The sequence below is a fragment of the Astatotilapia calliptera genome, chromosome 3 (genome assembly GCF_964374335.1).
Source record: "Astatotilapia calliptera chromosome 3, fAstCal68.1, whole genome shotgun sequence".
NCBI lineage: Eukaryota > Metazoa > Chordata > Actinopteri > Cichliformes > Cichlidae > Astatotilapia > Astatotilapia calliptera.
In genome coordinates, this window is record NC_137424.1 from 65,341,327 (window position 1) to 65,463,856 (window position 122,530).

The 122,530-nt window shown below is 41.5% G+C and overlaps 5 protein-coding genes, 1 long non-coding RNA gene, 2 other non-coding genes and 1 pseudogene across 10 annotated transcripts in view; 4 read left to right on the forward strand and 5 right to left on the reverse strand.

Annotated features, from left to right (window-relative positions):
• Positions 1 to 2,150, forward strand: part of LOC145425592 (alpha-tectorin-like) — a 15,027-nt gene extending 12,877 nt beyond the window's left edge. Inside the window, exons 18-19 of the mRNA XM_080298763.1 lie at positions 549 to 641; positions 1,993 to 2,150. Coding sequence (XP_080154889.1) covers positions 549 to 641 — 93 coding nt within the window. The 3' untranslated portion in view covers positions 1,993 to 2,150. The remainder of the gene's footprint in view (positions 1 to 548; positions 642 to 1,992) is intronic.
• A 12,167-nt stretch (positions 2,151 to 14,317) lies between these two features.
• Positions 14,318 to 38,840, reverse strand: LOC145423452 (PRELI domain-containing protein 1, mitochondrial-like; annotated as a pseudogene).
• A 328-nt stretch (positions 38,841 to 39,168) lies between these two features.
• Positions 39,169 to 39,240, reverse strand: trnag-ucc (transfer RNA glycine (anticodon UCC)). Its single transcript has one exon. It is a non-coding gene; the product is annotated as a tRNA-Gly (tRNA).
• A 16,284-nt stretch (positions 39,241 to 55,524) lies between these two features.
• On the reverse strand, positions 55,525 to 56,714 carry LOC113012457 (uncharacterized). The gene is made up of 2 exons (XR_003270699.2): positions 55,775 to 56,714; positions 55,525 to 55,690 (listed from the first exon to the last, which is right to left on the reverse strand). It is a non-coding gene; the product is annotated as an uncharacterized LOC113012457 (long non-coding RNA).
• A 1,233-nt stretch (positions 56,715 to 57,947) lies between these two features.
• On the forward strand, positions 57,948 to 60,608 carry LOC145423453 (alpha-tectorin-like). The gene is made up of 9 exons (XM_080295950.1): positions 57,948 to 57,964; positions 58,229 to 58,472; positions 58,792 to 58,948; positions 59,073 to 59,160; positions 59,279 to 59,341; positions 59,509 to 59,708; positions 59,829 to 59,960; positions 60,054 to 60,241; positions 60,402 to 60,608. Exons 1-9 carry the CDS (start codon positions 57,948 to 57,950, stop codon positions 60,591 to 60,593), a joined length of 1,281 nt encoding a protein of 426 aa, XP_080152076.1. The 3' UTR covers positions 60,594 to 60,608.
• Positions 60,609 to 68,908: 8,300 nt separating this feature from the next.
• On the forward strand, positions 68,909 to 84,574 carry LOC113019463 (alpha-tectorin-like). Its single transcript, XM_080293990.1, has 19 exons — positions 68,909 to 69,477; positions 70,018 to 70,093; positions 73,764 to 73,855; positions 74,144 to 74,368; positions 75,037 to 75,111; positions 75,260 to 75,365; positions 75,496 to 75,625; positions 75,759 to 76,008; positions 76,230 to 76,380; positions 76,508 to 76,595; positions 76,682 to 76,744; positions 76,932 to 77,131; positions 78,612 to 78,743; positions 78,837 to 79,024; positions 79,185 to 79,333; positions 80,740 to 80,985; positions 81,099 to 81,261; positions 82,973 to 83,065; positions 84,417 to 84,574. Exons 2-18 carry the CDS (start codon positions 70,048 to 70,050, stop codon positions 83,063 to 83,065), a joined length of 2,397 nt encoding a protein of 798 aa, XP_080150116.1. The 5' UTR covers positions 68,909 to 69,477; positions 70,018 to 70,047; the 3' UTR covers positions 84,417 to 84,574.
• A 1,383-nt stretch (positions 84,575 to 85,957) lies between these two features.
• prelid1b (PRELI domain containing 1b) lies at positions 85,958 to 93,283 on the reverse strand. 2 transcript variants are annotated; one of them, XM_080293995.1, is made up of 6 exons: positions 92,388 to 93,283; positions 92,138 to 92,261; positions 91,613 to 91,838; positions 89,876 to 89,989; positions 88,411 to 88,489; positions 85,958 to 87,735 (listed from the first exon to the last, which is right to left on the reverse strand). In XM_080293995.1, the coding sequence occupies exons 2-6, from the start codon at positions 92,227 to 92,229 to the stop codon at positions 87,644 to 87,646; spliced, it is 603 nt and encodes a 200-aa protein (XP_080150121.1). In that variant the 5' UTR covers positions 92,230 to 92,261; positions 92,388 to 93,283; the 3' UTR covers positions 85,958 to 87,643. The 2 variants fall into 2 exon arrangements, with proteins under 2 accessions (XP_080150121.1, XP_026019033.2); XM_026163248.2 differs by having other exon boundaries at positions 93,062 to 93,279.
• On the reverse strand, positions 92,682 to 92,753 carry trnag-ucc (transfer RNA glycine (anticodon UCC)). Its single transcript has one exon. It is a non-coding gene; the product is annotated as a tRNA-Gly (tRNA).
• An 11,323-nt stretch (positions 93,284 to 104,606) lies between the features above and the next one.
• On the forward strand, positions 104,607 to 118,977 carry LOC113019475 (uncharacterized). Of its 2 annotated transcripts, XR_013906314.1 has the most exons (5): positions 104,607 to 105,111; positions 106,758 to 106,987; positions 108,652 to 109,707; positions 112,747 to 113,095; positions 115,731 to 118,977. XR_013906314.1 is itself a non-coding variant. In XM_026163219.2 (4 exons), the coding sequence occupies exons 2-4, from the start codon at positions 106,871 to 106,873 to the stop codon at positions 112,792 to 112,794; spliced, it is 1,221 nt and encodes a 406-aa protein (XP_026019004.2). In that variant the 5' UTR covers positions 104,607 to 105,111; positions 106,758 to 106,870; the 3' UTR covers positions 112,795 to 118,977. The 2 variants fall into 2 exon arrangements, 1 of the variants encoding a protein (XP_026019004.2); XM_026163219.2 differs by having other exon boundaries at positions 112,747 to 118,977.
• The last annotated feature ends 3,553 nt before the right edge of the window (positions 118,978 to 122,530 follow it).

The window sequence follows — 122,530 nt, forward strand, 5'->3', positions numbered from 1 at the left end:
TTTTTGTATTTAAAGTTTTGAGGGATAAACCTCTTAAATTTCTCCAAGTAGAAATATATGTAAAAAAACAAAAAAACGATGTTCAATTTTTCTGTAGTTTATTGCACTTTTTTGCAATTTATGTGGTTAATATGGATTTAATGCATAAATATTATTAAAATTTGGGCTATAACAGTTGTATTGATGTATAGCAACTTGAAATGCTCCCAAAAATGGCACTACAGCATGTAAAAATATAAAGTAAGCTTTGGCGGACTTGGTTCTATGGTAGGTCTTAAAGGGTTAAAAGGTTCTTCAGCTTTTGAAAATGCTGTTTCTGATGCTGTTCATTGTTATCACCGGAATTCATCATTTTTAAAAGATGAATCGACCCATATATAATAGATGCTGATCGACTTTCAGAGACTACTATCATCAGATTCAATAAAAATGTTATAATTGGAGGGTTTTGACACAAAAGATGAAATGTTTGCTGTCAGTGGCTTCAGTCCTAAATGAATGGATCACTCTTGGTTTTGTAAAGCCTGGACTTTGTCTTTAACTTCCAGACGTGTAACACACCTGCTCGGGTACGCAGATCTGCCAGTTTGACATATGAACCTGAAGCTCCAGCCTTCATCAGCGTGTCCTGGACTTATTAGGTAAGGTACAATCGGCTTTTGTGATTTACCATCATATATGTTATGTGGTGATTGCTGAAGAGAACAGTGAAGTTTAAGTAAGAAATTCAGAAAGAGGAAAAATGCCTGAGGAAACCTCACTGGTGGAGGTGGAAAGAGACATTACAGATATGTTAGCAATTTTTACTGGAGTTAAGTTTTCTGCCCACCTAAACTGATGGGTTTGTATTTCCAACTTTGCCTGATAAGCTGTTGAGTGAATAAAATGTCCTAGTTTATACAGTGGTTCAAAAAGGTGTTTCCCCCCTTCCTGATTTGCTATTTCCTTTGTAGATTTGTCACACTTAAATGTTTCAGATCATCAAAAGAATTTAAATTTAAAATTTTAAGAGGAAAAAACCTACATGGCCCTGTGTGAAAAAGTGATCGCTCCCTTAAACCTTATAACTGGTCGGGCCAAACTTAGCAACAACAGCTGAAACGAAGCGTTTACCATAAATGGCAGTCTGTCTTGTACAGTGCTGTGAATGAATTTCGGCCCGCTCATTTTTGCAGAATTGTTGTAATTTAGCCACATTGGAGGATTTTCAAGCCTAAACCACCTTTTTGAGGTCATGCTACAGCATCTCAATCAGATTCAGGTCAGGAATTTGACTTTGGCCACTCCAAAGTTTTCATTTTGTTTTTCTTAAGCCATTGAGGTGGACTTGCTGTTGTGCTTTGGATGATTGTCCTCCTGCAGAACCCAAGTGAGAATATACGGCCATCTGTTCGTGATCTCAGCTTGAGGTCAAGAATCGTTCTTTTGTGACCTCCTGGATGAGTTGCTGATGCACTCTTGCAGTAATTTTGGTAGGCTGGCCTGTGAAAGTTCATCACTGTTCGAGGTTTTGTCCATATGTGGATAATGGCTCTCACCGTGGTTCACTGAAGTCCCAAAACCTTAGAAATGGCCTTCTAACCCTTTCCAGACTGAGAGATGTCACCTACTTTGTTTATCAGCCGTTTCTTTGGATCGTGGTATGTTGTTTTGCTTTTTGAGATCTCTTAGCTTGCTTCAGTTTGTTAGAAAATTTCTATTTAATTACAAATACTTTTTCATACAGGGCCATGTTATCTTTGTCTAATATTTAAATTTGTTTGATGATCTGAAACACTTAAGAGTGACAAATACACAAAAAATAGGAAATTAGGAAGGGGGCAAACACTTTTTCACACCACTGTACGTCACCTGACAGTCCAGCATCAGGGCAGAGGTCATCCTCAAACACAGATGATTCCAACAGAAGAACTGGGATATGATTTGTGAAAAGGAGCCAAGGTCTGTGACAGAAAGAACAGCAGTCACAGTTTACTCTGGTTGTCTTCTCAGGTGGTTTCCACGGTGACTTTGATGGACTGACTGACCAACCGAGTGCTGACCTAATGTGACAGTGTTCGCAGAGACAAGAGACATGCTGCTTTTATCCATCTCCTTTATACTTGTACTATTTCTGCTAAAGGATGGAAAAATAAAGCGTGTGGTAACCAGTCTGTGTTTTTCCAGAATTTCATTACTTCTACTTTTTGGCTCTGAAACTGTTCAGCTTGAACTCCAGTCTTTTCAGCTTTAATGAATATTTCCTGCAATACATTCAGAGGCTTTGAAAAGCTGACGGGCTTAGAAAAATGAAAAGATGTGCACTAATATTAGTGTTACAGACACCACCCATTCATTCCACATTTAAACATACAGTTGTGGTCAGAAGTTTATACACACTCATCATGAATGTCATGGTAATTTGTTTTTTTAAAATAATTTATTGGAACTGACCTTTTTCGATGGTGGAATGATGGTATAGCATACATCTTTAATTACTTTAAAAAATAAGAGCTGGGTGCTGAAGTTTGAATTTATTTGGAATTTTCTCTAATTCACACAGGGTCAAAAACTATGCATAAAGACTTAAATATATACTTACATCCTCACTAGTATTTGGTTAAATGTCTCAGAAGGTTTGACCTCAACCAAACACTTTTGGTATCCATCAACAAGCTTCTGGCATAATTCAGGCTGGATAATTGACCATTCATCATGGCAGAATTGGTAGAGTTTATTTCAATTGGTTAGTTTCCTCGCAAAGACCTGGCTTAGCTAATGTGAGCTAATGTGCTTTATCCATTTGAATCGAGTTTTCGTTCGTGTTTGGGATCGTTGTCAAGTAAAAAAAAAAGGAGAGTCCTGTATTATTGCATCCACATTGTGTAATGTACCAGTAGCAATAGTGTAAAAGCAGCCCCAGAGCATGACGCTACCACCATGCTTGACGGCCGCTGCAGTGCTACTCCTCCAAACACACCACCTGTCATTTTGGCCAAATAGTTCAACCTTTGTCTAATAATAATAATAATGGATTGTATTTATATAGCGCTTTTCGACACCCTCATAGCGCTTTACAATTCCACTATTCATTCACTCACACACTGGTGGAGGCAAGCTACAGTTGTAGCCACAGCTGCCCTGGGGCAGACTGACAGAAGTGAGACTGCCATATCACGCCATCAGCCCCTCTGGCCAACACCAGTAGGCAGTAGGTAAAGTGTCTTGTCCATCGAACCGGCAACCTTCCGGTTACATAGATGAGCTTCCCAACCCGCCGCCCCGGTCGTCTAGTCTCATCATAAAGATGTTCTGCAGACTGCATTTGGCTTGTCCATATGGGCAGCTACAAATTTCAGTGGAGTTTGAAGGTGTTATTTTTGGAGTAGGAGTTTGTTTCTTGGTCAGCACCCTCTCATTCCGTGGCAATTTAAAACTGACGTTGCTATCGACGTTGATGCTGGTGTTCCAGAAGTTTCCTGTTCATGGCAGGCTTGAGCCTGGGGGATCCCTGAACATCCTGACCAATTTCCTCTCATCTGATAGTGACAGTTTGGCTCTTCTTTCAGTCCTTAGCAATGAGACATCCAAATAACTTGTACTTAGATGAAACTGCTTGAACTGATGATCTTGGAATCTGCAGTTGCTTAGAAATGGCTCCAACAGACCTTCCCAACTCATGTTAATCTACAGTTTTCCTTCTTATATCTTCACTTAGGCTTTCCCATTACAAGCATTGGTCAATCCAGTGAGGGTTGTTTAACAAATTCTTTTTATCCGGGCAATGAGAAACTACCATTTGCAGCCTACATTTTTTTCTCTTTTATTTTCAGGTGCTTACTTTACCATGTAAGAACCATGTAGAACCTTCAGCGTCAAGATGTGTGAATAGATATTATATAGAACACACAGGGAGTGGGCAGAAGTTTTAACACTGATGTCCCTCTTCTAGCCAACATGCAGGACAGTTCATATGGCTAAAATATATTTTTGTAGCAGGCTGTAAATATCTTTATTTCTGTTGTAAAGTTTGACATTTTGCGTCTGTGGGAACTGACTCACTTTTGGTCACTTTTAGAACCAGTCTGAAGTGGATATTAGAGAAACTGCAGTGTTCAGTGCTTTAACATTAGCTTTATTTGTTAGCCCCAGAGGTTGATTTTGCATAATGCAGCTTGGCATGCTGCAATATTAACATACACCAGGTTACTGACAACCCTTTTTCAAGCCAAAACGGATAAGACTACATCTAAAACACAATATCCTCTTTAGCATGAGACAAAACAAAACTCAACTCTGACCTTCCCCTTGGTCTCAATGGGTTGGCCAATTATCCAGAACATAAATCTATTGGAATTTTAAGATCAGAGCCATACCACCAGAAAACAAACATCTACTCAAACTGGCATATGGATACTATGAAACATGCATTTCTACAAGAGTCTGATTCTAAACTACCTGAATCTGATGTAAACCCGTTCCTATTGATAGAAAATCTCTTAAGACATTTACTGTGGGAGGTCCCAAAGAAATCCAAGATGACAATAATCATTCAGAGAATTCTACAAAATAAGACAAAAAACTATTTCCATATAAAAATATAAAAACAAAGATAAGAAAAGTCAACATAAACTTAAATTATTAACTTAATATCATGTTTAAATTACATAACTGACAAATTACAAACTGCAAACTTCAAAAAAAAATTACTAAAACTTTAATAAGATGATTAAATCAGTCTCAAGGAATCCTGGGAATTATTGTAGTTCATTGCTCTGGTGACTTTGAAAAGTAATCAGTATCAGCTAATGTGTCACCAATCAGAACTGAGGATGAGTGGATGCCCCACCGTTTTAGTGCTGCTCTTCAAACGAGCCATAGAGATTGAAAATGTGACGTCATTCAAGGGTAAAACCGCAAAGGATTCTGGGAATTCGTGGCAAGAGGTACTAGCGCATACAGGCTTTCAATTGAAATCAGTTACACAGCGATAAAAAGAAACACAAAAAATGGAAAGAAGCTGTTGTATTATTAACTGCAATAGCCGGTCACATGACAGCCACGGGAAGCCGACGGGTAAAGCAGATAAAACAGGTTTTTTGGTTTTTTGTATCACTAATTGCCCAGTACGATTACAGCATACAATATTATTGTCACTGCTACATTTCTGTAATCCGTACCAGAAATTATTTCCACTACTAATTAATTACCATTGAGCTTAAAGGTCCTAATAATAAACGGTTAACGAATGTGTATTTATGAAGACGATTTGTGAGACTGGTAAACTTACCTTTGTTTGTACGATGGTCTTTCGTTCTACACGGTGCATTTCAAGGTCCTGCACCCATCTGTCAGTAAACTGTACCTGGGCTTGTTGCAGTGACCTGAAGTTACTAAACTTCATGAATGTATGCACTGGTGGTTTTCTTTGCCTTTTCGTCGAGTCTGTCTTTGTACAGACCGGCATTGTTATCCTTCGTTTTGTACATACCTTTTTTGGGGGGCAAAGAAAAAGCAAGAAGGTATTGGAACCGGAGAATGAACGTTTTGCAGTGCTGCAAATACTTGCATTTGATGCGGTACTTGGATTGTTTTGCCACGAGTTCCCGGCATGCAATGTGCGAAAGTCACGTGGTCTGTCACTCTCTATTGTGGGCTTGTTGTTCCATTTTTTTTTTTTTTTCTTTTTCTAAATGACATCAGAAACAGCAGTATGCGACATAACGTGATGGCAGAGCTTCAGTTCATCCTTTGTCATTTTTTTTTTTTTTTTTTTTTTTAATAAATAGGACAGGGGGAATGAATGAAAGAAAGAGGGAGAGAGAAAGAAAGAAAACCAAAGGGGAGAAGAGACGGTGAGAAGGGGGGGGAAGAGAGAGAGAAAAAAAAAAAAGAACTCCAGGGTCACCTGTATGGAGAAAAAAAAAACAAACAAACAAAAAAAACAAACAGAGGAGACAGCAAACAACAAAGAGCAACATAATAATAGAGAAAACAAAGCACCATCACAATAAACTAGCTAGTCATAGATATCAATATTTACTCAATAATAAACGATATTGTGCAGCACGCAAGATAGACAGCGCACAGTGTGCTTTGAGGCAGCAGCCAAGAAAGCTTTAGTCCGCGTCTGTGAATACCCATGTGTGCATACCTGTGTGGATCAGCATGCTTGCATTCCAAAGGTTTCTCCATGTAATGATCTGCTAGGGAGTGTGGGGGGGCCACAGCCCCGTCCTCCAGGGTGTGAAGCGGGTATGGAGGAGATCAAAACTCCAGACATCCAGAGGCCCCCAGAACACAAGAGACCATGGAAGACCAACAGAGGGGCAGCCGCGCCACTGTTCCAGTAAGAGCTGAGGAGAGTCCCAGATGAGGGCTCGCCCAGCAGCCGCGGAGCAGAAGTCAGGGGGAGTTGCAGTGACGCGCCCGTGAGCTCCACCAGCCCCCAGCTGTGCCTGAGTGACCGAGCCCCAGGCCGAGAGGCCGGGGGCACCCCACCTCCAAAGGGGCCCGAGCGAGCCCCAGGCCCCAGGCCCCGACAAGCGGCCGCCAAGGAGTGAGCCGGTGTGTACCCGGACGCCCACCCCCAGACACAAAGAACCACCAACACACCGACACCTGAGGGAGTCCACCACCGGCAGGGGAAGTGGTGGTGGGTGGAGATAGGCCTCCAAACCTTGGAGGGCCTGAGGTGTCCCCAGAGAGGTGGCGTCTGATACCCAACCTGACATATAGACACAGACATACAGGCACACACAGATACAAACATCCATTCCCACCCTCATGCTCTCATATGCACTCACTCCACACTCAACCAACGTGGAGACAGACATAAAGAGACGCTGTACACACAATCACACTCCCCAAGCGTACTCTACAAACCGGGTCTAGGTACCCTTGCCCCTGGAGGGGGGAATTGCACCCAGACCCAGGTGGTGTTACCCTTTTCCCTGCGGTGGGGAGAGGCAGACCACCCCGACTCCGCAGCAGCAGGGAGGCCCCACACCCCAGACCGCAGTCGGACGGCCAACTCCTCCTACTAGCCCTCCCGCTCCAGCAGGCCGCAGCAATGGGGGTGGGAGAAGACTCCAAACCTCCCTCCACCCGCTCATTGTAGTGTTGATGCATATGTGTTCTAAGGTGCAATTAAAACCCAGGAGGGCATGGAGCTACCTGCCAAGGAGCAGCAGGTAAGCGCATAGTCCCTCCTGCTAGCCCTCAATGACTAAGTGTATTTAAAATTGAGAGGTGGGCAACGACGTCAGGGGTGAGGTATACACCCTGATGGTAATTTGGACTCCGTGATTGTGCCCACCCCCAAGATCCTATATGTATGTGTAATGAGAGTGTGAATAATGTGAATGTCTAAGTTGTGGGATAAAATTGAGGCAGAGGCAGCCAGAAGGGGACAGGGGGGGGGGGTAGCCTCCTCTGCACCCTGGTGACATACCCCCACTCCAAGGCCCTGCATGTGTGGGTGGTTGTGGTGGAGCGGGAAGAGGGAGGCAGCTGGAGATGGGGAGGGAAGGAAGGGAGGGGCAGGTAACCCCTCCCTGGGGCCAGCTCCCCCGCTGACCCCAGTAGGCACTCCCACCCTTCGCGACCCGCCAGGGAAGGGGGGCCCAGGCCCATCAGACCGGGGCCCAGTGCAGTGGCGCCCTCCGGCTCCACAGAGCCCTGGACAGTCCACCCAACCCCACCACAGAGAAAACTGCACCCACCCCACCATCCACACATCTTCCAGACTACATAAGACGGTAAACGCCCAGGCTGAGATCTTCCTCCACCTCTCCTGTATCTCCCCCTCCTGCAGAGAGTTCCTAAAGAGAAGAAAGCTCCTGCAAGATGTGACCATCCCCCCCACCAGTTGAAGAGCCCCCCAGGCGGCTCGACGCACCGGCGGCACCCTGCTCCAGGGCCGGGCCCCCATGCACCCACCCGCCCACAACCCCGGCAACACACCAACCAGGACCCAAGCCCCCGAGGCCCGGCCCGGGCCCCAGCCCAGAGACGGAGCGCCCCCAGAACCTCACGCCCATCCCGGACCCACCCAGGGGCAGCCAGGTTGCCAGGTCAGTAACCCACGTCCGTCAGCACAGACCCTCCCCTAGCCCCGCTGCACGCAGCCGCGAGGAAACAGTCACCTGAGAGCCAACAGAGCCCCCAACCGGACGTGACCGCTACCCCGGGTTGAGCCCCCCAAGGAAGATGCCTCCGGGGAACCCCCCGACGCCCTAAGCCTGTCCCTACCCCCTCACCAATCACAACAGTGAAGGCGGGACCAAACTATGACCCCCCACCCCCACTAGGTGATGGAGCTGATAAAAGGGGCCCAGAGCAATTGATCTAATGTGGTGGCAGAGGCTGTGTCAAGACTAATGTAATCTAATAGATAATTTCTATATTGGTTAGAATTAAGATTATTTTTATTTTTCCAGTTCATGAGGACTGTTTTCTTGGCTATGCATAGGGCAGTGAAGATCATATGGGCTATATTCTTTTCTGAAGTGACATTATCTAAGCTGCCCAGTAGACACACTAAGGGGGAAGTTGGAATGTTACATTTCAGACACTTTGATAAGTCTTCACATATCTCGCGCCAAAACTTTTGCACTGGTGGACAGAACCAAAGAGCGTGGATGTAATTGTCTGGTGTATTGCCTTGACAGTGTGAGCAGTTGTTGGAAGATGTAAAGCCCATCTTGAACATCCGATGACCTGTATAGTGCACTCTATGAAGTATTTTGTATTGTATTAATTGCAGACTGGGATTTTTAATTAATTTAAAAGTTTTTAAGCAAATCTGAGACCAGAAGTTTTGGTCTAGGTTGACTGATAAATCTGCTTCCCACTTTGCAGTAGGAAGGGATATTGATTCATCTAATTTAGAAAGTGTTCTGTATATTTTAGATAATAATTTGGGGGATTTAAGAGTAAGAAAATGTGCCGCACTTAGTGGTGTTTGTAATTCAACTTGACTGAGGTTAAATTTCTTTTTTACTATGGATTTAATTTGTTGATATTCTAAAAACCTTGTCTTGTTGATCCCATATTGTTCAACTAGTCTGTCAAATGGAATAAATTCTGTTCCCTCTAATATATGTTCTAAGTATTTAATTCCTTTACAACTCCATTCTGGGAAATTAATCATATTATTGTTTTGTAATATGTCAGGGTTATTCCAGATAGGTGTACGTTTGCATGGGATTAATGAAGACTCCGTTATTTTTAGAAACTCCCACCATGCTGTTAGAGAAAAGCTGATGTTGATACTTTTAAAGCATTCATGTCTTTTGATGTTTGAGCTAATAAATGGTAGGTCTGAAATCTCTAGATCCTTGCATAGTGCCTGTTCAACATCTAGCCAGGGCTCAACTAAGAAGGTATGTTTTAACCATTCTGAGATGAACTGAAGCCTGTTGGCTAAGAAGTATTGGTGAAAATTAGGCAGATCTAATCCTCCTCTATCCTTGGTTCTTTGTAGCGTTTTTAAGCTAATACGCGGGGGTTTATCTTTCCAAAGGAATTTGGAAATATATGAATCCAGAGATCTGAACCAATCTTGTGATGGTTTGTTAGGGATCATCAAAAATAAGTAATTTATTTTTGGCAAGATCATCATTTTTATAGTGGCGACCCTTCCCATGAGTGATATGGGTAAAGATTTCCATCTAGTCAGATCGCCTTCTACTTTCTTTAGAAGTGGGATGTGGTTTAGTTTAGTTAAGTCTGAAAGCTTAGGAGAGACATTAATACCTAAATATTTAATATTTCCGGATTGCAGTGGGGCAGAGGAAGAATTATGGAAGGAGCAGTTAATGGGGAGAACTGTAGATTTTGGCCAGTTAATTGAATAATCTGAAACTCTTGAAAACCAGTTTATTAAAGTAATTACCTCAGAGAGGTTGGTTTGTGTGTTTTGCAGAAAAAGCAACACATCATCCGCATAGAGACTGATTTTATGTTCTATGTTCTTACATTTTATGCCCTTAATTGTTGTAGCCTGTCTAAATGCTGCTGCTAGAGGTTCGATAAAAATTGCAAAAAGTGAAGGGGAGAGTGGGCATCCCTGTCTGGTGCCCCTCAGGAGACAGAAGCTGGAGGATGTCTGGTCATTTGTTCTGATACGAGCCGTTGGGGAATTGTATAATATTCTTATCCAGTTTATGAAAGAGTTTCCAAAACCAAATTTGTGTAAAGTTGCGAATAAAAATTTCCAATTAACTCTGTCAAATGCTTTTTCTGCATCTAGAGATAATATTATGGTTTCGATGTTTTTATCGTATGAGTAGTCTATTAAATTAAGTAATCTACGAGTGTTTGTTGAGGAGTGCCGACCTTTTATGAAACCAGTTTGGTCAGGATGAATTAAGAGGGGGGTCATTTTCTCTAATCTCTTTGAGAGAGCTTTGCAGATTATTTTAAGGTCTACATTTAAAAGAGAAATTGGACGATAGCTTGAGGGAAATAAAGGGTCTTTGCCTGGTTTTAGCAGGAGACTAATGTTGGCAGAATTCATATTTGGTGGTAGTCTGCCCTTTTCCTCGATTTCCTGCAACATGCCGTGGAATACTGGTGCCAAAATTGTCCAGAATTCTTTGTAGAATTCTGCAGGGAAGCCGTCTGGACCTGGAGCCTTATTATTGGGCATACTTATCAGGGCTTCCTGGTGTTCACTTGGCGTCAGTGGCGAATCCAGTTCCATTGCTTGACTGTCTAGTAATTTTGGAAGAGTTACGTTGTCAAGAAACAGATCAATTTCATTTTTAGATGGGTTTATTTGTGGTGAGTATAAAGTTTCATAGAAATCCCTAAAAATGTTGTTTATTCTTCCAGGATCATATATTGTGTTCCCCGATAAATCTTTAGCAGCACATATAGTTATTTTTTCTTTATTTATTTTTAGCTGGTTAGCTAGAAATCGACCTGATTTGTTACTGTGTTCAAAATTCTGCAAGCGAAGTCTTTGTATAAGGAATTGTGTTTTTTTATTAATAGTTTCATTTAATTCTAGTTTTGTTTTGCATATTTTGTTCAATGTTTCCTGATCTTGGTGGGACGCGTAGGCTTCTTCTAGTGATTTGATGTTTTTTTCTAATTCCTGAATATTTTTGTTTTCTTCTTTCTTTTTGTGTGATGAGAAAGAAATTATTTTACCTCTCATCACAGCTTTCCCTGCTTCCCATAGAACAGAAGCAGATATTCCGGGAGTGTCATTAAAGTCTAAATATGAAGTCCATTCCTTTTTAAAGTATTTAATAAAGTCTTCATCGTTAAGTAGTGATATATTAAATCTCCAGTTTTTACTTGGCGTAGTATTATTCTTGTGCATTAGTGTTAAAGATACAGGAGCATGATCGCTGACAGCTATAGGATGAATCTCAGTGTCTGAAATGTCACACAGCAGTGAGCTGCTGACCAAAAAATAATCCAGACGAGAGTAAGAGTGATGAACATGCGAGAAAAAAGTATATTCCTTACTGGTGGGGTGAAGAGAGCGCCATGCATCGCAAAGACCAAAGTCGTTCATATACTGTTTGATTATATTTGTGGACTGCCAATTACGCTGAGTTCCTGTTGTGTTGAGCCTATCCATTTCTTCATTTAGTCCAAGGTTGAGGTCACCGCCAAGAATGAGTGTGCAATCAAGGTGTTCAGAGAGTGCACTAAAAAAACCGTGGAAGAATGAGGGTTCATCAACATTTGGACCATATATACTAACAATACATAGTTTTTTGTTCAATATTGATAGTTTAATAATTAGAAATCTACCCTCTGGATCTATAACTGTATCGAGTACTGTAAAATTAACATTTTTATGTATTAAAATTGCTACTCCCCGTTGTCTAGAATTATAACCGGCTGCAAACACGTTAGGAAACTCAGGTGTTTTAAGTTCATTTAAACCTGTGACAGGTTTGTGAGTTTCTTGTAATAAAACAACATCTGCCTGTAGTTTTTTAAGCTGGTTAAATATTTTTAACCTCTTTTCTCTGGTGCCAGCTCCATTTACATTCCATGTGACAAACCTCAGCATGCCCTTAATTGTGCGTGTATGTCTAATGATGTATGCTGGGTGTTTCGTTTAGACAGGTGGAGAGAATATGGAAACATCCCTTGTTTGTAAGTAGAAAGAGAAAAAGAAGTGTGGTCAGAGACTCCATAATTCTGACTATGTGTGTGAATATTCACTAATATGAACAAGCGTGGCTTGCTTATGTGTCCTGCAAGTCTGTGCATGCTGTGAGGCTGTTGTGAATGTGCTGCCGTTGAGCTGATGTGTTTGCGTGATCGTGTTGTGAAAATATGGAGAAATAGAGGGTGTTGTTTGTAGGTGAGTGGGGAAGTAGGTGACCACAGCAGTGAAAGACAAGAGAAAGAAAGAAACCACATGAACTGTGAGCGACAACAAAAAAAAAGAAACGAAACGGAAACATTCCAATTAAAGCAATGACGGAGGGTGACGGTGTTATATCTGCTATGACATCATATTGATATTACTAGCTTAAACTCATGTTAAAGGATAGAGTGTGAATGAATAAGAAAAGAGTGTAGCGGGTTCTTATCTGGAGTGCAGTTAATATAACCACGGTGTGGTGCCGAGGTCGCGGTAAAGCTGTCCGTCCACGTAGAGCCGGTCCACGGCGATGACAGCACGGGAGCCTTTCTGGATGAAGCTATGTCGAACTGGGAACAGGACCTTGCGTCGTTCCAGGATCTCTTTGGGGAACTGGTCGTTCACGCTGAAGTCCGTTCCTTTCAGCTCTCTGCCGCGACTCTTCACCTGTTCCTTCTGTTTGAATTGACTGAATTTGGCCACAATAGGCCGTGGTCTCCCGGTCCGCGACCGCGCGCCCCCCAAGCGATGTACTCTATCGAAGTCGATGTTCTTTACGGTGTCCTCTGGCAGCTTCAGGTGGATTTTAATGAAGTTTTTCAACGTTGCCTCTGCGTCCTCTCCGGCAGTTTCTGGAATACCAGAAAACACAAGATTATCTCTCATGCTACGGGCTTGTAGATCGATAACGGACTCTTTTATTTTTTTATTTTCAATGTTTAGCTGGGTCACGTTATCGGTGAGAGATTTAACCGACTCCCGTAGCGTGGCATTTTCAGCGGCAAGCGTTTCCACCTGCTGCTGGCTGAATTCCAGGGATTCTCTCAGAGATTTAAATTCCCGGTGTAAAATCTCCACCAGGGACAGCCTCGCATCGAAACTGGACAATCGCTTGTCGATTGACTCCAGGATTTCTGCGATGTCTTTGCCGGCAGGCGATGTTGTACCGGGGGAGTCTGCCTGGCGACTTCTCTTCGATGACGGCGTCTCGATTTTGGCCGGGGAAGATGCACTCTGGGCCTTATGCATTACTAAATCTTGAAAACAGCGGTCGATGTAATCTTGGAGAGCGTCTAAACTCTCCCCGTTGTCCTCCAGGGTGTTAGAGATGATAAAGCAGATGTTGTTAGTTATATGACAATTGATTAGTATATTTGGTAATACTGAAGCTTGGAAAACCTTTGTTAAACTCTATGCTACCATTTGCTTTTTCTCCGCCAAAATCTCCGGCGTCTGATGTCACCTACAACATCACTTCCGTCACTCTTGTTGTTCCTACTGAGGTTCAGACAAACTGTTTGGGTTTCTGGTTGGGGGTCGGCGTGGCTTGTGATGGGAGGGGCTTTTGCTTCTCTGATGACTCTCCCTGGTCACTAGCTGTGGATAAATAAAAGTAGAAAATGAGGAACTGTCACACTGATCTGAGCCCTGAAGTGAAAAATAAACTGAATATGAGCATAATGGAGCTGAAAATAGGTTTAAGGTTTAAAACAAGAAAAGAAAATGCACAGTTCTCACACCCGGAGTGTACCGTCGTCTTTTATATGCAATCTAAGGTTTAAGTTCTAATGACCGAAAATCAGGCTGATCTAAACTACATCTACATAAAAAAGTCAAAAGAGAAGACTCATATGACATTTGTTATTCATATTTTAATAAATAAAAAAAATTGTGACTCCTGTGACCAAATCTAAAAATCAATGAAAAATTTGACATCACTCTAAGCCACCACCAAAGGTGTGCAATACAGTAAATGTTGATCTCAATCTGATACTAGATTGAGACCAACGTTTAATGAAATGCTCTAAAAGTTAAATTAGACAAAGATGATCAGAGAAAATAAAAACCATAGTTTTTAAATGATGATTTCCCTTTTTAAGAAAGAAAAAAACAGCGGTTTTGTGATAGGCTGACGTTTGTTTTCTTGGTTTTAACTGGATTTCTTTTTACAGTTTCAGGACTTTTGTACAAAAACACATAGCTTGTGGTAATTAAGCTTCAGGTTTTGGTGAAGCCCTCAGAGGTGAAATACAAATGTGTGTGTGCATGTATTTGTGACTTACTCTGTAGCTTGGAGAGAGAGTACTCCAGCCCTCTCATGGCTTTAGCTTGGTTACTTTTAAACCTGGCGAGACCGAATTCCTGGCGGAGAAAGACAAAGAATTAGTCAAAGATAAATACCCGCACCATACGCAGTGTTGGGAAGGTTACTTTTAAAATGTATTCCGTTACAGAATACAGAATACATGCCCCAAAATGTATTCTGTAACGTATTCCGTTACGTTACTCAATGAGAGTAACGTATTCTGAATACTTTGGATTACTTAATATATTATCGTGCTTTTTACAACAACGTGAATGTACTATTGCTGTGTGATTTATTACTATTACTGAAGGTCCGCGACTCCGAACTGTAGTAAAGGGACCTCTGACTAATACGGCGGGGTCCCTGTCGGCTCGTAGCCGAAAAATAGCTTTACTTTGTTGTGTGGGTCAACTTTTCTTGCGAGAGACAGAGAGAGGCGTTGAAAGGCTGCTCCAACGGAACTTATTGTTTTCGGAGGAAAACACGAACACGGTGTACAGTCGAGTCTTAATAGCTTACTTACAACTGGGCTCGTCAGGCACTCTTCTTGGCTGCAGTGGTTATTATTATATTTACATGCTTCCAGCTCCCGTTTTTCCTCGACGACAACTCGTACCTTTCCACTCGCCTTTTTCTCCCTCCTCGCGCTCACAGACACATAACGTGTATGGCAGTCCATTCTCCCTGCAACACGGACTACACTGCCCATGATGCTACATTCTTTAGAGCTATGCTTGTAGCATTCTGCCTGTTAGCTTAGCACAACAACAACAACGAAAAGGCGCTCTCTCACCCAGGAAACACACAGTCGCAGAAAGAGAGAGAGAGCATCGCCCTGTAACCATGGCAACCGTAACGCTGCCGCCTGGAACGAAAGAACGTAGCTGTCAAACAAAACCCAAACAGTCCTGACCCGCGACAAAATGAAACAGGAAAGTACCGCAGTGTAATCCATTTATTTCAACAAAGTAACTGTATTCTGAATACCACCTTTTTAAACGGTAACTGTAACGGAATACAGTTACTCATATTTTGTATTCTAAATACGTAACGGCGGTACATGTATTCCGTTACTCCCCAACACTGACCATACGTTAGCTGTATATAGATACTGACGAAGTGTCACATAGTTGGTTTTGGTATCTTGGCTTGGCTTGAGAGCCAGGAGGTATTACTTCACAATTTTCTGAGTGTTTGCAGACAAGTCAGCATCTTCCATGCAAACTATGGGCGACAATGGACAATCTGATAAGAGACCAAACCAATCGCAGACAGAATTTTGGTGCAGCACCCTCTTTGCAACGAATTTCCCCAGCAACAACTCGCTAACTAGTCATGCCAGTTATAAAGAAAGACAATAAATTGAATGAATTATGAAACGCTTATTTTTTTTCTATTAGATCTGAAAATGTTGTGTAATACTACAACCTGAAACTACAAACAGATTTCGTTGGCCTGTACAGAAGAAAAAGGGAAAAAAATTTAACAACAGCTGTGAAATGGAATAGTCCAAATCACCAAAAGTAAACTGGACCTGGGCTTGTTGCAGGGATCTGAAGTTAATAAACATGAAGTGCATACACTCACACTTAGGATCATACAATAATAAATATGTCCGTGATGAAAGTTGGGCAGCACGCTAACGTCCTTACTCCACTCTGTATGCTCGTATGGGTCTGACCCTTTCAATCCTTTGATTTTTTCCTTGTCCTTTTTTTTTGCCTTTTCGTCAAGTCTGTCTTTGTACGGACCTGCCGTGTTGTCCGTCGTTTTGTACATAACTGTTTTTGGGGTAAATAAAATGCAAGTAGGGATTAAAACCATAGAATTAATGATTACCGGTGCTGGAAATACTAGCGCTTGATGCAGTGTTTTGATTTTGTTGCCACGGGTACCCACAAAGCAATGCACGAAGGTCACGTGGTCTGTCAATCTCTATCAGAAATACACTAAGAGAAGCTGGTGTGTTCTTTATACTTTAAGTGATAGTAGGTTGAGTTTGGGTTTTGGTGGCCAATTTTCCCTAGGACTGAAACATTTGTATGTTTGTGTATACCTGTATGGGTCGACCCAGTCCATATACAGCTGTGGAGATCCAGGCCTCCCTCCTCAATTTGGTCCAAGATGGCCGACCATGGTTCTCTTCAAATAGACACCGCTCCACAACAGTCTTAGAGGCAGAGACGGTAGAAAATGTACAAAAAAGCCCGTTTTTACTCCAAACACAAACTATGTTCAAGCACAGGAAAAAGTATTATATTCAACTTAGTTAAATACTGAAAATGTTAAAACCAACCAGACTGTAAGAGGCCTTGTAGTTTTCCAGTCAAAAAGCATTTATACCTGTGTTCAGTGCAGTTCTTTAAATCTGCAAATTCATCCATTTTCTTGTCCTTTCTGAGATGAGCAAAAGTGGAGAGAATGGCCTCATTTAGGAAACTATCTCCAGCCTTTCCAGCAAGGCATTCCCAGTCCAGTCCTGTTTCTGTCCCAGGTCTCCTCACAGCTGGACATGCCCAAAACCCCTGACCTAGTCCATCAAAGTCTAGATGTGCAGGAGATCTCCTATTCAGGTGCTCAAACCATGTCAGCTGGTTCCTCTATTACAGTGGTTCCCAAACTTTTTTTGCTGCCTTTGTTTTACAACACGCACGCACACGCACAAACACATCCTCCAACCACACACGCCCATATTTTGCTCCATTGCGGTTTCTTTCACACCTCAAACATTTAGTAAACAACTAAGCAAATACAAGTAACTTGCAATAAATTACAGGCAGTAAGAAAGTAAACTATTACGCTACGTCAACAACTACATGGGTATTTTTGAAAACGCAGCTATTTCGTTCACACATAAACAGCATTTCGAATCACCGAAAACTGAGATTTTTTTAAAACTCCTTTTTTTCCGTTTACGTGTGGATGAGTGTCAGAAATTTACAGTTAACAAACAGTCAGGTGAATAAACAACAATGAGACACTTGTGTAGGTTAACGTGCTGCACGGGTGAAAAACTCAGAGCAAATCACACCGAACTGAAGTATTTGTTTATTTTTATAGGTTACATCGTCAATATGCAAATATAATCACATTTCCTGTTACGCAGGTCCTGATGTCTGTCTGTATGCAAGCTGTGTGTGTGTGTGTCACAGAGTATGTGTGTTGCAGGTCAATTTCTAAGAATAATATAATGCAAGTCAACTTCTGCGGATATGTATTTCTGTACTGATCTCTTGTCAGCGTCACAGGGTCAGCTTCCTGTTTCAACAGAAAGCTGTGTCTGGTGAAATATGTATAACATAACATTTGAAGCATAATCAAATAAAACAATAAAAATTCCTTAACAATGAGGAATACAGAGTTTGTCACGCAACGTCAAAGGTATGTGCCTTTTTTCACGTCACGCTGTGCGCACGTTATTGTTTACATGAGATGAATTGCAGAATGGCAGATAGAGACAGAATACTGTTAATCTTACTGTCTACAGGTTTTACACACTAACATATACAAACGCAGTTACTGTCCCTCCATTTAGAAAGGCAGAGGCGTCACGGTGTGATTATTTTACTGTATGTGTAATAATATTCAACATTGCTATCAATGCATTTTTCAAAAAATGCCTCTCTGTGCAAAATGGGTTTAAAAACATAAACAACTGTGGGATACTGTTTGTCCGTGATTGGGAGAGCACAGTGCTGCTCCCGTCCTTAATTGGAAAACCAATCCTGCACGGGAGACCTACCTTGGCACTTGTGCAGGTGAAACCAAAGGGCAAATATGCTTCACCAGATTTTCTAGTCTTTGGCTTAGAATGAAGTTGGTTTGGAAACATATTCAGCGATGCTTCATCTCCTGCTTTGCATTTCTGTGGGCGCCCTGTGATAGCAGTGTCCAAGAGTTTTGTTTTTTCTCTCCCCCCCCCCCCCCTTTTCATACCGCCCCCCCCCCCCCCCCTGCATTGGCTCTGTCTTGGTGATGAGCGTGTGGGCCTGAGGGTCCACGATAGAATCTTCCAGGACGTAGACCCAATGGCGTGTCCAGCGGGGTGGCCTGGGGGGGCACAGGCCACCCCCCAAACCAGACTGGCCACCCCTGGTGCCACCCCAAAGGCAAAACAATAAAATTCAATCAAATATCAAATGTCCGATTATGTTTTCACGGTGACGCTCAGATATCCGAGTGTAAGTGAATGCAGCATCGCTTCTGCGCTATGCGCATCACGTTAGCAAAGGTAGGAGAGCCAAGCACGAAAGACGGCACTGCAGGAAACAATTTTTCGGTGAAAGAAAATGAGGACAGAATAAATGTCCCGGTAAGTAATATCAAGTTTGTTGAGTTTAGTAAACTTCGGTGAAATTAGAATACCAAGGAAAAAAATAACACTTAAAGAATTATTGCAGCTGTGGAATATTTCAGACAGTATGCTACTGAGGGCAGCTAACATAAGAGTTATGAGTTATAAGATAATCTAAGTCGTAACATTGCTGTATGGAGCTGCAGATTTGGTTGCAGGTTAACATAGCTGGACTGGCCATCGGGCATACCGGGCATATCCCCAGTGACTTATTTTTTATTTTTTTTGTAATGGCATGAACAATGAGGGGTGGTGGATTGGCCAGATGCAGGTCGATGTGTAGAAATAACTCCGTTGTTTGGTGGTGGCTATGACGGGGCTTCCACAGAGGCAACAGGTGGATGAGGGAAGGGGAGGCAGGAGGAGAGACCCGAAGCAGCCGCCAGTCCGAGTGTCAGGTGAACTGAACTTCAGGTAAGAAGTTATGACCTGCAGTCTATCTGGGTCAGATATAAACCAAGTTTAGGTGGAGTTTATTTTCATGTTGCTGACTTTTTACTGTCAGTTGCAATAACTCATACTGCGTTCTAGCCAGTTTGACGGAGTTTTTATACAGCTGGGTGGGTGCTATGATGTTACTGATAGTGAACTTTATTTTATTCATAAGGTTAGTAGAGTTGCCAACGGCTCCTTAAAAAAATGGGATGGTCCCTCATTCAGAGAAAATATTACGCGTTTCGTATTGAGCTGAGAAGAGACGCAGTTTGTCCCGGACTTTAGCTAGAATGGAAAAAAGACACAAAGCTGGATTTATTCTGTCTTTATGCTGCACAGCTGCCTCTTCTCTCATTCTCTCCCCCTCCCTCTCCTGTTGCTACTTCAATCATGAAACTGATCAATGATCAGCTGATCGTCTCTCTTGTTTGTTTATCGCCCACTTTGCGCCAGAAAGAGGAAACCAGCAGATATTGCGCTAAACAACAGCAGCACGTTTAAGCTTGATCAGCTGTTGTTAGAATGTATTTAATATTAATTTCTAGTATCAGCTGATGTTTGCTGGAGCCACAGCTGTAAAGCTGCTGGTCATGATGTCTGTTTAGATATGTGGTGAGAGGGAAACATGAAGATGAAACCAGGAGATGTCCTTACTGAATCATCAGAGCTGAACAGGTGATGGAGAAACAGGTTTACCTTTTAGGTGACATGAATGAGTTGAAGTTATGAACTGTTTCTGAGAGACAAATAACACCAGGATCCTTTTTTATGTAGCTGACAGCTGGTAACTGTGCAGGGGCGGGTCTAGCAAAGTTTTGCCAGGGGGCCAGGTAGGGCATTAACAGGGAAAGGTGGGCACAAAGAAATACTTTTCTTTCTTATTCTCATTTAAAATACCTAGTTTTTATTAAATAATTATCTAAATCTTACAACCAAAGTTTTTATCTGACGTAAAATGTATAGAAATCATACATATACCAACAAGACTGTACATCACTGTCACAACAGCATTTGTTTTCATTCAAAGTCTTTATGGCTTTACTACCTGGTGGGTCGGTCTGTAGTAAAAATGCCCAATTTTTTTGTCCCAGTCCAGCCCTGCAGGTTAATACTGGCAGTGTCACCATACCAGCTGACTGTATTTTATCATCAGCCAGTGTTGTTCTTTATCAATATTACCAAAGTTTACCATAAGGCAGCATAGAAAGTATTTACTTGCTTTCAGGTTTTATTCAAATGTTAGTCTTTTCATTTGTTTCCCCACTTTTTTCCTGTTTCAAAATCAAACACCAGTTTGTGAGAAGATTATCTTCTTTTTTTAACAGGCAGATAAAGTTTTGCATTGGCATTGGCTAATTTGTCAATTGTTTGTTGCAAATGTTCGTATTTTAATTTTCAAAAATGTTTTTGCCCAAAACATATGTGCACTATATGTCAGTAAAAATACTATGCAAATATTGATGTCCTTGAATGCTGAGTAAACACTGACAAAGCACTGATTGTATCTCTTGTACTTTATCAACGCAGTATCTAAAAACTTTGCACCGTAGTGGTTAAAATCTCATTCTAACTAGAAAAATTTGCATTTCCTGCGAAAATGCAGTGTGGATGCCTTAACGGCTAAAGATATCTGCTGAAAAAAGCTGAAAAAGTTTAAAAAAAAAAAAAAAAGATGCCCTGAGCAGGATTCGAACCTGGCACTCCTGGTCAAAGGGCAGCTATTTAGCTCACTGAGCCAACTCTTTCTCACAAAGAAAAGGTGGAGAGATTGACAATTGTGCTAGCAGAATTTGGGCAAAAAAAAGGGGGTGAAAATTCTGCTGAAAAGAGTTCAATCAGCAGAATTTCTGCTGAAAAGAGGTGAATGAGCAGAATCCTGCTGAAAAGAGGTTTTTGCTGAAAAAGAGCTGAAAAAGTTTGGATTTGTGCTGAAAAGGGGTTAAAAAAACTGAAAATTTTGCTGAAAAGGGGTGAAAAAAATGAAATTTGTGTTGAAAAGAGTTTAAAAAAAGTTTAACTGTTAAGTGAAAGAAATGTTGCCATAAGCTGGATTTGAACCCAGGCCTCCCAGTCTGAGAACGGATGCTTATCTCACTGAGGTAAAACACAGCTCAGCCCATCATGCAAAATCATTGACCACATTGATAATGTGTTCCATTCATTTCAATGGTCAAAAGTCATAACACACATCAGCAGAAATAGCAGAATTTTTTAAAGTTTAAACATAGCATTTCTGCTAAAACTTAGTATTTATGCTAAATAATATTTTTTTTCCTGCCAAGTCATAGCATTTGTGCTGGAACACAGAAAGTTCCACCAAATCATACAATTTGTACTAAAACATTATTTATGATTTAGCAGAAACATTGGGACTTGGTAGAAATACTATGATTTACATGAAATACTTTGACTTAGCAGAAGTACTACAATCTAGGAAAAAAGTACTAAAGCATAGCAGAAATTCTATCATTGAGCAGAATTACTAGGATTTAGAAGAAATACTAAGATTTGGCACAAACACTGATGTGGCTCAAGAACCTTTATTGTGCAGTTATACTATGATTTGGAAGAAATACTATACTTTGGCACAAAGTATAGTATTAGTATAGTAAAGTATAGTATAGTATAGTATAGTATAGTATATAGTATCTCCAGCTTGTCACTGGAGAACAAGCTTGACGACCTCAGGGCCAGGATAAAGTTCCAGAGAGACATTCGGGACTGCAATCTCCTCTGCTTCACCGAGACATGGCTGAACCCAGCGGTGCCGGACCACGCCATCCAGCCGGCCGAGTTCTTCTCGGTTCACCGCATGGACAGGACACGGGACTCGGGGAAGTCAAGGGGAGGCGGCGTGTGTTTAATGGTGAACAACAACTGGTGCAACAGTGCGAACGTTGTTCCTCTCACACGCTCCTGCACACCAAATCTGGAACTACTGTCCATCATGTGTCGTCCTTTTTATCTACCTCGGGAATTTACATCGGTCATTGTAAGTGCCGTTTATATTCCACCACAAGCGGACACGGTCACCGCCTTATGCGAGCTGCATGAGGCACTCACACAGCACCAGACACAACACCGGGACGCTGCGCTTATTGTGACGGGGGACTTTAATAGCGCCAACCTCAAACGCGCAGCGCCGAACTTTTATCAACACATCACCTGCCCCACCAGAGGTGAAAGGACACTGGACCACTGCTACACTACGGTCAAGGACGGCTACAAGGCACAATCCCGCCCCCCGTTTGGCAAATCTGATCACGCCGCCATCTTCCTCATGCCAAAATACAAACAAAGGCTGAAACAGGAAGTTCCGGTTCAGAGGAAGGTCGCGCGCTGGACGGATCAATCGGTGGCCGCGTTACAGGACGCACTCGATGACGCAGACTGGGGCATGTTCAGAAACAGCTCCGACGATGACGTCAACGTGTTTACGGAAGCGGTTGTGGGATTCATCGGGAAACTAGCGGATGATACCGTGGAGACAAAGACTATCACAACGTTTCCCAACCAGAAGCCGTGGGTGGATAAAACCATCCGCGACGCTCTGAGATCCCGCACCGCTGCCTACAACACGGGACTCATGACGGGGGACATGGACCCGTACAAAGCCGCGTCATATAACGTGCGGAGGGCGGTGAAAGAGGCGAAGCAGCGCTACGGGAGGAAACTAGAGTCACAACTCCAACAGAGTGACTCTAGGAGCCTGTGGCGGGGACTAAGGACAATAACGGACTATAAAGCACCAACAACCGGTATGACGAACGCAGCCGTGACTCTGGCAGACGAGCTGAACACTTTCTATGCTCGCTTCGAGGCTGCAGCTAAGGTCTCCAACAATGCTAGTGTTAGCGGCGCTAACGGCTGCAGACAGGAAGATACTGCCAGCACCGGAAACGTGCTCGTCATCTCCGAGCATGAAGTAAGGAGAGCCTTGAAGAGAGTGAACACCAGGAAAGCAGCAGGACCAGACGGCATCCCAGGTCGTATCCTAAGAGACTGCGCATACCAGCTAGCTCCTGTGTTCACTGAGATATTCAACATCTCTTTATCTCAGTCGGTGATCCCCACATGCTTCAAAGAGTCCATCATTGTTCCTGTCCCGAAGAAACCCCACCCTGCTTCTCTCAATGACTATCGCCCTGTAGCCCTCACCTCAGTAGTGATGAAGTGCTTTGAACGCCTGGTCAGAGACTTCATCATTTCTTCACTACCAGACACACTGGACCCACTACAGTTTGCTTACCGTCCAAATCGTTCCACAGACGATGCCATCTCTCATCTCCTCCACACATCACTCACTCACTTGGACACTAGAAGGGGGAATTATGTTAAAATGCTCTTCATAGACTACAGCTCTGCATTTAACACCATAATTCCCTCCACACTCACCACCAAGCTGGAGCATCTGGGACTCAGCTCATCTATGTGTCAGTGGATCTCCAACTTCCTAACTGGCAGACCACAGGCAGTAAGGATGGGCGGACATGTCTCAGCCTCCACCACTCTCAGCACTGGAGCCCCCCAGGGGTGTGTTCTGAGCCCCCTGCTGTACTCTTTGTACACATATGACTGTGTGGCCACTACCAGCTCCACCACCATCATCAAGTTTGCTGACGACACCGTCGTGGTGGGCCTGATCTCTGATAACAACGAGACGGCCTACCTGAAGGAGATTAGGAATCTGGAGAACTGGTGCCAGAGGAACAACCTCCTTCTAAACGTCAGTAAGACAAAGGAGCTGATAGTGGACTTCAGCACTAAGCAGGAGAGGAACTACCAGACCCCCGTCATCAACGAGTGCCCAGTGGAGAGAGTGGACAGCTTCAAATACCTCGGAGTTCACATCACGCAGGACCTGTCATGGTCCTGTCACATCAACACCGTGGTGAAAAAGGCCCGTCAGCGTCTCTACCACCTCAGACGCTTGAGAGACTTCCAACTGCCCTCCAAGGTGCTCAGGAACTTTTACTCGTGCACCATAGAGAGCATCCTGGCGGGAAACATCTTAACCTGGTTCGGGAACAGCACCATGCAGGACAGACGAGCTCTACAGAGGGTTGTGCGGTCAGCTGAGCGCACCATCCGCTCCGAGCTCCCTGACCTGCACTCAATCTACAGCAGGCGGTGCTGGACCAAGGCCAGGAAGATCGTGAAGGACCTCAGCCATCCCAACAACAGACTGTTCTCTCTGTTGAGGTCAGGAAAGCGATTCCGCTCCCTGAAGACCAACACAGAGAGACTGAGGAGGAGCTTCTTCCCGCAGGCGATACGGTCTCTCAATCACACCACCACACAGTACTGACCCACACATATGGTTCTTACACACACACTGGACTTTCTGGACTTTGGTTTTGCACAACACTGGTCACTATATTCTTCATTTCCGGTTAATACTTGTACAGCTGCTGTTATTGTGTATATATTTATTTATATTTAGATTTCTTCATACATTCTTATATAGTTCTATATTGTGTATTGTGTATTTTGTTGTACAGTTATTTTATTTTCAACTTTAATTTATATATTTATCTTTATCTTATTCTTCCCAGTTAAATTTACCCTTCATTCTAATTTGTGTTGTACAGTTATTTCATTTTTAACCTTAATTTATATTTTATTCCTTCCTAGTTAAATTTACCCTTTTTAATTTTTCATATTTATTTCCTATCTTATTCATAGCCTTTTCCTTTTTTGTTCTCTTTAGGTCACGAGCAGTTGTCCAAGCATTTCACTACATATCGTACTGTGTATGACTGTGTACGTGACAAATAAAATTTGAATTTGAATTTGAATTTGAAATACTTTGATTTGGAAGAAATACTATGTTTTAGCACAAATACTATGATTTGGCTCAAATACTATAACTATCCTCGGTCAGAAGGAGAGGCTGACATCCAGGGATTAGATTACCACAGGTGGAGTTTATTGCGGTCAGATGGATGGTACAGGGAGGTATGGCATACAGTAGGAGGATGTGGAGAGGTGATATGGTGTGGTTTCTATGATTAAGAACAGGGTATGCATTACAACATGCATACAGATTAAAGATTAAGAAAACTGGTAACAAATTCCTCCACTACAAATCAGTCTGATGCCACTTTTTACAGGGTTCCCGTTTACTAAGGCACTACCCAAAAGGCGCCACAAGAGGGCACTCCAACACAAGAGATGACCTATTTACACTGATGCACTTAGTAAACAGCCCCTACTTAGCCACTACATAATACAGTGATATTACAGTATACAAATTCACACAAATACTATGATTTGGCAGAAATACTATGACTGAGTAGTAATACTATAACATAACAGATTTCCTAAAAAAAACTATTAAATTGCAGTAATTCTATGAATTGGCAGAGATACTACGTTTTAGCACAAATACTATAACAACGCAGAAATACTATGACTTAGTAGTAATACTATAACATAACAGTTCAATGTTCTTGCACAAATACCACAATATGGCAGAAATACTATGTTTTAGCACAAATACTGTGATTTGGTATAAATACTATGATTTGGCACACATACTATATTCCGCAGATACACTATAACATAACAGATATTCTACAGCTTAGTAGTAATACTATAACATAACAGAATTATTATTTGGGCACAAATACCACGATTTGGCAAAAATACTATGATTGGGTACAAATACTATGATTTGGCAATAATACTGCATTTTAACACAACTACTGAGATTTAATTGAAATACTATGATTTAGAAGAAATACTATTACTCCATACAAATACGATACTTTGGGACAAATACTATGTTTTGGTTCCAATACTATGATGTGCAACAAATACTATGATTTGGCACAAGTACTATGATTTAGTACAAATACTATGATTTGGCAGAAATACTATGACTTAGTAGTAATACTATAACATAACAGATTTCCTAAAAAAAAACTATGAAATTGCATTAATTCTATGACTTGGCAGAGATACTACGTTTTAGCACAAATACTATAACAACGCAGAAATACTATGACTTAGTAGTAATACTATAACATAAGAGATATACTGTGGTTTTGCAGACATACTATGTTTTTGCACAAATACCATGATTTGGCACAAATGCTATGATTTAGCAGAAATACTATGATTGGGTACAAATACTATGATTTGGCAATAATACTGCGTTTTAACAACAACTACTGAGATTTGATTGAAATACTATGATTTAGAAGAAATAATATGACTCCATACAAATACGATGCTTTGGCACAAATACTATGATTTGGCAGAAATACTATGACTTAGTAGTAATACTATAACATAACAGATTTCCTAAAAAAAACTATGAAATTGCAGTAATTCTATGAATTGGCAGAGATACTACGTTTTAGTACAAATACTATAACAATGCAGAAATACTATGACTTAGTAGTAATACTATAACATAACAGTTCAATGTTCTTGCACAAATACCACAATATGGCAGAAATACTATGTTTTACCACAAATACTGTGATTTGGTATAAATACTGCGATTTGGCACACATACTATGATTTGGCAGAAATACTATGCCTTAGTAGTAATACTATAACATAACAGATATACTATGGTTTTGCAGACATACTATGTTTTTGCACAAATACCATGATTTGGCACAAATGCTATGATTTAGCAGAAATACTATGATTGGGTATAAATACTATGATTTGGCACAAGTACTATGATTTAGTACAAATACTATGATTGGGCAGAAGTACCATGTTTCAGTACAAATACTATGATTTGGCAGGAATACTCTGGTTTAGCAGAAATACTGTAATTTGGCATAAATACTATAATTTGGGATAAATACTATGATTTGGCACATATAATATATTCAGCACATATATTATAAAATAACAGAAATGTTTGGCCCCAAAACCATGATTTTGCACAAATACCATGATTTTGCAAAAATACTATGAATTGGCAGAAATACTATGATTTAGCAGAAGTACTAAGATGTAGTAGAAGTACTTTGCTTTAGCAGAAATACTATGATTGAGGAGTAATACCTAAACATAGGAGAAATATTGATACACAGACACACATACACAGACAGTAAAGGGAACAGGAGCTGTGGAGAGTCTGGGCTTGGTATATGTAGGTCAGTTAAATTAGCTGCACCTGCTGTAGTCAGCCCTTACACACAGAGACACAGAGAGAGGTGTGAGTTTTCTTCAGTGTATTTCTGACATTCAGGATTCCCCTCGAACAAATGGTCATAATTTCCTAACCGTAGAGGCTAGAACGGTCATTCAGGCATCGTTTTATTCAGAAGAGATGGGGGAATCTTCAGGTCTTCATAATTCAGAGATAAAACATAAATTATTAAAGATATATGACTTGTAATACACTGTAACTGAGTAGAGGCGAAGCAAAAACTGCCTTGACTTGCGCTCAAACAACCTTTGGTAACTCTAAATCTATATGGAGCATCAAAATCATTCTTTCACCGTAAGAAACAGCAGGCTTTGGTGAACAGTCATGGAAATTTTCAGGGCTCTGTGGAAATCCATCAAAAAGATATGACGAGAGAAAAAAGTGGTTCATTTCCAGAGATTGAAATCTGATGAAATCTGAGCGAGGGACAAATTTCCTACCCTCAAACAAGTCCAACTCATTTCAGAACGGTAATAGGTGAGAAAGAAATTCTTGAATTGTGAGCGTCAGGAGTGTCTGAACATATACGGGGACAAGCCTCATGTCTTAACTTCGCTTCATTAAGGAGATATGACAATTTGAAAATGCCTCTCATTAGAGAAATCCAGCGGTGATTTTGAACAAACTCTCCATTGAGTTTATATGGAGAGTTTTCTGACTTTGTGTTACTCTGAGGAGATTTGCAAAATATCTATGAGTCCCACAACAATGATAGTGACATTTTCTGAAAGCCAGCAAAAATACCTACGTTTTGATGTATAATTTGTGGGGCTTGAATGGAAATTGAGCGAATAACAAGAAGTTGTTTGGACATGAAGAGAAAATTCAAACAGTTTCACTGTCCCCTCTGAGTTAATTGCATAGCAACCATAGCAACGCATGTATATTTTCTGAAAAATCACAATTTTGCAACTGAAAATTCAAAGAGGGATAAGATTAAAACGGTAGAAGATCTGAAAAAGCTGAATCATACAGGAATAGCCCAATAATTTGAGAACATTTTAAAGTTTGAATGGAGTTTCTAGGTAAAAGTATGAGGCAGTAGTTAAGTTTCAAAGACAAGAAAGTTTTAGCAGAATTGTGGAAGTTTCCCATTCATTTCAATGGGACAAATTAAAGGAAAAAAGTGTAATATTTTAAAAAGTATAATAGTAATAAACACCAAAAGTCATAGCCGGCATTAGCAGAAAGAGCAGAACAGTTTAGAGTTTGAACGGTGAAAATAGCACAAAAATTGTGGAAGTAGATCCACGGCAAAAAGTGTACGGAAACACCCGGAATAATAACTAGAAAAATTTGCATTTCCTGCGAAAATGCTGTGTGGATGCCTTAACGGTGAAGATGTCTGCTGAAAAAAGCTGAAAAAGTTGAAAAAAAACAAAAACAAAAAACATTCCCCTGAGCAGGATTCGAACCTGGCCCTTCTGGTCTAAAGGCGGCAATTCACCTCACTGCACCAAACTCATTCACAAAAAGAAGAGGTGGAAAGAGTGACAATTGTGGTGAAATTAGCAGAAGCTGCTTAGAATTGTGCTGATAAGAGGTGAAAAAGCTAAACATTTGGCAGAAAAGAGGTGAATCAGAAGAATTTCTGCTGAAAAGAGGCAAAGAAGCAAAAAGATGAGCTGAAAAGAGGTGTAGAAGCAGAAGTACTTGCTGAAGATGGCTGTATGTGTAATGACACACAAGAAAGCAGAGTGCATGCAAGCAGGGAACATGTGTAGCAACTGTCACAGGTAGGATTCAAACCTCTGCCACCGGGTCTCATGGCAGATGCCCTACCCTCTGAGCCAAATGAGTTCTGGTCACAAGCAAAGATATGATGAGAGGGACAATGTGCACTGTGGAGCAGAAGCTCAAATTAGCAGAAAAGAGGTGAAGAGGAAGAACTTTGTTGTGAAATGAGGTAAAGAAACTGAAATTTGTGCTTAAAACAAGTGAAAAAGCTGAACTCTGAAATCCTGCTAAAACAGCAGAAGAGGCTGACATTTTTCAGCTACTCATTGAGCCAAACTGGTTCTCACGTAACTGAAAAAAGGTGGAAAAGCTTACAATTCTAATGAAAACAGCAGAAGAGGCTGAGATTTGTGCTGATAAGAGGTGAAAATGCTGAACCAATCAGAGGTACTGCTTCTGTCTGCTTCATCAGGCTGTGTACTTGTATGTATTTCTGCCATAGACTGTTAACAAGAATGTGAGGTCCATATTAGAAAAGCTGCTAAAATCATAAAACTTTGCAGAATTGTAATAAATTATCAATATGAATTATAAATTTGTACTCAAAAACTAGGTGGGATAGAAGCATAATTCTTGCACTGGGTGAATCAGCGGACTTTGGTGTACTTTGACTACGATTTACATAGCTCTTTGTATCTCCGTCGCGGAGACATGACGAGAGAAGAAATGGCTTAATTTTCGGAGTTTGAAAAATGAGAGGAGGACAGATTTCCACCCCTCAAACATGTTTTTGCAGAAACACTGTAATTTCGCTTAAATAGTATGAAATAGCAGTAATACTATGATTTGGCAGAAATACTACTTTTTAGCACAAATACTATTGTACAGAATGGTGTACGTCAGTTTAATGCTGGGTGGTGCTGCAATAGTAACTATCCTCGGTCAGAAGGAGAGGCTGACATCCAGGGATTAGATTACCACAGGTGGAGTTTATTGGCGGTCAGATGGATGGTACAGGGAGGCATGGCATACAGTAGGAGGATGTGGAGAGGTGATATGGTGTGGTTTCTATGATTAAGAACACTGGCAACAAATTCCTCCACTACAAATCAGTCTGATAACACTTCTTACAGGGTTCACGTTTACTAAGGCACTACCCAAAAGGCGCCACAAGAGGGCACTCCAACACAAGAGATGACCTATTTACACTGTAAACACCCCTTACTTAGCCACTACATACTACAGTGATATAACAGTATACAAATTCACACAAATACTATGATTTGGCAGAAATACTATGACTTAGTAGTAATACTATAACATAACAGTTCAATGTTCTTGCACAAATACCACAATATGGCAGAAATACTATGTTTTAGCATAAATACTGTGATTTGGTATAAATACTACGATTTGGCACACATACTATATTCTGCAGATACACTATAACATAACAGATATTCTACGACTTAGTAGTAATACTATAACATAACAGAATTATTAATTGGGCACAAATACCACAATTTGGCAAAAATACTATGATTGGGTACAAATACTATGATTTGGCAATAATACTGCATTTTAACACAACTACTGAGATTTGATTGAAATACTATGATTTTGAAGAAATACTATTACTCCATACAAATACGATGCTTTGGGACAAATACTATGTTTGGGTTCCAATACTATGATGTGCAACAAATACTATGATTTGGCAAAAGTACTATGATTTAGTACAAATACTATGATTTGGCAGAAATACTATGCCTTAGTAGTAATACTATAACATAAGAGATATACTATGGTTTTGCAGACAAACCAAGTTTTCTGCACAAATACCATGATTTGGAACAAATGCTATGATTTAGCAGAAATACTAAGATTGGGTACAAATACTATGATTTGGCAATAATACTGCGTTTTAACAACAACTACTGAGATTTGATTGAAATACTATGACTCCACACAAATACGATGCTTTGGCACAAATACTATGATTTGGCAGAAATACTATGACTTAGTAGTAATACTATAACATAACAGATTTCCTAAAAAAAACTATGAAATTGCAGTAATTCTATGACTTGGCAGAGATACTACGTTTTAGTACAAATACTATAACAACGCAGAAATACTATGACTTAGTAGTAATACTATAACATAACAGTTCAATGTTCTTGCACAAATGCCACAATATGGCAGAAATACTATGTTTTAGCACAAATACTGTGATTTGGTATAAATACTACGATTTAGCACAAATACTATATTCCGCAGATACACTATAACATAACAGATATTCTACAACTTAGTAGTAATACTATAACATAACAGAATTATTAATTGGGCACAAATACCACAATTTGGCAAAAATACTATGATTTGGCACAAATACAATGACATGGCAAAAATACTATGATTGGGTACAAATACTATGATTTGGCAATAATACTGCATTTTAACACAACTACTGAGATTTGATTGAAATACTATGATTTTGAAGAAATACTATTACTCCATACAAATACGATGCTTTGGGACAAATACTATGTTTTGGTTCCAATTCTATGATGTGCAACAAATACTATGATTTGGCACAAGTACTATGATTTAGTACAAATACTATGATTTGGCAGAAATACTATGCCTTAGTAGTAATACTATAACATAAGGGATATACTATGGTTTTGCAGACATACTATGTTTTTGCACAAATACCATGATTTGGCACAAATGCTATGATTTAGCAGAAATACTATGAATGGGTACAAATACTATGATTTTGCAATAATACTGCGTTTTAACAACAACTACTGGGATTTGATTGAAATACTATGATTTAGAAGAAATACTATGACTCCATACAAATACGATGCTTTGGCACAAATACTATGATTTGGCACAAGTACTATCATTTAGTACAAATAATGTGATTGGGCAGAAGTACTATGTTTCAGTACAAATACTATGATTTGGCAGGAATACTCTGATTTAGCAGAAATACTATGTTTTAACATAAATACTATCTTTTGGCAGAAATTCCTGCTAAAAAGGACTATTTCTGCTTTTTAGCAGAAATACTGTAATTTGGCATAAATACTATAATTTGGTATAAATACTGTGATTTGGCACATATAATATATTCAGCACATATACTATAACATAACAGAAATATTATGATTTGGCCCCAAAACCATGATTTTGCACAAATACCATGATTTGGCAAATATACTATGATTTTTCAAAAAATACTATGATTTAGCAGAAGTACTAAGATGTAGTAGAAGTACTTTGCTTTAGCAGAAATACTATGATTGAGGAGTAATACCTAAACATAGGAGAAATATTGATACACAGACACACATACACAGACAGTAAAGGGAACAGGAGCTGTGGAGAGTCTGGGCTTGGTATATGTAGGTCAGTTAAATTAGCTGCACCTGCTGTAGTAAGCCCTTACACACGCAGACACAGAGAGAGGTGTGAGTTTTCTTCAGTGTATTTCTGACATTCAGGATTCCACTCGAACAAATGGCCATAATTTCCTAACCGTAGAGGCTAGAACGGTCATTCAGACATTGTTTTGTTCAGAAGAGATGGGGGAATCTTCAGGTCTTCATAATTCAGAGATCAAACATAAATTATTAAAGATATATGACTTGTAATACACTGTAACTGAGTAGAGGCGAAGCAAAAACTGCCTTGACTTGCGCTCAAACAACCTTTGGTAACTCTAAATCTATATGGAGCATCAAAATCATTCTTTCACCGTAAGAAACAGCAGGCATTGGTGAACAGTCATGGAAATTTTCAGGGCTCTGTGGAAATCCATCAAAAAGATATGATGAGAGGAAAAAGTGACTCATTTCCAGAATTTGAAATCTGATGAAATCTGAGCGAGGGACAAATTTCCTACCCTCAAACAAGTCTAACTCATCTCAGAACGGTAATAGGTGAGAAAGTAATTCTTGAATTGTGAGCATCAGGAGTGTCTGAAGATATACCGGGACAAGCCTCATGTCTTAACTTCGCTTCGTTAAGGAGATATGACAATTTGAAAATGCCTCTCATTAGAGAAATCCAGCGGTGATTTTGAACAAACCCTCCATTGAGTTTATATGGAGAGTTTTCTGACTTTGTGTTACTCTGAGGAGATTTGCAAAATAACTATGAGTCCCACAACAATGATAGTGACATTTTCTGAAAGCTAGCAAAAATACCTACGTTTTGGTGTATAATCTGTGGGGCTTGAGTGGAAATTGAGCGAGTAGCAAGAAGTTGTTTGGACATGAAGAGAAAATTCAAACAGTTTCACTGTCCCCTCTGAGTTAATTGCATAGCAACCATAGCAACGCATGTATTTTCTGAAAAATCACAATTTTGCAACTGAAGACTTAAAGAGAGATAAGATGAAAACAGTAGAAGATCTGAAAAAGCTGAATCATACAGGAATAGCCCAATCATTTGAGAACGTTTTAAAGTTTGAATGGAGTTTCTAGGTGAAAGTATGAGGCAGTAGTTAAGTTTCAAAGACAAGAAAGTTTTAGCAGAATTGTGGAAGTTTCCCATTCATTTCAATGGGACAAATTAAAGGAAAAAAGTGTAATATTTTAAAAAGTATAATAGTAATAAACACCAAAAGTCATAGCCGGCATAAGCAGAAAGAGCAGAACAGTTTAGAGTTTGAACGGTGAAAATAGCACAAAAATTGTGGAAGTAGATCCACGGCGAAAAGTGTACGGAAACACCCGGAATAATAAAGAATAAAGAGAAACAGGAACTCAATAGTGTGGATGCCTATTAAGGCATCCACACAATAAAGAAGAAAGAGAAACAGGATCTCAATAGTGTGGATGCCTATTAAGGCATCCACACAATAAGAGTTAAAAGTGCATTTGGTTATTAGGTTTATAGGATTATTGAATTATGGTTAAGGGTTGGTAGAATTTTTTTTTTAAACATTATCTGCCAACTAGAAAAATTTGCATTTCCTGCGAAAATGCTGTGTGGATGCCTTTACGCTGAGGATGTCTGCTGAAAAAAGCTGAAAAAGTAAAAAAAAAAACAAAAAAAATATTGCCCGGAGCGGGACTTGAACCTGGCCCTTCTGGTACTCAAGGGAGGTTCTCATCTCACTGCGCCACAGTCATTCTCACAAAGATGAGGTGGAGAGACTGACAATTGTGCTGAAATGAGCAGAAGAGGCTGAGAATTGTGCTGATAAGAGGTGGAAAGGCTGAAAATGTTTCAGAAGAGGCGAATAAGCAGAATTTGGGCAGAAAAGAGGTGAAAACTCTGAATATTTTGCTGAAAAGGGTTCAATCAGCAAAATTTCTTCTGAAAAGAGGATAAGTGGTGAAAAAACTCAAAATTGTGCTGAAAAGGGGTGAAAAAGCTTAAATTTGTGTTGAAAAGAGTTAAAAAAGTTTAAGTATTGACTGAAAGAAATGTTGCCATAAGCGGGATTTGAACCCGGGCCACCCAGTCTGAGAACGGACGCTCATCTCACTGAGCTAAAACACAGGTAAAGCCGGCAAGGAAAATCAGTGAGGCCACTGATGATATGGCAGAAATGGACAAAAAATATTGCAAAAAAAATTCAATATCTCAAAAAGTATAGAAGTTATGAGCACCAAAAGTCATAGCCGGCATTAGCAGAAAGAGCAGAATTTTTTAAAGTTTGAATGGCGAAAATCGGATGAAAACTGTGGGAGTAGTTCCACGGCGAAAAGTGTACGGAAACACCTGGAATAATAAAGAACTAGAAAAATTTGCACTTCCTGCGAAAATGCAGTGTGGATGCCTTAACGCTGAAGATGTCTGCTGAAAAAAGCTGAAAAAGTTGAAAAAAAAAAAAAAAAAAAAGCTGCCCTGAGCAGGATTCGAACCTGGCCCTCCTGGTCAAAGGGAAGCTATTTAGCTCACTGAGCCAAACACTTTCTCACAAAGAAAAGGTGGAGAGATTGACAATTGTGCTGAAATGAGCAGAAGCTGCTGAGAATTGTGCTGATAAGAGGTGGAAAGGCTGAAAATGTTTCAGAAGAGGTGAATAAGAAGAATTTGGGCAATAAAAGAGGTGAAAATTCTGCTGAAAAGAGATCAATCAGCAGAATTTCTGCTGAAAAGAGGTGAATGAGCAGAATTCTGCTGAAAAGAGTTTTTTTCTGAAAACAGCAGAAAAAACTGAAAATTTTGCTGAAAAGAGTTGAATGAGCAGAATTTTGCTGAAAAGAGGCTTTTGCTGAAAAAGAGCTGAAAAAGTTTGGATTTGTGCTGAAAAGGGGTTAAAAAAACTGAAATTTTTGCTGAAAAGGAGTGAAAAAGATGAAATTTGTGTTGAAAAAAGTTTAAAAAAAGTTTAACTGTTAAGTGAAAGAAATGTTGCCATAAGCTGGATTTGAACCCAGGCCTCCCAGTCTGAGAACGGATGCTTATCTCACTGAGGTAAAACACAGCTCAGCCCATCATGCAAAATCATTGACCACATTGATAATGTGTTCCATTCATTTCAATGGTCAAAAGTCATAACACACATCAGCAGAAATAGCAGAATTTTTTAAAGTTTAAACATAGTATTTCTGCTAAAACTTAGTATTTATACTAAATAATATTTTTTTCCTGCCAAATCATAGCATTTGTGCTGGAACACAGAAAGTTCTGCCAAATCATACAATTTGTACTAAAACATTATTTATGATTTAGCAGAAACACTGGGACTTGGTAGAAATACTATGATTTACATGAAATACTTTGACTTAGTAGAAGTACTACAATCTAGGAAAAAAGTACTACAGCATAGCAGAAATTCTATCATTGAGCAGAATTACTAGGATTTAGAAGAAATACTAAGATTTGGCACAAACACTGATGTGGCTCAAGAACCTTTATTGTGCAGTTATACTATGATTTGGAAGAAATACTATACTTTGGCACAAATACTATGATTTGGAAGAAATACTATGTTTTAGCACAAATACTATGATTTGGCTCAAATACTATAACTATCCTCGGTCAGAAGGAGAGGCTGACATCCAGGGATTAGATTACCACAGGTGGAGTTTATTGCGGTCAGATGGATGGTACAGGGAGGTATGGCATACAGTAGGAGGATGTGGAGAGGTGATATGGTGTGGTTTCTATGATTAAGAACAGGGTATGCATTACAACATGCATACAGATTAAAGATTAAGAAAACTGGCAACAAATTCCTCCACTACAAATCAGTCTGATGCCACTTTTTACAGGGTTCCCATTTACTAAGGCACTACCCAAAAGGCACCACAAGAGGGCACTCCAACACAAGAGATGACCTATTTGCACTGATGCACTTAGTAAACAGCCCCTACTTAGCCACTACATAATACAGTGATATTACAGTATACAAATTCACACAAATACTATGATTTGGCAGAAATACTATGACTTAGTAGTAATACTATAACATAACAGATTTCCTAAAAAAACTATGAAATAGCAGTAATTCTATGACTTGGCAGAGATACTACGTTTTAGCACAAATACTACAACAACGCAGAAATACTATGACTTAGTAGTAATACTATAACATAACAGTTCAATGTTCTTGCACAAATACCACAATATGGCAGAAATACTATGTTTTAGCACAAATACTGTGATTTGGTATAAATACTACGATTTGGCACACATACTATATTCCACAGATACACTATAACATAACAGATATTCTACGACTTAGTAGTAATACTATAACATAACAGAATTATTAATTGGGCACAAATACCACGATTTGGCAAAAATACCATGATTCAGCACAAATACGATGACATGGCAAAAATACTATGATTGGTTACAAATACTATGATTTGGCAATAAAACTGCATTTTAACACAACTACTGAGATTTGATTGAAATACTATGATTTAGAAGAAATACTATTACTCCATACAAATACGATGCTTTGGGACAAATACTATGTTTTGGTTCCAATACTATGATGTGCAACAAATACTATGATTTGGCACAAGTACTATGATTTAGTACAAATACTATGATTTGGCACAAGTACTAAGATGTAGTAGAAGTACTTTGCTTTAGCAGAAATACTATGATTGAGGAGTAATACTTAAACATAGGAGAAATACTGATACACAGACACACATACACAGACAGTAAAGGGAACAGGAGCTGTTGAGTCTGGGCTTGGTATATGTAGGTCAGTTAAATTAGCTGCACCTGCTGTAGTCAGCCCTTACACACAGAGACACAGAGAGAGGTGTGAGTTTTCTTCAGTGTATTTCTGACATTCAGGATTCCCCTCGAACAAATGGCCATAATTTCCTAACCGTAGAGGCTAGAACGGTCATTCAGACATCGTTTTGTTCAGAAGAGATGGGGGAATCTTCAGGTCTTCTTAATTCAGAGATAAAATATAAATTATTAAAGATATATGACTTGTAATACACTGTAACTGTGTAGAGGCGAAGCAAAAACTGCCTTGACTTGCTCTCAAACAACCTTTGGTAACTCTAAATCTATATGGAGCATCAAAATCATTCTTTCACCGTAAGAAACAGCAGGCTTTGGTGAACAGTCATGGAAATTTTCAGGGCTCTGTGGAAATCCATCGAAAAGATATGATGAGAGAAAACAGTGCCTCATTTCCAGAATTTGAAATCTGATGAAATCTGAGCGAGGGACAAATTTCCACCCCTCAATCAAGTCTAACTCATCTCAGAACGGTAATAGGTGAGAAAATAATTCTTGAATTGTGAGCATCAGGAGTGTCTGAAGATATACAGGGACAAGCCTTATGTCTTAACTTCGCTTCGTTAAGGAGATATGACAATTTGAAAATGCCTCTCATTACAGAAATCCAGCGGTGATTTTGAACAAACTCTCCATTGAGTTTATATGGAGAGTTTTCACACTTTGTGTTACTCTGAGGAGATTTGCAAAATATCTATGAGTCCCACAACAATGATAGGGGCATTTTCTGAAAGCCAGCAAAAATACCTACGGTTTGATGTATAATTTGTGGGGCTTGAGTGGAAATTGAGCGAGTAGCAAGAAGTTGTTTGGACATGAAGAGAAAATTCAAACAGTTTCACTGTCCCCTCTGAGTTAATTGCATAGCAACCATAGCAACGCATGTATTTTCTGAAAAATCACAATTTTGCCACTGAAGACTTAAAGAGAGATAAGATGAAAACGGTAGAAGATCTGAAAAAGCTGAATCACACAGGAATAGCCCAATAATTTGAGAACGTTTTAAAGTTTGAATGGAGTTTCTAGGTGAAAGTATGAGGCAGTAGTTAAGTTTCAAAGACAAGAAAGTTTTAGCAGAATTGTGGAAGTTTCCCAATCATTTCAATGGGACAAATTAAAGGAAAAAAGTGTAATATTTTAAAAAGTATAATAGTAATAAACACCAAAAGTCATAGCCGGCATTAGCAGAAAGAGCAGAACAGTTTAGAGTTTGAACGGTGAAAATAGCACAAAAATTGTGGAAGTAGATCCACGGCGAAAAGTGTACGGAAACACCCGGAATAATAAAGAATAAAGAGAAACAGGAACTCAATAGTGTGGATGCCTTAATAGGCATCCACACAATTAAATCTGCCACCCTTCTCCAAATCTGTGCCCCTACCTGGCCCCCCCAACAAAAATTTTCTAGACACGCCACTGCGTAGACCGCCCGAGCCATGTGCATGGGGAAGACCCGCTCCGCCCAGCCCGGCAGGCGGTTGGTCTTCGTCAGCAGTCACCTGGACAGCAGGTGGTTGGGTTGGGTTGAGTTCCTCTTCATGTTTAAGTTTGTAGAATAAAATTTATGTTCCCGTTGCTATGAACACTCACTGACTTTGATCACGGCAAGCAAGAGAAGATAGGACAGTCGTGCCAAAGTCCCCATTAACAGGACATAGACAGCTGATTGTGCCTGCATTAGTGCCTGAAAATCCGGGTAGCTTTAAATTCTAACAGTGTGTTTAAATGACTTTAGTTTTCATACCACAAAAAGTTTTCAGACGCTAGTTTTCAGACACCAAATGAAAACCGTTGGGGTGAGCACATTTTTAAATATGCAATTGTTAACAGTAGAATCTAAAGTTGCCACTTTAGTGAAAAAATGACTTTGCATTGGCCGGGAATTGAACCCGGCTCAATTGCTTGGAAGGCAGCTATGCTAACCTCTATACCACCAATGCTCACATTAGGATAGTGGAAAGTAGAGCGACTTATCCTGTGATTAACACAATACTAGTACTTCTATGCAATGCTTTTCATCATAGCATTTGTTTACTGTAAAAACTGTTAGCTGCGACCGTTATTAGGTGTTGCTACAGCTCCGAGGCCAGCATTGCTAATCCCTTTGTTTTATAACCGCACTTCACCAGCGGGCTCAAGCTAGTTAGCTGTTTAACGCGGTCGCCGGTCGCGGATAAAACCGCCCGCAGGGGCGTGCTGGGTGTTATATAAAAACACCCAGCACGCCCCTGCGGGCCTGTCCTTCCATGATGGTTCCTCGTCTCCCTCCTCTTTCTTGGGTTTCTGCTGCCTGAGGTATTTACTGAGCACTCGGTCAGTTGGGGCCATCTTCCCAATGTATTCTTGGATGTTCGTTGTCTCATCCTGGACTGTGGTGCTGACACTCACCAGTCCCCGGCCCCCTTCCTTCCGCTTAGCGTACAGCCTCAGGGTGCTGGACTTGGGGTGAAACCCTCCATGCATGGTAAGGAGCTTTCTTGTCTTTATGTCAGTGGCTTCTATCTCCTCCTTTGGCCAGCCTATTACCCCAGCAGGGTACCTGATCACGGGCAGGGCGTACGTGTTGATGGCCCGGATCTTGTTCTTACCATTCAGCTGACTCCTCAGGACTTGCCTGACCCTCTGCAGGTACTTGGTGGTTGCAGCTTTTCTAGCGGCCTCTTCATGGTTCCCATTCGCCTGCGGGATCCCCAAGTACTTGTAACTGTCCTCTATGTCTGCAATGTTGCCTTCTGGTAGTTCAATCCCCTCAGTTCTGACTACCTTTCCTCTCTTTGTTACCATCCGACTACACTTCTCCAGTCCGAACGACATTCCAATGTCATTGCTGTATAGCCTGGTAGTGTGGATCAGTGAATCGATGTCTCGTTCACTCTTGGCATACAGCTTGATGTCATCCATGTACAGGAGGTGGCTGACAACTGCTCCGTTCCGTAGTCGGTATCCGTAGCCAGTCTTGTTAATGATCTCACTGAGGGGGTTCAGGCCTATGCAGAACAGCAGTGGGGACAGAGCATCTCCTTGGTAGATCCCGCACTTGATGGTGACTTGTGCTATGGGCTTGGAGTTGGCCTCTAGTGTTGTACGCCACATCCCCATTGAGTTCCTGATGAAGGCTCTTAGGGTCCCATTGATCTTGTACAATTCTAGGCATTAGGGCTGGGCCATATTATACCGTTCACGGTAATACCGGTATAATGTTAGGCAACAATAGGAAAATGAAATATCGCGATAGAATATGAGTAAAACGCGCATGCGCAGTGCCTTTGTTTTCATACGCACATGGCCGATTGTTGAGTGAAACAGATGAACCAGAATTGGTTTGTAAAAATGGTGCAACTTCAGTGATGTGGAACTGGTTTGGTGTTTGTCCGTCAGATACACGACAAAGCACATTTTTTTGCAGAACATGCAAGCGGCCGTCGTTATTGTCGTATTTGTCGGACTAAGATGCTCTTAAATCTGGGAGTAATCTGGGTCCTAAACTCCGTATACTTCAGGTCAAACGAACACTGCAGCATCACTGAGCGTTAAAAACTGTCTAAATTCTTTCATCTTTAATAAAACGATCAGCATTGCTGCTTTACCAGGGGTAACTATGAAGTTTAACTTCCAGGCATCCATTAAAACAAAATTTATTACATTTAACGGAGTTAGAAGTTAGCAGGAAGCTAGCGGAAGTTAGCTCGCTAGTTTCGCTAGTTACCTAAGCATGATATAGCATGTTCTGACTGAGAGATTTCTGAAAAAATTCAAACGTACAGCTCTGCTATCACTTCCAACATAAATGAAGACAGGAAACTAAACAGCAGTGATGTTTGTAGGGTTACTGAAGTTGGGCTAGCTGGTATATAATGATGTGCTACGTAATCGCTAGCGACACAGCTATGTTAGCATAACATAAACAGTGAAGCTGGAGGACGAACACTGACACTTTTCCACTTATAAAAGTTAACGTGAAGGTTCCTCATGGTTAGAGACAAATGCAATCGCATGGCAGGATGCTGTAAACGGACCAAACTTCGGTCCGGAGAACAACTGAGATAATCCATCCACAATACGAGGTTAGTCATTAATATACTGCAACAACATGGGAATAGAGCAGCTGCTAGAGAATTCAACATTAATGAACCAATGGTACAGAAGTGGAGGAAGCAAGAAGGAGTTTAATAAAGTTTGATTTATCTGACTGCTTTGTTTCGCTTAATGTGCCTTATAATCCCGTGCACCTTATGGTCCAAAAAATACGTACTGCACACTGCAGTTTAATGTTGCGAAGCACCTCTTTTTAACTTCAGTGGATATTATATATGGTTATGCTCAGGATATGTCAGCCCATTTCTACTGGAAATGCCTTTTTGTTAAACTTTCAGCAAGGAATTAGCATTTGCACTGTTACATTTTTATAAAGCTTTAATGTACATAAAAACCAGCTTCTTATTTAAGTGAAAATAAATGGAAGGTTGTCTTTTTGCGCTAGTAATGTTGTGGAGTTGTATTTTGTCTCGCATCAATTATATCGTCAGTTATATCGCTATCGCAAATTTTCAAATATATATCGTGATAAATGTTTTTGGCCATATCGCCCTGCTCTACTAGGCATTCCAGTATCCAGCTGTGGGGCATTGAGTCATAGGCCTTCTTGTAATCAATCCAGGCAGTGCACAGGTTGGTCAGTCTGGTCTTGCAGTCTCGGCTGATTGTTCTGTCTACCAGTAGCTGGTGTTTTGCGCCTCTGGTATTCTTGCCAATTCCTTTCTGTGTCCCGCTCATGTATTGACCCATGTGCCTGTTCATCTTAGCCGATATGATGCCTGACAGGAGCTTCCATGTAGTACTGAGGCAGGTTATTGGTCGGTAGTTGGAGGGGACCGGTCCCTTCTTGGGGTCCTTGGGGATCAGGACCGTCCGGCCTTCAGGGCCCTGTTTCAGGAAGCCGGTTTAGTGGAAAAACTGAGTAAGTATACCCTGAGTTAACGAAAACTCTGGGTTTTCGGTTTCACAAAGCGAGTTCAGCTGCAGCCTGAGTGAGTCACTATGACGACACACTCCGTGAAGCTAACCTGCCCCCTAGCAGGTTTACAACAACTAACCCTGACTGTCTCCGCCCCTTTGTCGGAAACCTGACAGTAGGAAGTGTCGGACATGGCGTGCCACTTCCTTGAAGAGCCAGTAGATCGTGAAGCCCAAATTCTCCGCAGAGCTCTCCGCCGGGAGAGAGTGATCAGAGCGCGTTTGGACATTTTATCATTTCCTGATGATTTTCTGTGCGAACGTTACCGTTTCTCAGCACAATCTATAATTTATTTGGATAACATCCTCAGGCCATATATTACGCATGTGACACATCGCGGACATTCTCTCAGTTCTGTACATATTATTTGTATTGCACTTCGGTTTCTTGCAAACGGGAGCTTTCTGTATAATATTGGTGACGCTGAGCACGTTTCCAAGGCTACCGTCTGTCGGGCAGTCAGGAATGTTACAGTTGCACTGAAACGTCTCCTGTACTCGTTTGTGGTGTTCCCCGGTCACAGACCCACAAGATTTATCAAAGAGGGATGCCACAAAATTGCAGGTATCAGGATGACCAAAACTTAATGTATGATGTGGTGATACTTGGACTACTACTTAAATTGCACATTTATTTTCAGGGTTCCCAGGCGTGATTGGCTGTACAGATGGTACTCACATTCCAATCATTGCTCCTTCAGTAAATGAAGGAGACTATGTGAACAGGAAGTCTTTCCACAGCATTAATGTACAGGTACATAGTTCCCTGTAGCATGTCAAACTAACAAATTATTTCATTATAGTAATGGATGCTAATTTGTGTTCTCTGCACTGTGAAGATCATATGTGATGCTGCCAACATTATCACAAATGTGGAAGCCAAGTGGCCAGGCTCTGTCCATGACTCACAAATATTCCGTGAATGTACACTGAGCACAAAATTTGGACATGGTGAGTTGAGAATACTTTAAAATATATAAAGACTAATTGCTTCAGGGACATTTGAACTGAAGTGTACCCTTCTGTCTTAGGAGAGTTCACTGGCTACTTGCTTGGTGATAGGGGGTACCCATGTTTACCCTATTTGCTCACCCCTTACCCTGACCCTGAACCGGGCCCACAGCAGTGATATAATCTGGCTAATTGCAGGACAAGAGCCAGAATTGAAATGACTATCGGAATGCTTAAGGCCCGGTTCCAGTGCCTGCAAAGACTCAGGGTCACCCCAGAAAGGGCATGTGACATTATTGTGGCATGTGTGATTCTTCACAACATTGCCACAATTAGAGGAGAACACTGTCCTTCTGAACCAAACATCAGCAGTGATCCAAACCATGAACATCCTGACCCTCCCACGGACATACAAGATGGAAGAGCAGTCAGAGACACCATATGTCACTATCATTTCTTTTGACCCATCACCTCAACATGTTGAAAGAAGAATAAACAGATTTTTTGTTCAACTGGCTTTATTGGTCGCCTGTATTTCCTGTACACAAAGTATTAAAAGATGTAAACCTCATAAAGTGTCTCTGTTGCTTCCTCCTCTGTAACAGCTGTCAATGTTTCTTCATTATTTTCCTGTAGTAAAGAAATAGACAACATTGCTGTTCTACTGTAAACTCATATAATCTGTGGAGTATTACTCACAACTGCATGTTGGTCTGGCTCAACAGGAGGCTGCACCAGATGCAGTACACCACCACCATCAACTGATAGAATATGAGGTTTATACAGGTCACTTATAACTTACAAGGGACCAAATGGCAATTAACAAACATACCAATCACCTTACACTTCATTGTCATTATGCTCTCAAAGACAACCAAGACTGAGGGAAGGCAAAATCAGTAGGAAAATAACTTCACTACAAAATAATCCATTATGGTAAAGAGTTTATCAAATGAATGAGTAGCACTGCGAAGGTGACTGTGAAGAAAGGATGTATGCACATCATGTATTATTTTGGATTTACCCCCTATGTAGGCACTTGTGTCTTGCGGGGTTATTGACTCAGAGGATGTCCCCGCAGAGATGCCTTCGGCCACAGGGCGCCCACTGTTTTGGCTGAGGGCCAACTGCTCAGCCTCTGTGAGTGGTGGTGGTGGAGGACCCCCACCTGTTTTTCGGGCCTCCGCTTTTTTTCTGTTGGCTATAACGGGCCACATTTGAGCATACAGAGTAAGCAAATATGTACTTCTAATGTGCTCAGATAATTTCAATAAGTGCTTACAGAAAGGAAATTAATGTAGCCTCTAACTGCAATTGATTTACATAGGACAAACAGACCAAGCACTATGGCTCATAATACAATTACACCTTACCTGTTTGGACTATATTTTTATATTTCATTTTTACTTGCTGCCAGGAACGTTTGGGGCCTGTTGGGTTGCACCTGCGCTCACATCACGTCACAAAATAAAATGTATAAAATAACAAATAAAATAACATATGATAAAATAACGTGTTAAATGGGTGGAAATCCCTAGATCAATGTTTATATTAACACTCACGCATTGACTCTGTCGGCTATGTTTTGCCATGCATGCTCCCTGTCTTTTGCAGCTGTGGCTAACTTTACTTTTTTCCGCGGAATTTGCATGTTATCGGCATATTCCGAGTTGGACAGTTCGGGGTTACTCAACCCTGCGTATCGTTTTTCACTCTGAGTTTTCTAAACCGGCTTCCTGAAACAGGGCCCAGTTAGCCATTCCGGGTGTCTCTCGTTAACTAGCAGCTGGTTCATTTGTGCTGCCAGACGCTCGTGGAGTGCAGTCAGCTTCTTCAGCCAGTAGGCGTGAACCATGTCGGGCCCTGGTGCTGTCCAACTCTTCATACTGGAGACCCTTTCTTGGATATCTGCCACTGTGATGGTTACTGGACCCTGTTCAGGGAGGTTGCTGTGGTCTGCCCTCAGATCCTCTAGCCACTGAGCATTGCCGTTATGGGTTGCATCCTTCTCCCATATGCTCTTCCAGTATTGTTCCGTCTCCAGCCTTGGTGGTGCTGTTCTCTTATTGTTCCCTTGCCACTTTGAGTACACCTTTGCTGGTTCTGTGGAGAACAGCTGGTTTATTCTCCTGCCTTCTATCTCTCTGGTGTACCTCCTCAAGCGGCTGGCCAAGGCTGTGAGTCTTTGCTTGGCAGTTTCCAAGGCCTCAGGTATGGACAGCTTGCTGTATTTCTTAGGCACCTTATTTGTCGCACCTTTCTGCAACTCCGTTAGTTGGCTAACCTCCCTCCGTGCTACTTTGATCTTGCCCTCTAGCCTCCTTCTCCATGGAGGGTACTGCCCCTTGTGGCTGTTCAACTTGTAGCCAAGCATCTCACTGATCACTGCTGCCGTATTGTAAATCAGCTTGTTAGTGTCGGTAATCGTGGTTGTACAGTAGGTATTGCCCATAGTGCTGCATTAACATCATCTAGCAGACCTTCTGAGGGTACTTCACGTAATCTTGGTAACCGGCTACGGGGGATCCAGGTTTCAAGCTTGGCCATAGCTTGGCCAAGCTTGGCCATATATTATATTATATATATATATATATATATATATATATATATATATATATATATATATATATATACATATATACATAAAAGTCACTTATCAATAAATAGCTGAAAAAGAAACATGTGTAGCTGTAGCAGTAAACAGTGTGTTAAGTGGATGCTTTGTACAGGGAGATGGCCACAGGCAGGAATGATTTCCTGTGTCGTTTAGTGGTGCTTTTCAGTAATCTCAGTCTCTCACTGAACGTGCTCCTGTGACTGACCAGCATGTCATGGAGTGGGTGGGAGGTGTTATCCAACATTGTCTTTATCTTGGACAACATCCTCCTCTCCGACACCACCTTGAGGGAGTCCAGCTCCATCCCCACAACATTACTGGCCTTACGGATCAGTTTATCGAGTCTGTTGGCATCTGCGACTCTCAGCCTACTCCCCCAGCATGCAACAGCATAGAGGATCGCACTGGCCACAACAGACTTGTAGAAAATCCTGAGCATTTTCTGGCAGATGTTGAAGGACCTCAAAAAATAGAGACGACTCTGGTCCTTTCTGTAAAGTGCTGTGGTGTTTTTAGCCCAGTCCAGTTTATTGTCAATGTGTACTCCAAGGTATTTATAGTCCTCCACAATGTCAACACTGACCCCCTGGATTGAAACAGGGATCAAGTGTTTCCTGGTCTTCCTGAAGTCCACGATCAATTCCTTGGTCTTTGCCACGTTGAGCTGCAGATGATTCTGTTCACACCACGTGACAAAGGAGTCGACCACAGCCCGGTACTCTGTTTCATCATCCCTGCTGATGCATCCAACCACCGCAGAGTCATCAGAAAACTTCTGAAGATGGCAGGTCTCTGTGCAGGGGATGAAGTCTGTGGTGTAGAGGGTGAAGAGGAAGGGGGAGAGGACAGTCCCCTGTGGTGCCCCTATGCTGTTGATTACCTTGTCAGACACACACTGTGGGAGACGTACATATTGTGGTCTTCCTGTCAGGTAATCTACAATCCAGGACACCAGAGAAGCATCCACCTGCATCGCTGTTAACTTATCACTTATCACACACACACACACACACACACACACACACACACACACACACACACACACACACACACGGTACTCTTTGTTTGTATGTAGACGTCCGTCGTATGTTATGACCCTATGCATATTCATGTAACCACAATAAAAGGAGTGCTATGGGGAACCTGGCTGGGAGTCTGACGGAGGTCAAGTGGTGGAACGACACTTGGCTCCAGGCAGGTCTCCCTCATGCATGAGTAACAAGAAGAACTTTGCCTACTTCGTGTCTTGCTTGCTGTGTAATTATATTGTCTTCAACGTTCCAGCGAATAGGTTCAAGCTACAAACCTATCATTAATTGGTCCTTCGAGAGCCGGAGCCCTGGAGTCGACGTTCACCAAGGGGAGAAGAGACACGCTGAAAGACTGACGTCAGCCAGGAAGTTCCTGTAGTAAAGTCCCAAGACGTGAGAGTTTGTCTTCAGCCCAGTGAATGAGCTGTCTGTTTTCTCTCCTTGATGAATGGCGATCGGCGGGATCTGAGGCTATACTACACGCTAAGCAACAGCGAGTAAGTTTAGAGTCCAACTCTATAACTGTACGTCTTCGCCGCTCAGTGGGGCGTTGTCCGTGGCCGCTTAGTGGGGATAAATTCGCCGTCTTAGTGGGGCGATGTACAAAGCCGCTCAGTGGGGTTTTTTTGTACAGAAGCATTAAGTCGCAGAGTTGCGCAGTTCGAACATTTTTGGTTCGCCGTCTTAGTGGGGAGAAATGTAGACCGCTTTGTGGGGTCCGCCGCTTTGTGGGGTATTGAGAAGTTCCGCGGGGTCCAGATTGTGCTGGACAATAGCCCTTTTTTGTGTTGTTGTTGTGTGAGTGTGTGCGGAGCAGAACACGTGGTCTGTGACGTCAGCAGCTGTTGTTGTTATCATGAATTCCTAAGCAACCAAGAGTGTGTCGGAGGGTGACAGACGTTTATGCTGGACTTTGCTCCTGGCAGCACAAAGTATTTAAATAAAAATAAAAGAGAGCAACGGCTCCATGGCTGCGCGGGTTTCACGCGGACCTGAGCCGTGCGGTTAATCGCAGGCTTATAAATGGAAGAGATTCAAATGTTAGAAGTTTTCAGAAAACACATCAGCCTTGAAGAGAGTGTGGAGAAGGCCAGCCCACATCAGCAGCACTTAAGATATGCTCTGGTGAATGGCTTTCCCCCACCCCTTGCTGACACAAAATGTTTATTCTTTAGCTTGTTCGACAACAGCCTGTGCTCCAGACCATAGATTTAATTGAGGTGGATAGTTGTTAAAAGTAATCTGCATTAAGCTTGGGGTTGCTCAAATTCAGTACAATGACATATGAGATGAAGTAAAATAGGCAAATATTTAAACTAATGAAGTGCATAGAGGCACTTGACCTGTGTGAAAGACTGTCGTCTTAATATGAGCCATTGTTGAGATATAGAGCACACCTGTGAAAACAACTGTTACGGATTCAAATATTGGGGATGGATACAAGAGGAAAAGCCAAAAGAACAACACTGGTCCGGCCGGGTTAAGTCAAACAATGATTTTAATGGTCACACGCGTGGGAGATGGACACTGTACGCAGACAGCATCAGATCTCAAAATGGTGGAGCATTGATCAAACTCTTATAGCCTCTAGTGGCCCCCACCTAATTATAAAAGCCTAAACATTCACATTCTTTCTCTCACACAGCGCCTAAGCTACGGCCTTGGCTCCCTGTTTATCTGCTCCTGCTGAGATGGGGCAGAAAACTCCAGTATGTTCTGTTCTCTTCTAATCAGACAAATAAGGCGATGACTTTCTGCGAACAGTATTTCTTATAACTCAGCAGTATAATGCATCATAAAACAATATCATTCATTCACAATAAATCAGCAGTCTAATGCAATGCAAATCAGTTTAACAAATGCAATAGTTTTCACCTTCTTCTAATTCAGGAGAATAATGCAAACCAAAACTACATAATAATTCACAATCTTTAATTAGGGGTCTAACATGGCATACAATAATATTATAATCCCACACTCCCCCTGTTGAGCTCTTTAGAATAAAGAGCTCACCTACACCCTGCAATCCAGTGTGGCCGGGTTCATTTCTTCTTACCGCTCAGGTCCTTTGTCCCCCTGTTGGGTGAACCATATGTGAGATGGCCTCTGTGTTTGCGCAGTTCAGATGCAAGAAAAACTATTATTACAACAGTAGCAGGTACAGATGACACTCCCCAGTTCTGCCACAGCTTTATTTTGGTGCTACTTATACCCTCCAGACGTATTCAGACTAGAACCCCTGTCCGAGGAGCTTTTAGCCTCTATTTTATTGCTGCAGCTACCAGTGTCGTCCAGTTGGGTGATCATCTGCTCGTCTTTCTTCAACCTCAGGGGTTAGACAACCCTTCAGTCGTTGCACAGATCAGGGGATTATTCTGCCCCGATTTCAAACAACAATCTGTGTATCCTCCGGTCCTGTGTATCCTCCAGAAAAAGGAACAGGAACGTGTCCCCCTTTTGACCAAGAGCCTCTCGAACCTCGCTGGTCTGGTGTTCCTGGATTTCCGCCAACCCCTTCATGGTTATTGCTGTGTTTATGGGATCCATCCTTTTGAGGTGACTAATCGGAGCCCAAGCGCCATGACACTTGAACCCAGTTGGTGTCTCGGCAGTCACTGTGTCTGTCTCTGCTGCGAAGGATCCTCGTATATCTGTGACCTCGTCTGGTGTCTGTTCCTTTCTCTGTAAGAGACAGAAAACCAAAACACCTCTCTGCCTAGCCCTAATAATCTAATGTTGTTATCTACTGATCTTCTGGCGATTCAGAATTGGTTTAGAATATTCAGAATGTCCCAGGGACTTATTCTAATCATATCCTATGTGTGTGTAAGCGTGTTTGCATTTAGCCCTCTGCACTCAAAGTCAATACCTGCAATATATCAGTCCGGACCATCACGCCGAACGAAGCTTATGACCTTCAAAAGACCAAGTGCCAACTCATTATAAGCACATTTGCAAGGCGTGTCTGAAAATTATTAAAACCACTCATTTTAACAAAAGACATCAAAAACAAATTAGCCATTTTTATTTCTAACATTTGCCCCCCGTTTTCATGTGTTTGCTTCCGCCTACTGTCCCACGGTTTCCTCTCCAGTGTGGTACTCAGCTTCTCATGAACACAGGCATTTTATCATCTAAACGCTATTCAGTTCATTTCAATGATTAACGCTTAAACATGGAAATAATGATTTATGCTTCTCACTGATTCTATAAAAAAGTCCGGAAACCTCTATTAGCTTAAGCTTTACCATACCTACGTCATTAAAACACAAATGAAGTCATAAAAATGTTCATATAATCCTTGTTTGATGTTAAAACTCAACTTCCCCCCTTTTTTGACACATTCCCATGTGTCAAATCAACAGAGCTAGAAAATTAAAAGAAAAGGTTAGTGACCTCGTATCTTAGAAAGTATGAGACTTTCTCCTATCCAGTGTCGTTGCTCCAGTCCTGTCATCCTGTGTTAGAGAATGAAATCATTTTAATTGTCATGTTAGATCTGTTCAACTCCTGGCTCTGCCCAGAGCCTGCGTCCGCAGAATTGCCAAGAAACAAAACCTGTAATAATATGAACTTCACTTCAATATGAACCTGTTGACTATTTCTGAGACAGCAAAGGAAGATTCTCTCCTCCTCGAGGACAGGCACTGACTCCCACCTATCTCCTGGAGCCAACTGTCCCTTATGGAGACACAACAATGCAGCCACAAGGTTTTGCAGATTGTTAAGTTGATCTGTGTGCAGTGTTGGTCAAGTTACTTGAAAAAAGTAATCAGTAACTAATTACTGATTACTCCCCCCAAAAAGTAATCCCGTTACTTTACTGATTACTTATTTTCAAAAGTAATTAATTACTTAGTTACTTAGTTACTTAGTTACTTTTTAAAAACACGATTTACAACCTGAAGAGGTGATAAAGTGATAGATCTTTCAGCCCAATTCTACTTTTTCTACATAATCCATCATACAAAATGTAATCAAATGGAAAAGTCTCTTTTTTTAACTTGTTTTATCAGTTTTAATCTTTTAACTTTATGCATCAAGCAAAACATTTAATTATATGCAACATTCTCTGACTTGAATAAATTAGTTTAACATTTAAACCTATTTTCTACACATTCCAGCACATAAAATAAAATATTTTTTGTGTTTTCACTCACTCTTTCAAACAGATGCAAGTAAAACACAGCAGAAAATAAATAAAGTCAAAGACTCAGCGGTCCTTTTGCTCTATTTTCACCTGTAAAGCAGGAGCAGGGTAGGCGGAGGGTTACCCTGGTGTAGGTGTGCTGCGGTCAGTTGAAGAATCCGCGCGAGTGTCTCTGTGAGTTTCCCATCACGTCGTAGCTACTCGGTGCTTGCTCAGAAGTTTAGGGGTTTTTTTCGCTGTAAAAAGAAGTTTTCTTCCCACGCACGATGGACGCTAATGTTTTTGTCACTTTTTATGGAATCAAACTCAAAGTAAGGTCAGTACTTCCACACTTTAAACGCTGCACGCTCATACTCTCTCCCGCACTCGATATATTATCCATTGTTGATCTGCACACAGCTGCTGTCACCAACGTCGCACTTGCTTACGTCACTGTCATGAGACATTCTCGCAAAAAAAATCACGGTTTTAGTAACGCAGTAACGCAGCGTTCCTACGGGAAAGTAACGGTAATCTAATTACCGATTTTGCAATAGTAATCCCTTACTTTACTCGTTACTTGAAAAAAGTAATCAGATTACAGTAACGCGTTACTTAACGCGTTACTGCCCATCTCTGTCTGTGTGTAATGCTCGGAATCAGGTATGTAATATTAACTGAATGTTGTTTAATCAACTGCCACTACTTAAAACTTAGCAAAAGATATACAGTGGGGCAAAAAAGTATTTAGTCAGCCACCGATTGTGCAAGTTCCCCCACTTAAAATGATGACAGAGGTCAGTAATTTGCACCAGAGGTACACTTCAACTGTGAGAGACAGAATGTGAAAAAAAAATCCATGAATTCACATGGTAGGATTTGTAAAGAATTTATTCGTAAATTAGGGTGGAAAATAAGTATTTGGTCACCTCAAACAAGGAAAATCTCTGGCTCTCACAGACCTGTAACGTCTTCTGTAAGAAGCTTTTCTGTCCCCCACTCGTTACCTGTATGAATGGCACCTGTTTGAACTCATCATCTGTATAAAAGACACCTGTCCACAGCCTCAAACAGTCAGACTCCAAACTCCGCCATGGCCAAGACCAAAGAGCTTTCGAAGGACACCAGGAAAAGTATTGTAGACCTGCACCTGACTGGGAAGAGTGAATCTACAATAGGCAAGCAGCTTGGTGTGAAAAAATCAACTGTGGGAGCAATCATCAGAAAATGGAAGACATACAAGACCACTGATAATCTCCCTCGATCTGGGGCTCCACGCAAGATCTCATCCCGTGGGGTCAAAATGATCATGAGAACGGTGAGCAAAGATCCCAGAACCACACGGGGGGACCTGGTGAATGACCTGCAGAGAGCTGGGACCAAAGTAACAAAGGTCACCATCAGTAACACACTACAACGGCAGGGAATCAAATCCCGCAGTGCCAGACGTGTTCCACTGCTGAAGCCAGTGCATGTCCAGGCCCGTCTGAAGTTTGCCAGAGAGCACATGGATGATACAGCAGAGGATTGGGAGAATGTCATGTGGTCAGATGAAACCAAAGTAGAACTTTTTGGTATAAACTCAACTCGTCGTGTTTGGAGGAAGAAGAATACTGAGTTGCATCCCAAGAACACCATACCTACTGTGAAGCATGGGGGTGGAAACATCATGCTATGGGGCTGTTTTTCTGCCAAGGGGACAGGTCGACTGATCCGTGTTAAGGACAGAATGAATGGGGCCATGTATCGTGAGATTTTGAGCCAAAACCTCCTTCCATCAGTGAGAACTTTGAAGATGAAACGAGGCTGGGTCTTCCAACATGACAATGATCCAAAACACACCGCCCGGGCAACAAAGAAGTGGCTCCGTAAGAAGCATTTGAAAGTCCTGGAGTGGCCTAGCCAGTCTCCAGACCTCAACCCCATAGAAAATCTGTGGCGGGAGTTGAAAGTCCGTGTTGCTCGGCGACAGCCCCAAAACATCACTGCTCTCGAGAAGATCTGCATGGAGGAATGGGCCAAAATACCAGCTACTGTGTGTGCAAACCTGGTAAAGACCTATAGTAAACGTTTGACCTCTGTTATTGCCAACAAAGGTTATGTTACAAAGTATTGAGTTGTATTTTTGTTATTGACCAAATACTTATTTTCCACCCTGATTTACGAATAAATTCTTTACAAATCCTACCATGTGGGTTCATGGATTTTTTTTTCACATTCTGTCTCTCACAGTTGAAGTGTACCTCTGGTGCAAGTTACTGACCTCTGTCATCATTTTAGGTGGGGGAACTTGCACAATCGGTGGCTGACTAAATACTTTTTTGCCCCACTGTAACTGAATAAAAGAGCACAAAGAAAAGCATGATATCAGTGTTATGTAAGCGCGTGCGGCCTTCTATGCTCGAAGTCACTCCAGTCCATAGATCAGCCAAACATCGCGTTGACTGTAGCTTTTAACCCTTATTAACTTGAGCACAACTCTATAATGAGCAACAAACTGCAATATGTATAAAAATGATCATGGTTACACCTGCAATGAAAGATTATATGATTATTCTAACACCTGTAAATAGAAGATTAACCTGAGGTTATAACAATCACTGTAAAACAAATGTTAATGTAATGTCAATAGCTTCAATAAATGTTTAATGCAATGCTTGTTATATGATTCTTATGTAATAATAATGCTGATGCTAAAATAACAGTAAAACACCCCCTTTTATCCCGTTTATAACCTTCACACATAAACGTTTATCCATGCCTCTTTTAATTTCACTTCCCCCTGTTTTCCCCTCACTGACCACAGCAGGGGAATCTATGTTTTGATTCAGCCATGAATGCAGCTCACCTGATTAATCACTGAGCCCCACCGTCACTGGCGTCTGACAGGGTGGCGCTGCATACTCTTCCTTTAATGTCACTATTTTCAATCTGTTAATTAGAGTGCTTAAACATGACTGGTTCATCCAGAGCTGTATCATCTTGAAACATATATGCAACAAGCCAAACCACACCTTGGTCACACCAACACTTTTCCGCCCTGAAGATGTCCAACGCCATCTTAGTCTGGACCAGGGTTTTAATAGTTTTGCAATTTTCATTAGTTTTATTTTTATTTAGTTTCGACTTCAGATTTTCAATTTCCTGTCAGTTGTAATTAGTTTTTACCAATTGTTTGCTAGTTTAGTTTAGTTTCTATTTTTTCTCTGAAAATCCTTAGTTTCAGTTTAGTTTTGATTAGTTTCAGTTATAGCTTTAGTTGTGTTTGCAATAACTAAGTGTAATGAAATCCCCGTTCCATCATATCAGTCATGCTCTTCTGCTTATCCTTGGGTATTGAGACTATTAACTCTTGCAGCACCGGGTGTTCGTAATTTTGGTTCAAGTGAATTGATAAACTTTTTGAAGGCAATTGACTCACACAGTTATGTAGATGTCCCCGTCCTGTTGTCTCGGGATGCATCACGCTGCCTTGCCTGGGGTTATCTTCTGTTTTCTGGGGAAGAGGGTTGAGTGTGCTCCCTTACCTTCTCAAGGTAAGCTAGGTTAGCCTTCTGGTGTGAGCTTTTCAAGTGCACTTTAAGATTTGTGGGAGTTTTTTCCCTTTAGAAATGTCCCTTTATCCAAAACACAGTCATATTCAAAGTAATCCCAAATTGGACTCTGGCGCTTTCTCCCGACTTTTCCTGACCTGAGTCTGCGCGTGGACGGAGCAGCAACCAGTGTCGCCAACTCCTCAGTAAGGAAAATCGCTATTGGTTGTCCTAAAAGTCGCTAGAAGTCGCTAAATGACGTCATCGCCTAATTTGCATAATTGGTCATGCTAATCTCATTGTAACCTAAGTTGTTGGAGAGAGAAATAACATCGCTAGGTGTGCGTTACAGCACCCGCTGCTTGTTGAGAGTAAAAGTGATACGCGCTTTCACGTCTTTTTTTTTAGCTAAGGGGTCTGAAAGGGGTCGCAGATGCCAACAGACTTAATAAACTGATCCGTAAGGCCAGCAATGTTGTGGGGATGGAGCTGGACTCCCTCAAGGTGGTGTCAGAGAGGCGGATGTTGTCCAAGATAAAGACAATGTTGGATAACACCTCCCACCCACTCCATGACATGTTGGTCAGTCACAGGAGCTCGTTCAGTGAGAGACTGAGATTACCGAAAAGCACCACTGAACGACACAGGAAATCATTCCTGCCTGTGGCCATCTCCCTGTACAACGCATCCACTTAACACACTGTTTGCTGCTATAACTACACATGTTTCTTTTCCAACTATTTATTTATAAGTGACTTATGTATGTATGTATGTATGTATATATATGTATATATTGTACTATTCTTAGTTAGCGTATTGTCTGTCTTGTCTTAATGTTGGTTTAAAATGGAGCACTGTAACAAAAAATAATTTCCCCCAGGGATCAATAAAGTATTCTGATTCTGATTCTGTGTCACGAGCTGAAAGCAGGGACTCAAGCGCAGAGCAGGTTGATGTCTCAGAACACGATTTATTTACACACCCGTGCAATAATATATACAGTGATGGGAAATTCAGGGTTCCAGGGGATTAGGGGAAGGCTCTCTCTCTCTCACGCTCGCTCACGTCCTCACACACGTTCGTACCGCGGGGAGGTCACAGGTCCGGGAAGATAAGCTGGAACAGGGAAAGGGAGACATCACTCACAAATCACGAAGGCATAAAGGTGTAAGACCACGGGAGCTGGAAAGGTAGACTAACGTCAGTAGCGCAATCATCCCGCGATGAGAGGATCTGTGACCCAGCCTCAAATAGAAGACGGATAATCAGCTGATCGCCAACAGCTGTGAGAGCCAAGGGCGGGAGCCAGCTGTGAGCTCCGCCCAGGCAGAGAGATAGGGGGAGAAAGAGAAAAAAAACACAAGTGTAGCCTTGTGAGGCCGGCTGGGCAGGCACGGGGACCATGACATTCTGATTCTGAAACTCGCTAAATATAGCGACAAAGTTGCTAAGTTGGCAACACTGGCAGCAACACAGATGACACGACTAACGTACTGCCACCTTCTGGCATAATGAGACAGCAAGAAAAAATCTGGAAACTAAACTTCATCTTCACCCTTGACTATCGTATGTCACACACACATCAATGAAAACGAAACACATTTTGCTATAAATTCAGTTAATTTTAGTTAGTTTTGTGAACACTCATTACAGTTTTAGTTAGTTTTCCTTTTTTTTATTTTTTTATTTCCGTTAACGAAAATGTTTTTTCACTTCTAGTTTTCGTTATTTCGTTAGTTTTTGTTAACGATAATAACCTTGGTCTGGACTGTCAATGGTGACTTTAATGCTGACTGTTCCGACAATCCATTTTATAACATTTCCTGGTCAGATTAGCCAATCTCTGTACACTGGAATAAACATAATCAACATGGTCAATATTTTTCTTGCGTGTTATTTCACCATCTTATCAATTCCAATGCTCCATCCTTATGTGGTTTGCGACATTATGTTTATCCACTCTGTCTCTAAATGTTTGAAGAATTTTTCAAGTTTGGGGTCAAATTTTGAGAATTTGACCATAAGTGAAAGTTATGGTGTTATCACCCCCTTCGGGGCTTACCTTTCCCAGTTTTGATGATATTCCTCCCTATTCTTTGCAAGTACCCCCTTTTGGTGGCGAGAAACTGTTGGTGTGGTCAAGTGGGTGCTGTAAAAACAAAAGCTCAGGACAGAACAGTTATCAGTCATGTACTCACACACAAAATTAGCATATATCGAATTTCATATTGATCCTCTGAGTGTAATGGTACGTTTTAATTTGAATTTCTCAAAGCTAAACACAATATTTTTCTTTATTTTGCTCTTGTTCTTGTGCAGCACCACCCCTCAGCACATGCCCCTGTCGGTTATATCTGTACTTTTCTGAATTATTGACTATTTCAATGAAAGGACCTAAAAGACGGGGACCAGTGTTTATTATTACATATCTCCATTTTGAGTGTGACAAGTCTATCATTCCCCTGTTATTCACAGACCTCAATAGAGGGTTTTTTGGCTTTTTTTTTTTTTCCTCTATAAAAGTTAATTGACTCTTTACAGTGGCCTGCTATGGTTAATAATAACACGTTCAGTCATGAGTGAAATCAAACCTTTTCTTCACTTTAGCATTTAACATTCCCAACAATATAATGTGATACATTAATCGAAACACAGCTACAAAAACACAATTTTCTTAATGCAAACATCAGTAACTCAAAATTAGCAACCAAAGGGTTAAGTCTGCATTTCACACTCATGTGAAGCTACAGCCTCCCCCTTTAGTCTCTGTCATCCTTCTGTTCCTGCAAAAACAAAACGAAGCAAGACAAAACATCCACCCTTCTTTTACAGGCTGGGTGAATTGTTTGTGGACATTTACTAATCCTAAAGTCAGTACCGTTTTTGTCTCAGTATCAAGTCAGTTAAAACTTTTAGTCGTCAGTCCATCACAGTCCAGTCACATGCATACATCCACACACATTCATACCAGATATTGTTGATAATCGAGTCATTGTTAATCTTCAAAACTGACTAGGTTACTTTTAAACATATAACACTGTCAAAGTGTTAATTTAACACTCAACAGTGTTGTATTTAACACTCAGAGGTGTGCACCCATATAGACACTCTCCAGTGTTAATTTAACACTGGAGATTTTGCTGTGTAACATGAGTTTTGTGTGGTTCTGCTTAGGACTTGGAAGTTTACATCAGTGGTATCAAAGTGACTACAGTGTACAAGAATACAATACAAGATATCAGTGGATGCAGACACTTAGGTTGGTGAATCTCAGGCTCATTACTTTGACGTTGGGATGTTGCTGTGCCTTTCTGCTTGCTCTTGTTGGTTTTTAAACTAAAGTAAACCGTCCATCACTTCTCAGGTATTGCATATGAACCTGACACTGTGGTGAGCGCTGATCCAGAAACCTGCTCCAAACTCACCTGCTCTGAAACTGCAGTCCTTGAAACCATTGGCTGTGGTCCACTGGAGCGTTGTCAAGGAAACAACACGTGAATATAACCCCATTTATATTTTAAAGAAAGATCTGACGCGTTAAGGGATTTTTTTAATGTAATTTAATTAATTATTTTTATTTTGTGTATTTGGTCTCTTCCTCATCAGCGGCTTATGAGGTTAGTGGTTGATTGTTTTCTTCTTTGCTTCCATCAGCTGTGTAGTGGACACCACCTGTAATGTGACTGGCCCAACTGTCATCAAAGTCCACGGCCAACTCAACTTCATCAAGGATCGGTGTGCTTACTCTCTGGTTTCTATTCCGTCAATCCCAAACCTGTACCTCGTGGCAAATTTCAGAGACGGCCGTCGTGAAGATGTGAGCTTTTTGGAACGCGTGATACTGCGTCTAGATGGGCCAGGTGTTCATATTCATCTGGAACAAGGCGGGAGAGTTTGGGTAAGCTGCCTCAGGCAAGCTAAGGGTACATCTTTAACCATATTGCCATGTACATTGTTGCAGCCATTCCCCGATTCTCAATGGTGCTCATGGCAATTAATTAATGGTCATAACAATTCGGTCGATTGTTGGTCAGTGGTGCAAGTTTAGGTTATGCAAAGAAACTGCTGTGTCTCCTCGCATCGTTCTTCTCAGGGCTGTTAGAAGCAGTTCTTTCAGAGCTGCTGAACTCAGTGGTTGTTGCTGTGAAATCAGCCTGTTTGTGTGTTTGACATGTTTCACTCAGTGTTTCCTCCACTTTGTCTCTGCTGTGATGCAGCTGGACGACTCCATGTTGACCCTTGAAAGTTTGCCTCAGCTGGTTCATGGTGTGCAGCTCTCTAAGGACCAAACTGGAGTCACTGCCAACCTGTTGCTCTCCAACCTCAACATCTCTGTCTTCTTTGACGGCTACACCGCACAGATCCTCTTAGAAGGTACAGAAGTTAAAGTTTAATTCATGTAATGTAAACTGTAAACTGTGCTGTTATTTATTCTTCTGTGTTCGTCCAGTTTGAATATTGATGCTGATCTGACTCATTCTGTCCTGATCCTGTGCAGGACCTGCTGGTTCATCTGTGGAGGGTCTGTGTGGAAACTGCAGCAGCTCTCTGAGTGACCTGAGGCTCTCTGAGTACAGCTCCACCAGGTAAGACCTCATCACAAGCTCAGAGTCCCTCTAAATGCTGCTGCTGCTGCTGCTGCTGATGTTGCAGATATTCTGTTTGTATGAATGAGCCTGAACGTTGTTGTTTGTCGCCCCCTAGCTGTGAGATGCAGTACAGTGAGACTGCTGACAGCACGATCAACTGCACCAGTGTGACTGAACGGTGAGCAGACTGATCCACACAGCAGGAAACATCTGTGTTGTACCTTGATCTCTGTTCTAAATTATATGGTACATCACATGTGACTGCAGGATAGATGGAAGATAAGCACATCTGATTACAGATTATTATTTTATTGTCTTCAACTTCTTCTTCTGTCTGTGGTACAGCTGTAATCTCCTGAAGGAGGCGCCCTTCTCCTCCTGTAACACTGACATTGACCCAGAGCCCTACATAACCGCCTGCACCGACACTTTGTGTAAATATCCTGCAGTGGACGGACTCAACTGTCAGTTCCTGAAGGCCTACGCCAGAGCCTGCAGTCTACACAACCACGCTCTGGATGGCTGGACATCAAATACCGGCTGCTGTAAGAACTTAATAAGACCTTAATAAGACATTAATAAGCTCTCCTTTGTTAAAGACCTGAACTGTGGCTTTTTAGAGCTCCCATGTTTTCAGGATAATACATCAGTGTGTTCCTCTGTAGCCTCTGAGGCCTTCTGTCAGGACAGGACCTGCAGCGATCACGAGTTCTGTGGTGAGAAGACGGTCGGTGGTGACACCCGCTGCTTCTGTCGGGACATTTTTGCCTCCAAGTACCAAGCAAACAACTCTTTGGGTACAACAGCTGTGACATCACCATGACAACAGGGCTGAATAATGGAGGAAAACTTCTAACTATGATTTTTCTGACTGATATTGTGACGTTCAGGTGATCCAATGGTCTGCAAGGAGAACTCTGCTTCACTCAGTCTGGTCGGTTGTCTCCTGGAGGACAAAGACATCAATTACTCTGCCTTACACCTCAACGACCCGACCTGCAGGGGTCAGGTGGACAAGCTCACCCACATGGTGACCTTCAGCTTCAACAGCAGCAACAGCTGTGGGACGGTGGTCACGGTGGGTTTCATCTCCTGCTGTTTAAGCTTTGATCTCTGTGAATTCTAAAATTTTTGGTCATCTGAAGTTTATACCAGTCAGTCAACATCTTAAACAGTATCAGATGTTAAAGATGAAACAATGAAGAACTTGCCCAGTATCTGATTATGTGACCCTGCAGACCAACAACAGCTACGTCATCTATAAGAACACCATCAGGAGCCAGAATTACTCTTTTGACGTCATCACTCGCAACGACCAAGTCCAGATCGACTTCTCCTGTGTTCACAGTCAGCCGAACATCAACACTGCAACCTTCAGAATCAGAGACTGGTTTGTAGTGGCTGCTAGGTATTGTTTGAATATTTGTTAAAATGTGGGCATTGTTAACAGTGCAAATGTGTGCATTCTGCAGCTCCGTTGCACAGAAGATCTCATGTGGAGCTTGGAATTACACTCTGATTATCAAGGCCTACACCGACGCTGGGCGGACACAAGTTGTGCAGCTGAACAGTGATTTGAGACTGAACCAGAGGATCTGGGTAGAGCTGGAGACTAATGGGCTGGATGGAAGCATGGTCACTGTGGTGAGGGACTCCTGCTGGGCAACCAACCAGGCATCACCTACCAGCAGTCCAAGACATGATCTGATCATTAACGGTGAGAGATACTCAGAGTCACTCATAAGTTCACTTTGATCACCTTTATCAGCTCCTCAATAATGTGTATTTTCGTGGTTATGAAAAGCTGTGCGAACCCTGCTGACCTGACAGTGGCAGTGGAGGAAAACGGACTGGGAACCTCCACCTTGTTTTCGTTCAACATGTTCCGGTTCACTGGGGGTTCTGGTGAAGTCTACCTGCACTGCAAACTCCACCTGTGTCCCAAAGAGGAGACCAGCTGCATACCGGTAGGCCTCGCTGTCAAACACTCATAGCAAGCTTTACCTATTCATCCCACCTGTTACAGGAGGGCTTGATTTGTTATGCACAAACCTAACCATCTATTCATTGTTCCAAAGCACACCATTAACATATATGGTCATATATAATCATTTTGGTGCTTTAAGTAAAGCAGGTGCATGTGTTACGTTCTAACTAAACACCTGTTTATTACTAGATTATATTGTTCTGTACATTTTTATCCTCATTTAACTACACTCACAGCATAACACTGAAAACATGAAGTGAATTCAGTTGTATTTTGTTTGAACATCCAGAATTGTAATACAGCAGCTCGCAGACGCAGATCAGTTGGATCCAAATACAAAGGTGAAGCCTCCATCGGCATGTCCTGGACTCATTAGGTAACTTCAGGTGACAAATCTAATGAGTGGTGTAAGAAGTAAGATTGGCTGCGAACAGAATCACGAGAGGGCAAGAGTGGTTTCCATGCTGACTACGACTGAATGACCAGTTGCCGACCAAATGCTGAACATTGTTTTTGAGGACAGTGTTCAGCAGACACACAGAGCAACAGTACTTTACTCCATCTTCTTTATTCAATTTTATTTATATAGTGCCAATTCACACCAAAAGTTGCTTTGAGGCACTATATATTGTAGAGGCCCTACAATTATCTTTATTGTTGTACTTTCTGCCAAAAAAAAATAAAGAATGTGGCAACAACCAGCCTGAGTTTGATCCTTGTTCTCTGGCTCAAACACCATTCAGGTAGAAATCCAGTAATTATCCAGCTGACGATTTCTCCTTTTACGCCACCTAATGGAGTCAAAAGCATAGTATATCACGGTCCTGGGTGATTTGACCAAGTGTTTTTAAGTTTTTGGACTTTCGTTTTATTTATGTAAATATTCTATTTGACTCTTGGTTTACTTGTTTATGTGGTTTCCTGCATTTTCCTTGTGCCTTGATTTTAGCTACCCTTTCATTGGCTCACCCTTCAATTTAGTTTACCTGTGTCTCGTTATCCCCGGCTTTCTCCACTCCCCCTTCTCCGTGTACATATAGTGCTGTATTGGACTTTGAAGTCTGTTCATCTCATCTCTGTGTTTCTGCAAGCTTTACGTTTCAGTTGTTTATAGCTTCCCCCCCTTGAGCACACAGTTTTTGATGAAAACAGAGAGGTGTGACCATAGCAAACAGGAAACTAATGTTGTAGGAGATGAGGCAAGCACTGAACTATTTTAAATCTTGGCAGAATTTAGAAGTTGACCACACATGTACACAATACTATGCACCCCAGATTATTTCAGAGCATTAAAAACAAAACAAAAACTAAGCTTTATGCAAAAAGACTACAAGAATTTCAGAATTTTTTGGGATGAGTTTTTGGGTTCACTTTCTCACAAGAAGAACGCCGGTGAGATTTGATCCAGGAGTTTAAATCTGTACCATGACCGCTTTCGTGCATTTTTCAGGATGTCAGTGGGGCAGTTTGAGGTTTGGTTAGCAGAGTTGGGAAGACATCTGTGGAGGCAGAGAAGTAATTTTAGGGAACTGACTGACAGGGAACAGGAGCAGCTTCTAGCTGTGTATCTGAGGTAAAAATAAAGGCCTGAATACTTGCAGATGATTTTGAGCTTCTAGAAATAAATTGAACACATCATTTTTGAAGTGAGAAATGTATTTGGTGACTCAAAGTCCTCCAAGAAGCAAGTCCTTCCACTCAGTTTCTTAAAAGCCTCCTGACACTTTAAACATTAGAAAAATTTATTTCAGTTGGCTGTTTAATGTTTTTGCCAAGTACTCTTTAAAATACCAGAATAGAGAGGATGGAGGATTTAAGTTTATTAGATTGATCAGTATTGCTGAACTATGAAATATTTTGAGTGCAGTGTGTTTTTTGCATACAGGCATAACAGAATAGCTTTAGTGTTTTGTTTTTTAAACTTGAGAATGAACTTATATAAAATGCAGCAAGATATTCAAAAAACTGTTTTAATGATTAAAAAATACACTATATCGGTGGTATCGTGGTATCGTGCCATCTCTAGTATATACAGAATGTGGCAACTGAAGTATACACAGAGGGAAATTCAGGGAAGTGCAGACAGCCATGTAGAACGAGACCCAGCTGAACTAAATTATCAACAATGGCACAAGGAAAGCACAAGCACACCAACTCAAAATAAACCAAAAATGTCATAATTATCTGTCAAGTTTATTTCTAAAGTACATTTAAAAACTACAGCTGATGATTAAAGTTATGTACATCTAAAAGAAAATTCAAGTAACATAAAACAGAGGACACAATCAAAGTTTAGATTCAACAGTTTTTCCAAACAGTTAGAGTTGAAGCATTCGCAGAGACAACCCTGTGTTTCATCCCTGACAACCAAATACAGCACCGAGCTCCTGTCAGAGCTTCACACTGCAGCGATAAAGCTGTGCTGCACGGTGGGGACCTAAACATAATCATCAAATTAATGACAATGATAACACGATCACATGCTTAACTTGTTACAGACAAATATACACAATACACCTTTTACCTGACATCCTGTCAGAAAATGTAACCAATACGTCTACTCACCAAAGAATGAGAGAAGCAATATGGATAACAGCAGAGGACAATTTATTTAGGGTCTGATGGCAATTTACCATCGGTATCCAGCACTTTAAAGGATTGATGGACTGGAGCACATCTGTCCTTAACATACCCTCTTAAACATCAGCTTGACACTGATATATCAAAGGAAACTTAACCGACTTTAAGTGCAAATGTTTCAACCTGAACAACTTAAAACTTCTCTGGGATACAATGTAAACAAAGACAAGAAGAAGAAAAATATTTCCATCAATAGTCACTTTTCCTAACCAGGAGACAAGTGAATATATTATGTAAAGAGTCCTTTTTCTCAGTCCTGGGGTTGTAACACCACAACCTCCTCAGTCCGTAATCAAAGAGTGTCTATTTGACAATAACCAAAATGTCTTTGGATAGTCTTTGTGAATGAAAACAAAACAAAAAAAACAAATGGTATTAGCTGGCCAGTGTTATGGTTCAAAAATATTGGAGATGGACACCAGAGGAAAAACCCACAATAACAACACTGGTCCGGTCGGGTTGAGTCAAACGATGATTTAATGATCACACACGTGGGAGATGGACACTGTATGCAGACAGTCTCAGATCTCATCTCAAAAAACACATTTCCATAGTTTTATGAAATCAGGGTATTAGAACGCCCCCTCATGCGTAGTGACAGGTGTAATACAATCAATGTTGACAATTTTATTTAACACAAAGAATAACATTGTCTCCTTCCCGAGGGCAGACGCTAACTGCCCCCCTTCTCCTGGAACCGTCTGTACCCTGCTGAGACACAACATGGCAACTACAAGGACTCTTTCATTTATTAAGACCATCAGTGTGTATTGCTCTAAATCAAGTATATAATATTAAATGAATATTGCTGGATCAGCTACTTCTACTTAAAACATATTAAAACATGACTAAGCACAAAATCACCAAGAATGACATCTTATAAGTGCTGTGTAAGCGCGTGCGGCCTCCCAAGCTCAAAGCCTTTGCCCTCCATAGATCAGCCAGACTCGCGCTGGCTGTAGCTTTTAACCTTTAATTACCTTGAGCACAACTCTAAAATGAGCAACAAACTGCAATGTGTATGGAATGATCATGGTTACATCTGCAATGGAAAATCATGTTATTATTCTGATACCTGTAAGAAAGATCAAATTAAAGTTATCACCATCACTGTAATGCAAAGAATAATGTAAGATCAAAAACTTCAATTCATGCTTAATGCAAAGCTGATTATATACTTCTAATGAACTAATAATGGCATATTAAAATATTAAATGATAATGAGAAAAACATCCCCTCCTAATTCTACACCAGCAAAATAAAGAGAGTGTATGGCACTGAGTGCGGGCGTGTGTGTGAGTACTTCGGTCCAAATAATCAAGGTCCGGATGGATGAAGGGATGGCGGCCGCTTGTCCTTTAATGGCACCAGTAAGGCAGCACAGTAGTAAGGCAGCACAGCAGCGAGGCAGCACAGCAGTAAGGCAGCACAGCAGCGAAGCGTCTGGCAGGAGAACGAACAATAGTCCTTTTCAAGGCTACTGCAGAAGGCGATATTCCCCGCTAGCTCACCCCAGCTTGTTCTCTGGCACAGCTACAAGCCACGTGAGCTCATAGCCCCTCCCGCTAGATAACCAAATTAACACTGGGTTACAAAAACACTGGAATTCAGCCTACACCTAAAAATTTCCATGTATGGTGGATCCTAGATGCACTCCAGCTGTCGATGGTGTACTGCCCACAACTCAACAATGGCCTCTGGGAACAGACATAAATAAAAAGTTGTGTAATGTTCAATCTCACATCCTGTCCAACCTTTTGGAATGAGGTCTGTCACACTAGGTGTTTTGGCAAGATGCACTCCAGAAAACATGCCTGTCACCTTTTCATTGACATTTACATTAATTTTAATGTAAATCAAATTAATTTGATTTGCATTAATTAACATTAATTATGTGTAACCACATAATTTCCTCAGGGATTAATAAAGTATTCTGAATGTGTCATTTAGTTCACTAATTAGTAGCATTTACCTTCACGACAGTGGTGATGTCTTTCAATTTGTAGCACAGCAAGTTTTTTGTGTTTATGATTCTGTGAGAATCGCTCCACATGGTTTACCCAAAGTATGTTGATTTCCTCAAAATCAAATGTGAAATGCGCCCTTATATCTGCTCCTCCCAAGCCTTGACATTCTAGATGTCTCATCCAAGTTTTTATAAATCTCAAAATACCTAAAAATTGTCTTTGTGTCCTTGCATGATGATACTGTAACTAGTTTTGTGTTTTTGCAAATATTTTGTTGACTCTTCATAAATAAAGGGGGTTTTCCACATACTTCACTCAAGTAAAATTGTTAAAAGTTAAATTGTCTACATTCCCCACTGGTTCCTGGTCCCTAAAAAGGTACCGTCTGAGCAGAAGCAGATGTAGATTAAAGTTGTTGTAATATGATGGCATTAACAGGACTCTAACAGTGTGAATACACAGTCATCCCAAAGATGAGGTGCAGTGAGGGTGACACGAAAACTTTCAGTGCATGCAAAATGACATCATTGCACTGAAAGATCCTCATTTTACACTCGGCTCCACTAAAATCCCATCTCGATGCAGTCTGGCCAGTTTAAAATACGTGTTCTTGCACAAAAGCACAACCAGAATACCATAGTAAAATGTCATGTGATTGAAAAAGTGAGACTGTGATGAAGATGATGTACATATGACAAAAATTAAATTTTTGCAAGAAATGCATTTTGAAAGTACACATAGTGTACTTTCTGTGGTGCAGTTTGTTAGCCCGAGTACATAAGCATACGCTGACAGATGTTCACCATCAGAGAAGCATGTACAAACTTAACGGTTCTTGATTCAGAGCCCAAATGTCAGAGTAAAGGAAGGCTTTCAGAATGTAAAGTGCGTATTGTTGTTAGCTGTAATAAAATCCCAGTGGGAACAAAATGTACACTAAAGTCCTTATTATCCAAACTGTTCCACATCCTGTATCTGTGTCTACACCGAGTCAAAGCAACATGACGTATAATGGGGTTTTTCAGATGAGTGTGTTAAGGACTGATAACAACTACGTAACACTGACACGATAACCTGTAAACATGCTGTGTACTCAAATGCATCTTTTGATATTTCAGAGGGCTGATAAAGGGACTGTGGGAGCTTTTCTATCTGTTACACCCAATAATTCTGACATGAAGCTGATGCTAATGACACTTACTAGAGATTTTTGTCAAACATCAGAAAACCTGCTCACAAAGGATTGGATCAATGGGTCAGTGAGTCCAAAGACTAAGCACAACGATCCTTCTAACATCTTTAAATGTAATGACCAATATTTTACATCCTGTTATGTTCCCTCCATTCATCCGCTAAAATTTAAAATTTGGGTTAAAACTTTTCAAACTTCAACATGGCATGTGTAAACATACTAGTTTTCTTAAGTAAGCCTAAATTATTTCTGTTTCAGAATCTTATTGTCAAGAACAACAAAATTGTAATCAAACCCGTCCTGAAAAAAATACTTTTTTATTAAGCCACAGCTGTGCAAATGATCTAGTTTAACTTTAAATCCACAAAACTTGTGAAATAAGTTAAAACTGAGGATTATCTTTCAACTTACACAGACACATTGTGCCAAAACCAAAAGAAATCAGTTTAGACTTGAGAAAAAGACTTGCTGAGGCTCAGAAAGCTGGAGCTAAAAATACAACATTAACAAAAATTTTCCAGGTGTCAAGAAGTGGAGTGAGAAGGATCATCGATACATTCAAAGACAGCCAGACAGTACAGAACAAGCCTGGCAGAGACTGGAAGGAATAGATCTCAAAGACTGGACAGAAAACTAGTGAGAGACGTGTCTAAAGACCCCAGAACAACCAACTCCTAGCGAACCTCGTCCCCACAGTGAAACACGGTGAGGATGCTTCATAGTGGAAGGAAACATGAAGAAAGAAAATGTGACAACCCTGAAGGAAAACATCAAGCAGTCAGCAGCAAAACTGTGCTTGGGTCTTCACTTTGTCTTCCAACATAACCACAAAACAAAACAGACGTGGCTCCTTCAGGAGGCGATGAAAAACCAGCTCACAATGAGCATTACTGACTGGCCTGCACAAAGTCCTGACCTGAAGCCTGCTGAACATCTGTGGAGGGAACTGAAGACCGAGCTCCATAAAAGATGATCGTCAAATCTGGAGGTGCTTGAGAATTTTGCAAAAGAAGAATAGGCTGGGGTTACTCGGTTCAGGCTGTTATCCAACAGAGACCACACACAGCTGACTGTTAGCATCAGTGACGCTAATAATTCTGACCCTGCTAGTTTTGTGTTTTTGCAAAGTAAGAAGTAATGTGAGCATTCAAAATAAAACTAGGATGTTTGAACACGCTGTTTTAAACATTCCTGCTCTGTTTAATGAAATGTTCATTGAGCGACTAATGACCTACAGTGAAGTGATCATATTAGCCAGTGAAAGAGTGACATTATTCCATTTTTACCTATAATAGTTGTGGCCGATCTGTGTTTAATTCTGGGTAACTCACTCTTACTGCTTAATCAGTCTCTCTGTAGCTACTTAGAGTTGTGTTGCTGGCATATGCGACGTGCTTCTGACAAAAATTGATTAGTGTATTAATCTTTTGTTAATCTGTCAGCACAAGGAGTGAACTAAAGGAATTTTTGTTTGATACGATATCTCTGGCCTCAAACGTTCCAGCCTTGGGACTCTCCTCCATCTCTGCCATCTCTGTATCTTGGTGGCCTTGACGACTTTCTTGCCCGTGTGCACTTGTGTTTGCAGCCACGTGGTGATTAGAAAGCTGAGATTACGAACGGGACCGGGACAAGATGTTGGTCACTAGAAAAATCTCAGCAATCAAAATTCATAAGGAATTATGTCTAATTTTATTCCATTTAAGAAGACATAAATGTTATATGCTGAAAGGTTTCAAAAAACACCTGAAGCTCTCGGGGGCTTATTTCAGGTGTCTCTCTGTAAGAGGCTGATTCATCAGTGGGAGGTTCCCATCAGGTAGCTCCTCCAGCCCTCCTCTCTACCCCACTGGTTCCTGGTCCCTAAAAAGGTACCGTCTGAGCAGAAGCAGATGTAGATTAAAGTTGTTGTAATATGATGGCATTAACAGGACTCTAACAGTGTGAATACACAGTCATCCCAAAGATGAGGTGCAGTGAGGGTGACACGAAAACGTTCAGCACAAGGAGTGAACTAAAGGAATTTTTGTTTGATACGATATCTCTGGCCTCAAACGTTCCAGCCTTGGGACTCTCCTCCATCTCTGCCGTCTCTGTATCTTGGTGGCCTTGACGACTTTCTTGCCCGTGTGCACTTGTGTTTGCAGCCACGTGGTGATTAGAAAGCTGAGATTACGAACGGGACCGGGACAAGATGTTGGTCACTAGAAAAATCTCAGCAATCAAAATTCATAAGGAATTATGTCTAATTTTATTCCATTTAAGAAGACATAAATGTTATATGCTGAAAGGTTTCAAAAAACACCTGAAGCTCTCGGGGGCTTATTTCAGGTGTCTCTCTGTAAGAGGCTGATTCATCAGTGGGAGGTTCCCATCAGGTAGCTCCTCCAGCCCTCCTCTCTACCTGGGTGTGGACAGCAGGAAGGATCCAAATAAAGAGAGACGGACGGCTCACAGAGACACCATCACCAGACAGCCTCCTTAGCAGCAGCCTCCACCCTCCTCATCCTCCAACAGAGCTCCAGAAGGTAAGACGAGCTGCACGAGTAGAACAATAAAGAGTCACTGACGGGCATCTCTGTGGCTTTAACAGGATAAATAACAGACAGACGAAGGAGTGGGCAAAACTCGCACACTGACTTTTAGAACTTTTAAATGCCGAGTCCTCCTTTTAAAGGATAAATTCAGGGTTTTCGTTGGTTTTTTTGCTCATGATACGCATTCCTCCAGTCTTTTATTCATATTGTTATGTTTCTCTTCTTTGAAGTTTGGTGTTTAATGAGAAAATAAACTTAGATTCAGAGAGGAAATGTGCCAAGTGTTGATGCAAGGAGACAAATTTCACTGACAGCTGAAGGAGCATGGAGATGTTTAACTCGCACAGTGATGATTGTTCAGTTAGTCTGTTTCTGTGACATCATCAGAGTCATAATTTCAAACATTCTGCATGCTGGGATTTTCCTAACCTTACAGATGATGTACAGTAATAACTCCAAGTGTTACCATTTGATGTTTGTGCTACTTTCTGTCCAATCACAGACGTCCAACTGTGTTTTTTTTTCTTTCAGGTCTTTGTCAGGCGATTGGTTCCCTCCAACATGCTGTGCCCACTGCTCTTCCTGTCTGCATTCATTGTACTGGCAGGTAAGCATGCACCGCAGCTACTTTAAAAGTATCCTTACTAGGGATGGGTACCGGTACACCGGTTCTGACATAAACGGTAGTAACCAGACCAAAAAGCAGCGCACATTTCGGTGCTTTATTTCGGTGCTTTTTTTTCCTGAGCTGTGATACACTTTAGATTCTAGCCAATCATTTTACGTTTCCGAGGATAGTAGGCGGGTCCAGGTACGTACGTTCTTTTAGAGCAGAGCTACAGATTAAAAATGTCCAAGGTGAAGCGTTCAAAAGTGCTTTAAGCTGATACTGTGATACTGTGCAAAGGAGGCAACACCTCGAATCTGATGAAACACCTGGCGACGCATAGCGTTTTTTTAAAAGCCGAGAAATGCGCCGTATTTGATGGCAGCAGCAGCCGAGAGGAGAGTCCTGGCCCCTAGCCCTGCCAGTGTAGCAGAAATGATGAGGATGATGATGCAGCAGCAGCCGTTCTTCTCTGCGTGAGTAGCTTAATGTTGTTCGTGTGTAGTTTACGTTGAGTAGGCTAACCATGTTATTACATTAATGCATGTAAGGTGAACTAGCAAACATCATCATAGCTACATGCGGCTGTCTTCTTGTTTGATGGCAGATACTCCCTTCACCCTGGCCAAAAAGGCTAAAATGACCAAAGAAAAAGTGGGAAACCTCACTCATGTCATTGCCTGGCCCTATTTGGTTCATAACAGACAGAAAGAACATTACCTTAAAAAGGTACAAGAGGTTTTTGGACAAAGTTGGTGTTTTTTCCATTGTTTAAGCACTGCTTCCAGCCAAGAGTGATACCATACATGCCCCATAGCTGCAGAAAAGGCTAACATTGTTGTCTTTTTACAAAAAACAGCTGAACATGAGAAGTTTTTGGACCAATTTTGTGATCTCCATTCTTTAAGCACCGGTTTGAGCACCGTTTGAGCACCGGCACCGTTTCAAAAGTACCGATTTGGCACCGGTATCGGATAAAACCTAAACGATACCCATCCCTAATCCTTACTAGACTTGAGTATTTGGTGATTAGTATTCAGGAACTGATAATCAGAGACTGAGGAACAAAGACCAAATGACCTGAAGTAAGGAGGGACAGTGAAGGCCATTTGAAGTGCTGATAATCTGACAAACATGGACAGATTTTCCTGGGATCCTTGCTTTCATATCTTTATTTTAGAATAAACAATCATACAAACAAACAAGCATTTTTAAAGAGTTCAAGGGATGTAGATCTCTGTCATCCGCCCATCCATCAATCTGATGGTTCATTAATTACATTCAACACGACTCCCTGAACTCTTTCAAACGCCCTGTCTTGTCTTTTAGTTTCTATGATTTTCTCGTGGAAGGTTTGGCGCGTTTGACAATGCTATGGTCTTTTTTGCATTGAAAACACTGAGCTCTACTAACATTTTGCTCACATTTAACATGTTTGTGTCCTTCAGGGTCAAAACACACTAAATATAGTTTTGGGTCTATGTGGAAGAAATTATTTCCTGTTTTCTGTTCACATTCAATTTAACTCACTCATCTTAAACTTTTCACGTAATAACTGAACATTTCAAGTCCTGTTTTTTGTTAATATTGAGTTATTTTCGTGGCATTTTGAACTAATAAGACTCAGACAAATTATAACCCCTAGTCCTGATCCTAAACTTGAGTTACTAAATTGAAATTTAAAGACAATAAACCAAAAGTGTCACTTGCAGATAACTGACAGCATTTTTTTCAGTGGCAGAAACAAGCTTCCATATTTACTGGATGCAGGAAGATAAAACTGTATCATGGGGAAAATATGGATCGCTACATACAAAAATAGCAGTGTGTGTGTGAAGAGAAAGGCACTGTAGAGAAATATATAGTACTAAAAGTTTAAACTTCAAGCACTTCAGTTGTTAAACATTTTTCAGTTTTACTAAGGTCACCAATACAAATATCTGCTCTCTTTTAGAATAATATATTAATGCTTATAAAACAGAAAAGATGTGTTAAGATATCTGCAGCCAGCCAGGAGAAAATCAGCAAATAAAGTTGAGAATCTTTTTTTTTCTTAACTGATACTCAGAGAAATACAAAAACATTACTTTGAGTTTGATTCCATAAAAAGTGACAAAAACATTAGCGTCCATCGTGCGTGGGAAGAAAACTTCTTTTTACAGCGAAAAAAACCCCCTAAACTTCCAAGCAAGCACCGAGTAGCTACCACATAATGGGAATCTCACAGAGAAACTCGCGGATTCTTCAACTGACCGCGGCACACCTGCACCAGGGCAAGCATCCGCCTACCCTACTCCTGCTTCACAGGTGAAAATAGAGCAAAAGGACCGCTGAGTCTTTGATTTTATTTATTTTCTGCTGTGTTTTACTTGCATCTATTTGAAAGAGTGAGTGTAAACACAAAATAATATTTTATTTTATGTGCTGGAATGTGCAGAAAATAGGTTTAAATGTTAAACTAATTTATTCAAGTCAGAGAATGGTGCATATAATTTAAGTTTTGCTTGATGCAAAAAGTTAAAAGATTAAAACTAATAAAACAAGCTTTAAAAAGAGACTTTTCCATTTGATTACATTTTGTATGATGGATTATGCAGAAAAAGTAGAATTGGGCTGAAAGATCTATCGCTTTATCACCTCTTCAGGTTGTAAATCGTGTTTTTAAAAAGTAACTAAGTAACTAAGTAATTAATTACTTTTGAAAATAAGTAATCAGTAAAGTAACGGCATTATTTTTTGGGGAGGTAATCAGTAGTTACTGATTACTTTTTTCAAGTAACTTGACCAACACTGCTCGCCATACAGAGGTCCGAGGGATCTCCCAGAAATGGCCAAGCTCATTTCTGGAGAATAGGTGACTGATTTCATACCTGCTGATCTCTTACCCAGTGCAGGTTAGGTTTGCAGTATTAGTTACCATCATGATATGCCCCAGTCACACTTTCACAGGACAGGAAACCCAGCGTAAATAAGTTTGAATCCTGCTTCGTAGTGGACCTCCAGTCTTTGCATTTGGAGTATTTTCCCTGTCCATATCTGTCTGTTACTGGTTTTTCAGCTTCACCCTGATTATCTGTGAGTCCCTGTCATGTATTTCATACATTTTGTTTTACTTTGTTTTAGCCTCACTGGCACTCTGAATGTTATCAACTCAACATATTCAGATCAAAACAGCTCTCATTCTCTTTTCCAAACACTGCATAGCTGATCTATACGATGCAATATCTGAAGTTACAACATAGTAACCTTTCTGTACTTTAGTGTTTAGGCCTGTCGTGAGAGTACATGTTAATGTACTACCGTAACATAGATAAGACTTCATAAGTCCCCATATATCCATCAACCCTATTTCTTTAGCAAAATAATTTGAATAGTTGTTTTACACCAGCTATGAGACTGATCATGACCTATCCGGCTGTCCATCGCTGCATCGAGTATGCTCTGCTATTACAAATAAGAGTGTAAAGTGAGTAAGTAATAAAAACGTTAAGTCTACTATACCCATCCATATAAGTTCCCCAAGTTTAACTTGTAATCTACCCTCCTTTTCCAAGATTTTGGCAACTTGTACGAATACTTTGTTTCTACAAACGCGTGAATGTGAACCTTTGTTTGTCCTAACAGCTAACAAGCTGCAGCTCACACCTCTCACGTGTGTCTGTGTCTTCAGGTGCTGAGCAACAGTCAGTCACTCAGCCTTCAGTGGTGGACATCAGCTCATGTCCCATCACATATTATGGACAGACGTACGGGAAGCTCTATGTGAGTAGGATGAAGCCTGATGTTTTAGCAGAGCTTTATGTGTTGTTGCTGTTTAATCTCCACCTGTAGCAGAGATGATGTTTGCAGACTGAGTGAAGAGTTCAGAGATCAGCGTCTTATTAATGTCCTCTGCAGTGATGCTGAGTATGTAACCATCACCTGATGCAGCTTCCTGAAGCAGAGCGAGAGCTCTGACTGAAACCTGAGCACCAACAGTTCAGCTGTACATGACAGAAAAACCCACAAAATATTTTGCTATTTGATTTGTTGTGTCTCTGATTTTTACAGGTGACCTTCACAAGACGAGACATTGTGATGTGTTTTGACAAGTTTTACGACCCTAGGAATGAAGGCGACTGCATCGTGGGGAGCTCACCTGACAAAAGGAGAGCAGCTTTTAATATAGTTCAAGCAGAGTCTGTTCTTGAACGTTGGGTTAAAAATAAAACACAAACAATTCAGAACAGTTTGAGATGCAGTGTGCAAATAACCATGCAGATCAGCAGTTCAAAGGTGAGTCCTGCTCTGCATCACAAAGCCTGAAGGGTGTGCCTAAAATGAATAGTTTCAATCAACACTGAAAACAAACATAAAATGAAAAATGTTTTTTTTATTTTTTAAAGGGACATTGTAGACTAATTAACATGAGTATGTCAGATGCAGCCGTACAGGCTAGTTTTCACCTGAAGGGTGAAGGAAAACCAAAGATGCAAAGGCATCTAAGCGTACACAGGAGACAGGACCAACGCATGTGAATGGTAAAAGTAATGCATAATCATAACCAAACAAACTAAACATCAAAAGCAACTATTAAAGATTGAAAACAGAAGCACTTCAAGACAATACAGACCATGAAAACAGAGACTTGCATGGATATCACTTCAGTATATGACAACATGTTGGATTATGATCGTGTTTGTTTAAAAATCACTTTTTCTGCTATTTTTGTTGCTAGCAGAAGGATTGGTCTGATGATTGGTTATATAATCACCTGATTTAAAAACATGTGTGATGACTGTAGTTTTTATAGCATATGGAAACACTCCATTATGAAATTCAAAATGTTTTAGCAATGCAGCTCAACAGGCCCAATGTTAATGTTGTGAACCTGAGCTTTTCTAAACACTTTCAGATGAAACTTCTTCACAGTGACTGAATCTTTCCTGTTAACCTGTTTACAGATTAGCTTACACCTACTCAACTTTGGGACAGAAGCAGCTCTGAGTTTGGAAGCACATGGCACTGGTTTAGTGGCGGTGAGTCTGTGTGTATATGAACAATAACACTTTGACGTAATATGTTAAATACTTTATATTTAATGCCAACATTTGTGTCTGTTTTCAGCTTGATGTCAGTTCTTTCTGTTCTGTGATTATAACATTAGCTGTGTTTGTTTCTGTTTAGTTCTATACTCAGGTCAGTGATGTCGTAATCGACAAAGTAGAGGTTAATAACGTTCTTAACAACAATCACAATGATACCATAGATATCAGTGGATGCAGACACTCAGGTTAGTGAATCTTAAACTCCTACCGTGACTTTGGGATTATGTAATTCTGAAAGATTTGATTGTTACTGTTTTATTTGCACTTACAGTTGGAAAACTGTTGAACTAAAGTGAAGCCTCTATCTCTTCCCAGATACTGTGTATAAACCTGGTACTGTGGTCAACTCTGACCCACAAATCTGCTCCAGTGTCACCTGTTCTGAGACTGCAACCCTCCAGACCTCTGGTTGTGGTCCATTGGAGCATTGTCAAGGCAACGGCATGTAAATATTTTCTCTTCATATTTTGTTACTAAAAGGTTCTACAGTGAAATAACTTAAGAAATAGAGGGTCCCCTGGGGTAACCTTCTTTGGCAGCAACTCATGGTGATGTTTGTGGTTGGTTGCCTTTGTTAGCTGTGTGTTGGACACCATGTTGGACTCCACCTGCACTGTGACCGGCCCCACTGTCATCGACGTCCACGGCCATATGAACTCCATCCAGGATCGCTGTGCATACTCTCTGTTCTCGACTCCGTCACTCCCAGACTTCCTTGTTCTGGGGAACTTCAGGGACAGACGTCGTAAAGATGTGAGCTTTTTGGACAGTGTGACGCTGCGTGTGGACGGGCATGACATTCACCTGGAACAAGGTGGGAGAGTTCAGGTAAGCGACCTACAGCCACAGTTCATGTGTCAGAGTGGAGTCTGATCCAAAGTCCTCCCTCATCCTCTGCTGTGTCTCCTCGCATCGTTCTTCTCAGGGCTGTTAGAAGCAGTTCTTTCAGAGCTGCTGAACTCAGTGGTTGTTGCTGTGAAATCAGCCTGTTTGTGTGTTTGACATGTTTCACTCAGTGTTTCCACCACTTTGTCTCTGCTGTGATGCAGCTGGACGACTCCACACTGACCCTCAGCAGCTCACCTCAGTTGGTTCATGGTGTGCAGCTCTCTAAGGACCAAACTGGAGTCACTGCCGAACTCACCAACCTCAACATCTCTGTCTTCTTTGATGGCAACACCGCACAGATCCTCTTAGAAGGTACAGAAAATAAAGTTTAACTCATGTAATGTAAACTGTAAACTGTGCTGTTATTTATTGAGCTGCTGTGTTCCTCCAGTTTGAATATTGATGCTGATCTGACTCATTCTGTCCTGATCCTGTGCAGGACCTGCTGGTTCATCTGTGGAGGGTCTGTGTGGAAACTCCAGCAGCTCTCTGAGTGACCTGAGGCTCTCTGAGTACAGCTTCACCAGGTAAGACCTCATCACTGCTGCTGCTGATGTTGCAGATATTCTGTTTGTATGAATGAGCCTGAACTTTGTTGTTTGTCGCCCCCTAGCTGTGAGATGCAGTACAGTGAGACTGCTGACAGCACGATCGACTGCACCAGTGTGACTGAACGGTGAGCAGACTGATCCACAAGGCAGGATCTCTTTACCCTTTGACGTAATAAAAAACATGTGTGTTGATCTGTCTTGTAAATTACATGGTACATCACATGTGACTGTAGCATAGATGGAAGATAAACACAACTGATTACAGATTATTATTTTATTGTCTTCAATTTTGTTTCTCTATCTGTGGTACAGCTGTAATCTCCTGAAGGAGGCGCCCTTCTCCTCCTGTAACACTGACATCGACCCAGAGCCCTACGTAACCGCCTGCACCGACACTTTGTGTAAATATCCTGCAGTGGACGGACTCAACTGTCAGTTCCTGAAGGCCTACGCCAGAGCCTGCAGTCTACACAACCACGCTCTGGATGGCTGGACATCAAATACCGGCTGCTGTAAGATGTTAATAAGACCTTAATAAGACGTCAGATTGTCACTGATTTCTAGAATCGATTCAATTCTGATTCGATTCGATTTGATTTGAATCGGGGAAATTTGGCCTCAGACAGTCAGAAATATTATAATTCAGATCATGCATCGGTACATTTCTATATTTTTATATCTATAAAAAGAAAGCTGACACTTGCGAGACTTTATCAAAGGTGTAAGCATCACAGCAGATACCTTTGTGTCAAAGTAACTGAGGATAAAACACAGAAAAACATGAAGGTGATTTTCCTGGCCTGAGATTTTATAAAAATATTCTGTAGTAGATCAAAAACGAAAGAAACCCATTAATCAGCATATGAACATTACCTGATGCTGCTGAAGTGAAGCAGAGCAAAGTTACAGAGGTTTTATTAGAGACACAGCTAAACGTTTTGCAATTTTGCACAATTTTAAAAAGTTTAAATTTGTTCAGTAGCCTATTGAACAGCAGAAATTAGCTTTTCTTTTCGGAAGTAAGTAAAAGGAAAAAAACAGCGGCCAACAGTGCTGTAAACAATGGTAGACTTGTGCGAAAGCGAATAATGAAGAAAACAGAATTTTAGACTGGAAACTTGTTAGCAGAGACGGGTCTTCCAGCAGAATCTGCATGAATATTGAAGATACTTATTATCTAGACGGAGGAATAATCACACGTGGGGCATCGGCTTTCATGGGAACATTCACACCAAAAGGTGACTTTGTTTATTGAACTCTCGCGTATACTCCGCAGCATAACAGGAAGCATCCTTTCAAAATAAAATCACAACAGATGACAATGAGGGCATACCTATTAACTAGCTCAACAAAACTGTTCTTGAAGTAGACTGAGAGAGAGAGAGAGAGAGAGCTGTGCATGAAGTGTGATTGTATCGTGGTGGAAGCAAAACAGCAAAAGTAAGAGGGAATTCACGTCGATGTTTATCAAATGTGAAGCGTAGTTTGCTGCTTCTTTTGTGCTGGTTCAGTGAAAACCTGCAGCTTCGGAATCTAGCGTAAAAAATACGTACACACAAAGCGTGGACCCGCCGAAACATCAGAATCAGCGAGCTGTCGGCTTTCAGCTCCAGTCCGTGCCGTCGGGTGAGAAAGGCAACATCTCACTGATTCTGATCCTGATCCGCGGGTCCGCGCTTTGTGTTTACGTCTTTGTGCAGAATCCATGTACCTGCTCTCATTTACTGTTTTAGCTGTTTGGTGGTTGTTGAAATTTTGTGAGGTTTAACCTGAGATTCTGGCTTTTCGGGCAAATTAAAATTTAGATTAAAAAATCGATTCAGGATTTTAATGAATCGATATCACGTTATCCAAGCTAGAATCGATTTTAATCGATAAATCACTAATCAAAACCCACCCCTATTAATAAGCTCTCCTTTGTTAAAGAACTGAACTGTGGATTTTTAGAGCTCCCATGTTTTCAGGATAATAGATGAGTGTGTTCCTCTGTAGCCTCTGAGGCCTTCTGTCAGGACAGGACCTGCAGCGATCACGAGTTCTGTGGTGAGAAGACGGTCAGTGGTGACACTCGCTGCTTTTGTCGGGCCATTTTTGCCTCCAAGTACCAAGCAAACAACTCTTTGGGTACGACAGCTGTGACATCACCATGACAACAGGGCTGAATAATGTAGGAAAGCTTCTAACTGTGATTTTTCTGACTGATATTGTGACGTTCAGGTGATGCAACGGTCTGCAAGGAGAACTCTGCTTCACTAACTCTGGTCGGTTGTCTCCTGGAGGACAAAGACATCAATTACTCTGCTTTACACCTCAACGACCCGACCTGCAGGGGTCGGGTGGACAAGCTCACCCACATGGTGACCTTCAGCTTCAACAGCAGCAACAGATGTGGGACGGTGGTCACGGTGGGTTTCATCTCCTGCTGTTTAAGCTTTGATCTCTGTGAATTCTAAAATTTTTGGTCATCTGAAGTTTATACCAGTCAGTCAACATCTTAAACAGTATCAGATGTTAAAGATGAAACAATGAAGAACTTGCTTAGTATCTGATTATGTGACCCTGCAGACCAACAACAGCTACATCATCTATAAGAACACCATCAGGAGCCAGAATTACTCTGACGTCATCACTCGCAAAGACCAAGTCCAGATCGACTTCTCCTGTGTTTACAGTCAGCCGAACATCAACACTGCAACCTTCAGAATCAGAGACTGGTTTGTAGTGGCTGCTAGGTATTGTTTGAATATTTGTTAAAATGTGGGCATTGCTAACAGTGCAAGTATTTTAAGATGTTGGGATTAGGGCTGCTCGATTATGGCAAAAATGATAATCACAATTATTTTCACTGAAATTGAGATCTCGATTATTTGACGATATTTATTTAACCCTTACGACCTACTATAGAACCAAGTCCGCCAGAGCTTATATTATTTTTTTACATGTTGTAGTGCCATTTGTGGGAGCATTTCAAGTTGCTATACAACTATTATAGCCCATATTTTAATAATATGTATGCATTAAGTCCATAGTAACTACATTAATTGCAAAAAAGTGCAATAAACTACAAAAAAAATTGAAAATCATTTTTGTTTTTTTTACATATATTTCTACTTGGAGAAATTTAAGAGGTTTATCCCTCAAAACTTTAAATACAAAAAAGTTGCAAAAAATAGTTTACAACAACAGGAAATTTATTTTGAGTGTCTTCATAGTTTTATTTTGGAGATACACCAATTTTTATATACTGCAGGAAAAACGAAAAAACAATCCTAGCATGTGCATCAAAATAAACTATTTCCAGCAGTGCAATTCGAGTTCTAAGCATCCCAGAAACTATTCAGAAAAGTCAAACATGACCAGTATAGGCTTTTAAGCCCTACAAGTAAAAAACTACATTTTCCGCGAAAATGACGTCATTTCCGGTTTCGGGCAGGAAATGGCGGACATGCGATAGTTCCCGCTGACGTCTGTTTCACTGTGGGAAGTGTTACGAACAGCTGATCGGATCGGCAAAGCGTGTTTCTGGAATATTATGTTTTTGTTCCTGCAAGCGCTTTTTATGCAATTTTTGCAAAGCTTTATGTGGAAGGAAACCGTGACCGAGGACAAGCTGATGGAATAAGATGTAAGTACAACTCCTCTGGTTTCATATGCAAAAAAAACTTATTGCGCTAGCTTACACGGCTCAGGGTTCTTCAGGGATTTAAAAATAGTTACGCAAAACGGAGCGTGCTGCTCTGACTGGATTTAAAGGGTAAACAATGACTTTAAAAAATAATATAAAATAGTGTGCAACACCACTGAAGTTTTTTTTAACCTCTCTTTTCAACCAACGGCAGTCACTCTCCTCTCCAAATAACTTCTGCTTAGCTTTCCGAGCTTCCCTCGGGTCCTCTTAATCAGCGGTCTCCACCCTTTTTTGCGCCACGGACCGGTTTATGCCCGACAATATTTTCACGGACCGGCCTTTAAGGGTAAATGAGGGAGGGGCTAATAATCGGCTCAGTCATTTTTAATGATCGTTGAAAGCCCAGATCGTAATCGTGATTAAAATTCGATTAATTGAGCAGCCCTAGTTGGGATTGTTGTTAACAACAGTGTAAATGTGTGCATTCTGCAGGTCCGTTGCACAGCGCATCACATCTGGAGCTTGGAATTACACTCTGACTATCAAGGCCTACACTGATGCCGGCCGCACACAACTTGTGGAGTGGAACAGTGAATTGCAGTTGAACGAGAAAATCTGGATGGTGTTGAAGACCGATGGCTTGGATGGAAGCATGGTCAGTGTGGTGACCGACTCCTGCTGGGCAACTGGCAAGGCATCACCCACCAGCAGTCCAAGACATGATCTGATCATTAACGGGTGAGAGAAACTCAGAGGTGGTGGTTGCTCGCTGCTGCTCAGAGATTAATTCAACTCCTTTTGATCACTATTATGGACTCCTGAACAAAGTTTATTTTCCTGCTTATGATCAGCTGTGCAAACCCTGCTGACCCGACGGTGCAGGTGGAGGAAAACGGACTGGCAACCTCCACTTACTTCTCCTTCAACATGTTCCGGTTCACTGGGGGCTCTAGTGACATCTTCCTTCACTGCCAACTCCACCTGTGTCCCAAACAGGGGAACAACTGCATCCCGGTACGCAAATGTTCATAGAAAGATATACCAAATCTGGCCATCTTTTCTGATTTCATGAGACATTGCTCTGCACATAGACATTTCTCTTCAGTGTGCAAATGTTCAAACACTGAAGCGCATTATTTACTGTTCCTTATCCATAGTGTCTTTTGCTATTGATGTCCAAATAGCTTCTAGATGTCCACAGAGAATTGGTTTGCATAAAACGAGCTGTCTTTGAATACATTAAATCTCAAATCTGCTCAACAGAACTGAAGTCTGACCTTTTGCTTCGCCATTTCATCAGGTCCAGAACTTCACATTCTTTTTTCTTGGTCAAATAGTGTCTGCACAGCTTTGACTTATGATTGGGGTCAATGTCTTGTTGGTATATGAACCCACGACTAATCAGCTCCGGTCCAGAAGAGACTCCATAATGCACTAAAATGTTGTGGTAGACTTTCTTGTCCATGACACCATAGATTTTTTTTTTTCCTAATTTGCCCGAGCTGTTAGATATGGGTGCAGTGCATCAAGCATTAACCCTTTAAAGGCGGTCGGAGCAGCAACGCTCCGTTTTGCGTAACTATTTTTAAATCCCTGTAGAACCGGAACCATGTAAGCTAGCACAATAATTTTGTTTTGCATATGAAACCGGAGGGGTTGTACTTACATCTTATGCCATCAGCTTGTGCTAGGTCACGGTTTCCTTCCACATATAGCTTTGCAAAAATTGCATAAAAAGTGCTTGCAGGAACAAAAATGTAATATTCCAGAAACACACTTTGCCAATCTGATCAGCTGTTCGTAACACTTCCTACATTGAAATAGACGTCAGCGCGAACGATCGCATGTCCGCCATTACCTGCCCGAAACCGGAAGTGACGTCATTTTCGCGGAAAATGTAGTTTTTTAGTTGTAGGCCTTAAAAGCCTATACTGGTGTTTTTAAAAGTCATGTTTGACTTTATGCTTTTCTGAATAGTTTCTGTGATGCTTAGAACTCAAATTGTACTGCTTTAAATAGTTTATTTTGATGCACATGCTGTTTTCTTTGCAAATTTGCATTATAGGATTGTTTTTCAATTTTTCTGCAGTATATAAAAATTGGTGTATCTCAAAAATAAAACTATGAAGACACTCAAATTAAATTTCCTGTGGTTGTAAACTATTTTTGCAACTTTTTCGTATTTAAAGTTTTGAGGGATAAACCTCTTAAATTTCTCCAAGTAGAAATATATGTAAAAAAACAAAACAAAAACGATGTTCAATTTTTCTGTAGTTTATTGCACTTTTTTGCAATTTATGTGGTTAATATGGATTTAATACATAAATATTATTAAAATTTGGGCTATAACAGTTGTATTGATGTATAGCAACTTGAAATGCTCCCAAAAATGGCACTACAGCATGTGAAAATATAAAGTAAGCTTTGGCGGACTTGGTTCTATGGTAGGTCTTAAAGGGTTAAAAGGTTCTTCAGCTTTTGAAAATGCTGTTTCTGATGCTGTTCATTGTTATCACCGGAATTCATCATTTTTAAAAGATGAATCGACCCATATATAATAGATGCTGATCGACTTTCAGAGACTACTATCATCAGATTCAATAAAAATGTTATAATTGGAGGGTTTTGACACAAAAGATGAAATGTTTGCTGTCAGTGGCTTCAGTCCTAAATGAATGGATCACTCTTGGTTTTGTAAAGCCTGGACTTTGTCTTTAACTTCCAGACGTGTAACACACCTGCTCGGGTACGCAGATCTGCCAGTTTGACATATGAACCTGAAGCTCCAGCCTTCATCAGCGTGTCCTGGACTTATTAGGTAAGGTACAATCGGCTTTTGTGATTTACCATCATATATGTTATGTGGTGATTGCTGAAGAGAACAGTGAAGTTTAAGTAAGAAATTCAGAAAGAGGAAAAATGCCTGAGGAAACCTCACTGGTGGAGGTGGAAAGAGACATTACAGATATGTTAGCAATTTTTACTGGAGTTAAGTTTTCTGCCCACCTAAACTGATGGGTTTGTATTTCCAACTTTGCCTGATAAGCTGTTGAGTGAATAAAATGTCCTAGTTTATACAGTGGTTCAAAAAGGTGTTTCCCCCCTTCCTGATTTGCTATTTCCTTTGTAGATTTGTCACACTTAAATGTTTCAGATCATCAAAAGAATTTAAATTTAAAATTTTAAGAGGAAAAAACCTACATGGCCCTGTGTGAAAAAGTGATCGCTCCCTTAAACCTTATAACTGGTCGGGCCAAACTTAGCAACAACAGCTGAAACGAAGCGTTTACCATAAATGGCAGTCTGTCTTGTACAGTGCTGTGAATGAATTTCGGCCCGCTCATTTTTGCAGAATTGTTGTAATTTAGCCACATTGGAGGATTTTCAAGCCTAAACCACCTTTTTGAGGTCATGCTACAGCATCTCAATCAGATTCAGGTCAGGAATTTGACTTTGGCCACTCCAAAGTTTTCATTTTGTTTTTCTTAAGCCATTGAGGTGGACTTGCTGTTGTGCTTTGGATGATTGTCCTCCTGCAGAACCCAAGTGAGAATATACGGCCATCTGTTCGTGATCTCAGCTTGAGGTCAAGAATCGTTCTTTTGTGACCTCCTGGATGAGTTGCTGATGCACTCTTGCAGTAATTTTGGTAGGCTGGCCTGTGAAAGTTCATCACTGTTCGAGGTTTTGTCCATATGTGGATAATGGCTCTCACCGTGGTTCACTGAAGTCCCAAAACCTTAGAAATGGCCTTCTAACCCTTTCCAGACTGAGAGATGTCACCTACTTTGTTTATCAGCCGTTTCTTTGGATCGTGGTATGTTGTTTTGCTTTTTGAGATCTCTTAGCTTGCTTCAGTTTGTTAGAAAATTTCTATTTAATTACAAATACTTTTTCATACAGGGCCATGTTATCTTTGTCTAATATTTAAATTTGTTTGATGATCTGAAACACTTAAGAGTGACAAATACACAAAAAATAGGAAATTAGGAAGGGGGCAAACACTTTTTCACACCACTGTACGTCACCTGACAGTCCAGCATCAGGGCAGAGGTCATCCTCAAACACAGATGATTCCAACAGAAGAACTGGGATATGATTTGTGAAAAGGAGCCAAGGTCTGTGACAGAAAGAACAGCAGTCACAGTTTACTCTGGTTGTCTTCTCAGGTGGTTTCCACGGTGACTTTGATGGACTGACTGACCAACCGAGTGCTGACCTAATGTGACAGTGTTCGCAGAGACAAGAGACATGCTGCTTTTATCCATCTCCTTTATACTTGTACTATTTCTGCTAAAGGATGGAAAAATAAAGCGTGTGGTAACCAGTCTGTGTTTTTCCAGAATTTCATTACTTCTACTTTTTGGCTCTGAAACTGTTCAGCTTGAACTCCAGTCTTTTCAGCTTTAATGAATATTTCCTGCAATACATTCAGAGGCTTTGAAAAGCTGACGGGCTTAGAAAAATGAAAAGATGTGCACTAATATTAGTGTTACAGACACCACCCATTCATTCCACATTTAAACATACAGTTGTGGTCAGATGTTTATACACACTCATCATGAATGTCATGGTAATTTGGTTTTTTTAAATAAGTTATTGGAACTGGCCTTTTTCGATGGTGGAATGATGGTATAGCATACATCTTTAATTACTTTAAAAAATAAGAGCTGGGTGCTCAAGTTTGAATTTATTTGGAATTTTCTCTAATTCACACAGGGTCGAAAACTATGCATAAAGACTTAAATATATACTTACATCCTCACTAGTATTTGGTTAAATGTCTCAGAAGGTTTGACCTCAACCAAACACTTTTGGTATCCATCAACAAGCTTCTGGCATAATTCAGGCTGGATAATTGACCATTCATCATGGCAGAATTGGTAGAGTTTATTTCAATTGGTTAGTTTCCTCGCAAAGACCTGGCTTAGCTAATGTGAGCTAATGTGCTTTGAATGTGCTTCCATTTGAATCGAGTTTTCGTTTGTGTTTGGGATCGTTGTCAAGTAAAAAAAAAAAAAAAAAGGAGAGTCCTGTATTATTGCATCCACATTGTGTAATGTACCAGTAGCAATAGTGTAAAAACAGCCCCAGAGCATGACGCTACCACCATGCTTGACGGCCGCTGCAGTGCTACTCCTCCAAACACACCACCTGTCATTTTGGCCAAATAGTTCAACCTTTGTCTAATAATAATAATAATGGATTGTATTTATATAGCGCTTTTCGACACCCTCATAGCGCTTTACAATTCCACTATTCATTCATTCACACACTGGTGGAGGCAAGCTACAGTTGTAGCCACAGCTGCCCTGGGGCAGACTGACAGAAGTGAGACTGCCATATCACGCCATTTAACAAATTCTTTTTATCCGGGCAATGAGAAACTACCATTTGCAGCCCACAAGTTTTTTCTCTTTTATTTTCAGGTGCTTACTTTACCATGTAAGAACCATGTAGAACCTTCAGCGTCAAGATGTGTGAATAGATATTATATAGAACACACAGGGAGTGGGCAGAAGTTTTAACACTGATGTCCCTCTTCTAGCCAACATGCAGGACAGTTTATATGGCCAAAATATCTTTTTGTAGCAGGCTGTAAATATCTTTATTTCTGTTGTAAAGTTTGACATTTTGCATCTGTGGGAACTGACTCACTTTTGGTCACTTTTAGAACCAGTCTGAAGTGGATATTAGAGAAACTGCAGTGTTCAGTGCTTTAACATTAGCTTTATTTGTTAGCCCCAGAGGTTGATTTTGCATAATGCAGCTTGGCATGCTGCAATATTAACATACACCAGGTTACTGACAACCCTTTTTCGAGCTACCAAATGGAAAAATGGGAAAATCCAAAACAGATAAGACTACATCTAAAACACAATATCCTCTTTAGCATGAGAAAAAACAAAACTCAACTCTGACCTTCCCCTTGGTCTCAATGGGTTGGCCAATTATCCAGAACATAAATCTATTGGAATTTTAAGATCAGAGCCATACCACCAGAAAACAAACATCTACTCAAACTGGCATATGGATACTATGAAACATGCATTTCTACAACAGTCTGATTCTAAACTACCTGAATCTGATGTAAACCCGTTCCTATTGATAGAAAATCTCTTAAGACATTTACTGTGGGAGGTCCCAAAGAAATCCAAGATGACAATAATCATTCAGAGAATTCTACAAAATAAGACAAAAAACTATTTCCATATAAAAATATAAAAACAAAGATAAGAAAAGTCAACATAAACTTAAATTATTAACTTAATATCATGTTTACATTACATAACTGACAAATTACAAACTGCAAACTTAAAAAAAAAATTACTAAAACTTTAATAAGATGATTAAATCAGTCTCAAGGAATCCTGGGAATTATTGTAGTTCATTGCTCTGATTGGTGACTTTGAAAAGTAATCAGTATCAGCTAATGTGTCACCAATCAGAACTGAGGATGAGTGGATGCCCCACCGTTTTAGTGCTGCTCTTCAAACGAGCCATAGAGATTGAAAATGTGACGTCATTCAAGGGTAAAACCGCAAAGGATTCTGGGAATTCGTGGCAAGAGGTACTAGCGCACGCAGGCTTTCAATTGAAATCAGTTACACAGCGATAAAAAGAAACACAAAAAATGGAAAGAAGCTGTTGTATTATTAACTGCAATAGCCGGTCACATGACAGCCACGGGAAGCCGACGGGTAAAGCAGATAAAACAGGTTTTTTGGTTTTTTGTATCACTAATTGCCCAGTACGATTACAGCATACAATATTATTGTCACTGCTACATTTCTGTAATCCGTACCAGAAATTATTTCCACTACTAATTAATTACCATTGAGCTTAAAGGTCCTATTAATAAACGGTTAACGAATGTGTATTTATGACGACGGTTTGTGAGACTGGTAAACTTACCTTTGTTTGTGCGATGGTCTTTCGTTCTACACGGTGCATTTCAAGGTCCTGTACCCATCCGTCAGTAAACTGTACCTGGGCTTGTTGCAGTGACCTGAAGTTACTAAACTTCATGAATGTATGCACTGGTGGTGGTGAAAGTTGGGCAGCACGCTAACGTCTTTTGTCTACTCTGTGTGCTCGTAAGGGTCTAACCCTTTCACTCCTTTGATTTTTTTCCACGTATCTTTTCTTTGCCTTTTCGTCGAGTCTGTCTTTGTACAGACCGGCATTGTTATCCTTCGTTTTGTACATACCTTTTTTGGGGGGCAAAGAAAAAGCAAGAAGGTATTGGAACCGGAGAATGAACGTTTTGCAGTGCTGCAAATACTTGCATTTGATGCGGTACTTGGATTGTTTTGCCACGAGTTCCCGGCATGCAATGCGCAAAAGTCACGTGGTCTGTCAATCTCTATTGTGGGCTTGTTGTTCCTACTGAGGTTCAGACAAACTGTTTGGGTTTCTGGTTGGGGGTCGGCGTGGCTTGTGGTGGGAGGGGCTTTTGCTTCTCTGATGACTCTCCCTGGTCACTAGCTGTGGATAAATAAAAGTAGAAAATGAGGAACTGTCACACTGATCTGAGCCCTGAAGTGAAAAATAAACTGAATATGAGCATAATGGAGCTGAAAATAGGTTTAAGGTTTAACACTAGAAAAGAAAATGCACAGTTCTCACACCCGGAGTGTACCGTCGTCTTTTATATGCAATCTAAGGTTTAAGTTCTAATGACCGAAAATCAGGCTGATCTAAACTACATCTACATAAAAAAGTCAAAAGAGAAGACTCATATGACATTTGTTATTCATATTTTAATAAATAAAAAAAATTGTGACTCCTGTGACCAAATCTAAAAATCAATGAAAAAGTTGACATCACTCTAAGCCACCACCAAAGGTGTGCAATACAGTAAATGTTGGTCTCAAGATTGAGACCAACATTTAATGAAATGCTCTAAAAGTTAAATTAGACAAAGATGATCAGAGAAAATAAAAACCATAGTTTTTAAATGATGATTTCCCTTTTTAAGAAAGAAAAAACAGCGGTTTTGTGATAGGCTGACGTTTGTTTTCTTGGTTTTAACTGGATTTCTTTTTACAGTTTCAGGACTTTTGTACAAAAACACATAGCTTGTGGTAATTAAGCTTCAGGTTTTGGTGAAGCCCTCAGAGGTGAAATACAGATTTGTGTGTGCATGTATTTGTGACTTACTCTGTAGCTTGGAGAGAGAGTACTCCAGCCCTCTCATGGCTTTAGCTTGGTTACTTTTAAACCTGGCAAGACCGAATTCCTGGCGGAGAAAGACAAAGAATTAGTCAAAGATAAATACCCGCACCATACGTTAGCTGTATATAGATACTGACGAAGTGTCACATAGTTGGTTTTGGTATCTTGGCTTGGCTTGAGAGCCAGGAGGTATTACTTCACAATTTTCTGAGTGTTTGCAGACATCTTCCATGCAAACTATGGGCGACAATGGACAATCTGATAAGAGACCAAACCAATCGCAGACAGAATTTTGGTGCAGCACCCTCTTTGCAACGAATTTCCCCAGCAACAACTCGCTAACTAGTCAGGGGTTTTATTTATGACCTGCATTGCCAAGGAGTAACCGAGATATTAGCTAATCCAACATGAAGCTATGTAACAAGCATAACAACCCAACTGCAAAAATAATGGAATAAAATTATAATCGCAAACATGCAGAACATTAAGGCAAACTAAGCAGCCGTTATCAAGTTCGTGTTGACCACACCTCCAGCCATTACTGGGGATCTTTTATAGAGATTGAAAATGTGATGTCATTCTGGGGTAAAACCGCAAAGGATTCTGGGAATTCGTGGCAAGAGGTACTAGCGCACGCAGGCTTTCACATGAAAACAGTCACACAGCGATAAAAAGAAACACAAAAAATGGCGAGAAGCTGTTGTATTATTAACTGCAATAGCCGGTCGCATGACAGCCACGGGAAGCCGACGGGTAAAGAGATCGTTTATGGGATTACGTCGTGGAAGAGAAATTGTTCAAGCCATGTTTCCGAAGTAACAAGAGCTGACGTATGGCCTGGATTGCAGCAATTTGAAGACCAAATATAACGTTTCAGAACACTCCAGCTCACATGTTAGTCTGCTCCAAGCATTTCCACAAAGGTACGTCTTCTGTTGTAGTTATTACGTAATTTATCATAACATAATTGTTGATGTAGGTTACAAGTAAGTCTTATATTGATTTGAATAGAATTCATTGCGCTATGCTGCTTTGTTCACTGTGGCTTTGCGGGCTAATGTTTGTTATGTTTTGTAGGAAAACCAGCCTACAAAATGCTGGAATGCGATCCAGACTGGGCACCCTCTATCAACCTTTGTACGGACCTGCCGTGTTGTCCGTCGTTTTGTACATAACTGTTTTTGGGGTAAATAAAATGCAAGTAGGGTTTAAAACCACAGAATTAATGATTACCGGTGCTGGAAATACTAGCGCTTAATGCAGTGTTTTGATTTTGTTGCCACGGGTACCCACAAAGCAATGCACGAAGGTCACGTGGTCTGTCAATCTCTATCAGAAATACACTAAGAGAAGCTGATGTGTTCTTTATACTTTAAGTGATAGTAGGTTGAGTTTGGGTTTTGGTGGCCAATTTTCCCTAGGACTGAAACATTTGTATGTTTGTGTATACCTGTATGGGTCGACCCAGTCCATATACAGCTGTGGAGATCCAGGCCTCCCTCCTCAATTTGGTCCAAGATGGCCGACCATGGTTCTCTTCAAACAGACACCGCTCCACAACAGTCTTAGAGGCAGAAACGGTAGAAAATGTACAAAAAAGCCCGTTTTTACTCCAAACACAAACTATGTTCAAGCACAGGAAAAAGTATTATATTCAACTTAGTTAAATACTGAAAATGTTAAAACCAACCAGACTGTAAGAGGCCTTGTAGTTTTCCAGTCAAAAAGCATTTATACCTGTGTCCAGTGCAGTTCTTTAAATCCGCAAATTCATCCATTTTCTTGTCCTTTCTGAGATGAGCAAAAGTGGAGAGAATGGCCTCATTTAGGCAACTATCTCCAGCCTTTCCAGCAAGGCATTCCCAGTCCAGTCCTGTTTCTGTCACAGGTCTCCTCACAGCTGGACATGCCCAAAACCCCTGACCTAGTCCATCAAAGTCTAGATGTGCAGGAGATCTCCTATTCAGGTGCTCAAACCATGTCAGCTGGTTCCTCTATTACAGTGGTTCCCAAACTTTTTTTGCTGCCTTTGTTTTACAACACGCACGCACACGCACAAACACATCCTCCAACCACACACGCCCATATTTTGATCCATTGCGGTTTCTTTCACACCTCAAACATTTAGTAAACAATTAAGCAAATACAAGTAACTTGCAATAAATTACAGGTAGTAAGAAAGTAAACTATTACGCTACGTCCACACCTACACGGGTATTTTTGAAAACGCAGCTGTTTCGTTCACACATAAACAGCATTTCGAATCACCGAAAACTGAGATTTTTTTAAAACTCCTTTTTTTCCGTTTACGTGTGGATGAGGAATACAGAGTTCGTCACGCAACGTCAAAGGTATGTGCCTTTTTTCACGTCACGCTGTGCGCACGTTATTGTTTACATGAGATGAATTGCAGAATGGCAGATAGAGACAAAATACTGTTAATCTTACTGTCTTCAGGTTTTACACACTAACATATACAAACGCAGTTACTGTCCCTCCATTTAGAAAGGCAGAGGCATCACGGTGTGATTATTTTACTGTATGTGTAATAATATTCAACATTGCTATCAATGCATTTTTCAAAAAATGCCTCTCTGTGCAAAATGGGTTTAAAAACATAAACAACTGTGGGATACTGTTTGTCCGTGATAGGGAGAGCACAGTGCTGCTCCCAACGCAGGGAAAACCAATTAAGCACGGGAGACCTACCTCGGCACTTGTGCAGGTGAAACCAAAGGGCAAACATGCTTCACCAGATTTTCTAGTCTTTGGCTTAGAATGAAGTTGGTTTGGAAACATATTCAGCGATGCTTCATCTCCTGCTTTGCATTTCTGTGGGCGCCCTGTGCTAGCAGTGTCCAAGAGTTTTGTTTTCTCTCTCCCTCCCTTTTCATACCGCGCCCCCCCTGCAATGGCTCTGCGCCCCCCCCTGGGGGGCGGGCCCCACACTTTGGGAAGGTCTGCTCTATTACATCCACCTCTTATGACCATGATCTCATGCTTTCATGCTATTCACAGCTCGTGGCCATTTTCTGATTGGTTATCTCAAACTGCAAACTGCCCCATTCAAAGTGGGAGAAATCACTTGATGACAATAAGACCATCGATCTGAACTCTATCCTATCTGTCATGGGGTGGGGGTGGGGGGGTTAATTAACCACAGTGATCTAATCAGAGCGCATCTCACCATCAGCGTGTTGTGGTTCAGGTTCCAGGTCTTGGTGATGAGCGTGTGGGCCTGAGGGTCCACGATAGAATCTTCCAGGACATAGACCGCCTGAGCCATGTGCATGGGGAAGACCCGCTCCGCCCAGCCCGGCAGGCGGTTGGTCTTCGTCAGCAGTCGCCTGGACAGCAGGTGGTTGCTGGAGGTGACCTCGCGGTATAGGACATCTTCCGTGAGTACATGGGTGCTGGTACACCAAAACAGATCTATTTTTTAAGGACACTCACACATTCTTTTTTTTAAAATGTCTTTTATTGTTTAAAAAACTGAAGTTCTCCAAACAACACCCAGGGTTGATGCAGTCAAGATAAAAGCACGACAGTTTGGTCCACTTTGTCCATTGTCTGGAGAAAATGGACTAATGTGTTTTTTTTCTTTTATTGTACTAGATAATAAGGTGACATTTTTCACTGTTTTATAAGGGAAAAATATCAGATTCATTGATGGAAATGACTTTGCATATTCACTGAAACAATCATTAATTACCTGTATGGGTTTGGGTAGCGCTGCCAGAAGGCAGCCAGCACCTGATGCCACGGGCTCTTAATGTCCACCTCGCTGTGGAAATACCTCCCCATGTCGGCATGTACTAACAGAGCTCATTCAGCAGCTGCAGGAACAACATAAGAGACAAGTTATATTTTTTTTAAATATATTTTGTATTTAGTGTCATGAGTTCCTCTTCATGTTTAAGTTTGTAGAATAAAATTCCTGTCCCGTTGGTATGAACACTCACTGAATTTGATCACGGCAAGCAAGAGAGGATAGGACAGTCGTGCCAAAGTCCCCATTAACAGGACAGACAGCTGATTGTGCCTGCATTAGTGCCTGAAAATCCGGGTAGCTTTAAATTCTAACAGTGTGTTTAAATGACTTTAGTTTTCATACCACAAAAAGCTTTTCCCCCACAAAAAGTTTTCAGACGCTAGTTTTCAGACACCAAATGAAAACCGTTGGGGTGAGCACGTTTTTAAATATGCAATTGTTAACAGTAGAATCTAAAGTTGCCACTTTAGTGAAAAAATGACTTTGCGTTGGCCGGGAATCGAACCCGGGTCAACTGCTTGGAAGGCAGCTATGCTAACCACTATACCACCAACGCTCACATTAGCAGAGGGGAAAGTAGAGCAACTTATCCTGTGATTAACACAATACTAGTACTTCTACGCAATGCTTTTCATCATAGCATTTGTTTACTGTAAAAACTGTTAGCTGCGACCGTTATTAGGTGTTGCTACAGCTCGAGGCCAGCATTGCTAATCCCTTTGTTTTATAACCGCACTTCATCAGCGGGCTCAAGCTAGTTAGCTGTTTAACGCGGTCGCACAAACACCCTCTACCGTAAACGTCGCAGTCTGTTGTAGCTGCTGAGGAAGCTAACAGCTTCGGCTAGCCAAGTAACGGACGTACCTAAAGCGCGTGTTTCTCAAAGCCCGGCGGACTGTAAGTGAGCCGGCATGGATAAAACACAGCAGCGGGGCAGTTCGGGGGTTTCTTTGTAGCAGCTGCTTATTTGAGACAGAAACAAAGAAGAAAAAAAGTGGACCCAGGCGGTCATACGTGCACTTACCGCCTTTTTCCACCAGATGGCAGACTAGACAAGCAGAAATCAGGTCGCGCTGCTTGGTAAACGGTTCACGACTAAATCCACATGATCTGCAGACCGCATGAAGTTTGGAGGTCTGTGGCAACTCTGCAAAAATTTGGTGCCCTCTGTGCACTCACTCTGTCAATTTACATGATTTACATATTTTAGTCTAGGCAACCCAAAATGTGACGTTCACATATGTGGACGCCAGGTTCTAGGAGGTTAAAGAAGTCCAGATGCTTTTCCTTCCAAGCTCCTTAGATCACAATACAGTTTCTCTCAATCTTTTAAAGTGTAAATCTGTCTGTACTTGCTGGTACCACTTCTGTCTGTTGCACTTATTTACTCTAGGATGGGTGTCAGCTAACAGAAAAGGAGTAGATACTTTTTTCCATTGTTACAAAATAAAATAATAAATAAATAACTATACTGTACAGGCAAAAATATACTACAGACACTTTTCAGTTGTGAATTGAAGCAGGCCTGGTCAGATTTAGAGCAAATCTAAGTTTCAGGTGATATATCCACTTAGACTATGGTTTAAAGATCTAATGTTTAAGAGAATAAAGTTGTTATGATGAGATTGAGCAGTGATTGATCCCCTGGACTTGCTTGATACCCTGCACTTTCCACGGAATTCCTATCACATAAGCTGGCCCTGAAGACCTGCACTTCATGTTGTTGATGAAAAAAAGACAGTTGAAAAATGCATGAAATGTTTAAGAAATTCTAAGATTTTTTTTTTCTTTCGCAATCACTGTTTAAACATAACTACCAAAAGAGCTGTACAGGAAAGGAGTGTCTCCTGTCTGGTAAAATACCATGAATTCAGTCCAGGTTAAATGACTCAATAATATGGGCTGCACCCCATAAAGTAAAGAAAACTTGTCTTGTAAAATTAGGGTGACCATATTTTGATTTCCATTTGATTTCCAAAAAAGAGGAGATTTGGCTTAGTCATGAAAAACTTTAATAATACAATTGCTTAAAGAAAACTTTAACATATTTAAACGATAGGCTTTTACAAGTCAACAACTGCAAAAAAGAGGACGGTTGGTCACCCTAGTAAAATGGTGAAATATTATCCGTTCATCCATTCTCTTCTGCTTATCCAATGGGGAAATATTGTTTTTCTGAAAAATTCTCAATAAATTACTTAGTACAGTGGTCCCTCGTTTATCGGGGTAGTTATGTTCTAAAATTAACCTGCAATAGGTGAAATCTGCGAAGTAGCCAACTTTATTTTTATACAATTATTATAGATGTTTTAAGGCTGTAGAACCCCTCACAACACACTTTATACACTTTTCTCAGACAGGCATGAACATTTTCACACTTTTCTCTCTTGTTTAAACACTCTCAAAGTTCAAACCTTTGTAGAAAAATAAGTCCAGTATTATAGAATGAAACCAAAGACACCCGCAGGTGACTTTGGCGGTGCAAAACGTTTCATCGACATTGTTGTGTTTGTTGGCAAGAAAACTTACAAACACACAGTACAGCACTTCAAAGCCACACTGGTAGCGATCGAAGATTTATTTAAACTTGACAAGCTGGACACATTCTGTAATGTACTGGAGACACGGCACGAGATTGATTGACAATGGTCACCCTGTACACCTCTGACTTCTGCTACAACTCTGAATTATGCCACATTCAGAAGTTTGCAGATGACACAGCCATCATGGGGTGTATCTGGGATGATCAGGAAGAGGAGTAGAGAAGTCTGGTGAGGAACTTTGTCGCATGGAGTCACACAAACCACCTGCAACTCAACACCTCAAAGACTAAGGAACTGGTTGTGGACTTCGGGAGGTCCAGAGAAGGTCCCCTGCCGGTTCAGATAGAGGGGGAGGAGGTGGTCAACAAGTACAAGTACCTCGGGCTGTGGGTGGACAACAAACTGGACTGGTGATGCAACACAGAGCACCTGTATAAAAAAGCCCAAAGCCGACTGTACTTCCTCAGGAGGCTGAGGTCTTTTAACATCTGCAGGAAGCTCCTGAGGATGTTTTACCAGTCGGTGGTTGCTGGAGTACTTTTCTATGCTGTGGTGTGCTGGGGGAGCAGCACAGCAAAGAAGGACTCATCCAGGCTGGAGAAACTGATCAGGAAGGCTAGCTCTGTGGTCGGCATGAAGCTGGACACTCTGGTGACAGTGGCAGAGAAAAGACACTAAAAAAACTGCTGGACATTATGAACAATGCTGGGCATCCTCTGCACACGGCCATAAACAACCAGAGGAGTCTGTTCAGTGACAGGTTGCTTCTCCCAAAGACAAGAATCAACAGACTTAAAAACTCCTTTGTCCCACACGCCATCAGACTGTTTAACTCCTCTCTGGAGGGGAGAGGGAGGGGAAACAGGAGGACAAAGGAGGGGGGAACAACTAAGCTGTAGTGCCTCTTCACTTCACTGTGCAATACCTTTTGTGCAATACTCTTGTTAATAGTCAATGGTGCAATAGACCTCAATACTTTAAATGTGCAATTCACTTGTATTTTTATTTTTATTCCTATTTATTCTATTTATCCCCTTCGTATATTTATATGTCTCTGTATTTATATGTGTGTGTGTGTGTGTGTGTGTGTGTGTGTGTGTGTGTGTGTGTGTGTGTGTGTGTATATAACATTCTGTAACTCTGTAACTTCTGTCGGTGCTGTGCTTTTGGAAACCGAATTTCCCAGAGGAACCCACCCGAGTGATTAATAAAGTCTTATCTTATCTTATCTCTCTCTTATCTGGTCTACAGCCAATCAGGATGCAGAACACAATGTGCTGTAAAAAAAAAAAAGAAGAAGAAGAAAAAGAAAAAACTACGGAGCCCTGCAAGGGACATGGGAGAACAAAAATGAAGATGAACTTTTGTGAGATTTCGCAAAAGTAACTCGGGATCTCACAAACGTTTTGCGAGATCTCGCAAAATAGGCTGCATCCTTCAGAGGCTGCCAGCTTGAAGCTGACGACCCAGGCGACGAAGGCTGGCCCAATTCAAAGGCTGCTCCAAATGTGTCCTTTGTGGGCCAGCCTTTTCAGGCGAGAATGTAGCTGTGTACACTTCAAATATCTGCTTGGTTTATCAAGACATCACATATTTGCAAAGGTGCTCCAACGTTTTTGGAGATGTCTGTTACCCACCAGTTTGAAGTTTTGCGAGATCTCGCAAAAGTTCATCTTCATTTCTTTTCTCCCATGTCCCCTGCGGGGCTCAGTAAAAAACAAAGCATGCAAAATTTCATGCGAAACAGCAAGGCAGCGAAAGGTGAAACGTGTTATAGTGAGGGACCACTGTATTGAAAAATTAATTACAGTATAATTTGTTTCTCCTTTCCTGTAAAATACCTACAATTTAGGCCCTATTTAAAATTATTTATGCAGTACTTGAATGTAGTTAAATAAGAGTTATCCTCTTATTCGAGTGTACCTATTTTGCCTGGTGATTTTGTGTCATTATACACATTAGACAAAGAAATTTAGAACCAAATTTTACATTTCATACTGGTGTTTACTATATTATACTATGTGTCTGTATCAAGTATCAGTGTCTCCTTTGTCTCCTTCTTCTTGGCTTGGTAACATGTAACAACTGAACATGTTGGCATTTTACAATTATCCCCTCTTTCTGTCAGCATTATAGATTCAGCTGTGTTGTAAAGTTAATAGGCTAAATAGGATAAGTGATGTGTCCTAAAGTATCCTTCAGATCAATGACTAGATGCTGGAAAAAAAAAGAGCTCACCTCTTGGGTCGCAGTTGCCTTTGTCTTCATCCACAAGTACACGGTTAATTTTTAAAACAGCTCCCCCAAGTTTCTTTAAATAAAATACCCCCATCCACATAAAACTAAAAAGAAAAACCCATCTCAAGCGTTGTCAAGACCCAAACAAACATATAACCCTAATCTGACTGAAAATCAGAATCAGAATACTTTATTGATCCCTAGGGGAAATTATTTTTTGTTACAGTGCTCCATTATAAACAAACATTAACAAGACATACACTACACTAAGAATAGCACAATATATACATATATATATATACATAAAAGTCACTTATCAATAAATAGCTGAAAAAGAAACATGTGTAGCTGTAGCAGTAAACAGTGTGTTAAGTGGATGCGTTGTACAGGGAGATGGCCACAGGCAGGAAAGATTTCCTGTGTCGTTCAGTGGTGCTTTTCGGTAATCTCAGTCTCTCACTGAACGAGCTCCTGTGACTGACCAACATGTCATGGAGTGGGTGGGAGGTGTTATCCAACATTGTCTTTATCTTGGACAGCATCCTCCTCTCCGACACCACCTTGAGGGAGTCCAGCTCCATCCCCACAACATTGCTGGCCTTACGGATCAGTTTATTAAGTCTGTTGGCATCTGCGACTCTCAGCCTGCTCCCCCAGCATGCAACAGCATAGAGGATCGCACTGGCCACAACAGACTCATAGCAAATCCTCAGCATTTTCTGGCAGATGTTGAAGGACCTCAGTCGCCTCAAAAAATAGAGACGACTCTGGCCCTTCCTGTAAAGTGCTGTGGTGTTTTTAGCCCAGTCCAGTTTATTGTCAATGTGTACTCCAAGGTATTTATAGTCCTCCACAATGTCAACACTGACCCCCTGGATTGAAACAGGGGTCAAGTGTTTCCTGGTCTTCCTGAAGTCCACGATCAGTTCCTTGGTCTTTGCCACGTTGAGCTGCAGATGATTCTGCTCACACCACGTGACAAAGGAGTCGACCACAGCCCGGTACTCTGTCTCATCATCCCTGCTGATGCATCCAACCACCGCAGAGTCATCAGAAAACTTCTGAAGATGGCAGGTCTCTGTGCAGTGGCTGAAGTCTGTGGTGTAGAGGGTGAAGAGGAAGGGGGAGAGGACAGTCCCCTGTGGTGCCCCTATGCTGCTGATTACCTTGTCAGATACACACTGTGGGAGACGTACATATTGTGGTCTTCCTGTCAGGTAATCAACAATCCAGGACACCAGAGAAGCATCCACCTGCATCACTGTTAACTTATCACCCAGGAGGGTCGGCCTGATGGTATTGAAAGCACTAGAAAAGTCAAAAAACATGACCCTCACAGTGCTCGCCGGCTGGTCCAGATGGGTGTAGACACGATTGAGCAGGTAGATGATGGCGTCCTCAGTTCCGAGATGAGGCTGATAAACAAATTGAAGGGGATCCAGATGTGGTCTTACTATGGGTCGCAGCTGGTCCAGGATGAGCCTTTCCAGGGTCTTCATGATGTGGGAGGTCAGTGCCACGGGCCTGTAATCCTGGGGGCCACTGGGACGTGGCGTCTTTGGAATAGGGATGAGGCATGATGTCTTCCACATCACCGGGACCCTCTGCAGACTCAAACTCAGCATAAACAGTTTATGAAAGACTCCACACAGCTGGGGGGCACAGGTCTTGAGGACAAGGGGACTCACTCCGTCTGGTCCAGCAGACTTGCCTGAGTGAAGTCTCCTCATTTGCATCTCAACCTGGTATTAGATAGTAGAAAAAGTAGATAAAGGCAAAAACATCGCAAGACAGCATCTCTGTTTTCCTTTTTCGTGTGTAAATGTAAAAACCGAGTCTTTCATATGCTTCATTTACATGTGCACAAAAACATATAGCAAAGAAAAAGCCACATTCGCCAAAATACAAGTGTACATGTGGACGTAGCTTTTGTGTCTCTGTTTTCTGCTGCAGGTGAGAGACGAAAATTGCTGCTCAGTCCTCCCTTTGCGCTTCTTTTCTACACTCAAGCAGCATTTCATTTATCACAAGTGCTCACATGCAAACATACCAACACTACTCACTCACTGACATATCACATAATTTTTTCCATATAGTGTTTTTGACATCCTATTATTTGTTGTGACCTTTGAGCTACTTGTAATACTGCAAAGTGTTTTTTACGATAGCATCAAGTGATTTCAGTTTGTGTGGCGGGAGGAGGAAAACAGTGGAGCAATCTACAATTTTTGAGGAGTGGACTTGCAGGCTTTTATTGCATAAAAAGACAGGACTGTAATGGTAAAGTGCAAACTGGATCACAAAACAACTACATTTGATTGCCAACACAACTTTTAGCATGTGTTAGCATGTCTGTGAAAGCACCTGCACAGACAGCCTGCTAACACAAATGTAGCCAAGCTGAGCACAGCAGGCAGAGCCTGAACTTAAAAAGGTAACAAAGACAGTAATTAGCAGTTCACCTTGCAGTGTTGTATGTCCCATTTCTATCTGTATGTTTCAGCACTGGATGTGTAGTTAGCTTAGTTGCCTTCCAAGCAGGTGTGATTCCTGGCCAAAGTAAAACTGTTTTGAGATTGTAACTCAGGAGGAAGAGTGGGCTCTACAGCCTCTTTTCCTTGATTTCTTCTTGGAATTGCCAAGGGCACACAAATGGTGGGGGGAAAGTTTTTCTATAACCAGTGTTGGGACTAACGCGTTATTAAGTAACGCGTTACAGTAACTACGTTATTATTGTGGTAACGAGCACGGTAACTAGTTATTATGCCAAAATCAGGAACGCGTTAGTCGTTACTGGGATTTAGATAGGGTCGTTACTCGTTACTTCGTGTGGTGGCTATCGCGGAGCTTCCACAGATTCAGTAACATTAGCAAGTGGTGGAGGCAGCAGGTGGATGAAGGAAAAGGGACGCAGAAGCAAAAGAGACCCGAGGCGGCCGCAGGTCCAAGTGTGAACTGAACTTCAGGTAAGAAGTTATGACCTGCAGTCTCTTTGGGTCAGATATAAACCAAGTTTAGGTGGAGTTTATTTTCGTTATTCTGACTTTTTCCGTACTGCGTGCTAGCTAGCATGACGGAGTTTCTATACAGCTGGGTGGGTGCTATGAAGTTAATGATGTTGAACTTTTTTTTGTTCATAAGTTATCAGAGTTGCCAACCGTCCCGTCTGGTATTCAGAGAAAATATTACGGGTTTCTTATTGAGGTGAAAAGGAACAGTTTGTCCCGTAATTCAGCTACAATGAAAAAGACACAAAGCTGGAGTTATTCTGTGTCTTTGCTGCACAGCTGCCTCTTCTTCTCTCATTCTCCCCCCTCCCTCCCTCTCCTGTTTCCACTTCAATCATGAAAACTGATCAATGATCAGCTGATCGGCTTTTCTCTCTTGTTTTTTTATCGCTCACTTTGCGCCGAAAGAGGAAACCAGCGGATGTCGCGCTAAACAACAGCAGCACGTTTAAGCTTGATCAGCTGTTGTTAGAATTCATTTAATATTAATTTCTAGTATCAGCTGATGTTTGCTGGAGCCACAGCTGCAAAAATGCTGCTGGTCATGATACGGTTTGGTTATCTGGTGAGAGGGAAACATGAAGATGAAACCAGGAGATGTCCTTACTGGATCATCAGAGCTGTGATGGAGAAACAGGTTTACCTTTTAGGTGACATGAATGAGTTGAAGGGAAGTTATGAACTGTTTCTGAGAGACAAATAACACCAGGATCCTTTTTTAGGTAGCTGACAGCTGGTAACTGTGCAGGGGCGGATCTAGCAAAGTGTTGCCAGGGGGCCAGGTAGAGCATTAACAGGGAAAGGGGGGCACAAAGAAATACTTTTCTTTCTTATTCTCATTTAAAATGTCTCGCTTTTAAAAAATAATTATCTGAATCTTACAACAAACGATTGATAGATTGATGCATATATACCATCAAAACAGTGCACATCACTGTCACAACAGCGTTTATTTTCATTCAAAGGCTTTATGATTTTTCCTATAATGGTGGGCCAGTCTCTAGTCAAAATGTCCGGGCCAATTTTCTGTCCCAGTCCAGCCCTGTATGCAGCTCATCTGCAGTCTGGTGTTACCAACATCTTCCTATTCAGAAGGCAGAATTTCCGAGTTCTGAGTACAATCGAAAGCACCACGACTGCAGTTTTTGTGTTGGATGTAAAAGGCGCACATGACACTGTGACGTAGGCTAGAATCATGGCAGTAGTCAATGACGGTCCAGGCGTGGGATTTCTCTCGTGGAAATATGCACATTATCTTTTCCTGTCTATTGGTAGGTGGCACAGTGCACCTGTGGCAAGTAAGCAAGCTAGAAGACTGGCAAAGTTATGGAAGCAACACATTAACAAGAGAATTCTGAGTAAAACCAAAGTTACTTTCCCTTTGAAAGTAACGAGTAACTTGAAGTAACTGAGTTACTTTTGAGAGAAGTAACTAGTAATGTAACTAAGTTACTATTTTAAAGTAACTTACCCAACACTGCCTATCAGTGAGTGAGTGGTTACTCTGATTACTCTGCATATCTAAGTGAGCTTGGGCAATATACTGAACCCTAATGCTTTCATGTGAGTGAGTGCAAACGTTAAACAATGTTGTCTAACATGTTGAATGTAAATGTTGAATGTCTGTTACTTGGTGTAAAAAGCTAATTTAGAGCTCCAATTGAGTGAAAAGTTTTTATTGCTTTTATTGTTAATGTACAAAAAAACAAGAGCATGCAAATTGTGTCAAAAAATTCATTGTGCTACTAGCACAACCTTTGTCCTCAGCAGATATCTGCACAGACAATAATAACATAACGCTAGCGAAGATCCTAGAGTGACATCAAAGCTGAGTGTATGCAGACCTGAGCCCAGCAGCCAGAGCCTGAACTTCAACAGGTAACAAAGGCAGTGATGAGGAATTAGGCTTGGACACTGGAGCCTCCATTTGACCTGCATTTTTAAGTATTGGTGGTATACTTGTTAGAGCTAAGGCTACAGCTATCGATTATTTTGGTAATCGAGTTAGTTATCAGTTAGTCCGTCTTTTAATCGGATAAGAAATGCTTTTGTCTTATTAATGAGCAATAAAACCCATTCAAAGAAAAAAAAACAACCCACAGGTCTTTCAGAATGAACTGCATATTAGTTTGCATTTTAGAAATTACAATGTTTTAAAGTTTAACTGCATAAAATTGATTTTTTATAAAAAACCAACAAAACTAAACTCTTTGAATGGATGTACATTTCATACTGAAAACATTTTCTTAAATTCAAAAATATATAAATAATCTCAAGTACGATCAAAGGGCAAAGGCAAATAAAATAAGATATATACGCAATCGAAAATAAAGCATACCTTTACTCTGTTTTCTTGCCTGTTTTCTTGGAGGCAACTTTTTGTACTGCGGAAAACAGACGCTATGATGATATAGACGTTAATTAATAGCGTCCAACCGAACAACAACCCTCACGTCAGTGGCTCAGAGTTGCCCATGTACATTTTTATTGGCCTGTGAAAAAAGCTTTTATTTTTATATTTTTAAACGCGAATCCAGTTTAATTGATAAAATATTATATATTACTCCACTTTCAATCTGAAAAATGGTACGAACGCCTTGAAATAAATCTGGACTAGTACACCCCATGCCCCCCTTTAGAGTCACCACTATTTGCTGGAGGTATCGCTTCCATATAAAATTTGAATACACCTTCTGGAGGCTTACTGCAGACTTATTGCTGTGTAAAACAAACAGTGGTGGAGGGAAATGCCAGTTTCCTTTTCCTTTTCTTCATGTCGGAGTTTATTGATCAGGTGGTTTGATGAAGGACTCCTGCTAGCTTTTTCCCAGTTAAGGTTTTAATGGTAATTACAGGAACAGGGCCTCTGTTTTAAACACTAGAAACACTCTTTCTTTTACTCAGTTTGAGCTTACCATCTCATTAAAAAAAACTGTGGCAGCGTCATCATCACTGCTGCTATGTTATCTGTGTTTTTGTTTAAAACTGGGGGCTGTGTGGGCTTAATGTTTTCAGACTTTTTATTCAAACACTGCTCCTAAATACGTTCCTACTACAGAGCTGTTTTTAGTTACAAGAATGAAATGTTTGTCTTTTCATCATTTAACACAGCGGTCCCCAATCCACCAGTCCGTGAGGCGTTTGGTACCGGGCCGTGACAGTTGAGGCTTGGGTGTGAAATGTACTGTTTTCAGGGTTTTTATTGTTTTTTATCGTTATATTTTTAAATCATTTTTATCATTGACTCGGTTTCCCCAGGTTTTTTCCTGTGTGTTATGAAGAAATCTTTTTTTGGGTACCGGTACTGGTTTTATTTTGTTGTATTTGTTTGCGACACCTTAAAGGCCGGTCCGTGAAAGTATCATCGGACACAAACCGGTTTGTGGCACAAAAAAGGTTGGGGACTGCTGATTTAACACATCGGCATACTGCAGAGTCATGTGTTAAATGATGCACTGTCTGTGTCAAGAGTTTTATAATCAAATTACTGGAATTACTCGATGAATCGTTGCAGCCGTAGTTAGAGCAGTTGATCCGGGTTCGATTCTGAGTCAATGCAAAGCTGCTTTGCTGCTGTAGCGGAGAGGAAGAGCAGGTTGTCTACTGTCCTTGGCTGCTCTACTCTTTATGTAAAAAAATATTTTTGGGCAAGATACCGTACCTGATGAGCCTGTGTGTGTGTGTTTGTGTGTGTGTATGTGTGTGCAATTGTTAGACAAGGTGCGGGTGAAATAACTCCCCAGACTAAGCGGAAAGGTGCTTTATACGCACCAGCAATCACTTCAAAGTTTGTTGTTGTTGTTTTTGTGTTTGTACTGTAAGAAAAATCATATGTGTATTCTCATTAGCATATATGATGAGGATAGGGGTTTGTGGCGGTGCGTGGAACTGTAGCCTCAGGTTTATATTGTTATCACGTTATGTCACAGTGTGTTTAAGTTCATGTTACAGAGTTAAGCAAAAGTAACAGTAACCAAATTAGTTTCTCTGGAGAGTAAATAAGCAACACACCGCATTGCTTTTAAGGAAAGTAACAAGTAATGTTTAACACTTTAAACTTTTTGAGTAACGACCACAACATTCTGATAACTTTACCCTCCGACCTCTTTAAATGTGGGCACGTCTGGGTCCAACAAGTCCACATTAACAAAAATGTAGTAAACAATCGCACTAATAATACAACAGCAATCCAACAAAGTCACAGGACTCAGTTAAAATCATCCACACTGTCACAAAAATATCGAGTAAATTCATTCAGTGTTTCCTCGCTCAGCTCTCTCTCTCCGTGTGGTTTCTAAGGTCTCTCCATCTCTCTCTGTTACCGGCAGGCAGCCAATCATCTGCAGGGTCTCGCGCCTCCTGTTTTCGCCTCACCTCGCCTCAGTGCCAATCAGACCGTTCACACTGCGCACACGCCACGGCACGTCGCCACGGGCGCCGCTGACAACAGGAGACACGGCGGAGGGCACAAGCCACCACACACACACACCTCCCCTCCCTGTTACTGAACATCAGCGTTGTGTGTACCCCCTGCCACCACCCTCCCTCGCTCCCTTCACTCTGTCGCAAGAGCGACGCACGTATCCGTTCATAACCTCCGCCATTATTCATCACCCCCTACCCCCTCCCTCTCCCCCGTCCTTCTCCTTTCTTCCCATGGTGCCGTTTTTTTTCCTTTCCTCGAGCTCGTCTCTTTTTCCCACCCCTGCAGGGTCTCCACAGAGCTGCTTCCTCCTCGCCTCACCCGGGCTAATTTAACGCCTCTCTCTCTCTCTGTGTGTGTGTGTCTCTCTCCCTGCCTCGCACTGGCTTGTGCCAAGCCCAGGTGATTATCCATCCGCCCCCCGTTATCCGTTACCCCCCTCCTCCTCCTCCTCCTCCCCCCCCCCCCCTCCATTCCTCCTCCTCCTCTCCTCGGTACCAACAGACCGACAAATCCCTCCCGGTGCTCCTTTCTCCCCCCTACCCCTCCTCTCCTCTCCTTTCCTCTCTCTCTCTGTCTCCTTCCCGCCAGCCATGATCCGTGGCGGGCTAATTCCCAGACGGTCTTCTTCCTCTTCTCCTCCTTCCTCCTCTTCTTCTCATCACCCTCTTCCTCCACCACCTCCTCCTCCTCGCGGGCCCGGTAAGTAGCAGCAGCAGCAAGCGCCGTCCATCTTCTCGTTTACTCCTCCTCTCTCTGTCGGACTGCATGCTGTGTTCACGGTATTTACCGCTCGTTATCGAGTCTGGCTATTTTTTTTTTTTTGATTGACCCCCCTCCCCCCCAACACTCACCCTCCCCCCTCCCTCTCCTCCTTCTTCCCTCCTTCCTTTTCCTTTCTCGTGCTGTGCCGGGGGAGGGGGGGGGGGGGGGGGGGGAGGAAGGAGGGGAGGTGTTAATGTGTCGCGTGGGAGAGCCGTTTTCCCCCCTCGCGGCCGGTGGCCACCATGACCTTCTGTCGGAGCTCGCGCCAGCCCGGTTGACCAGACAGGGTAATTAGTTACGCCTCGGGGGAGTGGGAGAGTGGTGGTGGTGAGGAAGGGGGGGGGGGGGGGGGGATGTTGCGAGAGACACACACACACAGACACACACAGGCTTGACGTACACACTGGCTGCGCACGCGCACGCAGAGCAGAGCGCACGGACGCACACACACATTTGAGGCTGCACACATTCAATTCTTTTCACATAGACATGCACACACACACACACACACACAGGGACACAATTTCAGTCTCTTTCTTTCTCCATGCAAACACATTTTCAAGCTCACACATTTGCAGCCCATTTATTCTGCACACGCTCACAAACGACAATGACTCCTTTACAGTTGGACTTAACCATTTGTGTGTGAGTTTGTGCGTGTGCACACCGAGAGGTCAGAGGTCACTTATAATCAGATTATTCCACCCTTTCTGATATTTCGAGGCCTCTGCTTGGACCTGAGATCTGCCTTACGTGAACTTTTTTGCCTATTGAGTGCCCTCCGTGGAAGCACTGGGGTCACAACCTGGCCTTGAAACCGACGCTGACGAGCTACAAATAGAGGCCTCAGTTCACTCGATGTCGGATGTTGCGGTGTCCCTGGTGGGGATTCGGCGCTTGCTTGCTCAAGGGCACGTCATCACCTGAGGAAAAGGGAATTCCACAAAGGAAGACGAAGAAGATGGCAGCTTGTTCTTTGTTTCCTCTTTTGTTTGCAGCCTTGTGTCATCGCCATCTCCATATAAAAGACAAGACGTAGCCACCGTGATGTCACCAGGTAGTTTGTTGGAGCGTTTTGTGCGCTGCCATCATGGTTTTTGAAACCAAGTGAGCTGTTGATGTGATGATTTTGAGGAGAGCTTATTCTCGACTAAATTTCCTATAATTTTTAAAATTCATTAGGAAAGCATTAGCCGAAGTCAGACATCGAGTTAGAATCAGACTTCTACACAGTTAGACTTCATTTTGCAGCTATGAGCAGTCGCCCCCTGCCGAACCTCAGAGGGAATGCAGGCTTAAGGGATTTCCCCTCGCTTACTGTCACAGGATAGTCGGTCTTTCATGTCCTCTGACGGCTTTACTTTCTGGGTTTACTTTCAGATTAGATGTGAATAACTGAGGGTAATGGCCTGCCGACTTAACTGACCAATCAATCAGCTACATTAAAATACTCTCTGTAGATCATTTGCGGGACTAAAACCACAGAAAATCTTGTTGCTGAGCCTGAAAAAGATGATCCACGAGAGTGAGGGTTTTCTTTATTGAATGCAGCACCTTCACCTGACTTTTCTTTTTACTTTCAGAGCAAAACGTGGCGACCACGCAGAACTAACTAGCTTCCTGTGCAACAAAGCCCACCTGAGTGTGTGTGAGTGAGTGTGTGTGTGCGCTTGTATGTATATGTGTGCGTGAGGTCATGTCGGGCATGACGAGTGGCGTGTGTGTGGACAGTGACCTCTCCTCGATGCTCCAGAGAAGCTCAGCCCCCTCGCACCATCACCCAAATCACCATGGCTACGGTGGACAGGGACAGGTGAGTTGACGTGTAAACTTTTGCATCCATGTTGGTCTCCCAGTGCAGGGCTGCAGAATCAGCGGGTGAAGCGAAGGTTAAATCAAATTAAATTTAGAAGGTTCCTGTTGAAACTGGCCTCGGGTCATTGCCAAAAACTCAATTAGATCATCCAGGTAGGCATCAATTACAGAACCCACCGCTGCTCTGCTGCGAGGGCGCCGATCTCAGGGTCAGCTGGTCGATTGTTCGGTCAATACGCTTTCTCATTAGTCCAATCCACTGCGTTACTTTCAAAGAACGAAACAAGCCTTTTAAGGATTGATCCATTAGCTGTGAAAATGACCCCCACATTTTCACAGCTAGGGGGGGGGACTGCCAGCTTAATTAATGCTCACATTTACAGAACTTTTACTTTTCAGTTTCCTTCTTGTCACTCTGCTCCGGAGAATACAGCGACGGTGTGGTCAGACCAACTGCAAAATAAATGTTTCCTGCAGTGAGACGACAGACGAAGTCTAGGCAAAAATGGATTTACTACAAAGACAGAATGTGGTACTGTTCATTAAGAGTTGTACTTTGGAATAAAGTAGTTCTTAGATTGGCTCTCATGAACGAATGTTTGTAGGCAAATAATAGAGATGAATAAAACTGCACTGGTGAATACAGCGGATATTTCTTTGTGAGCTGTGAAGGAAGGAAAACGTGGAACAGATCTGTGCAACAGTATTTGCTCCCTTCCAGATTTTGTAGCGATTTGCATATATGTCTTGGATTTTTTTTTAGATTCGATTAGATAAAACTTTATTAATCCCTCTGGGAAATTCGGTAAATCGTTTAGATTTAATGTCAATATTAGACAAAGATAGCCTGAGTAAATACAAAACACAGTTTTTAAATGATGGTTTCATTTATTAAGGAAAAAAGCTATCCAAACCCACTAGTTCCTTTGTGAAAAGTAATTGTTCTCTAAACCAGGGGTCCCCAATCCCAGTCCGCGAGGGCTGGTATCCCTGCAGGTTTTAGATAACACCCTGGGTCAACGCACCTGAATCACACGATTAGTTCATTACCAGGCCTCTGGAGAACTTCAAGACATGTTGAGAAGGTAATTCATCCATTTAAATCAGCTGTGATGGAACAAGGACATATCTAAAACCTGCAGGGACACCGGCCCTCGTGGACTGGGATTGGGGACCCCTGCTCTAAACAGTACCTGGTTGTTCCACCCTTGGAAGCAATGACTGCAATGCCAATGAGTCTTTCGTGTCATGGTGGAGGAATTTTGGCCCACTTTTACTCTGCAGCATTGTTTTAATTCAGCCACACTGGAATGTTTTCAAGCATGAGCAGCCTGTTTAAGGTCATGCCACAGCAGCTCAATCTGGACTTTGGCTAGGCCACTCCAACACCTTCATTTTGGTTTTGTTGGGCAATTCAAAGGTGGACTTGTTGGTGTGTAGCCAGCTTTTAGCAGTCGTCATTAGGCATAGTATCAACTCTGTCGCCTTGGTGTTTGCTGATATTTGAGGCTCCATTAACAGGTGAACCGCTCTGTCCTTTGTATTTTGCTCCATGAAGACAGCTCTGCCCACCAACCTCCCTGTAAAGCCACTTTATCCGTGTGCTTTTTTAAATTGATTATGGCTGGTATTGATAACAGTGATTGGTGCTATGTCCTGCAGGTGTCGGGCCTGGCTCCCATGCTGGACTACACTACAGAGATGGATCGGTACCGCTCCTCCATCGCCAGTTTCTACAAGACCAACGTCAATATGAACATGAACGTTACAAACTTCCCTCAGTCAGCCAAACTGGCCGCCCGCTTGGCCGCGGCCGCCCCCATCTTCCCTCCCACCGCTGCCAGACTTGGGGCTATGGCGACGACGCCCTGGGGTTGCCACGACAACATGAACATGAACATGAACCACCCAGCGGCAATGTTCTGGGGCCGACCTAAACCCGTGGCGGCCACGCCGACGCACCACCCCCACCACCATCATCACCCCTCTGCGACGCCGGGTCACATGACCTCCTCGCACCCCCATAGTACCAGCATGCACCAGAGCAGCAGCAGTGGGTCGGGAGGGGGAGGAGGTGGTGGGAGCAGTGACGGTGGAGGGGCTGAGAAACACGGACACACTGCCTCACTTCCTGTTTCACAGGGAACGGCACACCATCACGCCATGGCATCAAGCAACGGGAACTTCCTTCCTGGATACAGTGGCGGAACAGACTGTGGCGTCATGAACAAGCAGGGACACACCCACGCGGACATGATAGGCCTATCAGAGGGTGGCAGCTGCAACGGAGGAGGGGTTATGGGTGGCAGCTTCCTGGGGGGGCTGGGACTACCTCCCGGGGTCATTGTTATGGCGATGGGGTCAGCAGGGGGCGGGATCTCAGACGCTAGCAGCGCCTTTCAGATGACAGGCGGCCAGCGGGCGCTAACAGACTGCCAGCAGCATGCCAACTCCTCCCCCTGCCCCTCCTCCTCCTCGCCCCCATCATCAGGCGTGACAGCGGCGGCCGTTTCTCTGTCGTCATCATCATCTTCGTCATCCGGGACGGTGGCTAAAAGAAAGAGGAAACGGTGTGGCGTGTGCGGGCCGTGCAGGCGGCTCATCAACTGTGGCGTCTGCTCATCGTGCCGCAACAGGAAGACGGGTCACCAGATCTGCAAGTTCAGGAAGTGCGAGGAGCTGAAGAAGAAGCCGGGGGGAGGAGGGGGGGTGCTGGAGGTGAGTTCATGCACGCACACGCACGCATACACACGTGCACACGCACAGCATTGGCTGGACGTTAGCAAATGTATGTCTCATCTTCTCTTTCTTCTGTGTGTGTGCGCATCTCTGTCTGTGTGTGTGTGTGCATCTCGGTGTGCGTGTGTGTCTCGGTGTGTGTCCTGGCTCACTTAACCCAGATCACTGGCAGTGATGCTCGAGCTGGAAGGCATCGCTCACCCTGCTGAGTGTGTGTGTGTGAGTGCTGTGCAGATGGTGGGTGGTGAAATGCGAGAGCTCGGTCCCTGCTGAGGTCTGGCAAGCCGCCAGCAGACACACACACACACACCAACACTGATTCACAGTGATAAAGCGGCCAGGCGAGAGGGAGGGAACGGCGAATATTTATGTGATCTACCACTGCTGTGTGCGTGCGTGTGTATAAGAGTGTGTGAGCGCAATAAGAATTAGTGGCGATCAATAATTCTTTGACACCAGCATTCGACCTCACTGATGACTCTATATATCTCTCTCCCTTTCTCTCTCTCACACACACACGCACACGCACACGCACTTCCTGTGGGAATCGCTACAAACTATCACTAATTATTCCCTCATCTGCACACATGTGCTGTGAGGACACGCGCTGAAACACTGTGTGTGTGTGTGATGGGAAGAGAGTGAATTAGCAGCCATAATCTTCCTCAATTACACGCTAATTGGACCTGTGGAGGCTAACGGCAAGTGACAGCGGCGTGTGTGTGTGTTACAAAGCATGTGAATGTTTGTGAGGGCAACTCTCTCTCTCCCTCTCTGTGTGTGTGTCAGCAGGTGGTTTCACACTCTTGCCTCATTCTTTCCGCTCTCTTTGATGTCGACCTGACAAACTCTCAGCCTGGCACCAAGTTTACTCTGTGAGATGAACAGCAAAGCACCCTGGGTAGTTTTCTCCACCTTTCTCTGCAGCAGGATAACCTGTCAGAGCCCATAGCAAACTGGCCACTAACTTCAAAGTGATTTCAAAACCAGTCACAGCTGATTTCAGTGCACTCGATGCAACGTATGCAAGGATATCATACCCCGCATATGTAGGCGTCGTCACTTTTAAGAAGTCCAGTTTTGAAGCCTTAATTTCAACTTCATGTCCATCGTCATGTTGGCGGTTGTGGAGCTAGAAGCGACCATATTTGGATGAGATGATGTAATTGAGTTATCAGTTAACTGTGCTAATTAGTGAGTGTCACTGACCAAAACTGAAGCACAGACTTCTTCGATGGTCAACTCTTAGCAGGTAGGGTGACCACATGTCCCTCATTACGCAGAATTTATGGTTCGAGTCTAAGGATGGCCCTTCTACCTGCAGTGGCGCCAGTGTACAAATAAGTGGTACAACTGGTCTGTGGGCCATTCTTGCTTGTTTTGTTGTTGGTCCGTTAGCCAGCCAAAGAGAAGAGTGAAGTTATAAAATACAAAGAGAGATCATGGCAGCGGTGGAAACTTTTCATTGTTTTTTACACTCGGTTTCACTTCAAACATTTTTCTATTCACGGAGTGAGCAGAGAAGGGTTTTCAACCGCAGACGTGCTCCCATCCTGGCCTCCAAAATCCTAACTACAGATTGCTACCATATGACATTTGCATCTGCCAAATGCTAATTGGTTGACAAGTAGGTCAGAATAGGACAGGAGCAACAGGAGTTCACCAGGAATGGGAGAACTGTGAAAAAACCCCATCGAAGATTAAAAAAGAAAAAACAAACAAAAAAAACCCCCAGCAATGTAACAATTATGCAGATTGAAAAATTATGCTTCAAGTGAGACTGCACAACATCTTAAACATCTTACAAAAACCTCCCACATTTTGACTGGTTCTGCACTTTTCTACGCCTTCTTTTACCCAGAGCATATGAAGGGAAAGCATTTTATTATAGTCACATGAAACTTAGCCAGTTTAATACTGAGCTCATATTTTGTTGAATATGATGGAAACCACCATAAAGGAAATGAAGTGGTAGTATATTCTGAGAAGTAACATTTTTGTCTTTCAGGTTTTTTTCTTAAACATATTTTTCAGTTTCACACTGAAGAAGAGTACATGTGTCATAGTTGGTTAAAAATAGCGAAATTGTCACATATGGCTCTGTCAATCTACAATGTATCGCTACTGAAAACCACAGACCACTGACCATACAGAATTGCAGCTGTACAGGGGTGTATAAAGACTATTTCATGGACCATAAAAGAAACTTATTATCTTACTATCTTATTAAAAGATCGAAAGCAACAGGAAAAGTTGCATTGAAATATATTAGTCTATTACGACTATATTAATCATCAGATAATTGCAATAATATCCTCCAAAAGGCTCAAAGAGATCAAACAGTCCAAATGTAGCGGAGCTGAACCTGTGTCGCCAACCATCTCTCAAAGAGGCCACACCCCCAAAAATGCTGGGGACTGTTTCATTATTGGGGTCACCTTTTAATTTATATTAAAGAACTTGTTTTTACATGCTTTCCCTTTACAGATGAATACTTTACTTTGTGACTGGTGGCTCTTCTTTCAACAAACCCTCTTTTTTTTAAGATTATCTCAGTATTAAACTAAACCAGTGATAGTTTGTGTATCCACACAGTCAAAGAGATTTGCTGTTTTTCGAAGTTAATTTATATCCCAAACCCCAAATTATAATGAAATTAAACTTTATCACAAGGTGACAAGACAGGAAATCTATATTGACTCTATGAAGTTCTGCTGGCAGCTTTTCAGAGGAAGGAGAGTATAGTCGCAGCAGACCGACTTTGATCTACAGCCTGCATCACTGCGGATGTGTTTACCCACACAAACGGTTCAAGAAACACAGCAGAAACTGCGAGCCAGCGTTGATGCTGATGTGATCCAATATTTATAATTTAACTGAAAAAAAGTCAAAGGTAAAAGACTAAGATTCAGGAAAGAAATAGTAGAAACAGACATTTAGGTGTGTATTTATTTTGTCATTTCGATTTTACTGTCAGTTTTCCTATGTCTCACGCCACATTTTGTCTCCTATTCTTAGCGGCCTCCCTCTGTCCCAGCCAGTGAGGCATTTCGTTGGTTCTTCTAGCCTTCCCTCCACCAACAGAACCAAAATCTGGAGGCCTAGCAGGAAGTCACCATCACACGGACTGCAAAATCAGCAAAAGGACTACAACCTCTGGAACTGAAATTGATTCTCTGCGACAGGATTACAATTTCATACTGTATGGATGACAGTTCCCAGACTGAGACTATTCCCACCTCAGCTGGAACAGGGAGTAGCTAGACAGAAGGAGAGGAAGAGGGGGCAGTTTGGTCACAGGCAACCGGACTTGGCCAATTGATGTGGTGATGCCATAATTGCATGTTTTTCCCAAGATTGTGTAAAGGTAAATTTATAAATCAATTCTTAAAAAGGCGCACACAGAATGTCCAGACCGTAGCAAGCAAACTGGCTAGAACAGATACTAGTCTGTATTTGTACTGGCTAAACAAACTTGTTCCAGACCTCTAAATTGTCTATCACTCCTCCTGTTTGCTTTTCTTAACAAACAGTTCAGGCCTTGACTATTGAAAGGATTGGCCGCTAAGTAGCCACATAAAAATAATCTATAAATTCTGTAGCTCTAATCTATTACATAAAAATTTCGAAAAGCTCAGGTTGTTCCATTGCAAGCTTGACTGGATGAATATCGAAACATTAACGGTTCTCTTATGGCTTACTCATAGAGTTGCAATCAATTCAAAGACTAGTGCTGGAACAAAGCTGCCACTATGTCTATGTCTGTAGCTAGGCTGTTCTTAAAATTACATGAAATTGTATCAAAACGACATCTTTGAGGGTATATGAAATCTGACATCTACTGGTGAAAATGCAAGACTATTGCCCTGTACCTCTACTTTTAGCAGTTCTTTGTGTCAAGATCTAATCCACTTTTTATGGACTGATTTTTAGACTTTCTTTCATTGGGTCTCAGCCTTATAGGTAGGGTAAGGATCTCGGATGCTGCTCTTTTGCATCAAAAGCAGCCAGCTGTGGTGGTTTGAGCATCTAATTAGAGATTCCCTCTGAGTACTGTCCTTTGGAAGGTTCCAGTACAATCCAAGCTCGAAGGAGCCATGCAGATTGTAGATCCCATTTCAGCCAAGAGAAAACTGGGAACTCCCACGGGTAACTGAAAAATGTTGCAGACATTGGGAGAATAATACCCTGCATAGTTTGCTATCAATGCAACCTGACCCCGAAAAACAGAAAATAGAGGCATGGCATCAAAGATCAATAAGCCAACAGCAGAGAGAGTGTTCTGTACCTGCTTTCAACAGTAAATGTTAGATTTGGGAAATTGGGCTTCTTTGTAAGCTTGACCAGATGTTTTGGCCAGATGTTCCGGTCACGTGATTGCTCTGGCAAAAGCGGGTGGTGTTATCAATAAGGTAGATTATCCATTTCAGATCCCAGTATGGACCTCAACATGAAGTTTACCTTAGCCTGGTGTACCTCATGTAGCCTTGATTTAAAAATGTCTGAAAATAAAAGAAGAAAAAGGAAGGAAAAAGGCAATCAAAGCAGTGTTTTTGTAAGTTCCAGAACAGTCTTGACAATCTCATTCACATAAACATGTATTAATTACATAGAAATCATTTTAAGTGCCAACATTGTAACCGTTTTATCCATTTCCTCTAATGTGTTATGTAGCTTTTCTGTAAAGGTCCATCAAGTCACAAAGCCCAAAGTCCACACCAAAGGAAGGTAGTCTCTCCCAGAAGAAGAAAAGCCCAGTTTGTAGCATAGGATTTCCTGTTGTTACTTATAAACATCATTCTGAAATAACAATATATGCCAGTTTGGTCCTGTTAAACTAATGACAATGGATTACTCTCACTGTAATCCCCCTGACACTAGGAAAATCATGTAGCTAACATTACCTCACCTCTGACTGGCCACCCACAGGAAAGAGCTTTCTGGAAATAATCTTCAGTAAATATAAGAAATTATACAAACTTTAGTACCAAATGTAAACCAGTAAACAGATTTCATGAAATTCAGCAATCTTGCTGACAAACATATTTTGCTAAGAGAAAAAGTATTATGTTAATAGTGACATTATTGCAAGGACGCTTTGTGTACTGTGCAATGTAGCAACTTTTTTTTTTTCTTTTTCCATAACACTTATATTACCAGGAAGTAAAACAATTGAGATGAAACATCTCTTTCTGGCTTCCTGGATTTTGTGAGAGTGTCCTTATCCTAAACAGGGAGCATAAGTCTAGCCTGGTTTTCAGTTATGGCAATTATGACAAAACCATAGTTCTCAGAGAAAAGCTGTTCAAACATGGGGAGAACATGCAACAGGGCTTACCACTGAAGCATCGTGCTGACGTGCTTTTATAGAAGACTGTTCTTGTTCTGGGTCAAGGTCCAAACTCCTTAATCTGGATTTCTTTTATGAATAACATATCTTTAAGGTATGTAAGCGGTGTTCACATAAACATCCAAGACATTACCAGTGAAAAGCTGATTGTCTGAAAGTTCGAAGTAAATAGAAAAAATAACTATACCGGATTAAATTGGCTACTCTTCCTTTCAGGGTGTTCAAATTCATGTGCAGCCCAACATGGCTTAGGTTGCATAGTGGAAGTCATCCTCTAACCCCTCAGGACCCTGCCTCGGGATGTTGGAGCAGAACTCTGCATTGGCAGCCTGGCACCTGAGAGTGAACTCAGGGTGCACAACACACAGTTTGCCATAATATCAACTAGCATGGTAGTAGAACTCCTGATCTGACCTTTGAGCTTCAATTCTTCCACATTCTGCTCTCTCACAGTTGCACTTTTTGATTTTAGTACATAAAGTATAATTTTGGTCAGCTGTAGTCTTGCTGTCTTGAGATGTCCGATAATGTGAACAGAAGCCGTATATATGGTATATAGTTTGTGATCATGGCACAGATTATGTATGTTTGTGTACAGCCTTCACAATCTGTGATAAAACTGTCACCTGCTTCCTCTTCTTCCTCCTCCTAGCAAACCACAAACCCCATTGTAGCCAAACCAGGAAGATTCAGGACTTAACCACAGAAACAATTACAGTCTGACCAAAACCGGATGACACGTTAACCTCAAAGGGAAAAAAAATCACCACAGAGAGGATACAAACTGACCTCAGCAGGACGTGATTCAGGACTGTTATTAAGGACTACAACTTCACCACAGTAGGACTACCACATCACTGTTATCTGTCTCTTCTGTCTACCTCCTCCTCAAGAACATTAAAGGCACCTTGATTGATTCTTATTGGGCTCTGTTCATGTTGGTACGGCATGATCTGCTTCTTAACTCTCTAGATGGTCCGGAGCTGATCTGCCTCTTGTGGAATCTGGTGTTTAGATTTTGTATTTGCAAGTGTACTCTGCTGTCTAAATGAGTCGTGAAATGTCTGAATTTATTTTATTTGTCTAGATTTAATGGAAAGTTCTCAGGGTGCAGTCACACTTCTGGTTTATATGAACTACAGTAGACTGAACACAAAACTCACTTTGTTGCATTTTTTTTACATTTGATTAAAAGGTGGCAGTTGAAGGTTTGAAATTCCTGTCTTCACTAAAAGCTTAAAATGGCAAGATGCATTTTTAGAGAAGTATGGATCAGAAAATCTGCTCTCAAGTTACACCTCCAGTCCTGAATATTCAGATCTCTAAAGTTCATATCTATGAGACCCCTGCCAGGACCTCCAAGAGAGTTCAGAACCAGTTTCTCTGTACTTGTATCTGGGCATATTGTACCACACATGGTGACCAGTAGGATCCAGAACAGAAGAACTCACCTGCAGTTTATTTGTGGCACAGAGACTCACCCTTGGATCATCTGGAGAGCTCTGAGGTTCTGAGTATAACTCTGGGACTAAAAGGAACTGAACTGAACTAAAAGATCAAATCAGAACATTACACACACACAGAAAAAAATAATGTTATTTCCAACACGTCTGTAGGCCATTGATGAGGCCCTATGAGACTTTGTGCACAAAAACCTTTATTACTGTTAACAATAATTTGTCTTATAAAATGATTGGACGGCAGAATCCACAGCCTTCTTAAAGTCTTATTTTGAAATATTATCTTCACGAATGTTGAGCAATCTGCCATCAGAAGACCTTTGATATGCCATATGGATGAAAGTACTGGGCCAACCACACATTAGGAGCTGCTCGACCATGGAAACCCATGCCATGAAGCTTCTGGTGACGTATTTTGCTGATGCTAGAGGCCTACTCTTTGTAATGTTTAAAATGTTTGTAGAGGGACGCTGCATGGCTAAGTGCTTGATTTTATACACCTGTGGCAATGGAACTGAAAAAAACCTGAATTTACTGATTAGGAAGTGTGGCCCAGCACTTTTGTCCATATGGTGTATCTGGAAACAGTCAAAAATGTTAGCCATTTCACATGTTTTCTGGGTTGGATCACATAACATTTAGAAGATTTTCATTATAACACACTCTTGTTACTTTATCACTTATCCACTCAGTAGATAAGTGATTTGTAACTAAGAAAGGAGAACATTAACTCCTGAAATACATAAATGTGATTCCAGCCAGACACTATAAAAAGGTGGATGTAGATACTGTAATGCCATCCAGTGGTTTTTGAAATCCTGGGAAAATTATTTCTAAATCCCCAGTCACGCTTGTCTACAAATGGTTCAGTGACCTGATGGCAACCTTATGGTTAGCAAAAACTTCCTTGTGATTGCTTTGGTCACTGGCAGATTGCAGTGGTCATAATTTGGATGAATGTGACAGACTTGTCTACAAACAGTAGTCAGTTACCGTCCAAGCTACAGTTAAACTGAAAAGAAGGATGCAAACTGGAACTGGATACTATTTGCCTTCATGAAACCGAACTTTTACTATAGAGGCAAACATTCTCCCTTTCTGGTTTGCTTCAAACTTTTTGAAGTTTTACTACCCTAGCAGCCTAGCAGTTAGCAAGTATTTGCAAACAAACATGAAAAATTTTAGTCAACTGTGGAATTTGGTAGCAACCAAATTTAACATCAGGAGGTTTTTGGTAGTGGACCTTTTTTTTTGCAACAGATTACACCCAGTGTGCAGCAGAAACATTGAGGAACCACTACCAACTAGTTGGGAAAAACAAATTTCCTTAGCTACCAATACAGCAAAATTGGTTGTATCACATCCAACACTGCAGACACCTCTCGAGCAAAGTGTGCATAACATCACATAAGAAACGTCAACGGGACCCTAAGTCTTTCTGCAACCCTAGCTACCACCATCTAGTGGCTTTCAGATAAATTGCAGTGTTTAGGTACTTGGGCATTGACTTCATTTTTCCAACCTGAAAATACATCCGTGTTTTATACTATGGTCCTGTGTAGCTGATCAGTACTTCGACAAAGTGGTCTTTAGGTGAAACACAAATACTGAACTATATTTTCTAACACTATATTTGTTGAATTTTGACCAGAAAGAAGAAATAACACAAGACAAAAAATAGTAATCACAACCTGATTCTTTTGTTCCACAGACAGCAAGCCCAAAAATTCCGATTTAATAAAGAAAATCTTTATTAATTTTTAATTATTTCAAAGAGCACATATTTGTGTTAATTTGTTGCAAATAATCTGACATCATCAGCATATAGCTATGTAGCTTTATGCTCAATGCATCCTCCTATTATTCCATAAATATATGAGTGTGATGCCATCATGATTGCTTGCTCTGACATGTTGACAAATCTGTACCTGACAAATATGGCGACAGCTTCTTGTAATAGAAACTGGCAGTAAAATATTTTTAATGTTTTACTTGGACGTTCACGTCCATAACAGACAGCACCACTAGTAGGTCAGAATTTCAACTTCAAAGAAAATGTCTTGATAATTACCTGATGATTTGGTGTTAAATTTGTACAAAGATTCAGGTTTCCCGCTGAATGATTCCTAGTTTGTTTGTGGCTGGTTTCAGTTACTACCATCAGTGTGTTGAAGTTTCTGCACCTGCCGACGTGATGGAAATACAGATTACTTTTATTTTGACGTAAGCCTAATTTATTTTTGGAGGAAAATGTTCCATTGCCTCATTGTCGGAATCAAACATCCCCTTTTTCTCAGGTTGGCTGAGGTGTCGAAGGTGTTGAGGGGGGGTTTGAGAGAGGAAGGGGGCGTTTGTTTTGTATGTGTGTCCTCCTCCTCATGTATTCTGTCTCTGTGACCTCCTCATGTGCTGAATTATAATAAAGCATTTCAAAGATTAGCTGCGAGTGTGTGACAGACACGCAGTGGATGTCAGGTGATTGCATCATACAGTATTGTTTGTAATGATGTGTGTGAGAGGGAGAGTGAGAGAGCTGGAGGGGAAGGGGGAGAGTGAGAGCAGGCAGGCATGAAAATGAACAATATGTTTTCTTGTGTTTGTGTGAAATTCTCTGCCACAAGATGGAAGCTGAGTGTGTGTCTAAGAGTGTCTATGTGTGCGCGTGGGCTTCTCATCTCAGTAATGGTGTTGCTATCAGAAAAAGAGAGAAAGACTGAAAGGCTGGTTGTCCCTGACGACAGTGTTCCGTGTTGCCTAGCAACAGCGCTAACAATGGCCCACCACCAGTGTTCTAGAATGTGGGCGTGGCCTGACAGATAGAGAGGGGTTGAGTGATAGAGGAGGGCACTTTTCTCTCAGCAGAGTTTTCAGCCCATTAATCTCGTGATAAACAGCTGTGACATGAATGATTGATGTTTATTACAGTCTGTTGCAAATCTGCGAATAAAGCAGCTTTCCTTAAATCTGTCAGAAATCTAAACAAACAAACAAACAGCATGCAAAAGGAACGCCATTACACAAAAAGAGATGACAAATCTAAAGGCACATCTACAGCTTTAAGAACCACTTCGTGCTTATGCAAAAAACAAAAAACGAAGTCTTTAAAACTCTGACGTGAATAAAATTCTGCACAGGGTTGAGGTGCAAAAGACATGGTATGCTGAAAATGACCAAATCCAAACAAAAATCATAATAATAACTGCACTATTGTACAAAAAGTCTTGATCCACTCTTCGCTTCTTTATTTGCTGATAGGAAATTAGGAATTACAGCAGGTTAAAAAAGTATTGAAGAAAATATATTTCTAAAGTTGCTATTGACATGAAATTCTCACCAAAGTCAGCTACAACCCATCCCATCTGCACACAGAAAGAAGTAGAACATAGATGTCCATAAATTATGTGTAATAATGAGGTAATAATGACGCTCACCACACAAGACTCCAAAGAAATCTCCCTGTTGGAGCTCAGTCTGGGGGGAGTTATTTGTATCTCCTTATCTTTCCTCATGTGGTACATTTTTCCATTGTTATACCTCTCTGACCTGTCTTCCCCATGTGATGTTTTGTGTAATGTATGGTTGTGTCCAAATTCATGGGCTGCATCCTCCTGAGGACCCGGCCTTCGCGGTCTACGTGGGCCGGGTCCTCAGAAGGTCGGGTAGGCCGGAAGTAAACTGCTGGGGAAATTGGACGGTCTAGCCTTCAGATTTGCGTCACCGCTGTCTCGGTGGAGTTTAATAAACTCAGCCGTCTGCTCCTTGCTATCTAAAATATAACAGGACACTGGCGTAAATTTTCGACTGTCTCATACTTCTGTTTAATCAGTTTTCTGTTTGACGTTTAGTCAGCTGTGTGAAAACCAAGGAGGAACCCACCCGGGTGATTAATAAAGTTTTATTTTATCTAATCTAATCTAATAACTTTAATCTCAGCCAAACCAATTTACTCACGAACAAACAAAACACTGAAAAAAGCCCAACAATAACATTTTTAGGTTGTCTAAGTGAATTATATATTACATTTAACCCGAGTAGCGAAAGTCCGCGGTGATCTGAAAATGATGTGCCGGGAGTTGTGCCGTTCTCGGCTGCATCAGTAACCCTCGAGCTCCCGGCTAGCTATCGAGCTGGTGGGTAGCAGATGCTCCGAAAACATCGAAGCACTTTGGCAAATATGCGATATCTTGATAAAACGAGCAGATATTTGATGTTTACACAGCTACTTTCTCGCCTGAAAATATGTTAAAAGTTTATTTTGTGACCCAGAAAGATTAGTAAGAGTAATTTTAAAACTTAGTAGCGGCCGCCATTGCTGGAAACTGGAGTTTGGCTGGGATATGGTGGGCCACGAAGGACACACCCGACCCATCCTTCAAATTCGGGGAAAAGGAGGACGCATTTGTCGGCCGCATTCGGAGGAGTCTATGGTCGTGTCCAAATTCATGGGCTGCATCCTCCTGAGGACCCGGCCTTTGTGGTCTACGTGGGCCGGGTCCTTAGAAGGTCGGATAGGCCGGAAGTAAACGGCCGTGAAATTGGACGGTCTAGCCTTCAGATTAGCGTCACCGCTGTCTCGGTGGAGTTTAATATACTCAGCCGTCTGCTCCCTGCTATCGAAAAAAAAACAGGACACTGGTGTAAATTCTCGACTGTCTCATACTTCTGTTTAATCAGTTTTCTGTTTGACGTTTAGTCAGCTGTGTAAAAACCAAGGAGGAACCCACCCGGGGGATTAATAAAGTTTTATTTTATCTAATCTAATCTAATAACTTTAATCTCAGCCAAACCGATTTACTCACGAACAAACAAAACACTGAAAAAAGCCCACTTTATGTGTGTGTGTTTATAAGTAGTTTTAAACGTTGTGATCCACAAAACAGCATAACAGTAAAAGAAGAACTGACTGCGTTACAGTCAGTGCGGGAGCAGCGGTTTCGCTCATGCGTGGTTCATTTGCAGTTTGGACGCATAGATGTGAACATCTCCTGCAGCTGGGGGAGGACTATCCTCTGCCCATGAGCGCTTTAGCACGGGTGAGGTGCCCACAGCAGCACCGCTGCTTGTCGAGAGTAAGAGCAACACGCTCTTTCACGTCAAAAAGTCGTCATAAATAAGTCTCCAATAACACCAGAAAAAGTCGCCAGACTTGTCGCTAGTCGTTTTTTAGAAAAAAAAACTCACTAAATATAGCGACAAAGTCGCTAAGTTGGCAACACTGGCTACTGAAGCGTACGACACAGAGCGCCCTCTGCTGGCGCACCTTACATGACAGGAAATGGACATTAATAGTGTCCTTACCAAAATAAAGTGTCTTTGGGCATAAAATAAAATGGGGGGGGGGGGGGGGGTGACTATTTTCATGTGTTTATCTTTATCATAGTGCCACCTATGTGCAGACACCAGACAGGTTCATCCCTTTTTACGCTTGTATGATTCACTGGTTAGTGGCTTACCAAACTAAAAACATTCCTTTGAAAGTGGTTGTGTACAAGGACTGGACTGAGAATGAGTGAAAAAGCAGCCAAGGGACAGACCTTTGGAAGACCTTCAGAAAGCCTGGAGAACAACTGCTCAAGATGACTTTAAACAAAAAGAAACGTAAAGAAACTAGGGGTGGCTCAAGACTTTTGCACAGTATCTTTCAAAACAAGACTTTACAAACTGTGAAATTGTACTTATAAAACAACTTCATATTTATGCTGTGCAAAGACATGAAATTCACTTCTGAAGAGTAGTTTTATGGGTTTTCAACAAGTAGTTTTATTTTGAAATTTAAAAAATGTAAATTCAGCGTTATGCTGCTGTCTATACTGTCTGAGGTTCATTTCAAATCTTTCACAGCACGTTTTCCAGTATGGACATGTATGCTGGAAAAGATGCTGTTTTCCACTTGTGTACTCAGCTTTCTCTTTAGGTGTTTTTGTACAGCTCATCATGTCATCTTTTCTCCTTTACACTCCTCATGTTCTTCAACTGTAGTAAGGAGTTGGCA

Bases quoted from the DNA above. Each gene is read 5' to 3' on its own strand.
- prelid1b (XM_080293995.1), bottom strand. From the start codon at position 92,229: ATGGGGAGGTATTTCCACAGCGAGGTGGACATTAAGAGCCCGTGGCAT. The intron at 91,839-92,137 runs GTAATTAATGAT...TTGGTGTACCAG, and splicing joins CGCTACCCAAACCCATACAG to CACCCATGTACTCACGGAAG. The intron at 89,990-91,612 runs GTGAGATGCGCT...TCTGCCTCTAAG, and splicing joins TGAACCACAACACGCTGATG to ACTGTTGTGGAGCGGTGTCT.
- LOC113019463 (XM_080293990.1), top strand. From the start codon at position 70,048: ATGCTGTGCCCACTGCTCTTCCTGTCTGCATTCATTGTACTGGCAG. The intron at 70,094-73,763 runs GTAAGCATGCAC...CTGTGTCTTCAG, and splicing joins TGCATTCATTGTACTGGCAG to GTGCTGAGCAACAGTCAGTC. The intron at 80,986-81,098 runs GTGAGAGAAACT...GCTTATGATCAG, and splicing joins CATGATCTGATCATTAACGG to CTGTGCAAACCCTGCTGACC.
- LOC145423453 (XM_080295950.1), top strand. The intron at 59,342-59,508 runs GTGAGCAGACTG...TCTGTGGTACAG, and splicing joins TGCACCAGTGTGACTGAACG to CTGTAATCTCCTGAAGGAGG. The intron at 60,242-60,401 runs GTGGGTTTCATC...GTGACCCTGCAG, and splicing joins GCTGTGGGACGGTGGTCACG to ACCAACAACAGCTACGTCAT.
- LOC113019475 (XM_026163219.2), top strand. From the start codon at position 106,871: ATGTCGGGCATGACGAGTGGCGTGTGTGTGGACAGTGACCTCTCCTCG. The intron at 106,988-108,651 runs GTGAGTTGACGT...TATGTCCTGCAG, and splicing joins GCTACGGTGGACAGGGACAG to GTGTCGGGCCTGGCTCCCAT. The intron at 109,708-112,746 runs GTGAGTTCATGC...TCCTATTCTTAG, and splicing joins GAGGAGGGGGGGTGCTGGAG to CGGCCTCCCTCTGTCCCAGC.